General features: G+C 44.5%; 1 protein-coding gene and 1 long non-coding RNA gene across 3 annotated transcripts; one reads left to right on the top strand and one right to left on the bottom strand.

The window, feature by feature from the left end:
• Positions 1–37,366: 37,366 nt before the first annotated feature.
• On the bottom strand, positions 37,367–63,620 carry LOC148534584 (uncharacterized). Its single transcript, XR_015877652.1, has 3 exons — positions 63,423–63,620; positions 39,006–39,314; positions 37,367–37,467 (listed from the first exon to the last, which is right to left on the bottom strand). It is a non-coding gene; the product is annotated as an uncharacterized LOC148534584 (long non-coding RNA).
• Positions 63,490–121,605, top strand: LITAF (lipopolysaccharide induced TNF factor). Of its 2 annotated transcripts, XM_088466927.1 has the most exons (5): positions 63,491–63,775; positions 105,548–105,617; positions 109,741–109,930; positions 114,294–114,450; positions 118,250–121,605. In XM_088466927.1, exons 3-5 carry the CDS (start codon positions 109,747–109,749, stop codon positions 118,356–118,358), a joined length of 450 nt encoding a protein of 149 aa, XP_088323053.1. In that variant the 5' UTR covers positions 63,491–63,775; positions 105,548–105,617; positions 109,741–109,746; the 3' UTR covers positions 118,359–121,605. The 2 variants fall into 2 exon arrangements, with proteins under 2 accessions (XP_088323054.1, XP_088323053.1); XM_088466928.1 differs by lacking the exon at positions 105,548–105,617 and having other exon boundaries at positions 63,490–63,775.
• Positions 121,606–144,179: the final 22,574 nt, after the last annotated feature.

The following is a 144,179-nucleotide window of genomic DNA, read 5'->3' as shown; positions in this document are numbered from 1 at the left end:
TGTGACAATAATGTCATCATGTTTTAATTAGCTCCCCTTTTTTTTTTTACTGTGGAATTTGCATCGTTAGGTGAATTTTTAAACGTTCCTTCAAGAGGCCTTTTTTTAAAATAAATGAAATTGTTTTTTTGGTCAGTTTTTGCCTTTAGGGCCAGGATTAAATGTAACCCATTTGTACAATAATGTCACAATACAATGTCAGATTTTTATCATAAATTTATTGTTTAAACACAAACCAATTGGCATAATATTTTGTTGCCTTTTTTTCTGGCAAAGATACTTTTTCACAAAAATAAATAATCAATAACTGCTAACATAAACGTACAAAAATAAATTAAAAACATTTCACAAGAAAGGAGAGGGAAGTTTTGACCAGAAAGGAATATGAGCCAAGCACAGAAGGAGTGTGGGAAAAGTCGCCATTGCTGTCACCGTTTTTTCGCCGTTTGGATGGGGGAGGGTGGGCGCCAGACCGGGTCTGGGATGCCATCGGGCTGGCCTGTCCAGAGGCAGATGTTGTGGCCTCTGGACTAGGCACAGGGCTAGGCACATTTGGAGGATTGGCTGATGTTGTGCCAGAGGTGGAGGATCCTGATGTTCCGGCAGGAAGGGAGGTCGGCTCCACCATGTGCTGGCGAACGAGCTGCTCCAGGGCATCGGCGATGCGGATGTTGGCCCTGGTATTTTCCGCCAGGGCCTGACCAATGGTCACGTTGGCCGCAGCATTTTGCTCCAGGGCCTCAGCTACCCGTATCAGACTGGCGTCCATCCTCTGCAGAATCTCCGTATGGAAATCCGATTTTAAATTGAGTTCTGTGAGGAGGCCCACTGCCTGCGAGGGGGCACGCCCTGGACTGGCTTCTGCAGGGTCCTCAGCCGGATGTACTGGTTCCTCCCCTGCAGAGCCAGCAGAAATTCTGCGGCCAAGGCTCCCCTCTGGAGCAGACTCATCCGCCTGTGTCTCTGTTGGAAAAATGAGAAAAGAGTCACATTAGAATCTACATATTGGCACAATAGCATTTCAGAGTTGGTGACATCACAAGACTTACCTGGGCCAACATGAGGAGCCGCAAAGTCTGGCATGTCCGTATCCATGTTGGACACGCCAAACACCTCCACAGGCTGCACACACCCCTGTGCCAGCTCTTCTAAGTCTGTCAACTCCAATGACACAGGGGTGGGATCCCCACCTGTCCCCCTTGCATGCCTAGCCCTGTCGGCAAGTTTTTGCTTGAGACGATATTTGAAGTCGCCCCATCTGTGGAATGAAATTGGAACCATTATCCTTTTGTTTAAAATGGGGCTTGTTTATAGGGTGGGAAAGTGTTTACTTACCGCCTTTTTACATCCCGGGCTAGACGGACATAATCACCCACCCTATTGACAGCAACGGCGACCTCCTCCCACATTCTCCACTTCTGGCTTTGGCTCATATTCCTGTCTGCCTGGGGCAGGATGTCCACACACTTCTGGATCAAAACCTCCATCTCATTTCTTGTGAATTGTGGCTGCCTTTTTTTTTTGGCAGCTTTGGCGGGTTGACTGGGGCCAGCAGTCTCTTCCATGTCATCGTCCTCACCTATTTGGGTAAATATGCTGATTTAGCCACTTCACAACTTGCACAATATTATGTTTGAAAATAATCATTGAGACAAAATGCATGAAGGCCTTACCGCCGGAATTTTGCCCATTGTTTCCCTGGTTTGAAGCCATGTCTCTGCTTCCAGCATGAAATCATCCAGAAATTCTAAACTTTGAATTTCAGGTAGATCTGGGTCAAATTGTTCTGGCCCTGCTCCCGGAAGCCGACCAACCTCAATCTCGTCCCAGGCGTAGGCATCGTAGGCATGCAAGGCCCCAGATATTTCGAACACGTGTCACCCTTTTTGGAATGCCCGATGATGAGGTTTTAAGGCGCTACCGTCTACCTCCCAAAATCATCATAGACACTCTCTCATTAATAGAAAGTGATCTTGAGCGGCAAATTGACAGTCCAACAGCAATACCACCACTGACGCAATTTATGGCGGTGTTACATTTCTGTGCCTCAGGATCGTTTCAAACAACGGTGGGAATAGTGGCGGGCATCTCACAATCCTCCTTTTCCAGGATCCTGAGGGCAGTGATGGAGGCACTTTTCAAGCACCTCCATCATTTTATTAAAATGCCTTTGGATATGGGTGCCCTTAGTGTGGCCAAGGCCAATTTTTACCAAATAGCTGGCTTCCCACACATCATAGGGGTTGTGGATGGTACTCACATACCACTTCAGCCTCCAGCACGGCTGGAGGCAATATTTAGAAACAGGAAACACTATCACTCCCTGAATGTAATGGTGGTATGTGATGCCTCCCTCCAGATCCTGTCCCTGAATGCTAAATTACCAGGAAGTGCACATGACTCCTTCGTCATCCGGCAATCAGGGATATGGCAGAAATTAACCAACCTACAAGCTGGTGATGCGTGGCTTCTGGGTAAGTGGAGACCTTTAGTACATAACAATGTTAAGCTTGATACACAGTGTTCCTGATGTTGTCTCTTATTTTTCACAGGAGACAGTGGATACCCTTGCATGTCCTGGCTGCTCACTCCTTATTTGGCTCCCACACCAGGCCCACAAAGTGAGTATAATTCCGCACTTACAGCCACCAGGCAAGTGGTGGAGCGCTGTATCGGCCTTTTAAAAGGCCGATTCAGATGCCTCCACCGCTCTGGTGGCGAGCTCATGTATTTGCCGGATATGGTGTCGAAAATTGTGGTCCTGTGTGGGATATTTCACAACATCGCCATAAGGAGTGGTGTCCCATTGCAGCCAGAGGATGCCTTACCTGAGGATGGCCCCCCCGAGGTTGGTCGGAGGTCAGTATGTGGGGGGGCCATACGCGATGATGTGGTGGCCAGATTTTTTAGGTAAGTTTTACCAAAACTACAGTGTTTATACCTAATGTGTTTGTGTTTGTTTGCGAACATCTAATTTATTTTTATTTTTTTCACCATCTTCTGTTTGTTCACATAATCTTTGGCACTCCAACGCTCACTACTTCCTGCTACCCTTACCAAACCTGGATCTGGTGATTTTGGGCATATATTCTGGAACCCATATCGCAACGCCATGTTTGTGGAATCATGTTGGCATGGTCCTTCGTCAACCAGTTCTTGATTGTTTTTTTTATTTAAATATTTTATTTGTATGTGTTGTATTTGAGATTATCACTGTTTTTTTTTTTGTGAGTGACCACTTTGATTTCTCATTTATGTTGTGAATAAATGTTTGGAGAGTGAAATGGTCTTCCTTTTTTTGGACGTTAACAGCAAGTGTAACCAGGTTAACACACCTTACATTTGACTAAGGGGTAATCCAGTACTGACACCAGTTGATGTAAACTGAAATATGTTTTCAGGTTCCCAACCCACACCAAAAGGAAGCCTGTCCAAACCTTTGGATTTGGAAGATTGGCCTAAGCAGCTTGCACACCAACTAGGAACCTTTTAAATGTAGAAATATCTAATTGACACTACACCCAAATAGGGAAATGACATTGTTACTGTTATGTGTTTCTTGTGGCTGTTTAACATACAAATACAAAACACAATCTTACTTTTAAAAAAGGGAAATCCTTGCAGGAACAGTCTACTTATGTCAGGGAAAACTCTTTTTGTTTTGGAAAAAAAGAATGAGCCAGAACGTATATTAGAACTAAAAAATTTATTTAGAAAACGAAAATAAACAAAAAAAACTACTGGCGAAGGATGCCAGACAGCCGGTCAAGGCCCACAAGAACGCCAATGACATGTTGGCGCATCTGGGCAACACATTCGTCCACCTCTTGCCGACGCCTCTGTTCCTCTGTGGGTGCAAAAAGTGTGTGGATTAATAAAACAATAGGGAATCCACATTAAAAAAACAAAAACACAACGAAATCACTCCTAAACCTAAAAAAAAGAAACCAAAACAAAAAGGGGGTGCTGCCAAAAATACAAGGCCTATGTACAAATTCCCACAGGTGTGATATGTGTATGTTGAAATCAGCAGGAAGAGGTAAAGGAAAACTGCTAAATCATCAAAAGTAAACCAAAAAAGCACGAATAAAGGCACGACACATGATTACATACAAACAGTTTGTGCTTAAAAAAAATGAGAAAGAAAAACATACCGGGAGCCAAAACGGGAGCTCCGGAAGTCCCTCCATGTTCTTCCTCGGAGGAGCCTGCATTCCCCAAAGAACGGGGAGGGGTAATGACGGACTCCGGGGAGGGGGTAATTGGAAGAGGGGTGGGTTGAGGAGAGGGGGAAGTGGGACGGAGGGGAAGGAGGCCCGACAGTTCCGGGAGAGGGTCTTGGAAGGCTGGGGAGGAGTGGGGTATAGGGGAAATATTTGGGGTGGAGTGTTGGCTGGGGGTTGGGGATAGTGGGCGGGAACGCCGTCTGGCCGGACGGTGACGGCGTAGTCTTGGCTGTCTACCTAAAATATGTCAAACAAATTGAGGTTAGTTTCTGGCCAAATCCGGGGCCCAAAAAAAAAAACCCACCAACAAAAAACATGCAAATAGGAGTAGAATGAAAAAAACAGAAATAGAGGGAAAACATGGCCATGCAGATATGAGGACAAATAATAAATAGGACAGACAGGAAAACATGCACACGCAGATATGAGGACAAATAATAAATAGGACAGACAGGAAAACATGCACACGCAGATATGAGGACAAATAATAAATAGGACAGACAGGAAAACATGCACACGCAGATATGAGGACAAATAATAAATAGGACAGACAGGAAAACATGCACACGCAGTTTGCCCCACAAACACAAACATGAAAACCACAATACATAACACTTACTTTCCTGTATCTGCATGCGAAAGCATGCCAGCAAGCGGGGCGTTCGCCGTTGCAGGTCTGACCACCTGCGCTCCAGCTGCCCGATGTTGCGGCGTGAACCGAAGGACCGCAGGCGGGACCGTGCCTCCGCATACGCGGAGCGCTTCTGCCGGTTGGTGATGGGTGGAGGCTGGCTGGTGATACGGCGATCCATCACCTCCGTAAGCACCAGCAGCTCGCGCCTGGTGAATGCGGAGGCTCTCATGATGGCAATGGTGTTTTTCATACAAATCATTTTTGATAAAGTGTGCAAAAAATTTCTGATTGGCTAATGTATTTTGGAAATTAACAGGAGCAATTTTATTGGTTAGTGTATGAGTCATGTGTTCAACAGGGCTAGAAATCTCTGGAGAGTTATGATAGGCTTGATGCAGTGACATGCGTAAGCAAATTTAAATAAAGAAATGAACCCCGGGAAATATGCGGGGATCCACAGCAATAGAACAATTGTTTAATTGTGGTTCACATGTTTTTGGAACAATAAAAGCGAATGTTCCATCCGTACGTATTCTGCGGGTAAACACAAACACGGACAAGAGTAAAGTTTCTTGCATTGTGTTGAAAAAAAAAAACAATTAAGCTAATTGATACATTGATTGGCATGATACGATTGATGGAGGTAGGCAGAATAAAGGAGCAGGTAATCGACATCTGACAAGGCCACTTCCGGTTTATACTTGTGCGTGCGTTCCCTTCAAGCCATTTCGGGGATGTACGCTCGCTATTTCGCACGCTCGTTAGTTAGAGGAGGGGTCGTCTGAGTTTAGGGAGGAATTTTAGATGCGAACGAAAATACGAGCGAGCCATTGAATTTAAATAATTTTGTACGTACGCCTAACGTACGTGCGCCCGCTTGCGAGTGGGTCTGAATGAGGGCCTATCTACCTACCTATCTATCTATCTATCTATCTATCTATCTATCTATCTATCTATCTATCCATCAGCTGAGGCTCGACCAATGATGGAATTGCTTCCGCCAACATTTTTTTAAATTTAGGTGTTATAGTTGTATTGCTCTGCATAGGGACCCTGCAGCAGCACTTTACAGACTGGTGGCAACAGCGCTTCACCCACCACTCACACCAATGTCACTGTGTGCAATGTGCACAGACTGCTATGTAGCTTATCCTATTCATCCACCTCTCACCCCAATGTCACTGTGTGCAATGTGCACAGACTGCTATGTAGCCTATCCTATTCATCCACCACTCACACCAATGTCACTGTGTGCCCTGTGCACAAACTGCTATGTAGTCTATCTTATTCATCCACCACTCATCCCAATGTCACTGTGTGCAATGTGCACAGACTGCTATGTAGCCTATCCTATTCACCCACCACTCACACCAATGTCACTGTGTGCAATGTGCACAGACTGCTATGTAGCCTATCCTATTCACCCACCACTCACACCAATGTCATTGTGTGCCCTGTGCACAGACTGCTATGTTGCCTATCCTATTCACCCACCACTCACCCCAATGTCACTGTGTGCCCTGTGCACAGACTGCTATGTAGCCTATCCTATTCACCCACCACTCACACCAATGTCACTGTGTGCCCTGTGCACAGACTGCTATGTAGTCTAGCCTATTCACCCACCACTCACACCAATGTCACTGTGTGCTCTGTGAACAGACTGCTATGTAACCTATCCTATTCACCCACCACTAACACCAGTGTCACTGTGTTCCCTGTGCACAGACTGCTATGTAGCCTCTCCTATTCATCCACCACTCACACCAATGTCACTGTGTGCCCTGTGCACAGACTGCTATGTAGCCTATCCTATTCACCCACCACTCACACCAATGTCACTGTGTGCCCTGTGCACAGACTGCTATGTAGCCTATCCTATTCATCCACCACTCACACCAATGTCACTGTGTGCCCTGTGCACAAACTGCTATGTAGTCTATCTTATTCATCCACCACTCATCCCAATGTCACTGTGTGCAATGTGCACAGACTGCTATGTAGCCTATCCTATTCACCCACCACTCACACCAATGTCACTGTGTGCCCTGTGCACAGACTGCTATGTAGCCTATCCTATTCACCCAACACTCACACCAATGTCACTGTGTGCTCTGTGCACAGACTGCTATGTAGCCTATCCTATTCATCCACCACTCACACCAATGTCACTGTGTGCCCTGTGCACAAACTGCTATGTAGTCTATCCTATTCACCCACCACTTACACCAATGTCACTGTGTGCCCTGTGCACAGACTGCTATGTAGTCTAGCCTATTCACCCACCACTCACCCCAATGTCACTGTGTGCCCTGTGCACAGACTGCTATGTAGCCTCTCCTAATCATCCACCACTCACACCAATGTCACTATGTGCTCTGTGCACAGACTGCTATGTAGCCTATCCTATTCATCCACCACTTACACCAATGTCACTGTGTGCCCTGTGCACAGACTGCTATGTAGCCTATCCTATTCATCCACCACTCACACCAATGTCACTGTGTGCTCTGTGCACAGACTGCTATGTAGCCTATCCTATTCATCCACCACTCACACCAATGTCACTGTGTGCAATGTGCACAGACTGCTATGTAGCCTATCCTATTCACCCACCACTCACACCAATGTCACTGTGTGCAATGTGCACAGACTGCTATGTAACCTATCCTAATCACCCACCACTCACACCAATGTCACTGTGTGCCCTGTGCACAGACTGCTATGTAGCCTATCCTATTCACCCACCACTCACACCAATGTCACTGTGTGCTCTGTGCACAGACTGCTATGTAGCCTATCATATTCACCCACCACTCACACCAATGTCACTGTGTGCCCTGTGCACAGACTGCTATGTAACCTATCCTATTCATCCACCACTGACACCAATGTCACCATGAGCCCTGTGCACAGACTGCTATGTAACCTATCCTATTCACCCACCACTAACACCAGTGTCACTGTGTGCCCTGTGCACAGACTGCTATGTAGCTTATTCTATTCAAATGAATGCGGGCGCAAAGCATCACTCCCCCACCCCTTACTCCGTGCCAGTGCAAGGTCTGTCAGCACTTTAGGTAAAGCTTCAGCCTATCACCCGCACTCGCAGAGGGGTATAGAGGTGGTAACTAGTGTGTGTATATATATATATATATATATATATATTGCTCGAAGTGAGAATTTAGAGGTGGGGGTATGGAGATTTGAATCCCCCCCCCTCTTCGGCCCCTGCTCCCATATCCCACCTCTCTTACCCCCCACACTTCTCCATTACTGCTACCCTCTCTCACCCCCAGCCCTTCTCACGAGCGCTGGATGGAGGTGGAGCCGGTGGGAGCATCGGGTCCTATACCTATCTGCTGCTGCACTGCAGTTTACAGTCAGGTCCAGCCACCAGACAATCCTGGCTCGTAGACCGGCTCAGACCGCAAATCAAAATAGGGAAGGCTTTTTAAATCTTACGCCGGCCATGAGCCATTGAGAAGCTGCCATTTGGCAGCTTTTTCATTGGCTGGCGGTCAGTGCTTACTTTAAACTGCAGTGTAGCCGGGATCCGATGCTCCTTCCCGGCTATGTGGCAGCGCCGATAGAGATGTGTTCCCAGTGGGACACATCTCTACACAATCAAAATGAAATTAAGTGGTGGCAGGGTGTTGAGGTATGTCATACTGCCATATACCGGCCCCACTTCGACCACTGATCAGACCCGCAGCTGCCGCAACTGTGCACTGTAAAGAAGACATCTTTCAGTTTCCTGAATGATCCAGTGGCACCCTCTAGTGGCCGGCGCCCTTAGGCGTGATGGCACACCTATCTCTTGAATTGATGGTGTCAATAAATTTTGTTTTTGTTATTGCTCAGCTTTAACTTGACGGATCGATATTAAACAAAGTGCAGGTTATTTCTAGGAGTTTCCTCCACAAATTGATTCAGTTTTCATGAAAATTGATTCATTAGCTTTGTGCCAACATGGGACAAACAGACACAACGTTCCTATTATAATAGTATATATATATACTGTAGTGGCAAGAAAAATGGTAAGGGTGCTGTCTCCTGGGGTAAACGGTTGCACTTGTTATGCAGCAGCCATGTAGTAGTATACCAGTCTAGGATCTTGGTACAAGTAACCGCAGCTAGTTTTATTAGCAGCACAAAAAAAACCCATATAGAGTAAAGCCTGGCCTGTCTGGCGCTAACTAAACAAAATGATTCCCTCTCTCAGAGTGGAAAGCCCTAATGTCCCTCTCACATTCGTAATCACAGTGTCTTTCAACAGGCCTCTGACTTGTTCCCCAGGCAGTGAAAGATTGACTGCAAAGACTAACACACCCTTTATCAGTCTCTCATAGGTCATCTGGCAATCAAGGCTGCTAATCAGCTTCTGTCTACCAGACAGAAGCTAAATACATGGGACATATACAGTATATCTCTCCTTGACAACCTTTCAAGTGTTTTGTTACATATCTCCTCCTCCTGTTTTGACCTGAGGGGCAGAACATCTAAGCAGAAAACGCTGGGCCAAGCATCCGTGTTGGCTAGTTGGCATCCTGGCCTATGCTATACTGAAAACTTTAAAATTTTCAATGCCAAGAACTATCTAATTATTCTCTCATTGGTCTCTTTATTCTCAGCCATCTACTTCATTGGAGCATGATCAATAATCAATTTAAATTTTTGCCCATAAAGGTAGTACCTTAGTATTTCTAATGCCCACTTAGTTGCCAATGCTCCCTTTTCACTACTGGCGTAATTTTTCTCATACATATTACATTAACTACCTAAATAAATAAGAGGATGCTCTTCACCATCTTTCCTTTGAGATAACACAGCACCTATCCCATTTTTAAGGTCAGGTGTCATCAAAACTGGTTATGTGAACAATGCTAAACTTCAATATCTAAATAGCTTGAGACAGGCTGTTTTCGGAAGTGCTATGAAAGCAGAAGCTCAATTATAAATTACTGCGATACACATGAAAAGCTTCAGTAATAAACAATAAACAGCATCATAATATTGAGGCGGATTTTTGATAAATATGGTCCTTAGTACAGTACTTTAGTCATGCTGGGATGTCCCACAGGGCAAGCAAACATGAGCAAACTCAGAGTACGGGGTTAATGACTTATGCTGGGTATGCACCTGAGCCGCCCGATGGGCTAACCAATCCACCAATTTGGTAAGTTTTCTGCACAAACGATTTGTGCATATACATTTACCAATCCGCCGCCTGATATGCCTGGCCCAGGAACCGGATGCAGTGGCGGAACTCCGGAGACAATGGAGTCAGTTGCTGCTGGGCACCAGCCCTGAAGGGAACACCTCCTCCATTGTCACCCGGGTCCCGACCATTCCATCATGTCCTACCGGCTGTCCGGCTTCTAAGTAGTTCCAAAACAGTGTAGGCGCTGAGCTGAGCGCTGATCAGCATCAACAACGCTCCTCCTCAATGTCTGTACTCTGGGGTCTCACGTCATGGATGTCACGTAGAATGTGACCACCTGCAACCCAGTGCCTGCCCGCCTGATGCGCTACCGATATATTATTCATCGTTCGCACAATTTATCAACAGTTGTGTATCCAGCTAAAAACTGCTGAAATGTGCAACTCTGCACTGCTATTATAGCAATCAGTAAGCATCATTTGTATTATGCAAAGTGCTAAATGAAAAGCAGACCTGTACATTAGATCAATACTAGTAAATAAACTTCACTAGCTACAAGATAAATATACGCCTTAGTAGAAGCAAAAAAAATTCTACTTGTACTATGACGCAAGGAACAGCATTCCTATGTTCTTTTTTTTACATTACAAATAATTTGTGATCTTTATGTAATAGAAACATCTGGCACTAACTTTATGAAGGGTTATGAATACAGTATGAGTGAAGCATAGCTACTCTGTGTATGTTCCTAGTGCTGGGGCATGCAACTATAATCCTGACTGGTGACACTGCAATAATGACTACTCCCTCTGTCCTGCTACTTTACTCCCAACAGCAGGGGGTTTCCGGTTTGACAGATCTCTTTTCAATTTTACAATACCGCAGTCAGTCTGAGGGTCTCTGTCACAGGAAGGAAGAGAGGAGAGCTGCCCACACATGACAGATTTAGCTGTATTGTGTTTTTTTCCATTCAGAAACAACTTTTAACTTCATAAAACAGTGAACTGCTATAACTGTCAAGCTTTTTTTTTTTTTTTTTTAAATCATGTCAACTATACTGAAACAGAACCAGTGGTTTACTGAGTAATTTTCAGGATCTTCTGTGTCAGTCATCTGTATTTTCCTGACTATGCAAAATATTATTGTCTTTAATAACAATAATAAAAAAACTACACTGCTTCTGGCATTACATGCAGCCAGAGCACCACTAACCAACTTCAACCTTCCAACAAATCTGCTTCTAAAAATGACAGTAAATCTCACTAAAGCAGCGGCATTAGCGTCCACCCCTGAATCAGGGCCTTATTAACTTGAATAAGGGGAAGTTTGAAACAAAACAACCAATTAGCAATTAGTAACGGAGTGTCTGATTAAGCTGTGGACTCTAATGCATGAACAGCTGCAAATTTTTACGGAGTCGCAGCTGCAGTAATGCGGCGTCGCAGTGATGGTAATATGCAAATGTTAGTTTCAGCCTCACCCTTGTGTACTACTGTACGACAGACCTTGTAAACTCTGAGATGCCCGTTTTCAATGCTCATGGCCAGTGCAATTCTCGCAGCGGTTCTAAACACTCCACCATCGGTGCACCATCAACACTTACAGCAGCCTATGCCTGGCGCAGTGTCTACTGAAAATCCTCTAAACATGGCCTCTGCACCCATATTATCTAAAACGTACCTCTCCGAGGCCCCTCGTCGGGTGTCTCAGCGCTGTACAAAATGCCGGAAAATGGCAGCCGCATACTGGGCATAATGGCGCAGTAGACTCTGGGCACACTCTAGTGCCCAGAGTCTACTGATGCTACTGTGGACGGCAATCCGCGTCAGTCAGCTGCTAGCCGCCGGGGAGACTCTGGATGCCGAGACTTTGTTGTGCATTAGAACTACTGTTACTTCATCAATCACTTGCGTTCGCATTAAGGGAAATACAGGTAAGGGTTATTTGCATTGGTCCAAGATGATTTCTGCTGTGGAAGGCGGTTCCGCTCCTTTTATTTATTATTACATGGGTTTGCCACAGTCCCTTTCATGTTCCTTGCTCCAATCACGGTTGCAGGGAGAAGGGGGGGGGGGTTGCAAATAATATTTACCCTGGCCAGTTGCAGCACTGCTGAGGCCAGGGACAGACAAAGGGCCTGATTCAGAGATGGACGGAATTGAACAGCCGCACACAAGCCATCCATTTAAAATGCAAATGCAGGTGTCATACACCCCCTTGATGCATCTGCATGATCCGATGATGGGGTCACCATTGAAACAATCGCGACCATCGGACACGATTGTTGTCGATGTTCCATTGGCCAGGCTGCTGGAGCTAAAGCTTCCCACAGCCTGGCCGGGTCCTGGCAGTTTGCGAGGCCAGGAAGTCTGCATGCACCCACGCAGACCCTGGCCTCGTCCCTCCCAGAAAACACGGGCTACACGCCTCTGTTCCCTGGAACGCTGCCAGGGAACGCCCCCCCACTCCACATTCCCAAATGCTGCAGCCTGTCAATCAGGCTGTGGCTGGGACACACTGCGAGCGGGCTTACAGTCGGAGGGCTGCACATGCGCATTACACCTGCTGTGAATGTGCAGTCCTCCATACATCGGAGATGTATGCTAACCATCGGGTTAGCGTACATCTCTGAATCGGGCCCATAGGTGGCAGCTGCTGCTGAGGTGATAGGGGTGGAGCTAGGTCCTGTCTCTGAGAACCCTCATTTAAGTACATAGGGCCTGACTCAGAGATGTACACTAGTGCACTACAGCTGCGAATATTTACATAACGGCTGTTTGCAAATATACAAAATGTAGCAGCTGTCTGGATATGTATTGAAGCGCCCACCGGTGCTTTTGCAAATTACAGCGACTGGAAGACGCAGCATTGGTGGCAGATCAGTGAATAATCAGCCTTCTAAGTTAAACTATGGTCACACAGAATGGCCTGAACTGAGATGCCGGAGCCATTACCGTTGTGAGCAACATCGGTAATGAAACTTGGCGCATGTGCAGATTACCGACAACCACTCAACTGTGTAAACATCAGCATTGCATCCATCACTGAATCAGGCTCATGAGCTGCTGTTAAGCTTTTCTGATGTTTCCATGAACGTGATTCTACCGCTCTGGCGAAGCGCAGGGAAAATACAAGATGCTGTCTAGGCCTAGCATTGTTCCATGCCCATCTGTATACGCCCTAAAGAAAGCGAAACGTGTTAGTGTCTTACAGTTGGGAGACATGGAAGGCCTTTCTATATGGACCCCAACCTGGACGAGGCCTACCATGGAGTTTGTGCAGCTTCACCAGCAAGCTCTCTATTTGGTAACTGGTATCTGTGTTTGGGAATCGGTATGAAATACCGCCATCCCTCTGGCCGGCAGTTCGAATCCCGTCCGTGGCAGGCCGACAGAAGCAGAGATCCCGGCAGCGCTGGAAATCCCGATCGTACGTAGGTAAGTAAAAACTAACCTAACCCCCTAACCTCCCCCCCAAGTGCCTAAACCTAGTCCCCCCTGTAAGTGCGTAACCCTAACCCCCCCTTCCCCGCTGCCTAGACCTAAGTCCCCTGGGGGGGTGCCTAACCCTAAGTTTCCCCCGTGGGTGCCTAACCCTCCCTCCCCCTAGCCTAACCCTAACCCTCCCTGGGGGGTGCCTAACCCTAAGTCCCCACCGGGTGCCCTAAACCTAACCCTCCCCCCATACGGCTGTCTGCTCGCGGTGCCCGGCATCCCTTCGATTGGGATGCCGGGCGCCTGTCTCCCAGCTTCGGAAAAATGACAGGCGTCTAGATATAGACGCCTGTCATTTAACCGTCGCCGGGATAAAGCAGTCGGGAAGCCGGCTGTTGGGATTAAGGCAGTCGGTTTCCCGATTGCATCCCCTGTGTTTGTACAGATTGTAACTTTACTGTTGTGTCACATTTATATGACATTATTACAGCAGTTTGTGCGGTAATCTCATCTGGAGGTATGATCGGTCTATATCATACCTGCTTACTCTCCTGGAACGGCTCCTACTCCCCCCTCACCAGCGTCTGCTCCCGTTGTAAGTGGGTGGTCCAGAGAACCGATTACACGATTCGCGCTGAATCACATCATTGTGGCCCTGCCACCAGCTGCACAATGCCGGTAATCTCGGAATAAACACGATGAACACATTGTTTAGCTTAAAGGGCGTGCTAATGCCTTGCAATCGCTTCCCTTGATGAAATTTGCATACGCATCTAGCGAGCGGGTCTGAATCGAGCCCAGAATCCATTAATAAGAGTAACTAATCCCAATTACAGTCATTAGTAGGATTTGAGAGACGCATAGTAAGATGGTGTCAGTGGTGTGAGAGTATATTAGCTGGCACAGAGGTGACGTACCCACCACATCCTTACACTCAGGACACGGAACATGCTGTAAGTCATGTGTGAGTTTGAAGTGCTCCAGAGTGTTTATCATCAGTGGGCAAATAGGCTTTAGTTACAGAAGTGCCCTAGGAGTACCGGTTAAGAGAATAGCATTTGGTTTTTAAGGTGAAGCTGTACAGTGTACAAGACATAGATGTGTTGGACTGGCAGAGGAACACGGTCTATCAGCGCTACACACGGAACAGCAAACAGGTCCTTTGGTTCTGGCAGGTAAGTGACCCTACTGATAGGTCATATAATAATGATATGTTTCTGGGCATATCAAATAGCTGCATTTATTAACTCACCATGTGATATACAGTCAGGTGCATAAATATTGGGACATTGCCAGAATTTTCATATTTTGGCCTCTATTCACCACCACAATGGCTAGGAAAAAAAACAAACAAGATGTGCTTTAACTGCAGACTTTCAGATTTAATTTGAGGGTAATTACATCAAAATCAAGTGAACGGTGTAGGAATTACAACGGTTTCTATATGTGCCTCCCACTTTTTAAGGAACCAAAAGTAATGGGACAAACTAAACAATCCAAAATCAAACTTTCACTTTTTAATACTTTGTTGCAAATCCTTTGCAGGCAATTACAGCCTGAAGTCTGGAACGCATAGACATCACCAGATGCTGGGTTTCATCCCTAGTGATGCTCTGCCAGGCCTCTACTGCAAATGTCTTCAGTTCCTGCTTGTTCTTGGGGCATTTTCCCTTCAGTTTTGTCTTCATCAAGTGAAATGCATGCTCAATCGGATTCAGGTCAGGGGATTGACTTGGCCATTGCATAACATCCACTCTTTAGCCTTAAAAAACTATTTGGTTGCTTTTGCAGTATGCTTCGGTTCATTGTCCATCTGCACTGTGAAGCGCCGTCCAATGAGTTCTGAAGCATTTGACTGAATATGAGCATATAATATTGCCCGAAACACTTCAGAATTCATTCTGCTGCTTTTGTCAGCAGTCACATCATCAATAAATACAAGGGAACCAGTTCCATTGGCAGCCATACATGCCCACACCATGACACTACCACCACCATGCTTCACTGATGAGGTGGTATGTTTTGGATCATGAGCAGTTCCTTTCCTTCTCCATACTCTTCTCTTCCCATCACTCTGGTATAAGTTGATCTTTGTCTCATCTGTTGTTCCAGAACTGTAATGGCTTTTTTAGATGTTGTTTGGCAAACTCTAATCTGGTCTTCCTGTTTTTGTGGCTCACTAATGGTTTACATCTTGTGGTGAACCCTCTATATTCACTCTTGTGAAGTCTTCTCTTGATTGTTGACTTTGACACATATACACCTACCTCCTGGAGAGTGTTCTTGATTTGGCCAACTGTTGTGAAGGGGTTTTTCTTCACCAGGGAAATAATTCTTCTGTCATCCACCACAGTTGTTTTCCATGGTCTTCCAGGTCTTTTGGTGTTGCTGAGCTCTCTGGTGCGTTCTTTCTTTTTAAGAATGTTCCAAACAGTTGATTTGGCCACACCTAATGTTTTTGCTATCTCTCTGATGGGTTTGTTTTGATTTTTCAGCCTAATGATGGCTTGCTTCACTGATAGTGACAGCTCTTTGGATCTCATATTGAGAGTCAACAGCAACTGATTCCAAATGCAAATGTCACACCTAGAATCAACTCCAGACCTTTTACCTGCTTAATTGATAATGAAATAACAAGGGAATAGCCCACACCTGTCCATGAAATAGCTTTTGAGTTGATAGTCCCATTACTTTTGGCCCCTTAAAAAGTGGGAGGCACATATAGAAACCGTTGTAATTCCTACACCGTTCACCTGATTTGGATGTAATTACCCTGAAATTAAATCTGAAAGTTTGCAGTTAAAGCTCATCTTTTTTGTTTCATTTCAAAGCCATTGTGGTGGTGAATAGAGGCCAAGATATGAAAATTCTGTCAATGTCCCAATATTTATGCACCTGACTGTAAATGCCATGGCCTACAATATGTGTCTCCTTTTCCATACCCCCCTAATGCATGATCTTTAGCGCTGCAGCCCTAGAAACCGTAACCTGTGGCCTATTCCCCATCCTCTTTCTCCTTCCTTCCAGCTGTGGGTGATAAAGGCATTACATATCACACGGAGGCACCTCGCATCAGATTACAGACAATGGATCAGTCATCACTGTTTAGATTAGGTCAATTGTCCAAACCTTTTCCTTCTGTGACAGGTCTTTTGCTTATTTTCATGTAAAGATCTAGATCTGTACATCTCTGCACAAATTCATCAGATTTCCTCCTATTTGGGGTATGATGTATAACGATGACTTTCATCCTGATGTAGTTTGTCAATGAGATCGATAACCAGAAGACATATGTTTGCTGCAAATTGTGACCGGCACCAGCAGCTTACCTCTGGACGGCTTTGCAGGATTGATGGGTAAGTGTCCAATTGGCAGATTGAAACATATTCAAATTTCTTGTAGTTGGGAAAGTTAATTTACCGGCGGACAGGATACAGACGTCAGAATCCCGACCGGGACTAAAAATAGGCGTAGAAATCCTGAGGCCTATCTTTAGCCCAATGATGAAATCTCGACAGTCGGAATCCCGAACGAAGGTAAGCGGGGCCCTGTAAGCTATTAGCCGCTTTAGTTTTAGGCACTCCCAGGGGCAAGGTAAGGGTTAGGTACCCCCCCTGGGAGAGCTAGGTCTAGGGTGCAGGAAGGGGGGTTAGGCACCCCTGGGGGGTGATGTAAGAGGTAGGCACCCACCCCGGGAGGGTTAGGTTGAGGGTGCGGGAAGGGTGGGTTAGGCACCCCCGGGGGAGGTTAGGACACCACTGGGGGGAGGTTAGGGTTAGGCACCGCTAAGGGAGGGTTAGAGGTGGAGGGTTAGCATACTTACCACCCCTGTCGGCATCTTCATCCTTCAGGCTTCCAGCATCGGGATATGAACTGGCACCTATTCAGCTTCTGGGACTTCATACCTATTCCTTTGTAGTTATAGGAAACCTGATGAACAATTCTTATCATTGCAGGTAGAAATGGCCGCCAGAAATTCTGCATTGCCAAAGGCGAGAGAAAATTATTTCTGCCCGGAGTCCATACATGGTAAGTGCCCATTACCTAGTGCTTATAATATGGAATTGCTTATTGACTTACACACATAAAGCAAATAATTGCTATGGCCGATTCCAAATCATGCGCATCCCAGTCACATCTCTGCTAGCGGCTGAATGGGCATAACTGGGTGGCAATGGGATATTTGCACGTAGGCTAAACTTAGTGAGAGGGTGTAGGCGGCACTGCGGGCTATGTAGAATATGTGTACAATGAGATCCATCTGTTCTCAGACAGATCCCTTGCACCAGGTATAGGGCTAGTAAAAATGTGCACAGATAATGGTGACGGCTATTTGAACAGACATCCAGATAAGGTCACATAGATGTGTACAACACATCATATAGGCACATGCCACATATATGTATTTAGTACAATGCACATAGTTTCAGTGTAATTGTGGTCGTCTGGCGTGCAAATCTGAATAGGCCCCATTGTGTGACCAACTTTTCCTTTGTATATGAATGCTGACGATTGATGAAGGCGAAGATGCTGTTCGCATTACAGGAGACAGAAGGTTTTGGATTTGAGTGAACAGCATGGAAACACCTGGGCCCTCCTGTGACACCTGGGGCCTCCTATAACCCAAATGTTTCAAGTAAAAAACACCAATAAAGTCTTAAGGGCCTATCCATTAGCAGATCTTTCTGAAAGACAAAAGACAAAAGATTTATCTTTTGAAAATTCCTGGGGCTGCTGTGACAGATATCTGTCATGTACATGACAGATTTTTGCAAACAACGAACGATATTGCATGACATCATTCTGGGAGTGGATTTTTTTTTATGTTTCTATTCATTTTCATAAAAAAATCATTTGTCGTTCGTCGTTTACCGCGACAGATATTTCATCTGTTAGCGATAAACGATAATTGACCAACATGCTGGAGAGACAAAAGACCCAATTTGTCGGCCATGGGAGTGCACATTTTTATCGTTCAGAACCTATCCATTAGCTGATAAATTGAACGACTGAATTATAAATCGTTCATCGTTCAAATTTATCTGCTAATGGATAGGCCCATTTACTGTGACTTCTACATCTGGTCACTTCCTTTCTCTGTCTCCTTATTATTTATTAATCTCTTTGAAAATAGCAATTCATTAAACATTATATAGCTGCAATAAAATTAAACTTAATATAGATGGGCTAATAAAACAGACAATGCACATAACACAGTAATTCGGTATATTTCTAAAAGAGTATCAAATACTCCAGTTCTCCACATAAATTATCAGCAGATATTACAAGTGTGTGTACACCTGTGATGAGGACCCTCCTAGCTATATATATTACACATATTGTACATAAGCCATTGTTACACATGCACTGAGCACAGGCATCTTGCCGTCTCACACGGCCGGCGTTCCCGGAATCGGGGTGTAGGCCCCATTTTCCCGAAGTGGCAAGTCCAGGATCTGCATCAACGGACACAGTTTCCTTGCCTCGCAAGCCAGCGTAAGCTGAGGCTTACTCAGCTGGCCGGCACCGTCCACCATTGGTCGTAGTGCTGGGATCGCAAATGCAGCAGGGCGTCATACTGCTTGCATGCAGCTTTGCAATTCCATCCTCAGCTGAATCACCGCCTATGTTACAAGCAAACTCCTCCTATATTGGAAGGAAACAACGACCTCGGTTTGTGTATTTTCACGTACAAAGGGTTTTCCCCAAAGTGTTGCCACAAAGTTGGATGCCCACAATTATCAAGAATATCATTGTATATTGTAGCATTAAGATCTCCCATCATTGGAACTAAGGGGCCCAGCCCAAACCATAAAACAGAGCCCCAGACCATTGTTACTCCTCCACAGAACTGTTACAGTCGGCAGTACGCACTATAGCAGTACGCATTCTCCTGGCATGCACACAACCTACATTTGTCCATCACACGGTGAAGCGAGATATGTCACTTAGGAGAAGGCGACTCCGCTGCTTCAGAGTCGCATGGTGATGTGCTTTACGCCACTTCAGCTGATGTTGTGTGTGGCTGCTCAGCCATGGGAACCTGATCCATGTCGCGGACCACGCTTGTGCTGATGCTCCTCCCAGAGGCATTTTAGAACTTTGTAGTGAGTAGAAAAGAAGTAACAACCTGCGTGGTGTCAACTTGAAAATATAAATAAATCTAACATCCAAGTGTGTCTCATAATAATCAAAATGATTGTGCTCCTTCACTTCACAATAACAGCACTAGCAGGGCATACATTTTATAGAATGACTTGTTGGAAAGGTGACATCCTATGATATTCACTGAGCTCTTGAGTATGACACATTCTGCTTCTAATGTGTGACTATAGGGATTACATGGCTGTATGCTGGATTTTATGCACCTGTCAGCAATGAGGTTTACACACTAATTAGAATAGGTGTCCACATACTTTTGGCCATATAGTGCAGATATTCAGTAGTAGTACTAGTGGCCGGTTTGTACTGTTTTCCGACAGGACAAATATTGAAAAAAATTTTACCTTGAGGCCAATCACCTGGTGATACTGGTCCAATTGCCTGTTATCGCTATGATATCAGCGTGTGTGGCCAGTAATAAATTACCTATTTTGAATGAAAGTTAAAAGCATAAAAGGTTATGTACAGCTGAGTTATATCCCCATCTTTAGTAATCTTCCCTGCTGCCATCTAGCACATTAGTAATCCCAACGCTGTTACCCTATTGTTGCCTAAGTTTGACATCTGGTTGGAGAGAGCTGATGGACTGAGTTCATCTAGGGGTTCAGTCTACTATCACGGGAGGTGGCCTGTTTAAATGGTGTGGTCACATACCTCAGGTATTTGCGGCCACGCTCTGTTATACATATGCCTTGGTGTTCAACCAACCAAGGCGTGCCTATATCAGAGTGTGACATCACACCCGAGTGGTATATCTATCTTAAATAATGGCCACTGTTGTGACAGGTGAAACAGATACAAAATACGTAGGAGATAAAAATAATTCAGAATAGGCTGTTTAATTTGAATTATATTTAATGAATAAACATGTAACTGGATAACAGTGTAAGTGAATAAAACAGTTGGACATTCAGAATAGGCTGCTTAAACAGTTGAACATTAATGGCTACTGTCACTGTAAGAGTGGTACATTTGTGAAAGAATACGTGTTGAACAGTGAATTGTACTGGCAGGAAGTGCTTCTTCAGAGTCTGGGCTGGCATGTCTACAAACTTTTTGATGTTCTGAATTCAGTGGTGCTCAGGTGGGTCCTGTTCAAGTTCTTTGAATAGATTGCCATTGTACCAGTCATCTTTGGTGAAAATTGATGTCGGGTCCTTTGAATTATGTAGTAATTTTGACAATTCTTAACATATTTCTGTCACAAATGTGTACTTCTGTTAGTGATGTGCTGCTTTTCTGTGAGCATTGAGGTTTTGATGACAGTGGGAAGTAGATCAGGTGTGCGATTACGCACAGTTATGTGATTTAGGGCCATATTCAATTAGAGGCGAAAAGTAAGAGGTCAGCTGTTTTTCCAGAGGATAAAGTATGCCCGCTTATCCCCGTATTCAATTAGGAATTGGCGAAAACGGGACCCGGCAGAAAGGTATCAAAAAGTCCTGTCACTTTTTGTGGAAATCAGCCTGTCACCCCCCAAAAGATGGTCTGACATGGGGGATCACTATGGTTACCCCCGATTTTGGCCTGCTTAAGGTAATTGGGTGCATCAATGCGTCTTTGAAGAAGTGGTGAAGAATAGCATTTAGCGTTATTTGAAAAAAAAAAAATAACTAGTCCCATCAAATTTGGGGTACATGAAAATGGGTGCAAGCATATTTTTAAGTCCCTAAAATGATTTTTAAAAATTCTTCAAAAATCCACCTGCCGCAACCACCCACATTCTAGAAAACACCTGCTGCCATTTAGCTAGTTTTAAGGTTGGCCTTTAGAGCCATATTCAATTAGAGGAGAAAAGTACGTTATCGCCGATAACTGACTTTTCTCCTCTAATAGAATTCAATTAATGGATTTTCCTTTCTGTGACAGTCCTACAATTTACAATTCTGTGCAGATGAGCATATACCTCCACCATACGAACTAAACCTACAGTCTTACTTTACTGGATCTGCCCAATCTTGTCTGATCTTGGAAGCGATACAGCAATAGGCCTGGCCAGTACTTGGAAGGTAGACCACCTAGGAATACCAGGTGCTGTAGGTCAATTTACACTGGAGCAGAATTGGGACATCACAAGGAATGATAACTAATGGACTATATACATTTAAATACCATTACTCTATGGAATGGAGACAGTATGATACCCATACCATGTGTGTTGTGTGCAATACAGAATTGTTGTAATATTTTCACAGTTTAGCTCAGTAATATATTTAAATCCGAGTATTAACATAGTGGTATGACTACAATGTTCTAAACATGGTCAATGCTCAATTTGATTAATTATGCAATAAGGTACCTCATAATTTTATATGAATACAATAAAAGTTACATTTTAAACGTTTTTTCTATATGAAATTTTGTCCAAAGTATGCCCCAGCTAAGAGCCTTTCTTTTTTCTGTGTGTCGTTGTAATACAGATATGGTATGCCATGACACCATGTGGTTAACTGCAGATTCAGAACTCTCCCAGAGTGAGATTGCTGTCACTCACAAAATGGTGGAGCTGCTAATTCACAGAATTGTGTGCTCATTGGAATACACACAGAGTGGTGAATCTGCAGTTAACCACAGGGTGTAATGGTATACCATATCTGTATTATGCAAGGAACACGTCCATTAAGGCTAATGATCGTAATTTCATTGCTTTTTGGAGTTTGAATGGCAGAGATTCAATAGGTTTGTGAATTTTCAGATCATGTCTAAGCAGCCTTAATGGGACATGTGAAACCGTAAGGTTTTTTGTCTATGGAATTTCATTGCTTTTTTAAAATGTATCAACTATCAGGGTTTGGATGAGCAAACTGGGCCACCTGCAGGTGAGAAGGGCAACAAAATGGCACACTAACGCAGGTGGAAGAGGGGACAGCACACAGGTGGTTTGGGAGGTGCTAAGTTCAAGAAGGCTGCAGGGGCAGGCGGTAGGCGCGTGGGGTAGCGGCAGTAGTGGTGGTGCAGAGCAGTGGCAGCGGTGCAAAGCAAAGGTGGCATCAGCGGGCGACGGAGGGCTCACTGGTAGTGCGCATGCACATCAGAAAATAAAATCAATTAGTCACAGATGCACGAACGCAGCAGTGAGATCCTTCTACGCATCTGTTAAAAATTGAATGTGTAAAATAAAAAAGGGCCCCCCTCCCACAAAGCACAACCAGCACCGGGCTTTTAACAGCCAGTCCTGGTTGTGCTTAAATACAGGGGAAAAATGATGTAGGGGTCCCCTGTACTTAAGCACAACCAACACCGGGCTACTCAGAACCAGCCCTGGTTGCCAAAATACAGGGGACAAATGACGTAGGGGTATCCCGTATTTAGCGCAACCAGCACTGGGCTCTGAGCCGGCCCTGGTTCTGGAAATACAGGGGAAAAAAATGAGTAGGGTCCCCCCAATAAAGGGGTACACTTCCTCAGGGCACCCCTGGCCCAGGCTTAGCCCGGGGCTACCCCCAGCACCCCTGGGCAGTGGGTGCCGGGTTGATTGTGTAAAATGTAGTGCATATGAAAATATAAATATTGTCTATTGCAGTAGTACTACAGATCCCAGCAGGCTGCCCCACACACTGGTACTTGGAGAACCACAAGTACCAGCAGGCGGGGCTTCAAGGGCCCACTGGTTCCTATAGTACCCCTGCAAAAGAAATATTAAAATAAAACAAAGAGATCGTTTGTTTTAATATTTTATTTTTTAGCACCTTCACCTGGGGGGCGGCAGCCTTTAAGCTCTTTTTCACAGCTGCCGCCTCCACCAGGAGTTCCACAGCATCTTCACTTGGAGGGCGGCGGCCTTTAAGCTCTTTTTCCTGGCCGCCGCTCATCCAGGACTTCACGGCGTCTTCTTGCTTCAGCTGATCTTCTCTACAGCTACTCGGCCGATGAACTAAGTGGACGGCGCCACGCAATGGCTTTATATAAGTCAGCCGAGGGGACGGATCAATGACGTTGTGAGCCGTGATTGGCTCACGGTGGCCATCTTTGAATTTCAAAAATGGCGCTGAGGCGCCATTTTTGAAAAGGGCACACTTGGTTCTCACCATTGAAGTCAATGGTGAGAACAGCTCATTGGCTGAGAGGTGGAAGGCTCGCCTCTTTCAGCCAATGAGCACTATGCATGGGGATTTCTGAACTGAAATCCCGGATGGAGCTGTCATTCGGGTAGTAGTGTTCTTAGAGAACACTACTGTCTGTGGGTCCGGGTATCTCCGGGTTTTTTTTGTTGCCAAGACCCTGGATTGCCTGAAGAGGACAGATCCACGCTTAGGAGGAGGGGAGTATGGATTTTTTGTTACAGGTACTCCATAGGATAATCTACTTGGAGAAGAGGACATGTGTGTGTGCGCATGTATGTTTTAATAAAATTTTACTATTCAATGGTGTGTTCTGTGTTTTTTTAACATTGCTTCTGCTTTGGAACTACAGGTACCAGCAGGCCCGTAATGCCCCACATGCTGATACTTGTGGTTCTCCAAGTACCAGCATGTGGGGGAGGCTTGCTGGGAACTGTAGTTTCACAGCAAAAGTCAATATTTGAACCCCCGGACTATCAGCCTGGGGTGCGATGAAGAGGGATCCCTGGCCTGAGCTGACTAGAGGTCAAGGGTGAGGCTCCCTGGCTGTGGCATCACCCCCCCACTAGAAAGGGTCCGGTGCTGGTTCTGGTAAATACAGGGGGACCCGACGCATTTTTTCCCCCTGTATTTCCAGAACCAGCTCAAAGCCCAGTGCTAGTTGCGCTGAATACGGGGGACTCCTACGTCATTTGTCCCCTGTATTTAGCACAACCAGTACTGGGACTCCAAAGCCCGATGCTGGTGTTCTTCAGGGGGCGGGGCCACGCCATTTTTTTTAAACACAGAAACAAGTATCACGGTTCTTCCAGATCTGAGCCTACATCTGTGTGCTGCTACCTCCCCCGGGTCCTAATGCCTGCCCCATCGCTGCCCGCACCACTGCTAAGGCCCACTACCATCCCCGGGTTCTTGCCGCAGCTGACGCCAGCTACCCCCCTGCGCCTTTCCCCCGGGTCCAGCTGCAGCTAGCTCCAGCTTCCTTCCCCTGAGCCCACCACCGCTAAAGCGGCCATCTTTGTGCACCCAAGTGAAGCCACAGTGACTACACATGCTGGAGGCTCCTACTGCGGCACAAGTTGAAATTTCCTATCTATTCAATGGCGCATTCTTGAAGTAATAGTTTAAAAACTGTAACTTTCTAATTTACCTGAACCCCAAAAGCACATACCCTGGCACAATAGCTACCTAATAAAACAAACCCTAAGTCTAAATTCACCCCCTACCCTGAGTTATGCCTTCCCAAAAAAAACCATAGACTACAGCAGAAAAGTGGTCCTGAAGCATCAAAGCTAATTAAAGATATAACTAAGTAATTGGCTACATGTTTGCTTATAAGGGGATTACTGGATACGCTAGGCCAGCCCTCTGACGAAGTCCAAGTGACGAAACGTGTAGGGGCGTGGCCTAGCATGACATTCATATGGTATGAGAATACCGAGGACACTACCCACCTGTTCCCTGAGACTCATTTTCTGTTGAAGCTGTGTTTGCTTGCGGTGGTTTGACCGCTTGTATCGGTACGTGATTCATGACATATGCTTTCATGCACTGGATGTTTCCAAATAAATGTTTTGAGATAATGCACCATTGGGCGCTCCCTTTGTTTATTTTGTAGTTATATATATATATTACACATATATATGTAGCCTATATAAAGTAAAATGCAAGTATTTATGCACATATATATTTTTTTCTTAGATCTTTTGAGACTAGTTTTAATTAGGAAATTCTTTATTTTTAATGGTGAATTCTTCATCCAGCTGCGGGGATGTGCAATGGGGTCATGCGTGGCCCCGGCATACTCTAATGCGTTTATGTTCTCTGTTGAGAGAGATTTATTCTTCAATGTTCCTCTAATTGCATCTAAGATTTATTTTATAAATGCTACATCGACGTGTTTGTCATGTGGGATTGGACGGAGAATGAGTTTAAAGAATTGATGTTTCACATTAATCAGTCTGATAGACATAAGGGATAGTAGCGTTCATTTTCTAGATGTAGACATCTAGATGGAAAATTATCAACAATGGTGTACAATAAGCCTACCGATTGTAACACACTTCTAGCAGCAGCTAGTCATCATCCTGCAGCACTCAAACGTGGACTTCCGTTTTCACAGTTTCTAAGAGTATGTCGTATTTGTGATAATGAGGAGTATGTAAAGAAACAGATGGATATAATGTGTAATCGGTTCTTACAGAGAGTTTATTCTAACACTCTTTTATCAACTGCCAGAATGAGGGCTTTGCCGATCTCCAGGAAAACCCTATTACAAAAATCCACTGTTAAAGAGAAAAATCAATATTCAACAGCAAGTTCCAGCATAAAGAGAACAGCAAAAAATTATTGTCCTTTTAATTAAAAACTAGACAGATTTACCATTACTTAAGGATGCTACTCTCGTTCCTTGTTTTAAACGAGGTAAGAACATCAAAGACTGGGTGATGAGAATCGATATTACAAATTGGGACAAGAAGACAGAAAAACAGCATTTTCTGACTAAGAAACCAGGCAATTATCGATGCTTAGGATGTACAACTTGCATTTTTCTGGAACAGGGAGACTCTTTCCGTGGTAGCAGCTTATTTTTTTTGTGATAGATCTATGTTTCACGGCGAAAGTTGGTAATATCAAACCTGACTACCATATCCCTAATGTTTCTCCAATGTCTAAAGCACGCCATTTGCATTTTGTTCTTAAGTCCATGCAAGTCAAGATCTGTGGTGGCTATCAGCCATAGAGCTCTAATGGCCCTCTGTATAATGGGACTGCAGTCAGTGTAATTACTGGCCCAGATAATACGATCATCCCTCGTTTTTTTGTTTAGGTCTGAGCAATGTTTCCTGTGGAATTTGTAATACCTTTTCTTTTTGCCTTAGTAAAAGTTCCTCAGGATATCCCCTCAGAATAAATCTATCCACCAGATTGTTCAATTGCTTAATCAGGTTAGTTCGATAGCTGTTAATTCTTGCTATCCTGAGCATCTACAAAAACGGTAATCCGGTTTCTAGTGCCACAGGATGGAAACTGGTGTACCTTAACAGCGTGTTTCTATCAGTTTCCTTCTGGTAAACTGTTGTCTCAACATATTGTCAACACATGTGATTTTGACATCCAGATACTCAATGTATTGGTAACTACTCTTATATGAAAACCTAATAGGACCTCCATGTTTGTTAATCCCTTCAACAAATGAGATGAACTCCTCCTCTGTACCAGTCCATAAGATCAAGAGGTCATCAATATACCGTAAGTATACGAGAATATGTTGGCTTATTGTGGGGTCATCAAAAAATATTTTTTGTTCCTGGATAACCATAAAGATGTTGGCATATGTGGGTGCCACGTTCGAACCTATGGCTCATCCAGAGGTCTGTACATAGTACTCCCCATCAAATAAAAAGTCATTCCTATGCAGTACTAGTGAATTCTACTGCAGGGCCAGAGTAATGTGGGTACTCAGACACAAAAGCTCTTACTGCTTGCAGACCTTCTAAATGCGGTATCGACGTATACAAACTGTGGGCCTGATTCTTTGCACGCAGGCAACTTTGCAATTGCGATCCTTGCAGCTAGGGTATTGCAGCAGGAGCCTTCACGCCTCCTGAGCAATAGTTAACTGAGCTGTGTTACCAATGCAGGATCGGTTAATCTGCGTACTAAGGGGTCCCGCAGCCGGCCGCCGCAGTTTACAGGAAGAGGCCAGGAAATCCGTCATCCAAACAGAGATCCTGGCTTCTTCCATCCCCTGCAGCGGTGGCGACGCCTCCATTTTGGGATACGGAGGGCATCGCCACCCCCTCCCCGCCCACAAATGGCAGCAGACTGTCAGTCACTGACAGTCTGCTGCCAGTTTGCGTGCAGCCTCGCAGACCCATTCTGCACATGCGCAGAACGGGTCTGGCACCTGCGCAGATTCCCGATCATCGGGAATTTAGTGCACTACTAAATCAGGTCCAGTGTACGTCTAGCGTACACAGCAGCGAGTTATCAGGGACTTTACCTAATGCTTGTAATTGGACCAGTAGTGAGGTGGTGTCCTTCAAGTAGGGTCTTTCTGATACAGTGCATGGTTGTAAGATGGGGTCCAAATAATGAGACACCTGGTGATACATTTAACCCCTTACTGACACAATTTTGCACCATGGTGGTCTAGTGGGATCTTATGGACTTTAGGCAGTGTAAAAAGGACTGGAATTATCAGTGTATCCTGAACAAGGGCTTGACGTACTCTTTCTGTGATGATAACCTCAGTCACCGCATTGCTCAGAAAGTTGTCCAGTTCTGTTTTAAGCTTTATTGTAGGATCAGTGTGTAACTTTTTGTACACTTTGATGTCATTCAATTGCCCTTGTATTTCCAAACGATAATCAGATATATTCTGGATTACGATGGCACCACCCTTGTCAGCAGGGCAAATTACCACGTTCTCATACCCACTCAGATCTTTTAATGCCTTCTGTTCTTCTTTACTAAGATTATGTCTGATCTAATTCTTCTTCTTATATTTCATGATAGAGTCATCCAATAATCTAGTGAAACACTTTAAAGAAGCATTAGAGTTGGGGGGGGTCAAACTTGGAAGGAATTCTGGTATTGCAAAAATAATCTACTCCCGTAGAGTTATCCTTACATTGAATTGTTGATTGATTGCAAAAGTGTTCCTGTAACCTAAGCTTTCTTGCGAACCTATGTAAGTCCATACCGCAGTCAAAGTCAGAATGTTTGATAGTGGTTATGAACAATAGACCCTTATTCAGTACGCTGGTCTCATGCATTGTTAATATTCTACTTGACAAATTGAAGATCATTGACGACGTCTCAACGGGGGTCTGCCGACCCCTCTTTTTCTGACCACCTCTCCTCGGGTACCTTCTCCTGGAACCGGGTCTGGGGCTCTGGAACGTGCTCCCAAAGGAATCTGTGTGTTAGAGGTTCCTTCATCTCCATCCGATACCGCAAAATCACTGTCACTTTGGGAAGTATAATTCTCCCCACCTGCGCCTTGTCAGCGTACAGGTCTAAAAATGTTCTCCTTTCAAATCTCCTTGGACCTCCAAATGCATCACCACCTGAAATCCACCTGTATACCCTATTATCCTCATAATCCTGTATGACTTTGGATAAATTCAATTACTTAAATTTACTTAAATTTAATACTTATCGCATTGAGCCTGTAATTTAGCCATCCAGTTGACTGTCCCATCTTTATGTAATGTCTCAAGATGTATCTCTTCAAAATTCACAATTTTTTGTCTCACCAACTCCAGCTCCCTGGCCAATTCTTCAATCACCAGGAGCTTGTGGTCAAACGAGCACTTACTTAGTACCGCTATCCATCTGCAGCAAAATTCCTGGCTATGTCTACCTATAGTAGGAACATTCCGTACACGGTATTCTTTTATCGCGGAAATAGTCTGACAAGGTGATATCCTGAGGAACTTTTGCTAAGGCAAAAATATAAGGTATTGCAAATTCCACAGGAAACATTGCTCAGACCTAACAATAAAAAAACAAGGGATGACCGTATTATCTGGGCCAGTAATTACACTGACTGCAGTCCCATTATACAGAGGGCCATTAGAGCTCTATGGCCGATAGTCACCACAGATCTTGGCTTGCATGGATTTAAGAACAAAACGCCAATGGCGTGCTTTAGATGCGGGAGAAACATTAGGGACATGGTAGTCAGGTCTGATATTACCAACTTTGACCGTGTGAAACATAGATCTATCACAAAAAACCGGGCTGCTACCGCTGTGTTAATTGCACAACGTGTAGTTACTTAAACACAGGATCTTGCTTTAGGCATCCCCAGAATGGAAAGTATGTACCTATCAGACATGTAGTGATGTGCAGTAGCACGTATGTGATATACATAATAAGTTGACCATGCAGACTTTATTATGTAGGTAAAACTTTTAAACAATTTAAGTAGCGCATGACTCTCCACCTATGGACATACGTATGGCTTTATCCAAAAAAATAAAGCGATCAACCAGTAGCCAAGCATATTTTAGAGAGGGGACACAATTTGGCTAGCTTGCGCTATATGATCATCGATCATATTCTTGAGCGGCGACGAGGAGGAGATTGTAAGAAGGACTTACTCAAATTGGAAATTAAGTGGATCATACGCTTGGATACAGTGGCCCCCAGAGGCCTCAATGAAAAGATCTGCTGGAATGCATTATTATAGATTATATTGACATTTTTTCTTTTTTTGAAATCATATTTTTCATTATTTGTCCGATACATTCTCTTGTGTGTATTTCTATATATAGTGTATGCTTGTTTTACACTGTTTCATCTTTTTTCAGGTTTTCAGTTCCTTTATTTCATTTCATCTCTTTATATTTATTTCTATATTTACACTTTATTATCTAGTGAATGTTGGGCTGTTTATCGATTTATCTATTAGATGTGTTGTTCCATAGGGACCTATATAGCACGGTGCATGTTTTATTCTATTCATTTGTTTACAGTCTAGCTCCGAGGTCTGGGGTCAGGTTTCCCGGCAGTGTCCTCTGTTGCCAGGAGATGAGGTTGGTTTCAAACACTTCCTAGTAGTGGTATGCAGCACGAGTCGCCCGGGGGACGGTGTGATGTCATCAAGGTGAGCACACTAGTTGCTGTAGGTATTTATGTATATTGTTGTTATGTATACTACACAAAAACAGAGTTGCAGATGCACTATGCGATCATTACTGTTTACATTTAAATTTATTAAATAGAATTTCAGAGGTAATTTGCATATCAATAGCCAATGATACGGGCCTGCCCACCAGCGTCAAGGTCACCTCATTGAGCAGGTCCCTAACACTCTGGGGTTCACATCTGGGACGCAATGCACCCCAAAAGACAGTCCAGCCAAAGACCGTAACATTGACTTTTGGATATGACATATTTTGCTACTACAATATATTTTTTTTAATACAAGATCAGGAGTGCTGTCCTTGTGTGCAGTCTATATATATATATATATATATATATATATATATAGCAAAACAAGAGGTGCGGCACTCAGGGCTTGGTCAAACAAAAGACTCAGACACGATGCAGTAATATCTATGATATTACTGCATCGTGTCTGTGTCTTTTGTTTGACCAAGCCCTGAGTGCCGCACCTCTTGTTATGCTATTTACTTACCTTGTGGGGGCACCGGGCCAAGCTACATTTAACTACATGAGTGCTGGACCTGATTTTGGCTTTTATATATATATATATGTATATATATACACACACACACACACACACACAAGTTCAAAATAGCCGGCATTCTCCAATTGAGTATAAAATGCCAAGGTGCTCACTTCAAATAAAGATAAAATATGCTATTTCGCGGCACTCAATGGACTTTATGCAGATAGTAGAATTAGACTCTTAGTCAGCACATTCTGCAGAATATATATATATATATATATACAGTATATATATATATATTTTATATATATAGGGTTTCTATTAGAATTAGATTATAGCATTGATTAAGTGATTAAGTGTCAAGTATTTGTTTTAACATATATTTATATTATAAGCTGTGCCAAAAGGTGAAACACGCCCCATTGAAGGTGATGATTAAACACACTTTACACAACACGGGAGATGGTTCTAGAAGGGGCGCGTGGGGCAAGTAGGGAGGTAGCAGCGTGGACCTATGTGTGAGGGTATAAATATCCCTGGAGCCGCAGTGACAGTTATGCCGCATATGCAGTACACAATTTGCTCCATGAGAGATATCGTGTAGTGTGTCCCCGGCAGTGGTGTGCTCAATGTGCCAGCACCCTTCCTCATCACTGAACCTGCACAACCTGACGATATTGTCAGGTTGGACAGCAGGTTCGGGTGATGAGCGACGTAGTCAACAATCAGCAGGAGCGTGCATCGCTGGTCATTGATGGCATAGCCACTGGACGATATAATGAATGATTGAACAATAACGTTATTGTTATCATTCATTATATCGTCTACTGGATATGTGACATTAGTCTCCTGATCCCTCTCGTGAGCTAACTGACGTGGTCACTCTGCAGCTGGTTGATTAGCAGGCTGCTGAGGAGATTAGCAGCAGTGGAGTGATGGGTATAGTTATGCCAGTGTGGGCTTAGCGGAAGGCAGACTCCCCCTGGGGATCACCTGAGTAACTGTGTGAGAAGTCCCGGTGTCAGGTGATGCAAGAGACCCATAATGCCTATTGAGGGGCGGCACAGCCGTAAACCAGCCCACTGAGGGAGAGACCCAGCTGGATTGACAGGAGGCGGTTTGGATGACAGGGGCTGACTCCGTTGTATTATACTGAATCAGCTGTATCTGCGTAGTCCAGGAGTCCTGCATAAAGGAGGTGATGAGCCAAATTTAACCTGACATTTCCACACTGAGTGATAGAGTGACACTGCAGGCAGACAGGTCAGCACTCACAGGAGGGAAATGCCGTTGAGTTAGAGATAGCCGACAGAATCAGTTGCCCCATTCAAAGCACTATACACTATATAGGCTACGTTTAAATACAAATGTTATTAAGGCAGTGGAAGGACTACAAGCAAAGCGGAGCTCTCATGGGGAAGCAAATTATTTGAACTTTGGCCCTCATTCAGAGCCGCTCGTAAGCGGCTGTACGCTCGTAGTCATCCGATGTTGTAAAACCACGCATGCGTCGGTGTAACAGTGCGCATGTGCGTACGGCTGATTGCGATCATTTTTACAGTCGTTCGTCGAATAGCGAACAGGAAGTGACATGTGAAATGTGATTGACAGAACTGTCCGTTTTGGGGCGGTGACGGGGGTGGAGATGGGAAAACGCAGGCGTGTCGAGGCGTACATAAATTATCTGATGCGAACGGCCAATGTGAACGGAAAAAGTGATACGTCACTGACTGATCCCCTTTCCATTAAAACTTCTCGCTCAGCTTGTGGTCTGGTATACTCTACCGCAATTATTATTATTATCATTTATTTATATGGCGCCACAAGTGTTCCGCAGCGCCTTACAAAGTACAAAAACAAATTGTATACAAGTGGCTTACAGAACAATACAATACAGGACATGGATAATATATATTGCTACATTAGCGACCATATCACCCAGATAAGCAACAGAGCATAAGCAACCAAGTGTTAGGTGCCCTAGTGGTGAGTAAGAAGTAAATGACACTATAGTAAGGAGAAGCACAAGAGGGTAGATGGCCCTGCTCGTGAGAGCTTACATTCTAAAAATGACGATGGTCTTTTCGTCCTTCCCGAGGCACATCAATGCTCTTTCGATTTATCAATTGATGCCACAAAAACAATCAGTGTTGAATTTTAAAAATGCTTGTAAGGTGTTTAGCAAATAGCTTTTTTTTGTAGCAAAAAACCATACGCAGGTGAACTACTCAGCTGCTAATTTCTGGGTTATACAATCAATTAGCTTACAAAATTATTTAAAATTGCGTGTTTTTGCCACATTCGTTTTTTTTATTTTTTATGGCAACAATATTGTACGCATGTTTGTTCTTTTTCTTCATTTTTTAGGGGCAAAGAAAACAATCGTCCTTTTGTTTTTTGCTAAGTGTTAATTAAAACTCAAATTGTTTTTAACCCTTGGCTTTTTTTTGCCAAAATAATGTTTACATTTCCGTTGTATTGTTTGTAATTTTGTTTGCGTGATTACCTTTTAACCAGTTTTTTTTTTAAATTACCAATAGAATTGTGCAGATTTTAAACAGTATTTTTTTTTTTTGTGTGTGTTTTTTCAAAAATAAAATCTGGATAACGTAAAAACAATAAACAAAATATTTTAGAAACACAAAAATAAAAAAGTGTAATTTGAAAAACACAAACAAACAAATTTTAAAAACAATTCACAAGAAAGGAGAGGGAGGTTTTGGGCATTAAGGAATATGGGGCAAACACAGAGAAGGATTGTGGGAAAATTAGCCAGTGCTGTCATTGCCTTTTGGCCCGTTTGGCGGGGTAGGGAGGGAGCCTGAACGGGTCAGGGAGGTCCTTCGGCTGGCCTGTCCAGAGACAGATGTTGTGTCCTCTGGACTAGGTATAGGGCTAGGCACATTTGGAGGGATGGCTGTTGTTGTGCCCAATGTGGAGGGTCCTGATGTTCCGGCAGGAAGGGAGGCTGGCTCCAACATCTGCTGGCGAACGAGCTGCTCCAGGGCATTTGCTATTCGGACGTTGGCCCAGTATTTTCCGCCAGGGCCTTAGCAATGGTCACGTTGGCCGCAGCACTTTGCTCCAGGGCGTCCGCCACCCGTAGCAGACTGGCGTCCAGCCTCAGCAGAATCTCGGAGTGCTGATCCGTTTTAATATTGAGATCAGTGAGGAGGGCCACTGCCTGCGAGGGGGAATGCCCTGGACTGTCTGCCACAGGGTCCCCAGCCAGATCTACTGCTTCCTCCCCTGCAGAGCCAGCAGAAATTCTGCGGCCAAAGCTCCCCTCTGGAGCAGACTCATCCGCCTGTGTCTCTGTGAGAAAAAAGAGAAAAGAGTAACATTAGAATCTAGATATTGTCCCAAACACATTTCTGAGTTGTTAACATTACAACATTTACCTTGGCCAACATGAGGAGCCGCAAAGTCTGGCAAGTCGGTATCCATGTTCGACACGCCAAACACCTCCTCATCCTGCACACACCCCTGGGCAATCTCCTCCAAATCGGTGAGCTCTAGTGACACAGGGTTGGGACCCCCACCTGTCCCCCCTGCATGCCTAGCCCTATCAGCCAGTTTTTGCTTAAACCGATATTTGAAGTCGCTCCATCTGTGGGTTAAAAAGTTGGCATTATTCCTGCAGTATTTGGACCTGTAAACAATTTTTTATCAAATGTCGTTTTTACGTACCGGCGTTTGACCTCCTGGGTTGAACGTTCAAACTCACCCACCCTATTGACAGCACTGGCTATGTCATCCCACATTTTCCATTTCTGGCTTGCACCCATATTCCTTGGTGCCTGTGGCAGGTTATCATTGCACATTTGCACCAAAACCTCCATCTCCTTTCTTGTGAATTGTGGCTGCCTTTTTTTTTTGTTTAGTTGGCCTACTAGGCCCAGCAGCCTCTTCCATGGCATCCTCCACTCCTTTTTTTAAAAAGATTGTAAAAATTATAATGTAAAACATTACCAAAATTATTGTTAAACATAATCCTTTAGTCCAAAAAAAGACAAATACTTACCTGGCGCCTCTTGGCCAGTGCTTTGCTGCTCTGTAGCCATTTTTGACTTTCAGGTCTCACTACAGCAGACCGATTGGGGTTTTCAGTGACGTTTTTATACATGCGTCAGCATCATTCGTCCGCATCATTGATTGTGCGCTCCTATTGTCCGTCCTTAATTTGAGCGGGAAAATAAAGACTATTTATGGCTTGGTGTGACTCGAGTCGAGGTGGCGTGTTATGAATGTTGGAGGTTTTGCGTAGGAGTTGATTGTTGGTGGATTTTGGAGTTTAAGGAGGATTTTTGACTTGTGATCTTTTTGTTTGTTTTCTTACTTATTTAATTTCCGTTTGCTTTTTTCTTATTGTTTAGCTTTTTTTGAGGATTTTTGGAGTAAGTCTTTTTAAAAACCACCGTAAAAAATAATAGTAAATAGTTTACAAATGTTTGTACTAATTTTTTTTTTTTACAGTTATTTTGGCATTGCCCCATTGAAGTTTTTGTACTTTGGGATATTTGTCTGTTTTTGGTAAGTGTTTTTAGTTTCATGAAGTTACAATTTCGATGTGTTGGTCTTCGCATGTTTCGCGAAGTAATCTTGTTATTTTTCTTGGACCAATCATGTCTTACCACTAAATATAGCGTACTCTTTTGCGAAATAATGTTTGAGATGTTTTTAATTTAAAATGAACGTACTATTTAGCGCACTAATGTCTCCTTATTTAACTGTAGAAGTTGCGTACTATTTAGCGCACTAATGTCTCCTTATTTAACTGTAAAAGTTGCGTACTATTTAGCGCACTGTCTCCTTATTTAACTGTAAAAGTTGCGTACTATTTAGCGCACTAATGTCTCCTTATTTAACTGTAAAAGTTGCGTATTATTTAGCGCACTAATGTCTCCTTATTTAACTGTAAAAGTTGCGTACTATTTAGCGCACTAATGTGTTTTGAATTTCATTGTAAAATCATGTTTTCCCACTTAATGTAGCGTGCGATTTTCCCAACTAATGTGTGCACCCTTTTCTATTTTTTACCCCCCAAAAATGTGTTTACAATCCAAATTTTCAAAAAAAAAGAGAAAAATATTTTCTACTTTTGAAATGTAGGTTGTTCTACTCATGACAAGTCCCCGGCCTGTAAGCATCTTTGGATTTCTTAGAAAAGATAAGTATATTTTTCTTTACACATTTGTCTAAAACAATAACTACCTGGCTTACCATTTCAGGTTGATGTTGGTCGTATTATATTGGCCATGGTTCCAGAACCCGACCAACCTCAACTTCGTCCCAGGCGTAGGCCTCGTAGGCATGCAAGGCCCCAGATATATAGAACACGTGTCATCCTTTTTGGAATGCCAGATGATGAGGTATTAAAACGATACCGTCTTCCTCCACAAATCATCATAGACACTCTCTCATTAATAGAGAGTGATCTTGAACGGCAAATTGACAGTCCTACAGCAATACCACCACTTACGCAATTAATGTCGGTGTTATATTTTTGTGCCTCAGGATCCTTTCAAACCACTGTGGGAATAGTTGCCGGAATCTCCCAATCCTCCTTTTCAAGGATCCTGAGGGCAGTGATGGAGGCCATTTTTAAACACCTCCATCATTTTATTAAAATGCCATTGGATATGGGTTCCCTTAGTGTGGCGAAGGCTAATTTTTACCAAACAGCTGGCTTCCCACACATCATAGGGGTTGTGGATGGCACTCACATACCACTTCAGCCTCCAGCAAGGCTGGAGGCTATATTTAGGAACCGAAAGCACTTTCATTCGATTAATGTAATGGTGGTATGTGATGCCTCCCTCCAGATCCTGTCCCTGAATGCCAAATTCCCCGGAAGTGCACATGATTCCTTCGTCATTCGGCAATCAGGGATTTGGCACAAATTAAACAACCTCCAAGCTGGTGATGCGTGGCTTCTGGGTAAGTTTAAACCTTCTGTTGAAACCAATGCAAATCTTGTTACACAAGGTTTGATGTTTTTTTATATATATTTCACAGGAGACAGTGGTTACCCTTGCACGCCCTGGCTGCTCACTCCTTATTTGGTTCCCACACCAGGGCCACAAAGTGAGTATAATTCCGCACTTACAGCCACCAGGCAGGTGGTGGAGCGCTGTATCGGCCTTTTAAAAGGCCGATTCAGATGCCTCCATCGTTCTGGTGGCGACCTCATGTATTTGCCGGCTATGGTTTCCAAAATTGTGGTCCTGTGTGGGATATTTCACAACATCGCCATAAGGAGTGGTGTCCCAATGCAGCCAGAGGATGCCTTGCCTGAGGATGGCCCCCCCGAGGTTGGTCGGTCAGTATGTGGGGGGTGTTTAATGTGCCAGCTTACATACTTACTTGAGCTTTCTACAATCTAATTTAGATTACATAAAAAATCATGCTACAATAGTCGACTTATGTAAGGTTCAACAATCTAATATTTACAGACAAGGAATGAGACTTTAATAAATCAAAATATTATTTATTTTATGGAACATTTATAATGTGAAAAAAAAAAAAATTAGTGCCGCTGGAGCGCCAACAAATGATCCAGGACCACGAGCATGCCTACTACATGGCCCCTCAAGCTCTGCAATCCTGCAAACAGGTCTTGGTTCCGCCTCTGGTCCTCTGTGGGTTATAAAAATGTGTGGATTACTAAAATGACACCTTAATTTATATGTTACCAACCAACTTAAAAATCAGACTATACTTAAAAAAAAAAGAGAAAAAAAAAAACAACAACAAAGTAATGCCAAACGCAAAGATTGACTAAAAAAATGTAAAAAAAAAACAAAAAAAAAATCCACCAAAAATAGGGAGAACTACCGTATATACTCGAGTATAAGTCGACCCGAATATAAGCCGAGGTACCTAATTTTACCACGAAAAACTGGGAAAACTTATTGACTCGAGTATAAGCCTAGGGTGTGAAATGCAGCAGCTACTGGTAGTAATCCCCCCCCTGGTACTGTCCCCAGTAGTAATCCCCCCTGGTAGTGCCCCCAGTAGTAATATCCCCCCCTGGTAGTGCCCCCAGTAGTAATACCCCCCCTGGTAGTGCCCCAGTAGCAATATCCCCCCCTGGTAGTGCCCCCTGTATTAATCCCCCCCTGGTAGTGCCCCCAGTAGCAATATCCCCCCCTGGTAGTGCGCCCAGTATTAACCCCCCTGGTAGTGCCCCCAGTAGCAACATCCCCCCCTGGTAGTGCTCCCAGTATTAATCCCCCCCCCTGGTAGTGCCCCCAGTAGCAATATCCCCCCCTGGTAGTGCCCCCAGTATTAACCCCCCCTGGTAGTGCCCCCAGTAGCAACATCCCCCCTGGTAGTGCCCCCAGTATTCCCCCCCTCCCTGGTAGTGCCCCCAGTAGCAACATCCCCCCCTGGTAGTTCCCCCATTATTAATCCCCCCCCTCTGCTAGTGCCCCCAGTAGCGATATACCCCCCCTGGTAGTACCCCCCGGTAGTAGCCCCCCCAGTAGAAAGAAACGTAAAAAAAAAAAAAAAACACTTACCTGTAACCCCGCTCCTGGGCTCCTCCGCTACAGGCTCCTCCGCCGCTTTGCATAATGGGAGAGACGTCGTCATGACGACGTCTCTCCCATTACCCACTGCGGGAGCAGGAAGATGGCTCCCGCAGTGGGAGCAGCAGTAGCCGCTGAGAGTCTGACAGACTCTCAGCGGTTGCTGATTATACCAAACACATAGCTGCCGGCTCCGGCGGCTGTGTGTTTGGCAGTATGTAGTGCTGACCGAACTCCGTCCGGTCAGCGCTACACACGCGGTGCAGGCTGTGTCACAGTGACACAGTCTGCACCGCGGCCCGCATGGTACGCTACTCAGCAGCGTACCATGCGGGCATGACTCGAGTATAAGCCGAGGGGGTGCTTTTTCAGCACAAAAAATGTGCTGAAAAACTCGGCTTATACTCGAGTATATACGGTACACAAAAATACTACATTTGTTGGTACCGTAAACAAGAAAGACACAAGTATGAGTGTTTGGACATGTGTCATATGTGTAAGGGGAAAACATCCTAGACATTGTTTCACAAAGATATATATCCAAAACATTAGAAATACTTAACAAATTTGAAATGCACAGGCAAAAGGACATCAACCAAAAACAAAATTATGCAAAAGAAACCATAGTTTAAAAGGGAAACATACCGGTCATAATGATGACTAGGCCTGGAGCCCCGACATCGTCCTCCTCAGAGGTGGGCCAGTGGTGGTCGAATGGAGGAGGGGTTATTTGGCTCGAAGTTGTGGGTGAGGAAAAGAGAGGAGGGTGATGAAAAGAGAGGGGAGGTGGAGGGGAGGGTGAATTTTGAGGGATGGGAATGTGATGAGAGGGAGGGGCATCATGGTCTGCCAGGTCTGGGGTGGAGGGGGAATTTGGGGAAGGTTGGGGAGAGGAGGTTTGGGTGGGAGTGGGGGATAGGGGACGAGCCCGACGTCGTAGACTGCGCTCAGCCCCTAAATGATGGATAAAAATTAATATTATTAAATATTTTATTTTGGAATTTAAAAATCTACACACCCAAAAAAAAAAAAAAGCTATACGGAAAACATGCACACGCAGGTATGTCCTAAATAAAGAAACAGGGCTATACGGAAAACATGCACACGCAGGTATGTCCTAAATAAAGAAACAGGGCTATACGGAAAACATGCACACGCAGGTATGCTTACATTTAAAATGTTAAAAAAAAACCCCACTTACTTTCAACAATTTGCTGACGCAAATTGGCCAAAAGGCGTGGGGATCTGCGGCGTAGATCAGACCATCGCCTTTCGAGCTGGCCGATATTGTGGCGGTAGCCCAATGTACGCAGCCGGCGCCGCACCTCCGCATAGGCTTTCCGCTTGCGGAGGTTAGTGATGGGGGCCGGATGTTCGGTTATTCTCCGGTCCATCACATCTGTGAGGACCAGGAGTTCGCGGCGACAAAATGCTGCAGCTCTCATGATGGCAATGATTTTTTCCACACAAAACAGTTTTAATAAAGGTCCCAGAAAAAATTTGATTGGCTAATGTACTTTGAAAATTAACAGAAAGCATTCTATTGGTTATTGTATGAGTCATGTGACCTACACCCTCACAAATATGTGAGTTATGATAGGCTTGATGCAGTGACATGCGTAAGCTAATTAAAATATTATTAATAAAGCTGAAAAATCTGCATATAAACAAACGCAAAACAATAGTAGCATTCAAACAAACTGGAACATTTGAAAAACCATCCCCTTGGTACAAACGTACGTATTCTGCGGAAGGAATGACACACACGAACAAAAATAAAGTTTATTGACATTGTAAAAAAAAACAGAATGCAAAGATGTGAATACCAATTAAGCTAATTATTATACTGATTGCTATTAATCGATTCAAGTATGTTTGCAGAATGAAATAGCAGGCAAACGATAAATGACAGGCCCACTTCCGGATTTGACTTGTGCGAGCGTTCCCTGCATCCAAAGAGGAGACGGACAGTCGCTATTCTGAACGTTCGCTAGCTAGAGGAGGGGTTTTGAGACTATTGGTCCGGAAGATTAGCTGCGAGCGAACATACGAGCGAGCGCTTGATTTTAAATTTTTTCACTCGTACGCTGAACGAACGAACGGCCACTTGCGTCCGGGTCTGAATCAGGCCCTTTATTCGCAATTAGTATATCGTTCTACCAATTGTGTTACATCAAAAGTACTTGTGGGAAGAGAGGTTAGGGAAGGAATGAGATTTGACTAAAGCTGAATAGGATTCAATGTGAGGATCAGATTGATCCTAGGTCAAGTTTCGCACTTATTATACCTACCAAGCCTTAGGGTCATAATTCACCTTCAAGGGAAAATATGTAAATAAGTTGCTAACAGTATAGTGGAAAGGGACTTGCACTAATTAACAGCTCCACTAGTAATTATTAATCTCATGGAGACAAAAATAACAGTTTAGTCAGGATCAGGATCCTTTACATCTACTAGAACATCTGTCGGACTTAACTTTAAAAAAGAGCTACAGTAACTAAGGGACATTATCCAATGGACTATGAACTGCAGTTATTTGGGATTAATAGCAAAGAGTCTTGTATGTAATTTCAACTATAATCTTTTATGCAGAATATGACTATAAATTAGAATATACATCCAGTTGTGGTTTGGCAATCAGATAGTCATTAATCATTAATCTAAAGTGTTGTAACCAATTTATTACAACTGTAACTTTGTGTGCATTTCTAAGTATTGATGTATGTAAATATAAATATTGAATCTGGAGTAGAGCGCCTAACATGCTTATATACCCTTATATTTGTGTATTTCCAATCATGACTTCAAAATACCAAGTGCTAAGTGTATACATAAAATTCGTAATTACTAAATACCTCCAAATCACTTAATATTCGTAATAATATTAGAAAATTAATAAAAAATGTATAAAATTATAAAAGTGCAATTCACAGTGTGTATAAAAGATCTCATATATATTTATAATTCATACATACACTAGTATGTGTTTCACCAAAAATTAATAAGTATGTGCAAGAAAGGTAATAAATTGTATAGAAAAATATTACAAAAATGTATTCAGAACAACAGAACTATCCCCATATATATGGGATAGTATGCATAAAATCCACAAAGAAATACGCATGTATAAGTTCAAAAACTTTTTTGGGACAGTACATAAAAACACCAAATAAAATAAGGTAAAAATGGCTTATCTAATCATAACAAATGGTAAGTTCATGAAAGGTGAAGAATAGGAGCCAATGCGTTTCTTCAAGAAGTCCAAGGAACGGATGAAACGCATTGAAGGCTCCTATTCTTCACCTTTCATGAACTTACCATTTGTTATGATCAGATAAGCCATTTTTTACCCTTATTTTATTTGATGTTTTAATGTACTTTCCAAAAAAGTGGCCCTGGAAAAAACGTAGAAAATGGCCCTATGTGCTCGCGCCAAAGATAGGCGGTCGTAAAAGTGGGTGTGATCTTGTGGGAAGGTGTGGCCTAATATGAAATGCCATGCCCGAAAGCCACTCCTCCCATTTTCATCATGCTGATGGGCATGGCCACAGTCCCTCTCTCCAGTGAATAAGTACAGCAAGCATGTGAATGAGTATTTTATTACCTATATGATTTATCTGCAACGGGGAACCTCTGAAGAAATTGCAGTATCTTGAGTCGGTACTCGCTATTAATGCCGGAGATTACATGGTCTGGAAGCCGCCTGCTTGCGTAGCAATAAAACCAATGTCATCATCATGCAACAAATGTTCAACCAGATAATACATAGTAACAAGTTTTGGGGCAGGACAAAATGTGAGGTTTATATTAATAAAATATATTTGCTCATTTGGTACCATATGCATCAATAATATGGTTGCATTATAATTGTTGTCTTCTTGAAGATTACTGTCTTTTTTTCTACTAGTACCAGTGGTCCTATCGCCCTATTTGTGCGTCTCCAGGACTGTCGCCTTGGTGTGTCTCCAGTTCATCCCCCCCTGCGCCTCTCCAGCGCCATCCTTCCATGCCTCTCCAGTGCCATCCTCCTGTGTCTCCCCAATGACATCATCATGCGTCTCCCCCACAGACAGATCATCTCCCCATAGCACAGATTAGCCCCCTCCACCACAGGCGGATTTCCTGCTTGGCAATAAAGGCACCCGCCTTGGGCCCGGCGGGTCCTAGGGGGCCCGTGGCCAGGGCTTTATGCAGGTCTTTTCGGGCGGATCATGAACTCCGCTGTAAATGACAACGTGCGTGCCTCGCTGGCTGGCTTAATACTCCGGCAGCTGCGCTGACAGCCTGTCGAGTTGCCTCCAGGGGAGCATGCTAATCTCTGTACTGTGTTGTACCTGTGACGTCATGACGCAAGAGCGTATGACATCACATGCACGGAGAGAGGAACCGGGACCAGCCGCGAAGGATGAGCAACAAGGTGAGACGCGGAAGGCTGCTGTTACATAATGTATAGGAGATGGGGGCTGGTACTATATGTGGGAAGGGGGAGGGGAGGCTGGGTGGTGCTGGTCAACCTAGCTGTTATTAAATACTATATAGAAGACAAGCAAATTATATATATGATATATGGGGGCCTGCTCCTATATGTCGGGGGGGGGGGTAAGCGTGGCACCCATCCCTTTGTACTTATTGTTACACCCAGGGGCCAAGGCCATTAGTGACCGTTGCCTGCTACAATCAGTGAGGGACACACACACACTGATATATAAGGTGATCACTAATGGCCCTGGGTGTAACAACAAGTATTTAGGGATGGGTGCCACTGTATGCTACAAACAGCACGGCCAGCTCGAGGGCAGTTCTTGTGGAGCGGCCGAACACAGATGCAGTGCGGCTGCCGGGACATATCTGGCAGCCCGTTGCTACGCCAAGGCCTCCATGTCCTCCAGAATCCGCGACCACATTGCAGGTATCATGGCTGAGCCTGCCATTATACAAATTCCTGTCCTGGGCAACCTTAGACTCTTCTGTCATAGGTCACACTGCCCCACGCTATCCTGCCTGCGCACACAGTGAAGATACAGCCAGTGACTTATTACTGAAGCTGCTGCTGCATGCCGGTGCCACGGTGGGCTGAAGGCAAGTGAGGGCTTCACTCGCCACAGGATTATATTCCCCCTCTATGTCCACGCAGATGGCAGGGAATGACGTTGGACAGTAACTGATGATGTCAGGGTACATCTACGGAAGGGGTTCTATCCACAACCGGCAAGTGAGGGACAGGATGGCTAGTCACTGATCATATGGGTCACTATGGACCTCCTCCTGCAACATTCCCTTTCTGGGAGGGGTGGGGGGCAAAGAATTAATATATGTTTTTTTTTCCTGTGGAGGCAATAAATTAATGTATGTTTAATATTCCCGTGTGTGCAATGAATTAATGTATGTTTTATATTTTTTCCTGTGAGGCAGTGAATTTATGTATGTTTTATTTTGTTCTGTGGGGGCAGTGAATTAATGTAAGTTTTATTTTTTTTTCCTGTGGGGACGATTAATTTTTCCTTTGGCGGGCAAGGTATGTTTGTTTTGTTTCTCTTTGCGGACAGTGTGTGCTTGTTTTTCAACCTTTGGTGGACAATGTGTGTATTTTTTTCCTGTGGCAGACAGTGTGTGTGTTTTTTTTCCCTGTGGTGGACAATGTGTGTGTGTTTTTATCCCTTTGGCGGACAATGTGTGTGTTTTTATCCCTTTGGCGGACAATGTGTGTTTTTTTTTTTCCTATGCCGGACAGTGTGTGCTTGTTTTTTTTCCTTTTGGTGGACAATGTGTGTGATTTTTTCCTGTGGCAGACAATGTGTATGTTTTTTTTTCCTGTGGTAGACAATGTGTGTGTTTTTTTTCCTGTTGCGGACAATGTATGTGTTTTTTTTTTTTCCTATGCCGGACAATGTGTTTTTTTTTTCCTATGCCGGACAATGTGTGCTTTTTTTTTCCTGTGGCAGACAATGTGTGTGTATTTTTTTCCTGTGGTGGACAATGTGTGTGTGTTTTTTCCTGTGGCGGACAATGTGTGTTTTTTTTTCCTGTGGCAGACAATGTGTGTGTTTTTTTCCTGTGGCAAACAATGTATGTGTTTTTTTCCTGTGGCGGATAATGCGTGTTTTTTATTCCTGTGTCGGAAAATATATGTGTTTTTTTCCTGTGGCAGACAATGTATGTTTTTTTTTTTCTATGCAGGACAGTGTGTGCTTGTGTTTTTTTCTGTGGCAGACAATGTGTGTTTTTTTTTCCTGTGGCAGACAATGGACCTCATTCAGAGTCGGTCGTAAGCAGCCGCTCGGTCGTACGCCTAACGACCGAGAAACTGAAAAAGGAAGCAATCGCACGGCCGGTCGGTCGCAACCAAAGTGACGCCCATACGTGAACAATGCACCTCCTCTAGCTAGCGAGTGATAGCAGCTAGCGATCGAGTCAATCGTTGTCAGTCGCTGTATGTTAATTTTCTTCTGATGTTTGCGGCCGCTTGTGTTGTACTGTTCAAATGTCATTTAGTTCATGCTGATGTTTTACCGGGTTTAAAAAAGATTTTAAACCCGGATTTTGGAATAATAATGTTGTGTTGTTGTGAAATGCATGTTAAAATTAATGAAAAACCGCATAGAATAAGCCATCCCCATGAAATATATTTATTCTTATTATTTGCAACAGCAGTGTTATTAGCAACAACAAACGATTATTAGCTGCTTGCATTGTGTGGCTCAAAATAGAAACATCAATCCTAACATCAATAACATTCGATAGCATCGATTGTACTCTGGGGCTTGCTCAAGCTGTACGATCAGCCAGGCCTCTAACCTGCTTGCAGAGTGATGTTTTATTACTTCCGTCCTTCTATGTCGGTCGTAGCAGGTAAATTATGTACGCCCCTAAAACTCCCTCAAAATGCTGAGGAACGCCTACGTTTTCAGACCACCACCCCCATCAACACCCACAAATGGCCTTTCATGTCAATCAACTCTTGGAAGCCACTTCCTGCTCGTAAGCCGTACGATCTACAGCATTTTGGACCGCAAAGCCTCGTACGCACATGCGCACAACTTATCGTGCGCATGCGTGGTTTGGAAACATCGGATGCGTACGACCGAGTGGCCGCTTACGACCGACTCTGAATGAGGTCCAATGTGTGTATTTATTTCCTGTGGCAGACAATGTGTGTATTTTTTTCCTGCGGCAGACAATGTGTGTGGTTTCTTTTCTGAGACAGACAATGGGGTATATTTACTAAGGTGCAGTTTTAGAAGTGGTTTTGTTGCCCATAGCAACCAATCAGATTCTAGCTATTACCTTCTAGAAGGTGCTAGATAATTGTTAAGTAGAAACTGATTGGTTGCTATGGGCAACAAAACCACTTCTAAAAACCCGCACCTTAGTAAATATACCCCAATGTGTTTTTTTTTCTGAGGCAGACAATGTGTTTTTTTTTCTGAGGCAGACAATGGACTGCCCTGACAATCATTGAGGGGGGGGCACTGATATATAGAGCGGTCACTAATGGCCCTGGGTGTAACAATAAGTATTAAGGGATGGGTGTCACTGCCTGCTACAATCTGCCTGCTACAATCAGTGAGGAGGACTCACTGATCTAAAATGTGGTAACTGAGTGGTATAATAATGGAAATTAGATGGATATGGTGCAATCAGTGTAGGTGGGACAGTAATATATTAGTCAGTGAGTGGGGGGTAGAGTATAATAGTAATTAGGGGGGATGGGGGCCTGGTACAATCAATGAAGGTACAGTAATATAATACAGTCATAGAGTGAGGGTGTAATAATGGGAATTAGAGGGTAGGGACATGGTGCAATCTGTGAAGGGAGAAAATATATGGACTTCGTAGAAATAGAGATAACAATGGTAAGTTCTTACCATATCTCATATTTTCTACATCAGGGTCCATAGGGTATCCACAGGATACCTTGGGGATGTCCCAAAGCAGTATCCTTTAATGGTGGGGACGCTCCTGTGCTGAAAGGAGAATCCGCCGCCCGAAGGAAGCATCCTGAGAGGCAAAGGTGTCAAATGCATAATACCTCACAAAAGTATGGACAGAAGACCACGTGGCTGCCTTGCAAAGCTGAACCGCTGAGGCACCACACCGAGCTGCCCACGAAGGACCCACAGACTTAGTGGAGTGAGCCCTAACAGAGGATGTAGGAACATTAAGGCCTTCATGAATATAAGCTTCAGAAATTGCCATGCGAATCCATCCTGACAAAGTTTGCTTAGTGGCAGGCCAACCCTTCTTTCGGAAGCCATAGAGGACAAACAAGGAGTCTGACTTCCTAAAAGAATTGATGCGATCAACATAAATCCTTAGAGCCCGCACCACTTCCAAGGTGGCCTCACCAACCGTATGGTCTGGTGAATTAAAGGCCGGCAAAATGATTTCCTCGTTGATGTGGAAACTAGATACCACCTTCGGAAGGAAACTAGGGTGAGTGCGAAGCACCGCCCTGTTCCTATGAAAGATGAGAAAGGGAGGCCGACATGAGAGAGCCCCCAATTCTGAGACCCTTCTGGCCGAAGCAATGACCAGAAGTAATACAGTCTTAGCTTTAAGCCATTCCAAATCCACTGAGCCCAGAGGTTCAAATGGGGGTCCTCGGAGAGCCCTCAGGACCACAGCCACATCCCAAGAAGCCACTGGTGGAACAAAGGGAGGCTGAATACGAAGTACACCTTGCATAAAGGTGTGGACATCAGGAAGAGTAGCAATCGTACGCTGAAACCACACTGACAGGGCAGAAACCTGCACCTTCAGAGAAGCAAGGCGAAGACCGTGATCGAAGCCCGCCTGTAGGAAAGCCAACACCCTGGATATCCTGAACACCTGAGGATCATAGCCTCTAGGGCGACACCACTCAAAGAAAGTATGCCATATTTGATGGTAAATTCTTGCAGACGTAGGCTTCCGAGCTCTTAGCATGGTGTTAACTACAGAGCTGGAAAAACCCCTGGATCTTAAGAGGGCTGTCTCAACAGCCATGCCGTAAAAGACAGATGACTCAGGTCCGGGTAATGACAAGGACCCTGTGACAACAGGTACGGACATAGAGGCAACAGCATCGGAGTGTCTACGGAGAGACTCTGAAGATCTGAGTACCAGTGACGTCTGGGCCACGCTGGAGCTACCAACAGGAGCGTGCCGCCTTCTTGCTTGAATTTGTGGATCACTCGAGGAAGAAGGGAGAACGGAGGGAAGAGGTACACAAACTGGAAGGTCCACTGGACCGACAGAGCATCTACCAGAGGAGCCTCTGCATCTCTTGTTCTTGACCCATACACAGGCAGTTTGTTGTTGTGTCGGGAGGACATGAGGTCTATCTCTGGAAGGCCCCACTTGTCCACCAGGAGTTGAAACACCTCCTGTTGAAGAGACCATTCTCCTGGATGCACATCCTGTTGGCTGAGAAAGTCCGCTTCTCAGTGGAGGACTCCTGGGATGAACACCGCCGAGATTGCAGGGAGATTGCGCTCCGCCCAAGTCAGGATGCGGGACACCTCTGCCAGCGCTGCCCGACTTCGGGTTCCTCCTTGGCGGTTTATGTAGGCCACCGTGGTGGCGTTGTCCAATTGTACCTGCACGGGTTTTCCGTGGAGAACATGTTTTGCTTGCTGGAGAGCATTGAATACCGTGCAAAGTTCCAAGAGGTTTATTGGAAGCACAGCTTCTGCCGGGGTCCACCTGCCCTGGAACAACTGTGGATCCGTGACTGCTCCCCAGCCTCGGAGACTGGCGTCCGTCGTCAAAAGGACCCAGGTTGCCACCTAAAAGGAACAGAAGAGTCCCTTGTTCAGGTGAGTCGTTTGCAACCACCAGGCCAGAGACAGATGAACCTCCGGAGAAAGTACCATGGTTTGCGTCTTTAGCCGATGAGGCAACCCATTCCATCTGGTGACGATCAACTGCTGCAGAGGTCTGGAGTGAAACTGGGCATATTCCACCATGTCGAAGAGCGACACCATGGAGCCCAGTAACCTCATCTTGTCCTCTGTCACAAAGATCCTCTGTTGTTGAGAGTCCAACAAGGCCCCGAGATGGAGCATTCTCTGCGAAGGAACCAGGGTGGATTTCTTCCAGTTTATTAACCAGCCGTGATTCTCCAATATTGAGATTGTCAGTTGCAGATGAAGCTGGAGGACCATTGGAGACCCCTCTAACAACAGAAGGTCATCCAGATAAGGCAACCAGCGGGCCCCCTGCATCTGCAGGTGGGCTGCCATGACTTTGGTAAAGACACGAGGTGCTGTTGCCAGACCGAAGGGCAGTGCCTGGAACTGAAAATGTTTGTCGAGCACTGCAAACTTCAGGAATTGCTGATGCGTTAAGACAACGGGGACATGCAGGTAAGCGTCCTGAATGTCCAACGACACCATGAAATCCCCAGGCTCCATCACCAGTATAATGGAACGCAGGGTCTCCATCCTGAACCGAGGCACCCTCAAGGACTTGTTGAGGGATTTGAAGTTGAGGATGGGTCGGTAAGACCCACTGAGTTTCTGCACCAGAAAAAGATTGGGATAGAAACCCATGCCCCTCTGGGAGAACGGAACAGGCACTATAACTCCAGCCTGGAGCATAGAGTGCAACACTTTCTGTAGTTCCAGGGCTTTGTTCTGATCCGACAGAAGGCCTGTGGTGAAAAACCTGCTGGGGGGGCCTGCGCCGGAAGGAGAGGGCATACCCCCGAGAGACCACCTCGTGTACCCAAGTGTCCTTGGTAGTCAGACACCAACACTGGGCGAACCGAAGACGGCCTCCCACCCTGGGATCCCCCAAAGGGAGGCCCGGTCTGTCAGGCCGAAGGCTTATTGTCCGACTTGGGGGTGGGGCGTCTGTACACCAAGCCCGTTTCTTGGGCTTGGTAGACTTTTTGGGCCCGGCCTGTTTAGGAAAAGACTATACTTTGGACCTACCATGGGCCCTGTAGGGCCGAAAGGACGAAGTACAGACCCTGACGGGACTGTAGCCGATGGCAGACATGCAGACTTAGCTGCTGCCAGAGTGGCCACTATCTTGTCCACATCAGGGCCAAACAGGACCTGTCCATTAAAAGGCAAGCATGCCAAGCCCTTCTTGGAATCTGCGTCTGCTTTCCAAGAGCGCAACAATAGGGTGCGACGAGCGGCCACAGCTGCCTAGGAGATTTTAGAGGTGAGGAGACCGATATCTAAGGCTGCCTCATTAATATAAGTGGCTGAGTCTCTGAGATTGCCCACTAACTCCGCCTGCTCCGCAGAAGAGTCAGAATCCAGAGACGCCTCCAAACTATCGGCCCAGTGCTCCATGGCTGTGGGCACCAAGCCCACGGCCATAGCCAGTCTGGACGCCCCTCCAGCAAGGGAATAAATGGACTTAAGGCATATTTCAACCTTGCGATCCGTAGCATCCTTTGAGGAGGACATGGAGGGCATGGGCAATGTAGCACACCTCACTATGCGTGTTTCATGAGAATCCACTTGTGGAGGAGATTCCCATTTAGAGAATTGCCCGCAAAGGGGTATGCAAAAGCCAAACGTTTTTGAGGCTGGTACCATTTACACAGATTTTTCCACGCCTCCTCTAAATGATCCACTAGCTGACCAGGTAGAGGAAATACAGTGGCATCACCCTTAATATCCTTAAAGAAAGCGTATTTGGCTTTGGCCACGGGGGGATTGTCATCCTCAATAACGAAGGCCGCACGGACTGCATGTATAAGGTCAGGTATATAGACCTTAGACTCTGTCTCTTTAGTACGGAAGGGCTCCTGATCAGAAAGGTCAAAAATCTCACCGTCATCAGATGACACATCATCTTCATCATACTGAGCAGTCTGAGACGCTAAAGGCCACTTATGCGGCTAGCTGGCCCACAAGGGTTGTAAATACCTTAGCAAGACAAGCCCAGGGTGGCTCCTGCACAGGCGCAGTAACAGAAATTGGGCGTGATATACGATAACTCACCCTACATAACCCCTCAGCGTTACCATCACCTTCCGCTAATGGTACATTACATGTGGTACACTTTAGCTGAAGAAGAGGAAAATCACGTTCACTCTCAGACATGATGAGTGTAACGGAATGTATGTGACACACCTCACAGACATATACTTGTATAGTGAGGCAAGAAACACCCTGCAACACCGCACCGCAAGGGCTTTAGCAGAGGAAGAATAGGGATAGTAAAATGGCTGACAGTCAGAAGTGAAAGTACAGGCAGCAACGCTAGCAGTAAGTCACATACAATACAGAAATAAATCCCTGCACTATCAGCGCTGAGATCAACTACACAGACCAGAGCCTGGTAGGAAACAGCGCTGCATACACTGACCTTAATCGAAGGAGAGGTATGCGGGGGGACCCGGACCACGATGTCACAGTCTTCAGCGTCCAGCAGCGTTTGCCAAGTCTCATGAAGATGGCCGTCGAGGAGCATAGAGGAGGTGGGTCCGGGGGAGGAGCGCTCACACACGCAGCCAGACCGCAATCAAGAGGCAGTGTGCAGCGAGGGAGGCGCCGGCTGTATACAGGGAAGACGCGCCCCCCTGGCATGCAATTAACCCCCAGGATGCCGGACTTTGCCGTGGCCCACTGTCCCCGGGGTATAGTGAAAGCGCAGGTTAATACCTGGCTCCACGCTGCAGCCAGTCCCCAGGGAGCCCCCTGCCTGGGGACTTAGGACTGTGTTGCTCGGCAGGTAAGCTCCGCGGGACCCCGCCGCTTACCTGTCCCCTTGGATCCGGCCACAGTCCAGGCATCCGGGGTCACCTCTAGCTGTGACCCCGGAAACCCACCAGCATCCCCAGATCGTTACCGGCGTTCTGGTCCGGCGGGGTGGAGGAGCGACAGCATAGACGTCAGTACTGACTGTCTATGCTGTGCAGCTCATTTTGTGCAGCCACAGCTGCCTTGAAGAACTTCAGGGGCCATAACAGCCCCCCTCTGTTACAAGTGCTCCGACTCCGAGCCGGGCACCTACGAAACTGATTTGCCTTGGCTCGGGGGCGGGGTATAGGAGGGGGACCCCAGTGCATCCTGGGAGGCTGAAAACTTAACTTAACTTAACCCGATGTCTGATGTCATCGCCTACACCCCAAGGTATCCTGTGGAACCTTATGGACCCTGATGTAGAAAGTAATATAATAGAGTCTGTGAGTGAGGGGTTTAATAATGAGAAGGCATGCAGTCAAGCGCGGAACGATAACCTAATGTAGGCGGGCTGCAAACCCTAGCTAAGTACAGTAAATAATCAATTTGCATGAAGCCTGGCTCTGATGAGCTGTGAATCTTATAGTGTAGCCTGGTCTATATTTATGAGAAATACAAATGTGACTCATTGGTGTTTTATCATTACTATTTTGGAAAGAGCAAACTCAATAGGATAGCTATGGACCAGGGCTCTTTAAAGGTGGCTCTTTTTACATACATTGATTGTACTTTCTATTATATCAGGCGTTAAAAGTTTAAATAAATTATTTTGTTTTATATTTGCATTGTGTTTTTATGTGGCTTTTTAATGTTTGCAATATTTATAATCTTTAAAGCTTTAAAAAGTTGTATATATGGAGGATACACAACAAATAATGTAAGGGGTATTAATCAGGAATGAAAATATAGTGCTATGGATTTTTTGAGAAAGGGGGGCCCCAAACTGGTATATTGCCTGGGACCCCAAGAGGTCTAAACCCAGCTCTGCCCTCCACCACAGATCATGGCACAGAATAGCCCCCTCCCCACACACAGATCATCTTCCCTTAGAATAGAATAGCCCCCTCTCCCACACACAGATCATCTTCCTTTAGCACAGAATAGCCCCCCTCCCCACAGGCAGATCATCATCTCCCCCTAGTACAGAAGATCCCCCTCCTCCTCGAACAGATTATCATCTCCCATTAGCACAAAATAGCCCCCTCCCCATAGACTGATCACCTCCTCTTAGTACAGAATAACCCCCCTCCCTCTCAGACTGACAGATCACACAGGTCTGCGATGAAAAAGCTTTTTTACCAAGTTTATGTGATATTTATAGATTTTTGGCTTCTGAACACGAAAATTACTTTCTATTTTGCATATCACATCACGTTTTTCTGCAAAACGTGTATTTATGAATGTCATTTTTTGATATTTTTGAAAGTAATTAATGTATTCTGCCTACATTTATTATAAAACATGGTCTTAAATGAATTCAGAAGGTAGTATAGAACGTAGCAATTCAGTTCTCGTCATAAAACTCCCTCCCGCCCAGTGCCAGATTAAGGTCCACATGATCCTGGAGCTGAAATTTACAAAGGGCCCATACTGTCTAAAGGAACATTGCACACACACAACAACTATAACTACAAGGTGAGCTGGCGAAGGTGGAACCAAATACAACAGATGCAACACAGTTTTGCCCTGTGCCGGCTAATTTTAACCCCTGCCTACCACCACATACACACACACAGTACATATATAGTACACACCACTCATACAGTACACGTGATTTCAAAATTTTTAGTCAAGGATCCAAACTAAAGGTACATTTTTGAATTCCCATATTGAGCATTTCCCGAATAATCTGGGAGACTACAGTGAAGAACAGGGTGAGCGGTTCCACTAAGACGTTAAAGATGTAGAAAGATACCAGGGTCGTTGGGACGTCAGCATGATGGCTGACTACTGCTGGATTATACACAGAGACTACACAGAAAAAGCTTATAAGCGAAAGCGACAAAATGAAGTTTGAAGACAAAAAAACAAGATATTAATGATTTTTTCATTAATTATGGTTTTGTTTCTATTATTGTTTGATTTTATTGTTGTTTTATTATGTAATTAAGACAAAAACACAGTGATATCATCTACACCTCTTCGTATTTCACAATATGTCAAAAACAATTAAACTTCTTGTTCTTTCTTAAAAATGTATGTAACCCCCTTATAGGTAAATGTGATGTGGTAATTTTTTTAAATGTACTATTTCTTGATGTACAGTACACAGGAGTATAATTAAGAATATAAAAGTATTATTAAAAAAGATTTCAATACCTTACATTTTGCAGACCTGTGTCATCATTCCCATCCCCGAGACAGATCTCCATCTCCCGACCCTAGCTATCAGCCAGTCTTTAAAAAAAAAAGAATAGGCTCTGCAAGCACCATGTCTCCACTCCTTCCTCTATAGTTGAACTATAACCCTTCCTGATTTTCCCAGGCAGCCAGCCCTGATTGTCTCTTCTCCACTCTGGGCCTGATTCAGAGCTGGACGCTCTGACAGAGCGCTCGCTCTGAATCAGGGCCGGCCTTCTGTTTTTTTAGAGTGGCCTCCTGGCCGCTCGCATAGCTGTGGATGACTACCCACAGCTATAGCGAGCGGCCAGGAAGATGGTCGCGATGGTCAAGACCATCGTGACCATGGGCTTGCGACGAGACTCTTGTGTTAGGGTCTCGTTGCCGCAAGCCCCAGAGAGCTTTCGGCTCTAACAGAGCCGAAAGCTCTCCCACTGACATCACTTGTAACAGAATCCAGGCCATACAGAACATGACACTGCCGCAGAACCAGCAGCAAATTCATACCTTCTTGGGAATGTGTGGATACTGTAGAATGTGGATCCCAGGTTTTTCTATTTTGGCCTTGCCTTGACAGGACTTAGGCCCTGATTCAGAGCCGGACGCTCTGACAGAGCGCTCGCTCTGAATCAGGGCCGGCCCTCTTACTATTTGGAGCGGCCTCCTGGCCGCTGGCATAGCTGTGGGTGACCACCCACAGCTATAGCGAGCGGCCAAAATGATGGTCGCGATGGTCAAGACCATCGCGACCATCAGGCTTGCGACGAGACCCTGCGGTAGGGTCTCGCTGCCGCAAGCCCTGGAGTGCTTTTGGCTCTATCAGAGCCAAAAGCACTCCCACTGACATCACTAGTGATGTCAGTGGGGCCGGCCCCAGACGGTAGGCGTTCCATGGGAACGCCTCCGTCTGGGCAGCCACACTCCTGGCCCGCCCACCAAAGGGGGCATGCTGTCACTCAACATCGACAGCACGCCCCCTTTGGTACGAGACCCGGAGCGACGGTTTGCCCGTCGCTATTCGGGTCTTGCGCATGACGGAGCCGGCTCCGTTGTGCGCATGCGCACTGGGCCACCATCGACCCGATTGCGAGCACATAGCGCTCGCGAGCGGGTCTGAATCAGGCCCTCTGTCCCCTCCCCAGGCTGTGAAGTTAAGGTTTATCTTCACAGCCTGGGGAGGGGGACAGAGTGGAGAGGAGACAATCGGGGCTGGATGCCTGGGTTGGCAGGCAGCAGCTCATGGCAGCCCCCCTGTGACTTACCTGCCGCCGACCCGCTCTTCCTCCGAGGTGCTGGCATGTGACGCCGCACCCTTCCTGCTGGGTGGGGACTTAAAAGCGATAGAGGCGGGCTGCAGGCAGCTTTACTAGTTGTGACAGGCAGCCAGTGGGCTGCCTGTAATGCAAAATACACAGGGACAGCCAGGTGATGCAACTCGGGGGTCTGGGGCACAGATTACAAGCTGCCCCACAGACCAATTGGCCCACCAGGATTCTTCCCGCTTAAGATAACGGCCAATCCACACCTGCTTACACAGATGTTTGTACTATTTTTAAAATACCTAAAATTACCCTATTAGTATGTGCGCATGTACTGTGTGTGAAAACTCTTAATTGGACTTCCAACCAGGTGCTGTAATGGAGGTGTATTAAATAAAGACGGTGTGATTTATACTCACTGAGGAGCTCTATGATCAAATAAAACCTTTATGCAGGTATCTGAACAGTACTGTACATGATACAGCAACCATTTTAAATTAATTAAAATTATTTCTAAAATGCATTATATACGTACAGAAAATGTTTTGCATAGTATAACCATTCGTTTGGTGCTTACTGATGCTCTCACCTACAGTAAATGTTATATTTTAGTCACATGACAAAGTGTAGCACATAGTATGGAACTGGGGACACTATAGTGTGGAACTGTGGACACTACGATATGGCACTGTGGACACTACAGTCTGGCATAAGTATGAAACTGGAGGCACTACAGTGTGGCACTGGGGAGCACTACAGTGTGGCACATAGTGTGAAACTAGGAGCACTATGGTATGGCACGTACACCACTCAATACACCCCTCCCCCATATTTGTGTGTCTTCTCAGTATCCTTTGCCCACTTTCATTTATTTTTTCTAGTGTTCTCTCTATCCTCCCTCTCTCTATGGTGTGACTGTTGCCGCAGCTTTTATTTGTGCTTTACTTTTTTCCAGACTCTCTCTCTCCCCCCTGTATAGTGCATCAGTGTCTGTAGCCCACTTTCCCCTTTGTCATATATTTTCCAGTGTTTCTCTCTCTCTCTGATGTAGTGCGAAGAGGTAGTATAGTGATTTTTTACAATGTAGTGTAGCTTATAGGGGACCAGTAATTTAGTGTAGTGTATAAAGGGGTCAGTAATGTAGTGTAGCATATAGAGGGGTCGGTAATGTAGAGGGGTCAGTGATGTAGTGTAGGGTATAGAAGGATCAGTAATATAGTGAAGTGTAACGATTGGTCAGTGTAGTGTAGAGTATACAGGGGTCAGTAATGTAGTGGCGAGTATAGAGGAGTCAGTAATGTAGTGGCGGGTATGGAGGGATCAGTGATGTAGTGGCGGTTATAGAAGGGTCACTGATGCAGTGTAGGGTATAGAAAAGTCAGTAATGTAGTGGCGGGTATAGAAGGGAAAGTAATGTAGTGGCGGGTATAGAAGGGACAGTAATGTAGTGGCAGGTATAGAAGGGACAGTAATGTAGTGGCAGGTATAGAAGGGACAGTAATGTAGTGGCAGGTATAGAAGGGACAGTAATGTAGTGGCAGGTATAGAAGGGACAGTAATGTAGTGGCAGGTATAGAAGAGACAGTAATGTAATGTAGGGTACAGAGGGGTCAGTAAAAATGCTGATCCCAAGTACTTAGTATACTATCATTAAGATGCAACATGCAGGAAAAAATATGCAATATGGGTAAATATAGGCAAAAGTCAGAGGTCTGTTAATTTGTGTCACGCACACCATGCCTTGCACATGTATCATTAAGCTTAAACAAATGATGGGTACACACTAAGCGATGTGTACCTAGAACGTCATCGTCAACGACAAGTACATGCACACTTGCCGATGCTGGGTCCGACAGGGGGAGGGGGGGGGAGGTACGTGTCATGGCATTGTTAGCAACATACTCGTCAGCCCTGTAGTAGGGCCGACGGGGGATGTCACTAGCGACCCGCGGGAGATCATATATCGTGGGTGCACACTAGACGATGTACCCGATATGTCGCTCCGATTAGCGGGATTGGGCAACATATCATCTAGTGTGTACCCAGCTTAAGATATGTTTATTTTATTGTATGGGGGGAAGAGGGGAAAATACAATTTTCACCCTTGGCTCTGCTTGGTGTAGGACCGGCCATGTTTGGGAGCTGTGGACCCAGGAGACCCTGCAGCGGTAGAAAGGATACTGCAACATGTGATCTTGGGGCCTGTTGATTAGAGCCACAACAGACTTAGGCCCTCATTCAGAGCCGCTCGTAAGCGGTCGCTCGCTCGTTCTGACCGATGTTCGCACATCTGCGCATGCGTACGGATTTTAATACGCATGCGCGAACCAGTCAGTGCGGCCGAAAATCGTTTTTTCGCTATATAGCGAATGCCTGCTATTTTGAGTGACAGAGGGAGGCGTATGTGGGTGGTAACAGGGGAAGGTGCTTGAAAACGGGGGTGTGGAATTAGATCGCAGGCGTTCTTAAAGGTCAAAACGGGCGTTTTAAGGGAGTGCATAATTAATACAGCAGCGTCATTGACCACGTCACTTGGTTTTTTTTTACTCCGAACTGCTCGCAAAATGGCGGTTGAAAAAACCAGCCACAAGAATAGCGAGCAGTTCACACGCTGTTCGATGTACTCGATTAATCTAATAAATAGCGGACATGACGTAGGATGCGAGCGGCCAGGGGGCGTATTTTTCAAAATTACAACCGCAAGCTTTGCTCGCTCGTTCAGACTTAGAGGCGTGAACAGACCGCAATTAGCGAACGGTTCATTTGAATAGCCACCCCTTGTTTTAGAACGAACGACCGCAAATAGCGAGCGGCTCTGAATCAGGCCCTTATTTTGGGAGATTTTAACACCACCTACAGAGCAAATAGACAATCAAAATCAATGTATTATAATCCACAGGTCTCCTTATTTGGTTCCATGATGACAATAATTGATGGAAACTCATATGCAAGGAGGCAGCGATGTCAGCAGCTACTATCGGCTGTGCTCCTAGCTGCATTACAGCTGTCAGGATGTGCTATAAGCAGTTTCACTGCAGACATGCTGTGCCATTAGCAATATTACTGCACATGACAAATGCCTGCTCCTCATTGGCCACTAATTCTATACCTTGCCAGGGGTAGGGTACGATTAGTTGACAGTTATCATGTCGACATTCATCATGTCTACATGGATGATATGTCAACATGATGAACAGTCGACAAATAGTCCAGAGTGGTCTAGCTGTCCTTACCTTGCCCTGGTGGCTGCAGCGGCTCCAGCGTCTTCTTTCAGGTCCCGGTGATCAAGTGAGGATCAGTTCCGGCAGCGATGTCTCTGTAGCGGTATCACGTTGAGTATATTCCTCACTATCCCTTAAACGTCCCACTAATCCTCTCTAGTGCCTAACCCCCCTCCCCACAGTCTATCCCTAAGCTCCCCCTGCAGTTGAACCCTATTACTCTTGCCAGAGCCTAACTCAGGTGTTGACATTTGCACCATGTCGATATTCAAATTCTTCTGACCGTATACCCTTGCCTGCTCTCACAGGTATCCATGCTGGTGATAGTTCCTGGATCCTGTGACTCAAGTTCTGATCTTGTGTGGGTTTTTTTTGGATTCTCTGTTGTGACCTTCTGCCTGCCTGACCTGTCTATTCACCTCAGCTGGTTTATGGACCTTCCTTATCTAAAGCCTGCCCCAAACTCAGCCTGAAACTGCTCCCTTATTACATGTGTAATTTGGTACGATACTTCCTAGCTATTCCTGACCTCAGCTGTGCTACTACCTTGCTGCGACAAGCCTACACTGCCTGAGCTTAAATCCTGGCGGAATCAGAGGTCCTGTGAACAGGATTCCCTCTATGGGAAAGTGCTCTTGAACACACAGGGCCGTATTAAGAGAGGAGGGGGCCGTGTGCAGTCTCTTTTCAGGCTGCCTCCTCTCTAGCCGGCAGCGCAAGGGAGAAAATGCTGGTGCTGTGCCAGAGTCTACTGCACATGCGCAGGTCACCAAGATGCGACAATGCTGCATTTATACTCACAGCATCTCTAGAAGGGATGTAGTTATGAGACCAGTGGACACGATGCCGCCGGTCTAAATCCCGATGGGGGGAAGCCCGACAAGGGACTTAAGAAATACCAACGTCCATCTTAATCCCAACGACGAAATACAGAAGGACGCCAGCCCGAACGAGGCAAGTCCCGGGCTCTTTAGCATTCTAACTCTCCCCTCTCCCCCCCCTAACCCTTCCTTGGTGGTATCTAACCCTAAAACTCCCGGGGTGGTGCCTAACCATAAGTCCCCCCCGGGGGTGCCTAAACTTAACCCCCTCTACCCACACCCTAAAACTAGCCCTCCCGGGGGGCTGCCTATACCTAACCCCCCCCGTTCTACAATATGTGCTGCTGGTGGACACCTTGAAAGAACAATTTCAGCTCCCTCAATACAAACATTTGAGTTGTAGGATTTCTCCAGCAGCCTCTGTCCGGCTCTGCAAACTGATATTGTGGGGAATATTCAATTAGCCACAGGATAAATGACCTGCGCTGCTCGGGGAAACCCCATGCGGTAAACCAGGGGTTAACATGCAGAATCAATGGGTTTTCCCAGTGCATTAACAAACCTCCCAAATGTCCCGCTCAGGGACTGTCCCGACGTCCTAGCTGCGGGCTGCAGTGTCCTGCTAGGGGAGGAGTTGGTGGAAATCACTTCATCTCTTCATTGTGTAGGGAGAGCCTGAGGGCAGCTCAGCATCTCTAACAGTGTAATGCTCGCCACCAGAGTGATGAAAACAGGGGCGTGCTGCAAGGCCACACCCCTTTACAGAATGAAACCCGCCACCCTTTAATGCGGAGATCCGAATTATGAAATTAAGAATGTTGGAAGGTATGTGTTAGCCCCCCACGGGTGCCTTTTCGGAACACGGGCAGTAAACCCTGCTGATTGAATCTCCTAGCGCTGGTAATTAGCCACAGGGTTTATAATTTAATTCCTCGCTATGCTCATATCTAGTGTCAGAAAGCTCAGATGTGGCGGGGATGTCCTTCTCAGAGACAGCTGTTATTGCTATTGCTAGTACATACAAGGGAAATTTTTGTTAAAAATTAAGTCAGTCGCCGCGACTATTAATAAATAGGCCCCCCATGTCCGCACAGGATACAACAAAACCTAAATTTACTCAAGAAGTTTATCATTATGATTTGTGTAATGCATTATTGCTATTAGGCATGCATAAATTATTCTTATCTTTGTACTATTTTGTGTTTTGTCTTTGCCAGTATGAGGGGTGTACTGTATGAGGCTTATAGTTATAAGCAGAGATGAGCGGGCCCGGTTCTCAGAGAACCGAGTCCACCTGAACTTCGGGGATCCAAGACACAGCTCAGATCTCCCAGCCCACCCCGGATCCCTATTCAAGGCAAAACCTTGAGATCCCGCTGTCGGATCTCCAGGTTTAGCCTCTAGCGGCCATTTTCAGAGTCCCATTGAATTCAATGGGCTTACTGGTGATTGGCTGAGAGAACTGTCTGTAAGTCTACGGGCAAGCCAATAAGCGCTTGCCCGTAGACTTCAATGGGAACATGAAAAGGAAGGAAGATACCGCCCATCCCCCGGTACTGACAATGCTGCCAGCACCCCCACACTGCCTACACCACCAGCACTTCCACACTGCTGACACCGCCAGCAACCCGCACTGAGGACACCCTGCACAGAGGACACTGCCAGTACGGGGTGTACTGAGGACACCATCAGCACCTCCAAACTGCCGGCACGCACACAATGAGGACACAACCGACACCGCCAGCACCTCCGCACTGCTGACACCACCAGCAACCCCGCACGGAGGACACCGCCGGCAGCCTGCACTGGAGAGCACTGCCAGCACCCCGCTCTGCCAACACAGCCAGTACTCTGCACTAAGGGCACTGCCAGCATCCCCACACTGCCGCCCCCCGTACTGAGGACACAGTCAGCACCCCGACACTCCCACATTAAGGAAATCGCCGACACCCCTGTAATGCTGACACCACCAGCCAGCACCCCCATTCTGCCGACACCCCCGCACTTAGGACACTGTCTACACTGCCAACACCACTGTCACAGTAAGTACACTATTGGTGCATCCAACCCACACTGTATCCGACCTGCACTGTATCCAACTCACACTGTATATTGCACTGTATCCAATCCACACTGTATCCCGCACTGTATCCAACCCGCAATCTATCTGACCCACAATGTATCCGACCCACATTGTAACCGACTCATACTGTACCAAACCCGCACTGTATCCAACCCACACTGTATACCGCACTTTATCCGGCCTGCTCTGTATCCAACCAACACTGTATCTGACCTTCACTGTAAACTGCACTGTATTCGACCCATACTGTAACCGACTCACTGTATCCAACCTACACTATATCCCATACTATATCCGGCCTGCACTGTTTCTGACCCGTAGGTACGGAACTGCTCAACAAAAGACTGTTTGATCGTGGCTTTACATGGGCACAAAGTGCCAGTCATCAGTGGCCCAGCACCCCCAGAAGAGAAATACAGATTGGACACTGAAAAATAGGCATATGCTGGGGGCATGTGCACTTGTGTAGGGGGCATTCATGTCTGCTGTTGCTATTTACAGATGGTTTAGGGATTTTATTGTTCGCTGCTTGTTAACTACGACTACTTGTTTTAAGCAAGGATATTCCTGCCACGATTTTTTGTAAATTTCTGTGTTGTAGTTTTCTATTGAGCGTACTTCTGAGTTAAGGTGCGTATCCACTAAAAGACATAGAAACGACAGCAGGATTACGACATTATAATCGTGCTGTCGTTTCTATGTCTGTGATGTGCCTACACTGAACGTTCTCTCGTTCAGTAAAACGCACATCAATCATCCCCGAACATGGGCAACCTGACGACCGTCGTCAGGTTGACCGCCATGTTCGGGCGATGATAGATGTTAAAAACGACCAGCGGGCGCGCTCCTCGCTGGTAGTTTTTAACATTTAACTGCCCGATTTGCAGGCGGTTACTGAACGATTGCACGATTACGATGTCGTAATCGTGCTATCGCTCAGTTTAATTGCCTAGTGGATACGCAGCATTAGTTTGATTGGTTATTGCTATTCCATTACCAGGGGTGTATCTAGTGATCCGAGCGCCCCTGGCAAACTAATGGACTGGCGTCCCCCTCCCCCCATAATTTCTGAATTACACTATACATTAAATAAGTACTTAAAATGATTCCCCTGCTACCCCCCTATGCAGTTCCCCCAGTAGTAGTACCCCCTATGCAGAGCCCCCAGTAATGGCCACCCCCCATACAGTGCTCCAAGTAGTAGTCCCCCCTTTGCAGTGCCCCCAGTAGTAGTGCCCCTATACAGTGCCCCCAGTAGCGGCCACCCCCCAATACGGTGCCCCCAGTAGTAATCCCCCCTATGCTGCATTGCCCCCAGTAGTAGTCCCTCCTAGACAGTGCCCCCAGTAGTAATCCCCCTATGCTGCATTGCCACCAGTAGTAGTCCCTCCTAGACAGTGCCCCCAGTAGTAATCCTCCTGTGCTGCATTGCCCCCAGTAATAGTCCCCCCTATACAGTACCCCCAGTAGTAGTCCCCCTATACAGTGCCCCCAGTAGTAATCCCCCCTATGCTGCATTGCCCCCAGTAGTAGTCCCCCCTATACAGTGCCCCAGTAGTAGTCCCCCTATGCTGCATTGCCCCTAGTAGTTCCCCCTATACAGTGCCCTTAGTAGTCGTCCTCCTATACAGTGCCCCCCCATAAAGTGCCCCCAGTAGCGGCCACCACCCCCCATAAAGTGCCCCCAGTAGCAGCCACCAGCTATACAGTGCCCCCTAGTAGCCCCCTCCGTGCCAGGCTTACACACACAGATGATAAAGAACAAAAAACAACTTACCTGAATCCCCACTCCTGACGTGACCGCCGCTGTCTGCTTCTCCCGGCCCGCTCTGCAGTGCACTATGGGAGAGACATCATTACATCTCTCCCATCACCCGCTGCGGGGGGGAGCCGGAAGGCAAAGATCATAAGTGAGCTCCAGCCGGCTCCCTCCGTGGACGCAGCAGCCAATGAGAGTCTGCCTGACTCTCATTGGATGGCTGCTATAACAAACACACTGTGTAGGGCAGATCACTCTCACTGCGGTCTGCTCTATACTTGTGGGGCTCGGGGGACTAGCGGTGGGTGCAGCGGCGGCTATGGGCCCCTACACCACCACTAGTTCCGCCCCTAGGGTAGTCCACCCCTTGGCTGCTGGTGGCACTGCCAGATGGCGTCCCCCTTTGGCTGGCACCCCTGGTGAGTGCCATCCTGGCCAATGGGTAGATACGTCCCTGTGCTTTAATAATTTGCAAACCATTTGTAAACAGAAATAACTGCCCTGTGTTTGTGTCACTGCGCAGTTGGTTACTTAGTTTAGCCAGCCAGCCTTTGGCCTATGTTGGTGAACAATATTGTGAGATGGTCAAAATTGACTGGAAATTAATGTTATTGAGGACTAATAATACTGTAGGAACAAAAAAAGGCCACAACTATGTGATTTTAGCTGTTTTTATGATTTGTAAGAAAAATACTGAGCCAAAACCAAAACACACAAGGGTAGTTTTGGCAAAACCAAATCCAGATCCAAAACACAGATACCGATCCAAAACCAAAGCACGGATGTAATCGCATATCTGTTATAAGCTTTTATGCAGTAAGAGGTGATGTAGAGGCCAGTCTAGGTACTGTTTAATTTTAACCAAACATCGCGTTACCTAATGCTTTTACCTCTCCCCTCTCCTGTTACTGACCGCTGTAACGTGGGTCGCCTCATGGTTCCGGCTGACTACCCACTCCCGCCCTGCCCCCACTGGCATTGCTGTGGTAGATGCAGAGTGCAGACTCCTTTCCTTGGAGCGCTGTACGGAGAGGGTCGGTGGCGCCTACAGGGGTGGATGATGATGATGCTGTCAGTCCGGTGCGCGCTGCTCGCTCCCGCGGTCAGAGAGCCTGAGGACTCGGAGTATTACTAGTTGAGTGTGAAGCTTCCGCTGTGTGAGCCCCTTCTGCGAACTTATATGCCCTCCTGACTAGGGCAACAGCCCGAAGGACGTTGTTATAACCTGTGTGCAGCACTTGTAGTAAGTTTTTAACTTGTTTTTCTCTGGTTTACTTTATAGATCCATATGTAAATCCTGTGTAGTTGGGCAGGGGCATAGGAGTTGCTCTCTACCTCTGCTGCTGGGCGTAGCAAAGTGATAAGATAGCAAGTCCAACTCTTGAGTACTTTCGGTGTAGATGTATATAGAATAGTTGTATGTGTGCATGGATCTGATCATACAAGTAGCATGCAGAAATCTGGAATTTAATTTGCTGCACAACTGCTTCCCAACTTCCTATATTAAGTTCCTTTGTTATCTTATATTTATTGTTTTCCCACTCGTCAGCTGATCTTACATCTAACTGTGACAGTGGCCTGGGGAGCTGTGTGACAGTGGCCTGGGGAGCTGTGTGACAGTGGCCAGGGGAGCTGTGTGACAGTGGCCAGGGGAGCTGTGTGACAGTGGCCAGGGGAGCTGTGTGACAGTGGCCAGGGGAGCTGTGTGACAGTGGCCAGGGGAGCTGTGTGACAGTGGCCAGGGGAGCTGTGTGACAGTGGCCTGGGGAGCTGTGTGACAGTGGCCTGGGGAGCTGTGTGACAGTGGCCTGGGGAGCTGTGTGACAGTGGCCTGGGGAGCTGTGTGACAGTGGCCTGGGAAGCTGTGTGACAGTGACCTGGAAGCTGTGTGACTGTGGCCAGGGGAGCTGTGTGACTGTGGCCAGGGGAGCTGTGTGACTGTGGCCAGGGGAGCTGTGTGACTGTGGCCAGGGGAGCTGTGTGACTGTGGCCAGGGGAGCTGTGTGACTGTGGCCAGGGGAGCTGTGTGACTGTGGCCAGGGGAGCTGTGTGACTGTGGCCAGGGGAGCTGTGTGACTGTGGCCAGGGGAGCTGTGTGACAGTGGCCAGGGGAGCTGTGTGACAGTGGCCAGGGGAGCTGTGTGACAGTGGCCAGGGGAGCTGTGTGACAGTGGCCAGGGGAGCTGTGTGACAGTGGCCAGGGGAGCTGTGTGACAGTGGCCTGGGAAGCTGTGTGACAGTGACCTGGAAGCTGTGTGACTGTGACCTGGAAGCTGTGTGACTGTGGCCTGGGAAGCTGTGTGACTGTGGCCTGGGAAGCTGTGTGACTGTGGCCTGGGAAGCTGTGTGACAGTGGCCTGGGAAGCTGTGTGACAGTGGCCTGGGAAGCTGTGTGACAGTGGCCTGGAGATGACTTTTCAACAGCATTATGTAATCATTTATTAAGAGCTATTTGTGTTTACTGTTGGAAATTCCCTGGCTGCCTCTACAATGAGCAAATTTACTGACTGGCATGAAACAAGTAATTAGTAAAATGGCAGCTTCCGCTACTGTGGTTTTAAAATAAATTGACTGTCAAGTCCAATACAGTGCAATAGTACAGTAATCAGTAAGAACGGGATAAGTTTAATATCCCCACAGCGGGGATTCCGATGGTCACAATGCTGGCGCTGGCACCCTGACCGCCGCAATCCCGAAGATAAGTAGCGGGGTTGTGGGGGAGGGTTATGATTAGGGGTTAAGGTTAGACACTAAGGGGGGAGGGTTAGGTTTGTGCACGAGGGGTGGAGGTTAGGTTTAGGCACTGGGGAGGCTTAGGTATACTTATCTTCAGCCGTCGGGATGCTAACCTAGTCAGGATGCCGGCATTGGGATTCTGACTGCCGGCCTCCCGTTCCCAACCCGTAAGAACACGTGATGTAATGATTCCCCTTTATGTGCTGAAGAGGACGATTAGGTTTGTCAAATTTATTTTCTAAAGCTTTTATTGGTGGACTAAACACAAATTCCTCCATGTCGAGCTTTCCGAACAAATATTCTAGTCACAAATTAGCCTATAGGGACCCAGTTCTACTGGGTAAGTACTAAGTAGGGTGGAAAGTACTTCCGGATGAGGTGTCCAAAACTTTACCCCACTGATCTTTTGGTTCCCTGGATCCACATAGACCTATGATAACCATTCGTTGGTCATCACAGATTTACGTTTATCTGAGCATTCATTTGTGGCCCCCAGCTCCTTCCTGCTTTGTTGTCATAATTGTCTGGTATAGCTTTTAGTACTTAAGATACCTGCTGATATATGTTATTACTGACGGGGGTCTCTTTCCTGGATTAAATGTTTTGATAGGACATATTGTTACTATTTTGGGTAATGTGCAGCCATTATTAGAGGTTACAGGATGCCCAATGCAGCCCCTGAGCTGTATCTGTTTGCCATTCACTGATGAAAATGCTCTTGGCAGCTAAGGACATGTTATGATTTTGGCATAGGGACATTTATACTGGATCTAAAATAATTTCTTTAGCAAAATGCTGCTTCCTATTAAGTAGTTAATGTGGCAAATTAATTAGCTTAGAAACAGTGACCTCATACAGGGGGAGATGTATGAACGGATGACTGATGATTATTAAATGTCTGAACCTGCTTCCTCCATTGATGAAGCAGGTCACCAATAACCAGATTTTTTAAAAAGCCTACTAGCTAGAAAAATGATCTGCATGATGAGAATCCTATATATGTTTTATAATGCTACCGACTGTAGAAACTGGCAGCAAAAGACCGCTTACTGAACACGCATGTGGTCATCAGCAGACGGCATGATTTGCGCACTATATGACACCGCAGTTTGGAATTATTGACAGAAGGCCAGATCAATTTGAATGAGACTGCATATATATGTCCAAACTTGAGGTACTCAATCTAAGCTACCATATCCACTCTTGTAAGGGCACCTCTAATCACTGCTGACATGTGAGTCCTTCTGGGTCTCTTAAAAATAGAAATTCCTGTATGTAAGATCAAATGAATGTATGTATTGGACTGGCTAAAGTATCTGGATCTGTGATGCTGGTGATGTCTATTGATCAACAACTTTAATTCACCGCTCTAGTGTGAACATGGCACATAATAAAGCCATATTACTCATTAGATGCATTAGATCACAAAATGAAATACCTCTTTGAATTTGGCAAATATGGCCATGTTTTCAGTATTGATTTCATTTCTATAGATTTTGCATTAGACATACCTTAAAGTAGTAGAAAACTTTTATGTGGTAAAAACCGCAGAGGCCAAATGTAGTAGGGTGAGAGTTTAACAGTAAACTCTCATATTGGTTGAGTTATATCTTCAAAATGGGAAAACATCTGAATGAGAGTTTAAATCAGGAGAGTTTTTTTGAGTCTGTCAGCTTGCATGTTCTCGGACTCTATTACATTGGCCATGTTTAAAAAGTGTGAGAGTTTACTGCTAAACTGTCACATTTTCTATACTCTCACCCCATTACATTTGGTCCCAATTGTCATAAAAACTGACACATTTTAATAGCCTTCAAAAATAAGAACATATGAGATTAGAAGTTTCCCAGATTCCAAAACCCTACTTATAGCAAAGTTTAAAACTTTTAAAAAGTTTTTAAATACTTATTTTGTAAAACTCTTTATTGCTAATTAAACCAAATTATTATTAAAGGTAATGAGTGCCTTGTTCGCGGGAGCTTACCATCGCTATAGAGAGACCGATATAAGAATCAGGAAGCATAGCTGTTTAGGAGCAGTCAGGCTAAATATATTGGCTGGAAAAAGTACATTGTAAACAGCAAGAAGCTAAAGCTGGGTACACATTAAGCGATGTTTACCCAGCTGATATGTCGGGCCGACATATCGGATCCTCGGTAAACATCAGAACAAGGTAATGAACGACGGAATGATACCTCGTTCTGTCCTTCATTCACCGGGAGTTGAATAGCGCCGAGAGGGAGCTCCTGGAGCTACTCAATTCACAGCGATGCATACTCTGACTGGTACTAGTTAAGTTGGAGAATGTCGGTTCTTTCGACTTAACCCGGGTGTTTAGTCGCAAGAACCGGCATTCTCCATTAGCGCCGCACTAGGCCGGAAATCAGCCTCACGGCCGGCACTTTAGTCAGATTTCTTTTTGCACCCTTAAGAGGGTGCAAGAAAAAATCATTAGGCGGACTAAACAGCGTGCTGAATTGAATAGCTCCTGGAGCTCCCTTCTGGCGCTATTCAATTCCCGCTGAATTGAATCGCCCCCATAGAGTACGCAGCCAATATGTTGTTCCGATTCAGCAGGAAACGACATATCGTGCCAACATCGTCTCAGTGTGTGCCCAGCTTTAGAGACATCTAGGTAAGCTAACCTGAAAAGGTCAGATTAAATATTACTTAATGTGGGGCTTTACAGTAGTATATTAACTGTTTGACTGCCATTGTTGTAACTTTTATGGCAATGATTGTTCCTCACTAATACGACCATGCCTATAAAAACCCATGGCGGTGGGCAACTTGTAGGAATGTAACTTGCAATCGCTGGAGCTGACCACACACTAAGGACACATGACTTATTCAAAGTGGTTTGATGTTCATTTAGATAAAAGATCTTAACAGATCACTTCCACTTTTTTATCAACATGTAATCGTTAAAAGTTTCTACTCTGCTACAGGAAATAAAAAAATTGCAGAAACCTTTAATTGTGAACTATATTAAGGTCCATATAGGGAGACTATGGCCTTCATTCAGAGGCGGCCGTACGGTCTACGACCGCACGGCCGCCTCGATGTTTGTCAAGTGCGCATGCGCACGAGGGAGCCGGCTCCTTCGTGCGCATGCATGAGACCCGTTACGACCGACAGCGCCGGTCGTAGCGGGTCTCTTTCCAAAGGGGGCGAGCTGTCGATGTTGATTGACAGCTCGCCCCGTTTGGAAGGCGGGCCAGGGGGGTGGCAGCCCAAACGGAGGCGTTCCCATGGGAAACACCCGGGGTGTCTGTTTTTACATCTTTGTTCTCCCTCTTGTCAAAAGCTGGCTACGCCATTGGCATACCCGTAAGTACGTCTTTCTAGAAATTCCTGTGCACCTTGTATAGGGCTGGTGGAAGTTGGCACTGATGATGAAAATCAGTTGGAAGCCAAGCGTCCTGTTAGGGGGCAGAGAAATGCCTCGTCCTGGCAAAATGTTCTGAAGTTTAACAGTTAAAGGAAATGTACTATTTTATTGCAACATCCCTGAACAGTTGACGTGTGACTGACATGTAATAGTAAGAATCTGCCTCACAGATGTTGCTACATATATATATATATATATATATAAGTCAGAAATCCACTGCACTCGCCACTTCTAGATCTGGGGTGCAGACCTGCACTCGCCATTCCCAGGACTGGGGTGCAAGTGGCCTGTGACCACATTGCTTAAATAATTAAAAACAGAAAACCCAGCACTCACCATGTTTAAACACTCACAATGATGTATAAATAAGTAAATAAATAATGGGGATTTAGTTCATGGATTGATCAATGCATTTAAGCCCGCAGCCCACATCACGGGACCCCACTTTCTGCAGGTCCTACACTATCCGTCACACTGATGGAAACCTGTTAGCTGCTATCACATAGTTTAGACTGAAAAAATGTTACCTGGTTTAAAGCTCACCTGCCAGCTAATGGCTTTTAAAGGTAAGGCAGTCACCTGACATAGCTTCTATCACACTACCAAAAAGACAGCTGACACAGGTTAATATAAATGAGTGTGCACATGGGGTGCATGAGAAAGCTATGATCACAAAAGGTTTTCTGTTTTTAATTATATATAGATATATATATATATATATATATATATATATATATATATATATATATATATATATAGTGACACAGTCAGGTTAGGGGGTCCCTCTCCTGGGTAGAAGGACTCCTTGCTTACACACACCCACAGCAGCAGGGAAGCAGCACACCAGTCTAAATGCAAGTACAAGCTGGTCGGCGCCAGTCTTTATTGTACAATGTCAGAAATAACATAAAGAAAACATAAACATAAATCCTAGCCCTGTCGGGGCACTAACTTCACAGGTAGTTCCCTCACTACCAGAACCTGGCAGGGCCTAATGCCCTCACCAGCAACCAAGGCACAGCACAACACTCACAGTTAGGTTTTCAAGTGTCTCTGAGCAAACTCCCTGTCTGCTCTCCCAGGTGAGACAATCAGCCCTCAACACACTAGGCTTATATTGGCCACTCTCAGGTGGAAACCCTAATAAGCCTGTTACCAGGCTGCGAGAACCAAAACCTGGAGTGGCCGTGGGTGGATCCCTCCCTCTCCTCTCACCAACAACCCCCAGGTCCCAAACCGGCTTTTCAAAAAGCCGAGACTCAAGCCTGCTACACTTCAGACTTTCTCCTGGAGGTTTAAAACACATAAGACAGGAATCTGGGACAAATGTACCTGCCACAGACCACTTTACCAATGATCCTATCACATATCCCCCCCCTTTGTTTCGACCTATGGGGCGGAACAACTGAAGCCCCCAAACAATGAACGCGTGACAACGCGTCTGCTTTAAACAACAGGCCCCCTGGCCTGTGTTCCACCGAAAATGTAAAAGTTTGTAACGCCAAGAACCATCTCGTAATTCTCGCATTACTGTCTTTATTTTCGGACATCCACTTCAAAGGGGCATGGTCAGTGATCAATTTGACCTTTCTTCCAAGTAGTACCTGAGAGCCTCTAACGCCCACTTTATGGCCAACGCCTCCTTCTCCACTGTGGCATAGTTTCTCTCATGTACATTCAACTTTCTGCTTAGATAGAAAATAGGGTGTTCCTCACCCTCCTTGTTCTGGGACAGGACCGCTCCTATACCTACTTCTGATGCATCGGTTTGTACTATGAATTCCCTGTCAAAATTAGGAGTCATCAGGACTGGTTGGGAACACAACGCTATTTTCAACTCCTGAAAAGCTTTCTCCGCCTCAGGACTCCATTCTACCATGACTTTTTGTTTGCCTTTGGTCAGGTCAGTCAGTGGGACTGCCATGGTGGCAAAGTTGGGTATAAACCTCCTATAGTACCCCGTAATTCCCAAGAAGGCTCTCACCTGCTTCTTATTCAGAGGCCGTGGCCAGTTTTGTATGGCATCAACTTTATTGAGCTGAGGCTATATCAGGCCTCTGCCAATGGTGTATCCCAGATATTTTACTTCCTCCATGCCTAGACAACACTTTTTTGGGTTGGCTGTCAAACCTGCCTTATAGATGGAGTCCAAAACTGCTTGTACCCTGGGTAAGTGAGACTGCCATTCAGGACTATGAATGACCACGTCATCCAGATAAGCAGCCGCATACCGTCTATGGGGCCTTAGAATCCTGTCCATCATTCTTTGGAAGGTAGCAGGTGCCCCATGTAGCCTGAAGGGCAACATCTTGTACTGAAACAAGCCCTCTGGTGCTGAAAAAGCTGTCTTTTGTTTGGCGCTCTCGGTTAAAGGTACTTGCCAATACCCTTTGGTTAGGTCAAGAGTGGTTAAATACCTTGCCGTCCCTAGTCTCTCAATCAATTCATCCACTCTTGGCATCGGGTAGGCATCGAATTTTGAAACACTGTTCAACTTTCGGAAGTTATTGCAGAAACGCACACTCCCGTCGGGCTTTGGAATCAACACAATGGGACTTGACCATTCACTATGTGATTCTTCAATAACCCCTAACTCTAGCATATTTTTAATTTCTTTCGACACCGATTCTCTTTGTGCTTCTGGTAACCTATAGGGCTTTAGATTAACTTTAACCCCTGGGTCAGTGATGATGTCATGTTTAATGACCGAGGTTTTCCCAGGTACGTCAGAGAACAGCACCCTATTTCTGATCAGAAACTCCTTGACCTCTTGTTGTTGAATTGCCGACAGGGTTTTTGCCACTGTCACTTCGGGAACTAAGGGCCCTGGATTTACTGGAGGGGCTCGGATGGCCGACAGTGCCGTTCTATCTTTCCAGGGCTTTAACAGATTTATATGGTATATCTGTTCCGGCTTTCTTTTCCCCGGCTGGTAAACTTTGTAATTGACCTGCCCTACTCTTTCTAAGATTTCAAAGGGCCCTTGCCATTTAGCCAAAAGTTTATTTTCCACAGTGGGAACCAATACTAACACTTTGTCCCCAGGAGCAAAGCTGCGTAACCGAGCATTGCGGTTGTATACCCTCTGCTGTGCCTGTTGAGCCTGTTCCAGGTGCTCTCTCACTATCGGCACTACCGCAGCAATTCTCTCCTGCATTTGAGAAACATACTCAGTCACGGTTTTGTAAGGACTAGACTGCCCCTCCCATGTCTCTTTGGCAATGTCTAGTAACCCCCTTGGGTGTCTCCCATACAACAAGTCGAAGGGTGAAAACCCGGTGGAGGACTGGGGAACTTCTCTTATGGCCAACAATAAATACGGCAATAAGTAATCCCAATCCCTACCATCCTTGTCGACCACTTTCCTAAGCATGTGTTTTAACGTCTTGTTAAACCTCTCAACCAGCCCATCGGTTTGGGGGTGATAAACCGAAGTTCTTAACTGTTCACTTTTGAACAGGCGACATAACTCTTTCATGACTTTTGACATAAACCGTGTACCCTGGTCAGTTAGTATCTCCTTGGGTATACCCAGCCTGTTAAAGACATGAACTAGCTCTCTGGCAATGGTCTTGGTTGACGTATTGCGCAACGGGATCGCTTCCGGGTACCTGGTAGCGTAATCCATTATGACCAGAATATACTGGTGTCCCCTGGCAGACTTCATTAAGGGTCCAACCAAATCCATCGCTATTCTTTCAAATGGCACCTCTATAATAGGCAATGGAACTAGTGGACCCTTAAAATGTGGCCTGGGAGCATGATACTGACACTCAGGGCAGGATGCGCAAAAGTCAGACACCTCTTTATGAAGCCCGGGCCAGAAAAACCTCTGCATTATTCGCTCAGTGGTTTTCTCTACCCCTAGATGGCCTGCCGTTATATGACCATGGGCCAGATCCAACACTGTTCTTCTGTAGGCTTTGGGAACTATTAGTTGTTCCACAACATCTTCCCCCTTCTTAGTCACCTGATATAACAAATCCTGACACATTGCCATGTGGGGATAGGACAAAGGACTATCAGGGTCTACGGGTTTACCATCAACTACTTTTACATTCTCCCTGGCTTTACCAAAGTAGGGTCATTCAACTGCTCCACGGCAAAGACCTCTCTTCTGACCTCTAAATCAGGCAGACGATCACCTGGCCCAACAACACTTCCCACCTCAATGGGAGGCACATCAGTTGGCGGGCCACCGTCACGTTCCGCATTCTCTAGTTTGCCTACCATAGTAGAAAAAGGGAATAACTCTGACTCAGAAGAAACTCCCTCCTCCACTACATCGACTACCTTCTCAAATGGATTGGGGTTGTTCACCTCTGGAACAAAACGGCTTTCCCACAACTTCCAGAAGTGAGCAAAGTCTCTCCCCAATATTGCATCGTACACCAGACCATGCACCAAACCCACAGAAACTATAGCAGAGCCACATGGTGTCTCGATGTTCACCTCGGCCGTAACATAATATCGAGTATCCCCATGTATGCAGGTCACACCAACAGTTTTCCCTGTATGCCTCAAGGGGTTCACCAGCTCAGCTTTTATAAGTGTCACCAAGCTACCAGAGTCTAACAGTGCCTCTACTCGGTTGCCATCTACAGTGAGTACATACATGTGCTTATCAGTCTCAGCCTGCCGGTCAGCCGTACAGGCTGTCTGTGCAAAGAAAGACCCCCTGCGGTAGACATGAGCAGTATCACATTGCATAGGTTCAGTTGTGAGTGAACAATTAGCGGCAATATGGCCGAAGCAAGAACCTTCCTGGCCTGGCAGGCCTGTCTCCAGGTTCTACACCCTCAGTCTTAGGAGAAGGGTGCTGGGCGGTGGAGCCCAGCACCCTTCTCCCCTGGAACAGTCTTACCAGTGTCTGTGGGAGTTCGCCGGTGCGCCATCGGGGCTCGGTGGGGCATACTCATCAGCTCCTCAGCCGCCACGTACCTCTCCACCAGCTCGACCAACTGGTCTGCGGACTTAGGGTCTGCATGGCTCACCCACTTGCGCAGAGTCACAGGTAATGATCGCAGGTACCGGTCCATCACGACCCTTTCCACGATCTGTGGTCCCGTCAGCGTCTCGGGCTGTAGCCATTTTGAGGACAGATGGACGAGGTCATGCATCTGTGAACGTGGAGGCTTGTCCCTATGGAACTCCCAGCGGTGGTCCCTTTGGGCACGAACAAAGGTGGTGAGTCCCAAGCGAGTTAGGATCTCCTGTTTTAGTTTTTTAAAGTCCTTGGCATCAGCCAGGCATAAGTCGAAATATGCTTTTTGTGGCTCCCCAAACAAAAAAGGTGCCACCAGACTTGCCCACTGCTCCTGGGGCCAACTCTCCCTTTTGGCCGTTCTTTCAAATGCGGCGAGATAGGCCTCCACATCATCGCCCGAAGTTTTCTTTTGGAGGAAGTGACTGGCTCGTACGGAGTGAGTGGTGGTGGGAGGACCAGTATTAACATCTCTGGGCCGGGCGACCAAGTGCTGTACCACCTCTCTTATGGCCTGGCTGTTTTCCGCTAAGGCCTGGCGGGTTTCCTCAATGGCAACCTGTTGTTGCCTGGCGGATTCCTGCTGAAGTTTGTTAGTCTCCTGCTGAGCTGCTGTAGCTTGGAGCAAGGCCTTAATAATTTCCTCCATTTTGTCCTGGGGTGTAGATTGGAAGCTGAACCTTGCCTCTCTGAGCATTGGCTGATGCCTCCTCTATGGGACTCCAAGGACACAGTGTTATTTCCACACTCACAAATTGGGTGTCTGTCCCTTTTATTTTTTAAATGGAAAGTTTTCCTCTTGCTGCAAGTTCAGTGTGTGTGGGTGCCCGCATTCTCCACCATATTGTGACACAGTCAGGTTAGGGGGTCCCTCTCCTGGGTAGAAGGACTCCTTTCTTACACACCCACAGCAGCAGGGAAGCAGCACACCAGTCTGGATGCAAGTACAAGCTGGTCGGCGCCAGTCTTTATTGTACAATGTCAGAAATAACATAAAGAAAACATAAACATAAATCCTAGCCCTGTCGGGGCACTAACTTCACAGGTAGTTCCCTCACTACCAGAACCTGGCAGGGCCTAATGCCCTCACCAGCAACCAAGGCACAACACAACACTCACAGTTAGGTTTTCAAGTGTCTCTGAGCAAACTCCCTGTCTGCCCTCCCAGGTGAGACAATCAGCCCTCAACACACTAGGCTTATATTGGCCACTCTCAGGTGGAAACCCTAACAAGCCTGTTACCAGGCTGCGAGAACCAAAACCTGGAGTGGCCGTGGGTGGAGCCCTCCCTCTCCTCTCACCCACAACCCCCAGGTCCCAAACCGGCTTTTCAAAAAGCCGAGACTCAAGCCTGCTACACTGCAGACTTTCTCCTGGAGGTTTAAAACACATAAGACAGGAATCTGGGACAAATGTACCTGCCACAGACCACTTTACCAATGATCCTATCACAATATATATATATGTAACATTTTTTAATATATATATATATATATATATATATATATATATACAGTCAGGTCCATAAATATTGGGACAGTGACAGAATTTTCAGATTTTGGCCTCTATTCACCACCACAATGGTTTTTAAATGAAACAAACAAGATGTGCTTTAACTGCAGACTTTCAGATTTAATTTGAGGGTAATTACATCCAAATCGGGTGAACGGTGTAGGAATTACAACGGTTTCAATATGTGCCTCCCACTTTTTAAGGGGCCAAAAGTAATGGGACTATCAACTCAAAAGCTATTTCATGGACAGGTGTGGGCTATTCCCTCATTATTTCATTATCAATTAAGCAGGTAAAAGGTCTGGAGTTGATTCTAGGTGTGACATTTGCATTTGGAATCAGTTGCTGTCAACTCTCAATATGAGATCCAAAGAGCTGTCACTATCAGTGAAGCAAGCCATCATTAGGCTGAAAAATGAAAACAAACCCATCAGAGAGATTGCAAAAACATTAGGTGTGGCCAATTCAACTCTTTGGAACATTCTTAAAAAGAAAGAACGCACTGGAGAGCTCAACAACACCAAAAGACCCGGAAGACCACGGAAAACAACTGTGGTGGATGACAAAATAATTATTTCCCTGGTGAAGAAAAACCCCTTCACAACAGTTGGCCAAATCAAGAACACTCTCCAGGAGGTAGATGTATATGTGTCAAAGTCAACAATCAAGAGAAGACTTCACAAGAGTGAATATAGAGGGTTCACCACAAGATGCAAACCATTGGTGAGCCACAAAAACAGGAAGACCAGATTAGAGTTTGCCAAACAACATCTAAAAAAGCCATTACAGTTCTGGAACAGCATCCTATTGACAGATGAGACAAAGATCAACTTGTACCAGAGTGATGGGAAGAGAAGAGAAGGAAAGGAACTGCTCATGATCCAAAACATACCATCTCATAAGTGAAGCATGGTGGTGGTAGTGTCATGGCGTGGGCATGTATGGCTGCCAATGGAACTGGTTCCCTTGTACTTATTGATGATGTGACTGCTGACAAAAGCAGCAGAATGAATTCTGAAGTGTTTCGGGCAATATTATATGCTCATATTCAGTCAAATGCTTCAGAACTCATTGGACAGCGCTTCACAGTGCAGATGGACAATGACCTGAAGCGTACTGCAAAAGCAACCAAAGAGTTTTTTAAGGCTAAAAAGTGGAATGTTATGCAATGGCCAAGTCAATCCCCTGACCTGAATCCGATTGAGCATGCATTTCACTTGATGAAGACAAAACTGAAGGGAAAATGCCCCAAGAACAAGCAGGAACTGAAGACATTTGCAGTAGAGGCCTGGCAGAGCATCACCAGGGATGAAACCCAGCGTCTGGTGATGTCTATGCGTTCCAGACTTCAGGCTGTAATTGCCTGCAAAGGATTTGCAACAAAGTATTAAAAAGTGAAAGTTAGATTTAGGATTGTTTAGTTTGTCCCATTACTTTTGGCCCCTTAAAAAGTGGGAGGCACATATAGAAACCGTTGTAATTCCTACACCGTTCACCTGATTTGGATGTAATTACCCTCAAATTAAATCTGAAAGTCTGCAGTTAAATCACATCTTGTTTGTTTCATTTCAAAGCCATTGTGGTGGTGAATAGAGGCCAAAATATGAAAATTCTGTCAATGTCCCAATATTTATGGACCTGACTGTATATAGGTTATATAAAAATCTGGCATAGTTGGTCATTTTAACACATACTGAAATATGTGGAACTAACGTTCCATGTTGCACATTGAAAATAGCACAGGAGTGCTCATAGTGTGTGTGTTCAGTCGGTGTCTGATTTTTTTTATTTATTTAAACAATGTGACACACCTTAGTCCCCAGGGAGTAGGTACCTAAATATAAACCATATTACTGTTCTATTTCATGAGTTCTTGTAATTGATTATCAAATGTTGGCAGTTTCCTGTTTTACCTGCGGCTTTGCATATCCAAGCATCAGTGTAAAACGTTGCAGCATCTGCGTAAAATGTTGCAATATTGGTCGCTGATCAGTAGATCATAGGCCTTCTGAGTAACACTATGGCTACTCAAAATGAATGACTGAACTAAGACTCCGGCACCAGTGAAATTGCGTACAAGAACGTAGTCTCTGGATCCGATACTCCTATAAAAAGTTTGCGACATGCCTGTGTTTCTCTAACCTCCCCTCCATTACCACCCAAAAACAGTCCATAACGGTCACTGACACTGCGTCTAAATCCTCTCAGCGGATCGCATGCACCGTGCGACTTAGATGCATGCACTGTATTAAAAACATTGTCCAACTGCATAAATATTGGCATAGTGTACAGCACTGAATCAGGCCCTGAGTACACAACCATGATTCTCGGCTGCTTGTCAGCGATCCAACTGACATGTCACCCTACTCTCGGAGAGGGAACACTGTCTCAGTTTCCACAGAGTTGTGATAACAAATGGAAGGTGAGGGCTGCCCTTTAAGGCATGTATTTGCAACCTCTGATCGCACAGCTTTCCTTTTCTATTTCTGCTGGGGTGAGTCATTTAAAGCACTAAAGCTGGGTATACACTTAAGCTGGGTACACACTATACAATATATTGGTCAATCTTGCAATATATGCGATGGATCACAACGACCATCGTGCGTGTGTACCCCCAAATCCAACCAATTCTAGTGTTAATTCTAGGTCCATCGCTGGGCAGGGCGCTGGACCGTAAATAGGGCACTGCTGCGTGCGCCGCCCCAAAAATGGGGCATGTCCACGAGAAAAAGGGGGTGTGTTCTTAAGACGTGCCTTTTCATCACTCCTGGGGCCGTGCCCAGCACTTGCGTACATACTGGGCTGCCCCCAAGCTCTCCCCTCACCGTGAATAGATGTCGTGCGCATGCTGCGGTGAGAGGTGAGAGCTGCACCGCTATTTTTCACAGCAGGAGGGACACTGCGGCTGGCGGGTGGGGATGGCACCTGGTCCACCCGGCAGGCTGTTTCAGCAAACCACAGGCAGGCATGGCAGGGCACCTTTTGGCATTTTAAATTCGGGCAGGGCAAGGCGTCCTGCTAAAACAGCCTTGCGAGAAGACTAAAATTAATTGTTTAATTGAGTGGTCTCTTCTTCCCACCTGATGTGCTGCATATCAGTTGGGATGATGCCACGGATGATGTAGTGTTGGTACATTTAGCATGTAACGGTATATCGTATGGCAGATTGTGCAGTGTGTTCGGCGATATGCTATATAGTTACATCACATTGTCGTGTCACTGGATTGCCACATTGCTAAGTTGTGTACCCAGCTTTATTTTAGATAAAAAGTAAATTCAACTTAAAATAAACTTAATTTATAATGGAATAAAGGAAAGTTCTATTACCATCCTGATCTACTTTGTTTCATTTTAGCTATACAGAGAAGATTTTAAACCTACATATTAACAGGTAGCAAGTATGGATACTCGTGAATATATGTATATCATTTAATATACACAATATTAATGTTCATGAACTTCCTCATACGGCAAGTCAATAATTATCTCAAACCTAGGAGACTAATTAACTGCCCTATCTCAAGGGACTACTTACTTCTGCCCCATAAATATATCCCCATAGGTATTATAAAATATTCTTCTTACTCGACCCAGTTGCACTCCCCAGTAGCTAAAGGTCCCTACTGCGGCAGAGGCAATAACATATGTTATGACTCTAACATACTGATACCAGCATTCTTTATAACACATAGAGGTGATTCAACTTTTTTAGCAGTGCGATAATTAATGGGCACTTGTTGGAGCAATTCAATTGTTTTTGGGTGCCCATAAATTATCGTGCTTGTCGCGCTTAATTATATCAAGTTTATCCCATCTAATGTACTGTTTAAGCTGCCCGAGCAGAAATGTATGCAGCCACGGCATTCGTGCCCAAATGGAGCAACTATTGAATTGCTCTTTCGGGCGCCACTAATTAGCACGCTGCATAAAACAATTGAATTCCCCCACATATCGGCTATAATCACATCAGCCAGTCTATACAGCAATATTGTACAACCTGGTGCACATTAATTAGTCCTGTAATTTGGAGCAGGTTCTATGAAAAGATGTATCTGTACTCATTACTGCTGTATGCAGGGTTTATTTCAACTTAGTATTGTCTCAGATGGTAACCCTTAGTGGGCTAAGTGGGGGGGGGGGTTATAAGTGTGTGTGTATATAGATATATATATATATATCTTTTTTATTTTTGTTTTAATTTATCCCACATATTGATTGTAAGTCACTGTCTTTCTTCCAAGGCCAAGTGTGTTCTCCAATTATAGCTAATATAATTATTTATAACTCTGTATACAGGCAATTTGCTGTTGTGTAGTACGTAGGTTATGAACTTGATAGAGGCTCACATACGTAATAATATAGTTCTGAGTAGGCAGAGTTCCATTTGTAATTTAGAGTGTGGGAGCGTCTTTTCAGGAATAGCACAGAATGAATTACCCTCTCCTGATGTGAGTACTGTGAGGAGTATTGCCTGACTCCTGTCTGTAAATGAAAGGAGTCTCCTGGACATACTATTACTCTATACTCCTAGCTAAATCATCTGCTTTGCGTATCTATGTAAATTCCTTGGTGAATGATGAGTTACAGACCTCTCCCATCGTCTTAACACCGGGTCTCTCTCTGCTCAGGTAAATGTGGACTCTCGTTCCTCACTCACCTCAGGTTAGGGACAGAGCAGTGCCTCAGAGGTCTCCTCATTCAGCGCTGGCTCTCACACTCAGGGCCAGATTCATTAAGAATTGCATTTGCAGCAGCGCTAGCAGTTGGCCGATTGTTTCGTACTGCGTATGCATCGCAGTGCGCAAAGACACCACTGCGATCAAGCAGACTACGCAGATCCATCGCAGAGTGATTGACAGGCAGTAAGGGTTGGGGATGGTGACAGGGAGGGGTTGTTTGGAGAAATGCAGGCATGTCTGTCCTATGAACGGCGTTGCGTGGGGGTGCATAAATTAGCCATTGCGATTGCATACACAGCTTGCGTACTCACTGCGTGCAATGAGGTTAGCAATTTCTAAGTAAGGTCAGGGCTGCTGTAATTCTGTGTGAGGGGCTGATGGTACTCCATGTTACCGATGTTTATCGAGGTTTGCAAGGGATTATTGATGTGAGATAGCCGTAGTGGGAGGCAGTGGGCATCTCTATGCTGGCAGTGCAACTGCATTGCGATAGCAGTCATTAGCATATTTTCGCAGCAGACCTGCGTGCGATTACGGAGCTGCGATCACAGTAGCGATTCTTAATGAATCAGACTCTCAGACTGCTACGTTGCTTCAATGATTCGATCACCACAGCTCTTCCTGTTTATCACTCCACCCCTCTTTCTCTGAAAGGGCAAATCACACACAGCTGTATCACTCCACACCTCTTTCTCTGGCAAGGCAAATCACAGGAGTCATCCAATATAGTTTCTCAATATATTTCCCATAGCTGTTACACAGAGACATATATGCACCTTCTGAGCCCCAGCTCTCTCCTTGTGCCAGCTCTGTTTAGTAATGCCTCGATTTGGGGGTATCACACATACATAATATATTATTGTGTGATTGCAAAAAAACATCAGGTCGGATACCACAAAAGTGAGTTAGTCTAGGGCAGGATAATAAAATCCTTTCTGCACCCAAACAATTGGGCATGCTTCTGTGTGCTAAACCCTGTCTACAAGGTTACATGTATTATGGGCCTGATTCAGACCCGGTCGCAAGCGCTGAGCACTCGCAACCGGGTCGATGGTGGCCCACAGCGCATGTGCACGACGGAGCCGGCTCCGTCGTGCGTTTGCGCGAGACCCGGATAGCGACGGGCACTCCGTCGCTCCGGGTCTCGCAACAAAGGGGGCGAGCTGTCGAAGTTGAGTGACAGCTCGCCCCCTTTGGTGGGCGGGACGGGGGTGGCTGCCCAAACGGAGGCGTTCCCATGAGAATGTCTGTCGTTTGGGGGCGGCCCCACTGAGATCACTTCAGTGGAGAGATCCCGGCTCTGTTAGAGCCGAAATCTCTCTGGGGCTTGCGGCCACGAGACCCTACCACAAGGGTCTCGTCGCAAGCCCGATGGTCGCGATGGTCTTGACCATCGCGACCATCAACATGGCTGCTCGCTGTCACAGCTATGCGAGCGGCCAGGAGGCCGTTCTAAAAAAAAAAAAAACGGCCCTGATTCAGAGCGAGCGCTCTGTCAGTGCGTCCGGGTCTGAATCAGGCCCTAAGTTCCTAATTCATGTTTGTACGTAATTGCCGATGGCAGGATCAACAAAGAAGCTCTCGGGTCCAAGCGACAGACTGTGCATGCGTTCTTGGGGTGTGTATCTGTTGTCAGCTGTACATAGTGAAACATGGCGCCTGCATCGCTACTGCCATGGTCAGTCTACGTAGCAATAGGGCTGCCCTAGCAGTCGATGTTCCTCATAGTTGTATATAATATGCGTACGCAGTTGCGAATGAGTTTGCGATGGCTCCAGTGGGTGTCTATCTTCTGTTCTGGGCGGCAGCTTCACCTGCTAAACTTTGCAGTACCGAAGCCTAGAAAATTGCGAATGCAATTGCATACAAACATGCAAGTTATTTTTATCTCAGTTGTAAAGGATTTTCGCTTTACCTCACACGTAGGGGCGATTCAGTTATGTGCGGAAGCCACTGGGAGATGGCGGTGGTGCGAGCAGAATCGGCCTACTGTAACTGCCGGAAAATGCAGATCACAGCTCCCATTCAATTGAATATGCCCTGTAAAGTTGGCAATGGCTCAGAAATTACATTTTTATTTAATGAAGTGACAAATCAGGGGAGTTATGATTACAAACTATAGAGAAACTAAACATAACTAGTGTTAATGGAGGATGAAACAATCTATATAGATATGAGACAGAGCAGCTGCTATCTTTTCTGCTACATTTACCTTTGTACTTTATAGCACTTTGTTCTTCCTGCCATATCTGTCCTATGTAAGCAGGCACAGTGTGCTGGCCAGTATTTTGTTGTGCTGTTATCTAATAGCAATTTATCAATATTAGTAAATGTTTTGCAATTCTGATTCTACATACAGAAACAGCTGTGCATTATTGTGGATTTATAGAACTTGGATGGGAAATATATATAATATATACACAGTACTGTGCAAACATTTTAGGCAGGTCTGGAAAAATGCTGCAAAGTAAGAGTGCTTTCAAAACTAGAAGTGTTAATAGTTTACTTTTATTACTTAACAAAATGCAACGCGAATGAACAGAAGAGAAATCTAAATCACCCTTTGCCTTCACAACAGCATCAATTCTTCTAGGTACACTTGCACACCGTTTTTGAAGGAATTCAACAGGGAGGTTGTGCCAAACATCTTGGAAAACTAACCACATATCTTCTGTGGATGTAGGCTTGCTCAAATCCTTCTGTCTCTTCATGTAATTCCTTACGGACTCGATGATGTTGCGTGATGGATAAATGCCTGCCTATATTTCACATCATTGAGGACATCATTAAACCTGACCAAATCCCCAATTCCATTTTCTGAAATGCAGCCTCAAACTTGCAAGGAACATCCACCATGCTTCACTGTTACCTGCAGACACTCATTTTGTACTGCTCTCCAGCCTTTCTGCTCAGAAATGGCAGAAACCAGTGGGACCCAGGTACACCCATCTACTGTTTGGAGAAGTCTGGCCAGAAGTGGTCTTCATGGAAGAATTGTGGCTAAAAGCCATACCTTCAACGTGGAAACAAGGCTAAGCGACTCAACTATGCATGAAAACATAGGTACTGGGATGCAGAAAAATGGCAGCAGGCACTCTGGACTGATGAGTCAAAATTTGAAATATTTGGCTGTAACAGAAGGCAGTTTGTTCACCGCAGTACCATCAGGAAGGCGTCTGATTAGCTCCAAATTTATTCTGCAGCAGGACAACGACCTTAAACATACAGCCAATGTCATTAAGAACTATCTTCAGCGTAAAGAAGAATAAGGAGTCCTGGAAGTGATGTGGCCGCCACAGAGCCCTGATCTCAACATCATCGAGCCTGTCTGGGATTACATGAAGACAGAAAGATTTGGTCAAGCCTACATCCACAGATGATCTGTGGTTAGTTCTCCCAAGATGTTTGGAACAGGATGGGTATTATATCTGCCGGTTAGAATCCGGAAGCCCGGTGGTTACAATCCCGACTATGGCTGGTAAGTACCCTAACCATTCCCCTCCAACCCTAACCCTCCCTTGGGGTTCCTAACCCTAACCCCCCCTTCCCGCACCCTAAACCTAACCCTCCTCAGGGGGGTGCCTAACCCTAACCTCCGCCCGATGGTCCCTAACCTCCCATGTCTGTAGCCTAACCCATGTCTGTAGCCTAACCCTAACCTCAACCCCCCTCGGGTGCCTAAACCTAACCCCCGCGGCTAACAGCTACCCGACCCCGCTGTACTTACTTTCGGGATGCCGGTTGTCTGTTTTCCAGCGTCTGCATTTCCAGCTGATCGGGATTCTGGGCATTGGCATCTCCAGCTGATCAGGATTCCGGCGCCGGGATCCCAGCAGTCGGCACACCGGCTGTCGGTGAAATGACTGCATCCCGTTTGGAACAACCTCCCTGCCAAGTTCCTCTAAAAACTCTGTGCAAGTGTACCTAGAAGAATTAATGCTATTTTGAGGGCAAAGGGTGGTCACACCAAATATTGTTCATTCACTTTGCATTTTGTTAATTTATAAAAATAAGCTATTAACACATATATTTTTGAAAGCATTCTTACGTTGCAGCATTTTTTCCACACCTGCCTAAAACTTTTGCTTGGGCAGCACAGATGGTGTAATGGTTAGAATTACTGCCTCACAGCACTGAGGCCGTGTGTTCAATTCCCACCACGGCCCTAACTGTGTGGAGTTTGTATTTTCTCCCTGTGCTTGCGTGGCTTTCCTCCCACACTATATATCTCACACAAATATACCCGTAGGTTAATTGTCTCCCAACAAAATTAGCCCTAGTGCGTGTGCATGTGATAGAAAATATAGATTGTAAGCTCTACTGGGGCAGGGACTGATGTGAATGGCCAAAATATTCTCTGTAAAGCACTGCGGCATATGTGTGCGCTATATAAATAACTGGTAATAAATAAATAATATATAATATACCTTATACTAGCTGGGATACCCGGCGATGCCCGGGTTGAAGACTGGACCCTGAAGTACACATGCAGCCTTTATTTGTTTACATGGTCCTCGCCTATAACCCCTTTCTATTGATCCTGAAAAGGACCCCACTGTTTGCTAACATGCATACAAACAGTGACGTAACTACCGAGGTTTCAAGGGGTGCGGCTGCTATGGTGCTTGAACTGCTTCTCTGGCCCGCAGCTCCCCCTGCACCCAGTGACGCACACAAGGTGGGATGGTCCAGTCAGGGCTACCGAGGATGTTGATTTGGTGCTGACCCACAGGTAGTCATTGAGAGCCAGTGCCGCCGGTCCAGAGCTAGTGGACCGGCAGCCAATCAGCAGTGGCGGCTCCTGATTCAAATTGCGCCAGCGCTGCCTGCTGGTGTGCTAGCTGTAATTAGCTGGCTGCCCGGCACCAAATCCACACCTGCTGGCTGCTGATGGCACATAGGTGGAGGCGAGAGGGACATGGCAAGGTGACTTTCTGGGGGGGCATAATGTTATAAAGGGCATTACTGTGTGGCATAATGTGTAATGGCACTACTATTGTGTGGAATAATGTGTTATATGGGGCACTACTACTATGTGGCATAATCTGTAAAGGGCATTACTGTGGTATAATGTGTAAGGGGCATTACTATGTAGTGTAAGGGGCGCTACTACTGCGTGGCATAATGTGTATAAGGAGTACTACTGTGTGGCATAACATGATTGGGCTCTGTGTGGGGGAAAATGTACAGTATGTATTTTTTTTACCTCTTCAGAGACTTTTAAGATCTTGCTATGTGGCCCACAAAGTTCTAGTTACACCCTTGCATGCAAACATAGCGTTCCCGCTAGGCTGTTTTAGAGGGTAATCACGCCCTGCCCGATTTCAAAAGGGCAGAATGCACCCTGCCCTTATGGCAGCGCCCTATCGGCACCACGCTAAAACAACCTGCCGGATACCTTCCCCCACATGCGGGCCTCAGTGTCCTGCGGGAAGGGGAATGGTGGTGCAGCACTCCCCACCGGTCAATAGATGCTGTCCGCAAGTGCTGGGCACGCCCCCAAGAGTGATGAAAAGGGGGCGCGCGCATGAGAGTACCCTTTCTACGGTCCGGTGCCCTGCCCTGCACATGACCTAGAATGAACACTATAATATAAATGGTCACTTTAAAAAGGACTAATGGCCCCAATACACAGGGCGATTTTTCACACTGTTTTCGACTGATCATAGCGACCAATCGTGTGAAAATTAGTGTTTTCATACACTATTACGATGCGATGCGTGTCCCCAGCGTCGTGTATCGGCATCATAGATCAGATGGTTTTGCAGAAGGATTTCGACTGAACAGTACGATGTGACACATCTTAATACATCGGATCATATGGTCGTTTGTAGAATCACACCATTTCTAAATTCAAATCATACAGAATGTCATGGGAAGAAATTTCAAGGGAATCGTATGCAAGATCGGATACAAATCTCTGGATTTAATATAAACTTGCATGAGTCATAAAGACTGAGAGGTTGAAAGGATACTTTTGTAGCTTTCACCCAGATTTTTTGCAGACTGCCAGTTTCCATTTGAGCCAGCCTCGGAACCTGTGTAATTTAAGAGTGTTTTAATTTTTAGGGATTGTGTGACAGTGTTTGGCCCTGACGAAGTTCAAACCTAGACAAAAACCTAATCCTGTTTAAACTACACCACATGCCAAATTTGGTGGAGCTAGGTCCCAAACTCGTGCATAAAGGACAAAGAGACAGACACGTTTTCTCGCTTATTATATAGATAACATCAGGTGTCAGATCCCCCGTTTAAAGTGACGGGAGATCGCGGGGGCTATTCAATTGTTGCGGTTTTTCGCACTGATAGCACCCAAAGTGGTCAGGTTTAGCCGCGTAAAACAGCTACCCCCGACCAAAGTGCTGGGCGCCCAAACATGTCACTTTTTACACATTTCATCTCGCACCTCCCTGAGGCTGCGAGCTGAAATGGTGCGCCGACAGGAGAAACAATTGAATAGCTCCTGTCGGGCGTGTACAGGAGCGCAACAATTGAATACCGCCCTTAGTGTACTTTTTTTGGTGACATCTCCTGGATTACTTCCAACCAATCTGAGACTGCCTGTGATGTCACTGCGTCCAACGACCTCCAGACCACTCTCAACGCGTCTTGTCACTTCGTCACTATGGTGGACTTCATCGGGATATATATATATATATATAAATATAATATTATATAAACCACAAAGGAAAAGAGGCTTAGCTTCTGTTCTTCATTTACTTTTTAAATCCAATATGTAAAGACTATTCAGTTTTTTCCTCAAGAAATCACTGTGATGGCAGAAATCCAAAATCTTTTTGTTACTCAGGCCTGACCTTTTTATTTTTCCATGACTTCTCTAACTAGTTTATAATAGATACATGACGATACATGGTTTCAGATTTACGTCAGCTTTTGTCCCTCAAGAGATGTATCACCATTTCCTGTCTTAGTTTGATATAACTTGATTGTTTCTTTATTAAAGTTGAATTATTATTCTAATTACCAGATAGTAATATAGCACCAACATCTTACGCAGTACTGCATTTTATTTAAAATCTAGAGAAGAAGGAAATGTGACACACTCACAATATTGTATCATGAGTAGAAAGAGCCTAGTGGTTAACAGTGCTGCCATTCAGGACTTGGATCCTAGGGCCTGATTCAGACCCGCTCGCGAGCGCTATGCGCTCGCAAGCGGGTCGATGGTTGGGCAGTGCACACTGCGCGAGCCCCAGAGCGAGTGAGAACGTCACTCGCTTGGGGCTCGCAGCAAAACAGGGTGGCTGTCGATGGTGATCGACACCTCGCACCGTTTTGTAGGCGGTTTGGGGGGTGGTGGCTGCACAAACGGAGGTATTCCCTTAGGAACGCCTGCCGTTTGTCGGCGTCCCTACTGACATCACACGTGATGTCAGTAGTGAACTTCCTGCTCTATTAGAGCAGGAAGTTCACTGGGGCTTGCGGAGGACGAAACCCTACCACAAGGGTCACCCACAGCTTAGCGAGCGGCCTGGAGGCCGGGGTAAAAAAAAAAACGTCCCGCCCTGATTCAGAGGATTCTGAATCAGGGCCCTAGTTTGAATCCCACCAGGTTGAGGTATGTGTGTAGTTTGTTTGTTCTCCCCATGTTCACATATATTTGTTCCTTATTCGTCGCTTTTCTTCCAAGATCCGTTGGTCAAAGGTAGCATGCTTGATTAATTAACTTAAACTAAATTGATCCTGATGTATTTGTGTGTTTACAGAAGGGGATTTTTTTGTAAGCTCCACTGTGACATGGATTTATATTGATAAGTGAATAAATACATTCCCTGTTTAGTGTTTCATAATATGTTGGTGCTATAAAAGCTAAACAATTATCTTATGTATAAATTGGAAACGTGCGAGCAGGGTCCTCTTGGGTCTTATATTGCCCATTCCTGTTTTATTACTGTTCCCAATTGTAAAGCTCAATGGAATATGCTGGCACTATATAACAATATAATTATGTGCACAGACTTACTTTGCCAAGCCAAACGGCTTGTGTCTACATGGTCATATATAAACTTGGGTGCAGAATGCTCATCCTCTGTAATCTTTTCTGCTGTGGACATTCCTTAGCTACATTTTGTTAACACCTAGACCACTGGAGTCACATGGATGTGCACTAAATGATGATGAGAATGCTCCTGACCAAAATCACTTTGCAGTGCTGCGCCTATCACTTTTGAACCACTGATATTAATTAGCTGCAATTACTCTCCTATAATACTGCTCTTTGTAGTCACATTCATGTCTTCATAAGCACAGGGACACAGTGGTTATTGTTTCACTTCATGGAACTAGTAGATTTAGCTGTGATTTTTAAACTCAAATGCCAATTATATTAAAGACAAACCCCGGCATGATGTTGTCAGGTTCTGCAAGTACAGGGATGAGGAAGGGTGAAGTCACTGAACGATATATCATTCATTGTGGGTGCTCAACGTTTTTAAGGACTTTGAGCACACCACCGACGGGGACACACTACACGATATTGCTGATGGAGCGAATCGTATAGTGGATATGCGCCTTAACACCTGCACTGTCCTGTGCAAATGGACAAAACTGGACATTGCAAAACTGCACTTTCACTGCTTGATAAATAACCTTTAATGCCTTCTAGATATCTTGGATTGAGCATTGTCTCACTGTATTACTGTAATTCAGATATGTCTTGGCAGTCATACATACTTACCAGTAGAATACAGAATTCATGCTGCTTCAAGTTGTCCAAGTCCTGCCACGGGATATAGCTGAATAAGTTCTGGGTTAGACGTCTTTATTCATAGAGGATTCACCCAGAAAAAGACATCCATGTATTTTTTTGGCAAATGTGATTTGAGCATCATATATATTTGTAGGGAGAATTTGCTTGTCCTGGGCTGTCACTTTCTGTACATTCTTTATGGTAAGGAATGTTTGGCAAAGCACCAATCCCTAAACAAAGTTAGATGTGGCCATGAATTTGTCTGTCACAGTGTATCCCAGATATGTAAAAACTGTTTTGTTATCAGTATTATTTTATAATCAGATTTTGCATTTTATCTATTTTTGATTACACTTTTAATTATAGCTTGTACCTCTCTCACAGCTATACCCAGGTTGACCCTTTCACACAGAACAAATACCCAGGTTGATCCGTTAATCACCAGGTCCAAATGCTTGACCTGGGAATTTGCTTTTCTGTGTGAAAGGGGGTACAGAGTGGGACCAGCAAAAAAAACCCTGCTTCAAATGGCGGCTAATTGTTGGATTTTTGGCTGTTTTCTGTGTAAAAGTGGTACTGGTGACCACCTGACTTCTTACACTTCACAGGACCAAACCACGGCTACCTGATTCATTAGAGATTGAGCGTGGAATTACATCTGTGGTAGCAAAAGAGATTTTATCCTGTATTTATTTATATGGAAGAAAAGTAACATAAAAGCAGCCTTTCAGTATACAGCTGATTCTAAATCTGTCCATCCACTATACAGTTATCTGTCAGATATCTGATCCATCTGGCTGGTTGGAATGAAAACCTGGTAATATATGGGAGCAAATGACAGTCGATCATATGGTTTTAAACACTGAAAAAAGGACAAAAAAAATTGTTCAAATTGGTTACATTTGTGTGTTTTAACCAATTTTGTCTTCGCAACCATTTTTGGCTATTTTCCAGTGTTTGTGAGCAAATTGACGATTGTCATTTACTCCTACACTGTACCAGGTTTTCATTCCAACCAGCCATGGACAGATGTCTGACCGAAAATTGTATAGTGGATGCCCAGCTTAACAGGCAAATATATACAAGTGCCCAAACCTTGCAGGGGCCCAAGATATCTGAAATGGTATCTGCCCTATGAGGAACACGACAGTCCACTGTAGCCTCATTGTTCTGTTTTATATTAAAGCACATAGGACTCATTTTTTATCAGACTACACACCATACATACTTCAGTGATGGACAACTGGCAGCCATTAATTCCTTCCTGCTTTATTGTCAGATTTGTGGGATGTAGTTTATATCCCAGCTGTCGGGATGCAGACGCTCAGATTGCGGGCGCCGAAAATTCTACACCAGTCAGAATCCTGACTGCCGGCATCTGGCACAGTAAGTATTGGGGTTAGGGCTTAGGGTTAGGCACTAGGGGAAGGGTTAGGGTTAGGCTGCGGTGGTGAGGGTTAGGTTTCGTTTAGGGTGGGGGGGGGAGGCTGCGAGGAGGGGGCAGTTAGGGTTAGGCTTCTGGGAGGGAGGGTTAGGGGTAGTTAGGGGTAGACATGAGCCTGTATGCTAACCCTGTTGGGATGCAGGCATCTGGATGCTAACTGCCGGGATCGAGAGCGCCGGAATTCCGTACCCAACTCAATTCGTTTTATAGCTTGTAACTGGTTTAAAATACCTGCTGATCTATTATTACAGATAGGTGTTTCTTACTTTGATTAAATATATAGATATTACTGAGACTATAGCTGGGTACACACTGTCAGACACATTGGCCGATCAATTGATCGGCCAATATATCTGCTGCCCGTCAGCCAGTGTGTACCCGCGATATGTTGGTGAACGTCGGCGTTCACCGACATATCGCATTGGCTGTGCTGCACAGACAATGGACAGATATGTCTGCTGCTTTCTTCTTCATATCAGATGTCTGCAGTATATAGATTTGAGGAGAGGGGATCCCCTAATAAAAGATTAAAGGAGAGCTGAACTTTGGCTTACCTAGGGCGCCGTGCTTACGAGAGCCTGATATGCTGGCTCTAAGCAGCTCCTCTCCGTTCCAATTCAGCAAATGTTTTAACCTTTAGTGCCAATATAAACATCTGCTGTGTAGGCAAAGCAACCCATGTTTGTTGTCAGAAATGTTTCTTCGCGACGACAAATGGAAAACAAGTATGTCTGTGTCTTGTCAACTGGAGGTTTGTATATGTGTACAAGTTCCGAGATTCTGGAATGTTTTAATGAATTACACGTTTTTATTTCAGGATTACATAGAGTAGTTGTAGCAGAGTTGTAGTATTGCATGTCAGATGTATGCCACTTTCACTTCAGAAAATCTTCCTGTACATCTTCTGAAAGCCACCTGCACTGTACTGTCAGGACTATCTTTGCAAAAGATGTATTTGAAAGAAATGTAATCTTATGTTACTTTTGTTGTTCAACAGACCTGAGAATATGTAAACTTCCCATTTCTCCCTCCAACTGTTTACTCCTTCCCCTTAATATCTAAGCTCATACAGACAGGGACCGCCTACCTTTTGGTCTTCCTTGGCACAATGACTCTGCTTGCCCACGTGTTGGGTACAGGATCGCTGAGTACTGAATTGATTCTTACCCATGACTTGCCACAGTATGGGGGAGATGTAATAAGCTCAGAAAAGTAATAAACTGGAGAGTGATAACGACCAGCCAATCAGCTCCAAACTGTTATGTCACAGGCTGCAGGGGCGTAGGGAGGGCGGTTTCGATGGAGCGCGAGCTCCAGGTGCCGATGGTGTCTAGAGGCGCCGCACGCTGTGCCTGTGGCTGGCTGAAGTCTCTAAGCAGCTGACATCATCGCGCTGGTGCTGCGCCGCGGCCGCATGCACTTGAAAGATTAGGGAGGGGCACATGGGGCGAGTACCCCCAGGGCCTACTCTCACTGGAGCTGCAGTGCGGGAATATTTTTGTTCATCTCCAGGCTCCGCCGCCCTGCGCTGCTGCCGGCGGTCGAGGCTGGAGAGTGACTGGCAGAATTGGTCCCCTCCCCGTCCCCGGCCAGTGCAGTGGCTGACACCTGACCTTACTTTGCTCCTTGCTTCTTCCTTCGGCGGTCGGGTGAGGTGACGAACTGCGTCTGCACTACAGAAACTTAGGGGCGGGACATCATGACGTCACATGCCCGAGACAACAAGGAGCGAGACTCTCATTTTGGCAGACAGCTACAGTAGGAGGATAGAACTGAGCTGAAGGCGGCCCACCCCAGGCAGCAAAGGTAATTGAGAAAAGGGGGCATAATTAAATATATTTTATAATGGCTGGGGGTGAGGGGGGATTATTAATTATATAATGGCTGGAGGGTGAGGGGGGATTATTAATTATATAATGGCTGGGGGTGAGGGGATCATTAATTATATAATGACTGGGGGGTGAGGGGCTCATTAATTATATACTGGCTGGGGGGTGAGGGGGGATCATTAATTATATAATGGCTGGAGGGTGAGGGGGGATCATTAATGATATAATGGCTGGGGGTTGAGGGGTATCATTAATTATTTAATGGTTGGAGATGTGTGGTATCATTAATTATACAATGGTTGTGGGTGAGGGGGGACCATTAATTCTATAATGGCTGGGGGTGAGGGCAGATCACTACTTATATAATGGCTGGGAGTGAGAGGTATCATTAATTATATAATGGCTGGGGGGTGAGGGGGGATCATTAATTATATAAAGGCTGGAGGGTGAGGGGGGGTCATTAATTATATAATGGCTGGGGGTGAGGGGGATCATTAATTATATAATGGCTGGGGGTTGAGGGGTATCATTCATTATTTAATGGTTGGGGGTGAGGGGTATCATTAATTATATAATGGTTGGGGGTGAGGGGGGAAAATTAAATATATATAGGCTAGAGGTGAGGGGTTCATTAATTCTATAATGGTTGTGGGTGAAAGGGGATCATTAATTCTATAATGGCTGGGGAGTGAGGGGGGATCACTAATTATATAATGGCTGGGGGTGAGGGGGGATCATTAATTATATAATGGCTGGGGGTGAGGGGGGATTATTAATTATATAATGGCTGGAGGGTGAGGGGATCATTATATATAATAGCTGGGGGTGAGGGGGGATCATTAAATATGTAAGGGCTGGGGGTTAGGGGATGGATCATTAATTATATCAAGGCTGGGGGTGAGTGGGGAACATAAAATTTATAATATCTGGTGGGTGAGGGGGATCATTAATTCTATAATGGCTGGGGGTATATGTAAGGGCTGGAGGTGAGGGGGATCATTAAATAGGTAAGGGCTGGGGGTGAGGGGATGGATATGGATAATTTCATGTAAGACATTGGAGTGAGAAGACCATTAAATATATAAGAGGTGAGGAGGATCCATAAATATATTTTATAGGAGTGGAAGTGATGAGTTGTTGGGTGGGAAGTGGACAGAGACCAAATCATACTATATATATATATATCTATATATATATATATATATATATATCCAACGAGGCGGCACTCTATGAAGAAGTTCACTGAACACAGGGATGAAAAAATCCAACGTTTCGGAGCTATTTTAATACTCCGTCCTCAAGGTACAAACCACAAATACAAATGAGACACATTAAATACACTCACGTGTCCTCCATGCAGCTTGCCGTCCGGGACCAGGGCGCACTCCGATGACGTCAGAACACCCAGCTCCCGCGCCGGCACATCACAGTGACAGCGTCAGGATAGGGGAAGACCCCAACAGACCGCTTCCCGGTCACCTGGGCAACGCAGGACTGCACATCAAAGGCACAACATGTTAGATACTGTGGATATCAAAAGACAATACATAACACATCTTAAACAATACTTGACACATCTTAGACAATACAGAATAAACCAACATAGAAACCAGTCAAATGACACAAATATATATCTGACACCATGGCAAATCGAAAAGCTCTTTCTCATGTCACATATTTCAGAAAGCACATCACAAATTATATCCTGAAAGAACCTGGAATGCAGATATGAATCATGGGTTTATACCAGGTCATTAAAGATGACCACAATATATCTAAGAGAGAGTACGTATAAAACCCATACAACTGTAGTGTATCATATGCTAAATTCACAAATATTTTCCACTTATTTAGAAGGAATTATATACCAAAGATTCTAAAATAATCATAATATGCTTTGCTACAGACGTATTTAAGTTGGATTCACAAAAAACAGTGCAAACCCAAATTTTCATTCAGTCCCCTGGGAGCTAATGCTTCAAGTATAAAAATCCATCTGGATTTGCATTGTAGCAATAATTTTGATCTGTCACCACCCCTGGAGGGGGGTGGAACATGATCAATAATCATGTAGCGTAGCGTAGCTAAACTATGACCCTTGGTGCAAAAATGCCTGGCAACCGGCTGTTCACTGTTGCCTGAATTAATAGCGGCACTAATGGCCGAACGGTGTAATGCCATGCGTTCTTTTAAGGTTCTATCGGTCTTTCCCACGTATATGAGGCCACAAGGGCACACAATCATGTATACTATAAACTTAGTGGTACATGTAACCTGATAGCGTATTTTAAATTTCTTGCCACTATACGGATGGCAAAAATGACTGCCCGTCATCAGTGATCGACATGTTAAACAGTTTAGACATTTAAAACATCCAACTTTGGGACTTAAAAAACCTTCCAGTTTTTCTGCTCCAAAGGTGCTGATATCAGTCTTAACAATCCAATTGCGTAAGTTACGCCCCTTAGTGTAGCAGGGCATAACACGCGACTTCTGAAGTCTTAAATCAGGATCAGTGCCCACAATGGGCCAAAATTTCTTGACAGAACTATTGATCTTATGGCTACAAGGATGATAATGATTCACCCAAGGGATCTTGTGTTCATAATCAATGTTGTGTTCCCTAGTCCTAAGCAACTCCTCCTGGGGTACAGAAAGTGCCCTAATCTTCGCCTGTAATAATAGATCATATGGATAACCGCGTTGGCGGAATTTATTAAAAATTGATTCCATATGTTTCAAAGCTGTGGTCTCTTCACTACATATCCTGCGGGCCCGCAGGAATTGTGAATAGGGCAGACCATATTTTAATGGTCTTGGATGACAACTGCCGTAATGTAGAATAGTGTTTCTATCTGTACTCTTACAGTAAAGCTGCGTAATTAGTTTGCCCGTCTTGAGTTCCAAGTTAACATCCAGGTAATTCACACTGGATGAATCAATACTGTATGTGAATTTAATGGGACTACTAGACTGGTTGTGTTGCTCTATGAAGCCCACAAACTCAGATTCAGACCCCGTCCACACCAAAAAGATGTCGTCTATGTATCTGGCATAAAAAAAGATTCTGCCAGACACATAGACGTCCTGAAAAAAAATGTCATGCTCTGCAAAGAACATATATGCATTGGCGTAGGATGGGGCCACATTCGACCCCATCGCTACGCCAATGAGCTGCAAAAACAATTTATTATTATGTAAAAAGAAATTCTTAGTCAGGATCATCTCAAGGAGATCGAGTATCAAATTTATATCAGGACCAACAAAATGGGGACTGTCCATCAACAATTTTTTCACCGCCAACATATAAAGAAGTGCCGTAACAGGAAATTTCGGGACGAGTACATCCCTTAATTGACTTGATATCTGTCCCTCAATTACTGCTTGATTCAATCTCTCAAATAGTTGTCTAGAGAAAACAGCAGTAGGATCACTAGTTAAGGGTCTATACACCAACACATCAGACAGTTGCCAATCAATTTCGCCCATATATTGATCAATATCCTGAACAACAATAGCCCCGCCTTTGTCAGCGGGGCGAAAGATTACATCTCTAATTCTATATACTCGTCCCGAAATTTCCTGTTACGGCACTTCTTTATATGTTGCCTAAGATACACAAACGCCTGGACAATCCCCCTGGTCGACCGATTATATCGGCCAGGGGATCATTGTTCCAGGCAGTATCGGTGTATCTGGATAATATTCTACAGCCGTGTAAAGAGCATCCCCGTTATCTATTAGACACTACGTCTTTTTTGAGGAAAATACACAGCTTGACTCCTATTCCAGAGGGTAGCTACCTGTGTAGCATTGACATCAGTAGCTTATACACGGTAATACCTAACAAAGAAGGGCTGCTGGCGGTGAAAAAATTGTTGATGGACAGTCCCCATTTTGTTGGTCCTGATATAAATTTGATACTCGATCTCCTTGAGATGATCCGGACTAAGAATTTCTTTTTACATAATAATAAATTGTTTTTGCCGCTCATTGGCGTAGCGATGGGGTCGAATGTGGCCCCATCCTACGCCAATGCATATATGTTCTTTGCAGAGCATGACATTTTTTTTCAGGACGTCTATGTGTCTGGCAGAATCTTTTTTTATGCCAGATACATAGACGACATCTTTTTGGTGTGGACGGGGTCTGAATCTGAGTTTGTGGGCTTCATTGAGCAACACAACCAGTCTAGTAGTCCCATTAAATTCACATACAGTATTGATTTATCCAGTGTGAATTACCTGGATGTTAACTTGGAACTCAAGGCGGGCAAACTAATTACACAGCTTTACTGTAAGAGTACAGATAGAAACACTATTCTACATTACGGCAGTTGTCATCCAAGACCATTAAAATATGGTCTGCCCTATTCACAATTCCTGCGGGCCCGCAGGATATGTAGTGAAGAGACCACAGCTTTGAAACATCTGGAATCAATGTTTAATAAATTCCGCCAACGCGGTTATCCATATGATCTATTATTACAGGCGTAGATTAGGGCACTTTCTGTACCCCAGGAGGAGTTGCTTAGGACTAGGGAACACAACATTGATTATGAACACAAGATCCCTTGGGTGAATCATTATCATCCTTGTAGCCATAAGATCAATAGTTCTGTCAAGAAATTTTGGCCCATTGTGGGCACTGATCCTGATTTAAGACTTCAGAAGTCGTGTGTTATGCCCTGCTACACTAGGGGGCGTAACTTACTGAATTGGATTGTTAAGACTGATATCAGCACCTTTGGAGCAGAAAAACTGGAAGGTTTTTTAAGTCCCAAAGTTGGATGTTTTAAATGTCTAAACTGTTTAACATGTCGATCACTGATGACGGGCAGTCATTTTTGCCATCCGTATAGTGGCAAGAAATTTAAAATACGCTATCGGGTTACATGTACCACTAAGTTTATAGTATACATGATTGTGTGCCCTTGTGGCCTCATATACGTGGGAAAGACCGATAGAACCTTAAGAGAACGCATGGCATTACACCGTTCGGCCATTCGTGCCGCTATTAATTCAGGCAACAGTGAACAGCCGGTTGCCAGGCATTTTTGCACCAAGGGTCATAGTTTAGCTACGCTACGCTACATGATTATTGATCATGTTCCACCCCCCTCCAGGGGTGGTGGCAGATTAAAGTTATTGCTACAATGCGAATCCAGATGGATTTTTAGACTTGAAGCATTAGCTCCCAGGGGCTGAATGAAAATTTGGGTTTGCACTGTTTTTTGTGAATGCAACTTAAATACGTCTGTAGCGAAGCATATTATGATTATTTTAGAATCTTTGGTATATAATTCCTTCTAAATAAGTGGAAAATATTTGTGAATTTAGCATATGATACACTACAGTTGTATGGGTTTTATACGTACTCTCTCTTAGATATATTGTGGTAATCTTTAATGACCCGGTAAAAACCAATGATTCATATTTGCATTCCAGGTTGTTTCAGGATATAATTTGTGATGTGCTTTCTGAAATATGTGACATGAGAAAGAGCTTTTCGATTTGCCATGGTGTCAGATATATATTTGTGTCATTTGATTGGTTTCTATGTTGGTTTATTCTGTATTGTCTAAGATGTGTCAAGTATTGTTTAAGATGTGTTATGTATTGTCTTTTGATATCCACAGTATCTAACATGTTGTGCCTTTGATGTGCAGTCCTGCGTTGCCCGGGTGACCGGGACGCGGTCTGTTGGGGTCCTCCCCTATCCTGACGCTGACGCGTCATTGTGATGTGCCTGGCGCGGGAGCTGGGTGTTCTGACGTCATCGTAGTGCGCCCCGGTCCCGGACGGCAAGCTGCATGGAGGACATGTGAGGATGGGTGAGTGTATTTAATGTGTCTCATTTGTATTTGTGGTTTGTACCTTGAGGACGGAGTATTAAAATAGCTCCGAAACGTCTGATTTTTTCATCCCTGTGTTCAGTGAACTTCTTCATAGAGTGCCACCTCGTTGGATTTATGGTTTGGGCTGACATTTGCCGGCACCATTGTAGAGGGCACCTACATATTGACACTATTATTGGGAATGCCATCATGAGCCGTGTTATATAATATGGATGGATGAAGTCAGACGGGGACATTTACTACACATTAGAATGGTTTATGTGTGGTTGTATATATATATATATTATATAATTAGTTAAGAGCCTCAGAGTTGTGGGGGAGGAGGTGTACACACAGTGGGCACAGACAGGTAGAGGTGGTGCTGACAAGAGGGAGATGACCCCCTGTCTTAAGTGCCCTGGGTCCCCGAAGGCTTAATCCGGCCCTGTTAGGTGGGCAGGGTTTTTAGGAATTTATACTTTGTATATGGGAGCCAGCTTCAAGGGCGCTTCCGTCAGAGGAGCTGGAATGTGCCCCCCCCAAAAAATTAAAAGAGCAAGGTGCATTCTGGCAGCATGGCGCCTGTCTGTTGCACAGTGTTGCCCTTTATATTTACAAATATAATTTTTAGGGCCCTGCGTGAGGGGGAATCGGTATGAAATACCGGGTGCCGCATGGCAGAGCCCGGCAGCGGAAGACCGACAGCGCTGGAAATCCCGATCGTCCTATAGGTATGTTCTATACTAAACTAACCCCCTAACCCTAACCTCCCCTCCCGAGTGCCTAAACCTAATCCCCCCTCTAAGTGCCTAACCCTAACCCCCCCCTTCCCCGCTCCCTAAACCTAAGTCCCAGGGGGGGTGCCTAACCGTAAGTCCCCCCCGGGGGTGCCTAACCCTATCCCTCTCTCCCCCTAGCCTAACTCTAACCCTCCCGGGGGGGTGCCTAAACCTAACCCTCCCCCCCGCGGCTTTCCGTTCGCGGCGCCCGTCATCCACTCGATCGGGATGCCGGGTGCCGGTCTCCCGGCGTCAGGAAAATGACCGGTGTCTAAAATTAGATGCCGATCATTTATCCCACGCCGGGATAAAGTAGTCGGGAAGCCGGCAGCCGGCTTCCCGACTGCATACCGCGTGAGGGAGGTGAGGTGAGGGTGAGGGAGGGGAAGTCAGTGGCTGAGGAGTTTTATAGTGCATGGTGCTGGCCTGCTGCAATCAGAAGGCTGTAGGGGACACGGGACATGAATCAAGGGTTTGGTTGAACCTTTGTTGTATGATTAGGACATTATTATATTCCTACACAAACAGGCATCTTCCGGACCGTGTGATCTCCTACATGAATAGTGGATACAGACTGAAGATTGTCTGCCCAAGGAGAATCAATTTCTTTAGAGGTTTCCATTTGCAGAGACACTGCCATATACTGTAAGGTAAGGTGTATTTTTATTGAGTACACACAAAACTGGATTTTATTAGTGAAATTATTTTAGTGGGTATTTGAGCCCTCCATGCCCCAGTTTGATACTGCCCCTAATGCTTACTTTTACTTCCCTTTACTTTAACCCCATTTGGACCCGCCTCCTTCCTGGAACACTTTTGGGGGCGCCATTGCACGCACGTGCACCGGGCGCTCTGGCTACACGCTACACCTCTGACAGGCTGTATTTGAAAAATGACAGTTGGGAGCTGATTGGCTGGTGGTTTATCACTCTCCAGTTTATCACTTTTCAGAGCTTAGTACATCTGGCCCTATTTATGTGTCTTGTAGCTTCAACAAGTTGCTATACCCTTGCCCCTGTTATTTATACTTCCCAGTCTGTGTTGTTATATTAATTGGGGTGATTCTATTTAGCAGGAGTTGAATAGCGCCAGGAGGGAGCTCCAGGAGCTATTCAATTGACTGCGCTGAGTGTGTGAGGAGAAATTTGAATAAAGTGGTGGCCGTGAAGCTGTTTTCCGGCTTAGCGCGGCGCTAACAGCCTCGCGGCCGGTACTTTAGTCAGAGAATGCCGGTTCTTGCGACTAAAAATCCAGGTTAAGTTGCGAGAACTAGCATTCTCCAACTTAACTTGTAAGTGTCGCACTAAACAGCGCGCTGAAAATGAATAGCTTCGGTACCAACTTCCCAGCGCTATTATTATTTATTATTTATTTATTACCAGTTATTTATATAGCGCACACATATTCCGCAGCGCTTTGCAGAGAATAGCTTACCATTCACATCAGTCCCTGCCCCAGTGGAGCTTACAATCTATATTCCCTACCACATGCACATACACACTATGGTCAATTTTGTGGGCAGCCAACCTACCAGTATATTTTTGGAGTGTGGGAGTAAACCGGAGTATCCGGAGGAAACCCACGCAAACACAGGGAGAATATACAAACTCCGCACAGTTAGGGCCGTAGTGGGAATTGAACCCATGACCTCAGTGCTGTGAGGCTGTAATGCTAACCATTACACCGTCTGTGCTGCCCAATTCAACTCATGCTGAATTGAATCAGCCCCAAAGTTTGGTACTTACGCTATGGCATGCTGTTGTGTATTGCACTTCTGTTCTGATACTTTGTTACTGTGAGATGTTCAGATTCCCGATGACTGCAGGTAAGTACCCTAACCCCTAATCTTAACCCTAACCCACCTTTCCTGCAGCCTAAGCCCTCCCCTCCCCTCCCGAAGCCTAACCCTCTCGCAGCCTAACCCCGTCTATACTGTTGTCGGGATTCCAATGCCGGGATTGCCGCCGGGATGCCAACTACATCCCAGTACAATATTTGAAGTGGACGGGCTGCAGAGGCAGACGACCACCCAGATTCCACTCCTTTCAGCTAAAAACAGGAAGCTAAGGCTACAGTAGGCACAGACTCGCCATAACTGGAAAGTTGAAGATGGGAAAACCGTACCTGGTCTGAGGAATCTTTATTACAGCTGCGGCATGCAGATGGTAGGGTTTGGCATAAACAACATGGATCATCCTACCTTGTGTCCATAGCTCAGGCTGGTGATGTAATGGCGTGGGGAATGTTTTCTTAGCACCCATTATGGGCCCGATTCAGAGGTAGAGATGGACACTAACGCTATCCACCGATTTGCATATTAAAAAGCACCATCACATGTACATCAGTCGCACCATCGAACATTGTGCACGCCTGGATAATCACTCGCTGTTACCAGTAAAGAATGCCCATTGAAATTGCCTCTCTCTGCGCCGAAATTTGTTCTGCGTCCCTCCGGCGGTAACTATTGGGACACATGTGCAGTGCAACTGGGGGATGGAATTTATCTGTATCCAAGACAACACTTCAGAAAAGTGGGAGCTTAGGGAACTTAGATTGCCGATGGTCTCGCAAAACATCCAATGCTACATCTTAGGACGCAGCTCTTGGATCTGCAATGCAGTCAGGAGGCGTCTTTTCTCCCCAGATGACTCCTGCTACATTACTCTATCAGTTGTACGGTATTGCACAGCTGCTTCTCCTTGGCTGTGTAATACTGTACAGCTCTGAATCCGGCCTTATGAACGCCCTCCTGTTTTGTTGTATAGCTAATAAATATATGCATCATACTTCTTTACTTAGAGAGCACTTTTGTAGCCAACTTGTATAATAGTTTAAACTGGCCCTTGACTGATTTCTTACATTTCTTTTTTCAAACTTTAAGGCTTTTCCAACACCATTTGTGTGCTGCTGGCTGGCTGCTTAATGCGATGCTATCTAGGGCGGGCTGAGTCACGTCCCTCCTCCTTGCAGCTTGTTTCTTTGTGTGTGGTTAGTCACATTGCACAGTGGCTCCTCCCCTGTTGACGCAAATGCTGCATCATCGAATGCGTTACTCAGGCCAGTCACCAGGTCACTCGAGGTCAGGCATCATCACGCAGAGTTCACTGACTGGCAGCTGCCCATTGTCAGTGTATAAAGTTAGCGTATCCCAACTGGGTTGTGGCTGGAGGGCTTGGTCCCGCCCGTCCATGGTGAAGGGGGAGTTACAAGTCGGGGGGGCCTACCGAGGAACTCTCCAGGGGCCCGCCTCGCCAGTCCGATAGCTTACATAGATTCTCGCCTTAGCAATATACAGATGTGTCCGCATACACCTTTGCTGCAGTCATGCCAAACAGGTCCCGCGCAACTCGACTTGCACCGAGCATCGTTTTCGAGCGAATGTGCCTCTTAGTCACACAAATTATTGGATGCAACAAAACCGCATAGCTAGGCTGAACTTAGTATTTTGATTTGCGACACCTGTACATCTGTGTGCGAATGAGTCTGAATCTGTGTACAATGGCAGCAGCTTTTTCTCATGCCAGGTTCCGTTGTGCTTCAGCTGCAACTTTGTACAGTGCATCCGGAAAGTATTCATAGCGCTTCACTTTTTCCCCATTTTGTTACGTTACAGCCTTATTCCAAAATGTAATAAATACATTTTTGTCCTCAAAATTCTACACACAATACCCCATAATGACAACGTGTAAAAAGTTTTTTGGAAATTTTTTTCAAATTTAATAAAAAAAAAACCCTAAGAAATCCCATGTACATAAGTATTCACAGCCTTTGCCATGAAGCTCAACATTGAGCTCAGGTGCATCCTGTTTCCACTGATCATCCTTGAGATGTTCCTACAGCTTAATTGGAGTCTACTTGTGGTACATTCAGTTGTTTGGAGGTCCCACACTTGACAGTGCATGTCAGAACACAAAACAAGCATGAAGTCCAAGGAATTGTCTGTAGACCTCCGAGACAGGATTGTCTGGAGGCACAAATCTGGGGAAGGGTACAGAAAAATATCTGCTGCTTTGAAGGTCCCAATGAGCACAGTGGCCTTCATCATCTGTAAATGGAAGAAGTTCGGAACCACTAGGACTCTTCCTAGAGTTGGCCAGCCGTCTAAACTGAGCGATCGTGGGAGAAGGGCCATAGTCACGGAGGTGACCAAGAACCCGATGGTCACTCTGTCAGAGCTACAACATTCCTCTGTGGAGAGAGGAGAATCTTCCAGAAGGACAACCATCTCTGCAGCAATCCACCAATCAGGCCTGTATGGTAGAGTGGCCAGACAGAAGCCACTCCTTAGTAAAAAGCACATGGCAGCCCGTCTGGAGTTTGCCAAAATGTACCTGAAGGACTCTCAGACCATGAGAAACAAAATTCTCTGGTCTGATGAGACAAAGATTGAACTATTTGGCGTGAATGCCAGGCATTATGTTTGGAGGAAACTAGGCACCACTCATCACCAGGCCAATACCATCCCTACAATGAAGCATTGTGGTGGAAGCATCATGCTGTGGGGATGTTTTTCAGTGGCAGGAACTGGGAGACTAGTCGGGATAGAGGGAAAGATGAATGCATCAATGTACAGAGATATCCTAGATGAAAACCTGCTCCAGAGCGCTCTTGACCTCAGACTGGGTCGACAGTTCATCTTTCAGCAGGACAACGACCCTAAGCACATAGCCAAGTTATCAAAAGAGTGGCTTCGGGACAACTCTGTGAATGTCCTTGAGTGGCCCAGCCAGACCCCAGACTTGAATCCGATTGAACATCACTGGAGACATCTGAAAATGGCTGTGCACCAACGCTTCCCATCCAACCTGATGGAGCTTGAGAGGTGCTGCAAAGAGGAATGGGTGAAACTGCCCAAAGATAGATGTGCAAGCTTGTGGCATCATATTCAAAAAGATGTGAGGCTGTAATTGCTGCCAAAGGTGCATCAAAGTATTGAGCAAAGGTTGTGAATACTTATGTACATGTAATTTCTAAAGCTGGCCACGATAAGCCGATGTGTATGATTTCCATTGAAACTCTCCCCGGCAGCTCTGCACACGATCTGCTCACAATTTGGTGTCCAATGTTCATACGATCTCTCCTGCATCCAGACTTTCACAGTGCATCGCCTCCTAGATTGTCAGATCTGCCCTACTGCACGGCAGATCTGACGATGCAATGTGCAACCAGCGGGGATGCACATCGCATCGTGATCGTGAGTGGGGTACTCACGATTTACTCAGGATTTGGCCATATTTTACACGATCTGTCTGTCGTTCCAATGTGTCGGAATCGGCCAGATTGGGTAAAATATAGCTATGTGTGTGGCCAGCATTAGTTAGTTTTTTTTTTTTTTATTACATTTGCAAAAATCTCAAAAAAAACTTTTTACACGTTGTCATTATGGGGTATTGAGGACAAAAATTAATTTATTCCATTTTGGAATAAGGCTGTAACATAACACAATGAGGAAAAAGTGAAGCGCTGTGAATACTTTCCGGATGCACTGTATGTGTTTTTAAACTGAAAGCTGAAAGTCACAGCCCAGCGTCTCTAGTACACTTTGGTTTTTCGCTGCATCTGCGATTCCGACTAAAGCACAATTTAAAAATAAAGTTGCTGTACTATGGAGTATTGGGTCTTGTTGTATGAGGGCACATCTGTATAACTACTATAATCTTAAAATGTACAATAGCCAGTCTGACCACTGGGCAACTGTATGGTAGAGCTGATAAGGCAACATATATACATGTTTGTGCAGGTCTTTATCATGCTTGATATAATCAGTATGCCGTTAGCTCATTTCAGTGTAACATTAACTGAACTCCATTAACTGAACTCGCGGCCCCCAAATGTAATCTCTAGTGATTTTACTTGTAAAATTGTGCCCAACAGAATGGAGCTACATGAACCTGCCAAAGACACAGAGGTCCCCATTAATTAATGATCGTATTTGCAATGCGATCAGGGCATGTCGGTACCGCCCATGATCGAATTGCTTAACATGCAGGGACACGGGCTCCAAAAGGCGCCTGGCTCAGCAATGTCTCTGGAGAGCTGCCGACCAGTGTCGGGGGTGCTGCATATGCGCAGTCCCGGTGACTGGCGGCCATTGCCGGGGGAGGGTTCCAGAGGAACTCTCTGCTGGCTAATTATGCGGTGGTAGCCAATAGGCTACAGTGGCTAATGCCATCTTCAGATGGCATTGGCTGATGGGGCCAGTATCGGGAATGCATCGCATTCCAGATATTGGTAAATCTGGTAGCATCGCATCCCCTATAGAAATCTATGGGGGAGGCGGTTGCCTGCGGGAATGGAGGGATCACAGCAGGTATTAGAGATAGCTTGATACATCCGGGGGAAACTTAATATTTGAGGTAAACCCTCAAACGGGTGCTTTTCCAGGGATTTTACCTCAAATATTCAATGATAAATGGGTCTCAAAGTCTCTTTACACTTATTGCTAAGTGTTTAATGGGTGTTTTTCCAACATGTTTCGGTGATTGATGCATACAATAAGAATATTTAAATAAGGGTGCTGATTAGTAATTGATTATTGGAATGCTTTTTTATATTGTTTTGTGTATCTTTTCTTAAAGGTGTGTTTTTATCTATTGCCCTTTGTATACTTATGTAGAAGAAACCTTTGTTGAGTGTATATAAATTTTTGTTATGTATAAGATAGCTTGTTACTTGCTTGTTTTTTATGTTGACGGTTGTGATGATAGTGGTTGATTTATACTGTATAACCAACAATTATAGTATGCAACACTTTACATTATTATAATCTGTCCCAGTTGAGTTTACAGTATAAATTATCACTGTGAAGCAGCAGTAATAACCATGCCAACATGAAGACCTTAATGGAATGTTATGCTGACCGTTTTGGTGGTAGTTTTTTGTTATGGATGGTGTTTTTTGTTTAATTTCAAGATCAAGGAATATTGTTTTTTATTTTCTTATGTTGGCAGTAACATTATTCAACATTAAATTGCATTCCTAGAGAATAACACATGCCATGCGGGTTGTTTATAGCAGATTGTGTCATCTTTTACTTTGGACAGATATATGTTTGCATAACAACTTGGGGTGAGCTTAGTACCCATAGCTGTCTTTTTCTTTTTCTTTTTTTGTAGGTAATCACTGGTACTGACTATCGGCACCTTTTTTTTCTGGAAATAGGAGGCTCTGCTACCCAAATTGCAGGTATGTTTTAACACTACCAGACTAGTTTATTACATCTATTTTATAGCCCAGGGAGACCATTACCTAGCCACAGGAATTCAGCATTTAGGTATCAGTACCTTTTGTTATTCATAGTACTACCGGTACCCTTTTTAGTAAATAAAATAAGCACTGATAGTTCGTGATTCTGTGCCTGAATTGTGTGTCAGAAAAGAAAGGACTTTTGCGCACGCTGATAGGTGTCGGTCAGTGCATATATACAGATGTGTCCTCATACACCTATCTCATTTGCACCATATGGCTCAAAATGCCTGGTGCAATTCCCATGCTGTATAGTCTTTCCTCAATTATGCAACATTTTTCTCAACTGTGCTACTTTTTCCCTCTTCTTTTACCTCAATCTTGCGGCTTACGGCCTGATTCACAGTGGTTTGCGTACAGCTCCGATGTTTGAAGATGTTTGAAGATCTGCGCATGTGTAGATCTCCTTCTGTGCGCAGTGGCTGGACGCTGCACCTTGATTGGCAGGCTGCGGCTGTTTGAGGGCCAAGCAACGGCAGCATCCCAGAAAACGGACATGTTGGCCCCTTTTTCCTGGCGTGCTAAAGCCCGTGGCTGCAGCCTTCACTGACTTCAGTTGCCTGAAAACATTGGCCATAATGAGTAACCTGAGATCACAGAAGCTGGCTGGAGGTGTTTATATACACAAGACCCCTCCTGCGGTGTTAGCATATTATTTAACAGCCGCTGTGTACAAAGTCGCATCGGCTGCGCAATTACGTGCAACTCTGAATCAGGCCCTTAGTCTGCAAATAGAAGAGTTGGTTTGATGTTCATTTATACTTGTCAGATGGACTGAGCCTTACCTCTCAGCTGCTATAGCGTACTTAGCAGTTATTTTGTCATTTGTCTAGTACCTTTTGTACAGCTGTACATTGAAAGGCTGGTTACTGTGGATTTTAGGCACTGTAGTCTAGTTCATTGTGCATGTTTTTTTTTTTTTCTAATCCTATTTAATTTCATTCCATTTTTATTTTAATTTGTGCTATATAGAATCTTTTTGTACTCCTTTCTTATTATATGATTCACACTGATTATCTGAGCAGGGTTTTCCGTGCCAATTGAAGGCTCTAAAGCTGGGTACACACTAAACAATGTGTGTACCCAGCGATGTCGCCGACGATCCCTGCGCCAACAGGGGCTGTCCGTACACAATTGCCGAACCGGTGCCCAACCGCCCGATATGCCCTCCCCTCCCTTCCCCCGCATAGTGCTGCATGGGATCGTCAACCGCTTTCGCTTTACCTGATCTTACATGCTGCACATAAGATCAGATGATGTGGATGACGACCCCACAGGAGCGCGTACTACACGATGTAGTGCATACACACTACACATTTTTACCGATTTATCATTTTGATGTATCGTTAAAGATATTGTGTAGTACAGAGGTGGCCAACCAGTCAGGGGCCAAGAGCCCAAGTATATCTGTAGGTATGTCAAAAAGCCGAGATCGTGTGCACACTGAAGTGCATGTGCAAAAAGGGGTGTGGTCAGCATGTAAAAGCGCATGCACACAATCACCATAGCGGTAACTATTAAAGGGAAAGAAAAAGCCAGAACAATATAAAAAAACATTGAAAAAAAACAGATCCACATAAAATACACTGAAACAAGTCACATACACAAATAATACACTGAAAAAGCCACATCCACAAATACACTGAAAAAGCCACATACACATAAAATACACTGAAAAAGTTACATACAGAAAAATTAATTGAAAAAAAAACAAAAAACAGATTCACATAATACAATTCAACCCCCACTCCAGCCCCTCCATGTGTCACTCCAGCCCTCCATGTAAAACTTCAGTCCCCCTCATGTGTCTCTTCAGCCTTGATTTGTCACTCCAGCAGCCCCTCCATGTGTCACTCCAGCAACCCCCCATTTGTCACTTTAGCAGTCCCTTATGTGTCACTCCAGCCCCCACATGTCACTCCAGCAGACACTCATGTGCCACTCCAACCCTCTACCCCTGGGCCACTCCAGTCCAACCACCTTCCCCCACACTTCTTCACTCCATGGGACACTCCAACCCCCCCACATGTCACAAATAAAATGGACAGAAAAAAACACAGCTCTTACCCTGTTGCAATTGTCTGTGTCACTTAGGTAGGCTCCAACGTCTGCGACCGCATCCTCCTTATGGCTGCAGGTTTAGTCACAAGTTGAGCTCCACCTCCTGTTTGCAGCGTGACATCACCACATCACCCATACATGCCTCTGGAGTGGAGCAGACTGCTGCCTCAAAGGACGAGCCTCCTCTGAACAGCTACCCACCTATCAGAGGAGGCAGTCAGTGTCAGTGTCAGTCAGGGGAGACGCATCAGAACAACGGAAGAGCCGCATGTGTCTCAAGAGCCACAGGTTGGCCACCGCTGGTGTAGTGTGTAGGAGCCATAGGATTCGGCTAATGACAATATTGGTGGTTCATTAATCACTACCGCTCCAAAAATGGATATATTGTTTCTATTAAAAAGCAACAGTGACTTCAATAACAACATTTAAGGGGAAAAAAATGTAATACTTTATTTTGTTTTCTGTTGGTGGGGCCATAACTCCACCACTATTGAGTAATAGTATCAGAAAGTACATACTACCTGCATGATCAAAATAATAAGTAATTATATATAAAGACATACATAGATCCCCCAATGTTAGTACACAGCATAATGAATATCCTGTAACAATCCAAGTTACTTAAACACATCTCAAACATGGTACTAACATTTAGTTCACCTATTTGTGCTTTACATGGCCCCCCCCTCACTTGACTTCATAGTCTGCTGTGCAGAGTGCACACTGTAGTATGCTAGTAGACTAGTCACATAGCATGGTGACAAGTTGAAAGCCAGGGAGGACAGCGATGTGGTAGAACACCATTCCTGTGTGGGATATGTGAAAGGTGTCCTGCATGGGTCCCAGTTCACTGTAGCCGTGGGTCACTGAATACCCCCACCACAAATTCTTCTTTGCGTAGAGAATGAAGATGCCTGCATGTGGATATAATAGAAGGCAGGAGACTGTGAGCTCTGCAGACAGACACTAGCGCTATCTTAGAACCTTTGCAAAATCCTATAAGAATATTTTCATGCTGTCAGTCCCTGACTTTTACATTATTCCTATAAAAAGGGCTATACAATATGTTGTGTTCTACAGTCCCTTTAAGGATCCTAGTGTGAATAATGTACATTCAGCTCTTAAATGCAGTCATGTCAGTGTGATGACTGAGTGGCTTCTCTGTTGTTACCACTGCTGGACTTTCAGGCTCTGGGGTCAGGTGTGTTTTGCTAGATCAACACATCATGTCGACATGCATCAGGTCAACATAAGAATGTCGGCATGCTTAGCATATTTGAGCTTAAGCTGTAATAGTGGGAAATATTTATTTCTTACGCGTGCCAGTCTTTTCTGCAATGAACTGGCTAATAAGACTTCTTTCAGAAGCAGGTACATTTGCACCTTACCAAGGTTTTGAATTGAAAATTGTTGATCTAAATTTAAGTTTAGGTAACACAGTTTCCCAGGCCCTCTCACACACCCCTCACCTGTCTGTAGACAGCCTCTTTTATGTCTCACTTGTGAAGATTGTGTACAATACAGCTCTACTGTTTAATGAAAACATTTCCTCCTCTGCTACAACAATAACATGCTGTCTGGAAGTTATTACTTTCGTTTGAATAGCAAGATCGGAAAACTTTATACAGATCACTTTCCAAAGTCTGATATTGTGACTAAACTTTCAAGGATTTGAAACCTTTATTTCATCAGTCGCTCAAACACAAGAAATTCAGATTCAATAAGAAACTGGCTCAGCTGGAATAACTATGGAAATCTTCTGAGGCTGCAGAACTCACCGAAATGGGTAGTGGGGCAACATGTGTTTTGTTTTTCTGTTGGGCTGGACGTAAAAAATGGACCTCAATAGAAGGCTGACCATTTGGACCATACAATTTTTGTGTCTGGAGACTGACCATTCGGGTTGTCCTCAATAACAAACTGTTATTAATGTTGTGTTAATATTATTAATGCTGTGTTTCGACTGTAGAATAAACATGATGATCTATTCTCTTTGTTCCAGGCCACAATGCAAACAATAAAAGATTACCAAGATATCCCAGGAGAATATGTGGTCCCATCTGCACCCCCTTCATATGAAGAGGCCACACACTGCCAGCCTCCATACCCCCCTCCTCAGCCCGGGATGGAAGCAAAGCATATGAACACTCCTGCTCCTTATATGATCCAGCCAATGCCTGTACATCCTCCAGGTATGTGGCAAAATATGTAAAGATGCATGTATCAATGCAGGTATATTTTCTTTTTGTGAGATTGGTTCTTACCCAATAGCCCTGCACATCTCTCTGTCTCATTGTCGGCACTGTTTGATAATCAGGCTGGGAAAATTACTCTTTCACTAATTGGCAACTTTCTACCGTATTATACATGAGTGAGCATTACCTAGTTACTCTCCTGATTATAACAATATATTTTTAACATTAGGTGCCACGGATATTGCAGTATTCTTGTTGTGCTAATCATGAAGAGCTCAATAAAAATCATACAGATACCATGTTTCCCCGATAATAAGACACTGTCTTATTTTTTTTTTTTTGTCCAAAAAACTCCATAGGGCTTATTTTAATTTACATTGACAGCAATTTCAATAATTCAATACAATTCTTTACTTTTATTTTTTTTCCTCTTTTTCTCTCCTCTCCTCTGCGGCGCTGCTGTTAATGACGCTGCCACGCACGCCAGCTGCCGCGCGCTCACTGTGAGAGTGAGACGCTGCAGCTGTGATTGGATGCCACTGTTAAATCTTTAACAGCGGCATCCATTTCATGTGGGGGGTTGGAGCTGGGGGCATTTTAGTGTAGCGCAGGCATGGACCTGACAAAATGGGGATTTTGTTAAGTCTTATTTTCGGGGTAGAGCTTATTTTGGACTGTTTTCCAAAATTAAGGGTAGGGTTTATTTTCTGGGTAGGTCTTATTATCGGGGAAACACAGTAGAGGATAGAATTTTTTAAGCAGCTACAGATATTCATGCGTATTAATAGGAGTGACCACCCCATGTTCTGGCAGTGGTATGCTCAGTGAGCACCGCAAATAAATCCTGTCTGCTATCACTACATTGGCTCTATTCCTCACATCATCTGAATGAACAACTGGCCACACCAACAGATAATTTATATAATGTGTAAGGCATTTATGTTAGACAGGGAGGGCATAGTTTTATAGCTGATTTTGTATTTATAATTTCCCTTCTTAATAATCAGTGTACAATTAAGTCCTATTTCCTTAAGCCTGCCTTTCATCCTATGTCACTGGACAAAGGGTGTTTTATTTTTTTAAAGCCTCCTTTTATTTTTTTTCAAGACTATTTTGTGATTTTTGTCACATTTTCTGTTCTTCTTTTATATAGTATTTGCACTGTATACAATAATCACTATGGCTGAAACTGGAACTGACGTATCTGTAATTTCTTTCTTGCGTATAGATTGCACATGTGTATATATAGGTGCCTTCTATGTGGAGCTTTAAAAGGCTTTTCCTTACAAGGTTTAGTTCCACTCTTCTTTACTTTCCCTCTCCCTTTCTCTGCAGTTTTAAAGAGTTTACCATCATAAGGCTTGGGCTGGAACAGTGAAATCCCTTTTTTAGGCCCACAATATCTGCAGAGGAGAGCCAAATATTCTCTCTGAGGGGCAGTAACATTTCATGTTTAGCTGACATACTCTTTTTATGGAAAGTATGGCTTATGTCTTGTACACTAGTACTTGATTTACTGAGTACAACATCACTGTCTTGGGCAGCTTTATCCCACATTTACCTAAAAGTTTGTAACGCAGGTGTGAAGTGTAAGAAGAAAATATGTATTTTTTTCCTTAATCACTGAAGCAGCGGTCAGAAGGAGCCACATGTATAAAATAATTTTTATGGACAGTCAGTTTAATACAAATTCAATAAAGACTTGTACAGCAGTGTTCTCTCCAGAAATTTTTTCCAGCCGTATGGCATCAAGAAGTAGCTGGGTGGGGGCCATCGCAATTATGCACGCGCCGAGAAAAGGGGTATCTCCCTTACCAATCCATCCCGACAGGTCTCAGGATGCTCCCCCACTGGTGCTCAGTCAATAGGGCCCATTATGCAGTGCCCCCTGTAGTTATCCCCATATGCAGTGCCCCCTGTAGTTATCCCCATATGCAGTGCCCCCTGTACTTTTGCCCTTTATACAGTGTCCCCTGTAGTTTTCCCCTTTATACATTGCCCCCTGTAGTTTTCCCCTTTATGCATTGCCCCCTGTAATTTTGCTTTGCCCTTATGCAGTGCCCCCAGGCTGAAGTAGTGCCCCTATGTAGTGCCCCCAGACTGGTCCCTTATGTAGCGCCCCCAGGCTTAAATATTGCCCCCAGACTGGCCCCTTATGGAGTAAATAGTGCCCCCAGACTGGCCCCTCAGGCTTAAATAGTGCCCCCAGGCTCACCCCTTATGCAGTGCCCCCAGGCTTAAATAGTGTCCCTTATGCAGTGCTCCCAGGCTGGCCCCTAATGCAGTGCCCCCTGACTTAAATAGTGTCCCTTATGCAGTGCCCCCAGGCTGGTCCCTTATACAGTGCCCCCAGGCTTAAATAGAGTCCCTTATTCAGTACCCCAGGCTTAAATAGTGTCCCTTATGCAGTGCCTCCAGGCTGGTCCCTTATGCAGTGCCCCCAGGCTTAAATAGTGCCCCTTAGGCAGCGCCCCCAGACTGGCCCTGGTCCCAGCCCAAAACTTACCTTAACTTGCTCGCCACTCGCGCTCCCACTCCCGTTGCCTCGCTCCGACTGGATCTCACTAGATCCAGCAGACGCGCGGGGCAGGCTCCTCACGTCGCGGGTGACATCATTTCGGCACCCGCGCACTGCATCACTGGGAACGCTTGCCTCTGAAGAGATCGGAGGCTTCTTTAGCCTCCGGTCACTTCAGAGGCCAGCTTTCCACAGCAGGGGCGGCGGGGGAATGTGCCAGGCGGTAGGCTGTTTGCTGGGCGATGCACCTGCAGAAAACAGCCTGGGGAGAACACTGTACAGGAATATAAAATTCAGCATGCTTATCGGAGTAAAACACTCCTGGGTAGGGAGGCCAGTCCCTCCCCATTTTTCGATCCCGGGAGTCGGGATTGAAGAAATTTCAATCCTGGGATACCCAGAATTGAGTTGATCAATGCCAACTGCCCTCAGCACACAGATATTAAGCTAATTGAAACGACTATTAAGATCCTGCAGATATTTGCTGCCCTTTGATCCGCTCTTCAGCTCATCTCCCATGGCCACCTGTATCTCCTGGAGTTGTGTATTATGACTTTGGACTTCTGCTATTGACTGCCGCAGTATGGACAACTGTAAAGGGATGGGACACTGCAGCTGAGTAGCCGTCACCTCTTCCACAGAGCCTTCTAGTCCAGGTTCCCAAGGAGGTGGGCTGGCATGCGGGTGCGCAGCGTGACCTCTATGATGTTGCATACAGCTGTAGGAGGCCTGGGAACAGCGTCTGAGCTGACAAAACTAGTCTTCAGCCCGGGCTCAGCGCTGAGAACAAGCCGCACATCTTAATCCTGAAAATACCAATTGGAGGCACCGATCCCGGGATTGAAATGCTGTTTTTTGCCCTAAATCCCGGTATTCTGGCCAATCCCTGGGATTATCGTGGCGTCTCATATCAGGACCTGTGTTGATGTTGATGGAAGTGTACGGTCAGAAACTCTGCTCTTCTGGAACCAATGAAATCCTAAACACAGTCAGGGAGGATTTAATTGGTTCCAGAAGATTAGAGATCAGTAAATTAATAATTTCCTTTTTATAACCATAATACCATTTGTACGTATAATATATATTTTTACACCTTTCACTGGACAGTGGATGCCCAAGTCAGGACTTACAGTTCTGTTGTACATGTGTATCGAGTATAACTCTGCTGCATCAGCGGGGATGTAATGGTAAATGGTGGAGATACCATAAGCTGTCCTATCATTTACTTACTAGTGAATAAACAAAACAAAAAAAGTATATCTACAGATTTGCCTAAAGTAGAGCCCACCCCTGCCATGTCTGACCCTTCTCTCAGCGTTCTGCTTCATAGAGTGTTTCCTGTGACATGCAGGAAATACAGACCTTTCTCTGACATTGTTGTCACATATAAATAGTGTCTAAAATGTACAGATACTCTTTGAAGTCAGTTTTATGAGCTAAGAATTACATTATGAATTTAATTTCCTGGAGTATGTTTAGGAATGGTCCTACCTCACCCTAAAAGTTAATACTACTGTACGTTAGAAGTTTTGAAACATATAGGTTAGAGTGAGCTCATAAGAATTCATCAGTCCTATTTTAAAAGGATGAAAATCACAATAGAAAACTATAGGTGTGAGTGAGCCCAAATGGAGGTGTAAGTATACAATGTGTAAATTGGAGCACACCCGCACTACCTCCTGTCCTTGTTGCCATATATTTTAGTTGCCTTTGGCAAAATTGCTGCTGTGTTTTGCAAAGTTAATACCATACTAAATCATGTGATAGAAATGATTATGGTGTGTGTCTAAATTATATATCCAAATCCTATGTTCTGTCTAGTAATTTTACAATCCATTTCAGTCGCAGTCCAGACAGTGTACGTTCAGCAGCCGGTTGCATTTCTCGATCGTCCCATTCAGATGTGTTGCCCGTTTTGTAACAGACTGACAACTACCCGTCTTGATTATACTTCTGGAGCTTTGGCCTGGTTATCTTGTGGTGGATTGTGCCTATTGGGGTGAGTTTACGATTTGTTATGAAGTAATATATTCTGTATTTAGCTCATAATAAACTTAAGGCAATATTTTACAAGCTGCATCAGTGATCGCAATGAGCGAAAAAATGTGTGGGTCCCAGGGACCCCTCTCTTTATAAAATTGGGGGTCCTTCTCTACTGTTTCTGGGTCCCATCACATATTATGGGGAGGTGAAAGCAGGCAGCAGCTGGGACAGTGCTTGGGGCAGGTAGCAGTTGGGGTAGAGCTGGGGGGAGAAGTTGGGGTAGAGGGGAGTAAGGTCAGGCAGTGCTGGGGGTAGGGAGGGGGTAAGTGCAGACAGTAGTTGCGACAGTGCTGGGGGGCAAGGATAGATAACAGCTGACAGTACTGGGGTGCAAGAAGGGGGCTAGGGGCAGGTAGTACTGGGGTAGAGAGGGGGCAAGGAGAGGATTGGGGCAGGCAGTATTGGGGATAGGGAGGGGACAAGTGTAGATAGCAGCTGGGGCTGTACTGTGGGGCAAGGAGGAAGTTAGGGGCAGGCAGTGCTGGGGGTAGGGAGGGGACAAAGATAGATAGCAACTGGGGCAATACTGGAGAGAAGGAGGAGATTAGTGGCATGCAGTGGGAAGGGGTAAGGGTAGATAGCAGCTGGGGCAATACTGGGGGCAAGGAGATTATTAGTGGCAGGCAGTGGGAAGGGGTAAGGGTACAATGCAGCTGAAAGTTTTAGTAGCAGCTAGCCCATCCCCCATGGGAAAAAAAAAATCTGCACAGCTCTTAAATGTTATTCCGGTTTAGACTGACCTTGGCTGCTGGCACAGATCTCTGCAGTAGGCACTAAAGTAGGGAATGCTGTTAAGTCCCGGACAGGCCCTCCTCCGAGCTTCTTGGCTCTCTGTGATGTCTCAGTGTTGCTCGACCGTAGAACTTGCACGGAGCTGGGTGCGTGATCTTGTTGCAGTTCAACCTGACCTCCTGTGTATGGGAGGCAGTCAGCCAGGTTCCCCCTGACATCCTCTATGGGCGCCCCAAGTGAAACTCCATGGTCACGTCCAGCAGCAGGCCCCCTGAGCACCTGGGACCGGGCACATGTGCAGAATAAAGTCAATGAGTGCACCGTCAAGCAGGGGGATCGCTCCCCCAGCACTCGTCCCTCCGCCACTATTGAGTTATTGGAGGGAGGGCATCTGTCACTGCCCTAATCCCTCTCCTGTGCTTCTGGCTGCAGCAGTCAGTAAGTCCTAGCTTGCAGGACTTCAACGAAGGCCGGGGTCATCAGCTGCGACATGCCCCCTGCAGATCCCACGCGGTCACTCGCCGCCACTGCCCTTGGCAGCGCGGTCACCCTCTTCCGCGCAGCTCCCTGGTGGTTACTACTCCCTCGCGCCAGGGGTAATGTAGCCCCTCTTGGCACGGTCACTCTTCTGCTCCCCGCTGCCGGCTGTGCTGCAGCTCCCCGCGGCGCAGCTATTCTCTTGTCCACTCTTACTGTGTAATGTCCATGAGGCACTGATTCCTGGGAACCCCTGAAGATGGCGTGAAAAATTTGGAAAGAGAAGTGCTATTATATACACTCTGCTATACAGATGTGTCCTCATACACTATAATCAGGTCCTCGTGTGAGTCTGCCAGGGCCGATCATCTTTTTGGCCCGAAAATGTGTCTTATTCACAATGCGACTAGGATGCACCAGGAGACTGCACTGATTAATTTGATAAGTGACACTTGTATATCTGAATTTGTGCATGAAGTTCTACGATGAAGCGACCGCAACTTTTTTCCCACGCCAAGTTCCGTTGTGCTTCCTGTACAGACTCAGCCACACTCATTGCGACTAAAAGGCATTATCAGACAAAGATGCTCGGCGCATGTTGAGTCGCTCTGGACCTGGCGGCTCACTCGCACCAGGCATCTTGCGTTGCATGGTGTATTGAGCCCAGATGTATGAGGATACATCTGTAGTTTTTATTTAGAAATGTTTAAAGCTAGTATATGGATATAGGGCCTGATTCAGCACGGATCGCAATTGCAACCGCGTATTCAGATTGGCCGATTGTTTCGGACTGTGCATGCACCATACTGCACGTGTGCGGCGATTACACTGCGATTACGCACGCAGACAGAAATCCATTGCAGAGTGAGTGACAGGCCGTGAGCGTTTGGGGGTGGTGAGGAGGGAGTGGTTGCAGGAATGAAGGCGTGCCTGTCCGTTCGTTGCATGGGCATGAATAAATTAGCCACTGCAATTGCCTACGCAGCTTGAGTACTCACTGTGTGCGACGAGGCTAGCAATTTCTGAGACAGGTCAGACCTGCTGTAATTGTGCGTGACGAGCTGATGTTTTCCGATGGTACCGATGTATACGCAGGACTGTGAAGTATTATGGATGTGTGAAGGCAGTAGTAGGCGTCTCTATGCTGGCTGAGCGATGGCAGACATTAGCATGTTTTCGCAGCTGCATTGCGTGTGATTAGACAGCTGTGATCGCAATTGTGATCCATGCTGACTCAGGCCCATAGTTCCATAGGCCTTCACCCATTTGCATTTAATGTCATGCTTTCCCCAGTGCTGACAGCTTGTAAACTGTTAGAATCAGGTAAATGGATAATGAGAAGGGACCTATTTATTCTAGTGACCACGTAACCTCTTGTGACAGCGGTCGGGAGTGGCTGTGTGTTCTTATGCCGACTGATCTATTTACTTGTGCTATTCAATTCAACACCCAGCATCGTTGCAAGTGCTAGGTCTTACTTTAAGAAAATAAATAAAGCTCCATTAAAGTTCTATTTTGTGGCATTTGTAATGTATTGACCTATTTTTATTTTGTTAAGATTTAAAATAATGTTTTGTTGAAGTTAAATAGAGTAATACAGAATTCCAGGAGAGACGGAAATGATCAATTCAGTCATCTATAATGGAAAGAGATAAGGTCACATAGATTATGTGCTACCAATATGGCCACTTTATTGGGCACACCTGCTTCTTAATGCAAATATCTAATCAGCCAATCATATGGCAGCAAGTCAATGCATGAAAGTATGCAGACATGGTCAAGATGTTCAGAATGGGGAAGAAATGTGATATAATACCCCTTTTAACTGACTTGAAAATTCCAGGTTATTGCATATGAACGCGCAACAACCCGAGATTTTTGTCAGTGGAAACGGCTCCACCCAGGTCCTATCACCCAGGAATCCTTCCCGGGTACCTAGCAGGGTTTTACACTCTAATGACCCGGATGAGCTGCAGTGGAAGCGCGTAACCCGGGTCGGACGACCCGAGTCACATTTACAGCACGTGGAGAGCCGCGTTCCGGCACGGGGAGATGATGTCATCTGCAAGCGCAGGAATCGCACCCGTGTGCAGTGTCAACAGCTCCAATGTGGGAATAACTTGGATCGACTCAGTGGTTGAAAAGGGGCATGTGCCGGTTCTCGTTTGGAACCGTGTTCCAAATCCTGGGTCAGACCCGGGACTTTGGTAGAAAAGCGGCATAGATTATGTTGATCTCAGTGTGGCATCACATGTTCGGCGGGTATGGCCGGAAGAGGCTGAAAAATCACCTTGTTATGGCGCTGATAGTGAAACAGGAGGCACATCACATGAATCTACAGCTGCCAAATCCCTAATGAATGTTTCTAGAAGCTGTTGAATCCTTGCAGTTATTTTTACCTATATTTAATTTGACTTTCGAGCTGCAAAATTAAATTGTAGTTGATCTGTAGATTTAGTCTTTTTCTTTGAATAATAAGTAAATATGTGTTTGAAATGTGAGCCGATTTACCATTGATATTTCTCTTCTGTCACTATTCTTCTCAGGTGCGGGTTTGGTTGCTGTCTCATTCCCTTCTGTATCGATTCTTTAAGAGATGTGGATCATTATTGCTCAAACTGCAACAAGCATGTCGGCTCATACAAACGGATTTAAACAAGACTACTCCAGCAATTGTTCCAAACTATGCAACATTTTGTTGTGTGTACATTAGATCACACTTTGACATGATGCACATTTTTGTGATGTTGAATTGTATGCAGTGTGTGGAGTCCTCTGTACTGATGTCTATGGCCAACAAACATCTATAGCTCAAACTTAACCCTAAGCAGTTTGTATTTTGCCCTAAAGGAAGAGTGTAATAAAATGTTTAGCTGTGCATATGGTGGCTGGAAATGAGAGTGACACTTCACCTAGTGTTAGTTTATGACAGTTATACCATATACACTTTATATCAGTAATCCTTCCAAAATATAGAGGGCAGTGAACCTTATAATGACTGTTTTTTTGATTACTGCATTGATTACATGTCAGAGCAACATCTGTATGGACATATAGTTAATATATTCAAACCATCAATTCACTAGGAACAAATGGCACCACTAAGGACTATGTACTAATAATCGCGGATCACCCGCAATTATTGTCTATCCATATCGCTGGGGATATTTTCATGCTGGGGAAGCTGTTACTGCTCAGGCGCACAGTGTCTGCTTCTGCTGCCGGCTAGGGCTGCTGGGGAGAGATCGAAAGATGTCTCCTGCACCTGGAACTTCCAGAGGCTTACAGTAGTTTACCCCATCTCAAGATGATAACTACCGGGGCTAAACTCTGAAAAGCTTCGCTTTTTGGAGTTTAGCACATAAGGGTCAAATCGTAGTCCCCATTGACAATAATTTGGACTGCGATTTGCAGCGCTAATTAGCACTTTACCGGAGATTTATGTGAAATCTCCTGCATTGTGCTTTTACTGTACTACATAGCTACAATACATAACATTATGCAGAAACTGCAGTTTCTGCATAATGTTATGTAAAAAACGGCTTGATACATAGGCCCCTAAGTCACAACACATTTATTAGTGAATTAAATGGCCATATTCCCATGCATATTGTTTGAGGCCACAAAAGGTCTGCCACCATGGTCATTAAGCAAAGTCTACAATGTGTTAATCAGTGTAGCCCACAGCTGTAGCAGCGTCAACAGGAATATGTAATTGCACTAGCATTATTTAATAGGTTTCCTCTTCTGGTGACTTTCATTAAAGTGTCACTTATAGGAGATATACAGTGGTTTCCAGGATTAGAGTTGATTAAATAGTCAGCTGGAAGTTTACACAGAGATTGTACTGTTCTTACATTTAAAGGGGCACTATCACCAATTCCATTATAGCTGTGTTTTTGTTTTTTATTATTGAAAATTCTATTTACAGCATGATGTTGTGTACTTCTCTATACAAGGAAAATAGGAGCGCAGTCTGATAATTAGATACAACATAGAGAGAGCAAAATTCACAGGTCAATGAATATGCATGCAGATACATGGGAAATAGTTTATTTTAAAGCATTCCCACTGTTTATGATTATCATTATTTAGTACTAGCTTGCTCTATTGCTTATGTGGCTTTTTGCTACTTTTTTTTTTTTTAAATCCCAGACCAAGCCAGATCTCTTAATGTTTTTGGGGAGTGTGCTTTTTGTTAAATCATAATGTATTTGTAGAACTGCTGTGGATGTGTCCATTGTAACATTAAGATGTAACGTATCACTGATACAGACCACACGGGTGATAAAGTTGAAAGAGCCCAGCTTAATACCAGCAGTGGCCAGAGTCTGTGGGAAAGTGGGGCATGCTGCCAGTCTATATTACATGCTCCTACTAGTGCTCCTAATGAGCAATGTATGAATGAATACCCAATATGCACTGCTCACACCTTAGCTGCTGCATTATTGTGAGAGCTCTTATACCTATTTTGGTGGGACTGTCCCTGGTTTTTATACCCAGAAAAAAGGTGTGGATCCATGTGTGGGCAACGCTGGACATCTCTAGGTGTGATTTGGCTTCATCAGGTGAATGGCCTCTCATGGATTTTAATATTGATAATCTACCTATAAGTGAGATACTAAATAAATATTAGACTGAACTGTGTTATGCCCTCAGCAGTTGCTGAAATGTTCTCAGATAGAAATCTATAAGGAGGAGCTGTTCTTCCGCAGTTGGTCTGACAGGTTACATTGGTGACGGTCTTTACATTCTTCTTTTCCCATGTACTATAGGTCTTTAGGTGAAATACACACGACAATGCCATTTTCCTACAGTTCTAAATTGAATGTGGACAATGTGAGAACCACCAAGTCATCATTGTTCCTCCTTAATAAAAGGATACACATCTCTGTAAATACCCCAATATAGAAATCCTGCTTATGAACTCTGTCATATGCATTTATTTCTTACTGACTTTTTACAAAAACTCCCCACACACCGTCAAGTACTCCTAAACGTTTCTAATTGGTAATGAGCAGATAAGTGCCTTTTTTATGGTTTTGTTTCAATTGAAATGTTATATAATTGTTGCTCACACCATAGTATAGATTAATATATGCATAGGAATCAGGTTACATATATATGTTTTGCTATTCATCACACAAAAAGCTGTTTTCTGTGTCACACTGGTTCAGATTTCTCCATTTGAAATGTCCACTGACCAACAGTCTCCATCCACTTCATTAGGGCTTTGCAAACAAGTGTCCCATCTGTAAATAGAAAGTCACCTAGTGATGATGGCTGCTGTGCCTTTCAGACCGTTGCAGAAACTTAGGTCTCACTAAAATCCATGACCTTGGGAATCTCTAGTAGAATAGATAGTCCTTATATATTATCTACATATACCAGTGTATAATGATACTTTAAGACCACTTGTATGATTATAAAGTAGTGTATACTTTGTGTATTTACTCTGTATGTGTAAAGAGTAGAAGCTGTCACTCACTTTCAGCTGGCTGGTGATGCATTTCATTTACACCAATTCATATCTCTTTACACTGGAAATCATTTGAACAGATTGGTTTTCAATTCATTTTTTAATGTCTCATTTTAGTTGGACCTTGTCTGTCTGTCATTAATTTGACTGTTTAGTTGTTTTTACTTTGCTAGATTTGACACTTGATATTCATTATAATTAAGTACTTCTATGGAAACTCGCCTGTATGTTTCTCATGTTTGAGTGATTATGTAAGTTTGAAAGTGAATTTTGTTATGCAAGAAAATCTGGACCAAAAGATGTTTTATGGAAAATATATTAGAAAATGTTTACAGAGATTTTTCTAAAATAGTTCACAAAATGTTATACTAGTAAATATATTTGTATTACCTGCCAATAAATGCAATACGTTTTATATGTGCATATATTGCTGAAGTCTGGTGTTCCTTGTCAGATACAAATCAACTTATGTATCACTTTGCACATTTTGAAGTGTACCACACCTTATTCTCCGTCCATAAAGTATTTATTAAGAACCTGCTGCTTGTTTTCCCACCAAGAACCAGCTGATGTGACCGTAGGCACAACGTGTGACACTGGGGATGTAGTTATAATACCTACGGCCGGGGTGCTGTCTGTTTAAATCAATCTGTTTAAATCCTGGTGTCAGAATCCCGACCCGGGACTAAACCTAGGCGGCTAAATCCTGACGCCAGCCTACATGCTGATGCCGGAATTCCGACAGACGTCATCCCAATCGAAGGGATGTGTCTTAGCTGTTAGGAGGTTACAGTTACAGAACATGGAACCGACAAGTGTTCCAGCCAACTGAGTTTCGGTGCCTTCATTGTCCGATGATGACAGACAATTTGTTTTGGTCTGTTGCTTTTTGATGTTTGTATGAAGCACAGTTCACAGGGGCACACTCAACTTTGGTGGTACAGCCACCATTCTTACATAAAATGTAACTATTAAAGGCACACATCTTTATCTTTTTGTTTAAAGCTTTCTCATATGCTATGTGAAAGTGATCTAAAGAAATGTATGTGAAAAATATACATCTACTGTTAAAACTGCAGTCAGTCAGCTTCTTTGAAGCACCACCATTGTTTATATCTTTCCACATTAGTAACCTAAGGGGTATATTTACTAAAGTGCTGGTTTTTAGAGGTGGAGATGTTGCCCATAGCAACAAATCAGATTTTACTTATCATTTAACTATCACAAACATCTCCACTTCTAAAAAAGTAAATATACCCCTAATTCTGAATGGGACACAGCCGTGTTCATGTTTCCGTCTTTTGCTGTAGTCGCATCTACGTCTTTATGCTTATAGTAGTATAAGTTCTTTCCTGCTGTACATTCCTGTATCTGATTGTGTAGGGACTGGGATGTTAACTGTTGTGCGTCTTCAGTCGCTGTATTGGGACATGCACCAGGCCCATGCTAGGTGCAGAATCTGTCAGTATGGCCTCCAATGTACGCGATTAAGAGTCCGAGTGTGCAACCACTAATAATGCCCATACAGCTGGGTACACATTAGACAACGTGTACCCAGCATGACCCAGGTCTGGGACCCGGCATGCTGCAAGTGCATACACACTTGCCGAAGCCGGGTCCGATGGACGTGTCATGCTGCATTCTGCAGCATGGCATCCTTAGCGGCATGCCCTGTTGACCCTGCAGCAGGGCCGACAGGGGATGTCACTAGCGACCTGCGGGAGAGCGCATATCATGGGTACACACTAGACCACAGGTTCTCAAACTCTGTCCTAAGGACCTCAAACAGTACATGTTTTCCAGGTATCCTCATAGAAATAATTAGCTCCAACTGTGGATTTTTTAAAATGTATCAGTGAGTAATGAGAACACCTGTGCACCTGGCAGCAGACCTGGAAAACGTGACCTGTGTGGGGTCCCAAAGACTGAGTTTGAGAACCACTGCACTAGACGATGTACTCGATATGTCGATCCAATCCGCGGGATCGGATGACATTTCTTCTAGTGTGTTCCCAATATAAGACAAGACCTCTCTGTGCGTCTCAGATGGCCACCTCCCAGTCACCACCCAGGAACGCCAGGCTCATTTCAGAGTCTGTGTGGCTCAATCAGTCTATACGCCATACGACTTGGAAAAACATTGACCATTTGCGTGAACATCAGCATTGCGTCCAACTCAGAATCAGGCCCTAGTTCTTCATATGTTAGTTTGTGCTAAAGCTTCTGACACCCCACCTCCATCCACTCGCTAAAGGTAATTTAGGAACTGCAAAGTGCAAAACCACAGGGCAAATGCTCTTTGTTGATGTCATGCGTCTAATTTTAAAAAGAAGCGTATGGGTGCACGAGCTAAAATGACAATGTTCTCAGGGGAGTAAGAAGTTTGCACTGGCTGATTGCTGATGTCATTCTTTGCCAAATGTTGATGCACCTACTTTTACACCAAAGTGGCAAAATTATTTGTCATCTTACGGGATTTGGAAGTCGTGTGCCTTGCTCCGTGAGAGGGTGCTCAGACTATTCTTTAGGGGCCTTCAGTTCTCCTCCACCCACGAGGTCTCAGAAATCGGATCTCATCTTTATACCTTTAATGAGATGCACTTTGCCCATTCGATTTACACTTCTACAGAACATTGCATTTTTAGGCAATCATGCAGTCATACATATATTTTCATTTAATAGAGCAAATTCGGATGTCATGTCACTCTCGAGATTAATGTAAGGCATAACTGAGGCTGGATCAAACAGTGTTTCAGGAGAAAAGCTTGAAAGGGCTTCCTGTAATGGAGGTACAGTAGATTGCAGTTCAAAGTGATGGTATTTATTGTGTTTATCCCAAGGGGAAGCGTGCTTTCCCAAATGCCACCATCTTGCTCCCCAAACAATGTTTTGACAGGAATATAGCTGCAAAGCTCAAATACAGGCACATTTCTAGGGTAAATGTTACCTTTATTATATATATCTCATGATTGGATTACCTATTTAACCAAAGGCCAGCAACCTTGTGTTTTGATATCTGTGTGTCGGCTAAAATCTAGAAAAGCTCAGTGTATCAGATAATTATAAAACATTTCTTAATGTGGTACCTATAAACGGTGTATTCAATATTTGAACATGCAGTCCTCCAAATTAGAAGAGTGGAAGCTGCAACAAGGTCTATCATCAACAAGGCACCATGGAATATAATGAGCCCAAAAAGTCTGTTTATTTTTTCAGTCAGAATTTTATAATTGGAGTGGATGGGCTGCACATCCTACTCTTAAACATAATAATAGTTGCTACCATGCTGAGACCTGTAGTTCTACAGCAGAAAAGAAGTGGGAAGATGCGGGTGAATGTTACACAGTATGGATATATGTAGTGAGCAAACTACAATACCCGGTGCTCAAAAATAAATACCAAAAATAGACCACCTGCTAGCTAGTAGCAATCTTTGATCTAGCTAAGACCAAATAGTAAAGAAATCAACCTGAGAGCAACAACCTGTGTAGCTACTGCGCAAGGTGGATGGTAATAATTGTCAATACAGATAGTAAATTGTATATGTGCTCTCTGTTCAAATGAATGGAAGACTGGATCAATAAAATATTCTATTTAATAATAGCACATAAATATCACAATACAATCGCTAGTATCCAGATAATAATTAATCTATTAAAGGCAATAACAACTGAATAAAAAAGTGCTGGCGTCCCAGCTACTGATATAAAATGCAAGAATTACTTGATCTCGGTAACCAATATAGAGTGCTCTGAACGTGGCCACGCTAATATACATACGGTCCCATGGAGATGTTCACAATCATATCAACAAATTCAAATGGATATAGATCTCATGGGATGCAGTGGTATCAGTATGATGTACACATCGAAGGCACTGTATGAAATGCTCTTCTAATCTTCTGGTGATGGCTGCAAAATACAATCAGCATATGCCGCTGTGGAAAAGCATGCAGGGCTTGCTGGGCGTTAAGTCCTCCAGTGACTCCTGCCCCAGACGCGTGCAGCAGCGTAGCGGCTCCAGCCGCTGGATGATTCCAAACAAGGTGTGTGCTGAAGGTCAGCTGATCGGCACTTCCCGCTGTGCATATGGCGGGTAGGGCTTGCTGGGCAATTTGTCCTCCAGCAGCTCCTGACCCAAGCACGCCTGTGTTAGGGCAAAGTCAATTGCTGGCTGTATAGTCAACAAGTCCTGCTGGGCAAATGCTAACTTGAGCGGCTGTAGTAGTAAAGTAGTGTGTCAATCCTCCTGGTAAGCACTTGGTGGCTCTGATCAACGCGTTTCGTCCTATATCAAATTAGGACTTTTTCAAGACTGAAGACATGCCTCCGTGTGGTCTCCTTTTAAGCTTCCAGGATTAGCTTAATTGATTATTTAACTCCATACATATGTGTTAGCTCAATTAGAACATCAAATGATTAAACAGAAGGAGAGAGATCAAGTAAAAAACCTGTAAATAAATGTAAATATAGACTATATACATGAACATTCCTCTATAGTTGTACATGTTAAGAATATATATATATATATATATATACTCCAATCTCTATTGGTAATTATTGCAATCTACGTATATATTAGTTAGATTAAAAATATCTCCATAGTATTCATACTTATTACTGTTACAAGTCTCCCATACAAGGCTAAATATCTCCATTAAAGGAGCATATATTAACATGTAGCAGATAATTCATGAAACCATATTATATATATACACATGAACATTTAATTTCATTAAATTTAATTAGAGAGTACCACATATCTCTATACTTGATAGATATTCTCTCTAAGGTACATTGAAGTATATAGAAGATAGTAAGGAGAAAGATCAAAAATACAGGATGATAAAAATACAGAATGATAAAAAAGAGACTCAACTTCAAGCGCAACTACCTATTGAATAAATGATATCTTACAAATTATTCAACTGAGAGAGATACAAGAGGGAGGAAAGAAGAAGGATTCTAACATGTTCTTATGTTAAGGGTATCTAGAAGTGTAACACCTAATCTGACTGGCAATGTATATAACATGCTCTGGTTGACCCGAAAGATTGTAAGTTGGTCAACAATTCAATAATCTATATCGGATAAACACACCTTAGCGTAGTGATTGATGTATGGTCTCCTATGTAAGGTTCATTAGAAGGCTGGACTAGCCTTGGCTGGGTGCCCTATCTTTAGAAGTGTCCTATTTTAAAAGTGTCAACTTCTTTTTAAATCGATTAATTGGCGTTATATCAGCGTTATGAATAATATCTTCAGCTGCAATTGCTTGTGAATTGACGCATCCTTCTGTCTCCTCTAACCTGCAGGTAAAGGACTACTGCTCCCAGCATATTCTTGCTGCATGATACTTGTAAAGGACTACTGCTTTGAACAATTAACTTAGATGTAATGTTAAATTAAGTAGTATATCACTGCATAGTATCTGTAGTTGATGGTTTAGAATATAGTTTTATGTTTGTGTTTTCTTAGTTCGATTCTAGGTATATAGACCCAGATGCTAGCTTAATGTTATGTGCTGTTTGTTTGTTTAAGGTAATTTATTGCTTGCAAAAATAGTGGGAGTGTTTTGGGGGTAGTTAGAAATTAGTGGTTTCACATGCTAGGTCTCCTATGTAAGGTTCATTAGAAGGCTGGACTAGCCTTGGCTGGGTGCCCTATCTTTAGAAGTGTCCTATTTTAAAAGTGTCAACTTCTTTTTAAATCGATTAATTGGCGTTATATCAGCGTTATGAATAATATCTTCAGCTGCAATTGCTTGTGAATTGACGCATCCTTCTGTCTCCTCTAACCTGCAGGTAAAGGACTACTGCTCCCAGCATATTCTTGCTGCATGATACTTGTAAAGGACTACTGCTTTGAACAATTAACTTAGATGTAATGTTAAATTAAGTAGTATATCACTGCATAGTATCTGTAGTTGATGGTTTAGAATATAGTTTTATGTTTGTGTTTTCTTAGTTCGATTCTAGGTATATAGACCCAGATGCTAGCTTAATGTTATGTGCTGTTTGTTTGTTTAAGGTAATTTATTGCTTGCAAAAATAGTGGGAGTGTTTTGGGGGTAGTTAGAAATTAGTGGTTTCACATGCTAGGTCTCCTATGTAAGGTTCATTAGAAGGCTGGACTAGCCTTGGCTGGGTGCCCTATCTTTAGAAGTGTCCTATTTTAAAAGTGTCAACTTCTTTTTAAATCGATTAATTGGCGTTATATCAGCGTTAAACAGCAGTGAAACAGAAGGAAACCCACCAAACTACACACAAACAACAACCTCACATTAATTGGACAAAGTGGAATGAACAATTGTGAGTTCACAGTCTCCATACTACTAGCTCCTGTGGATACATAACCAGGACTTTCATTATTAAACTCCCTGCTGGTGGCTGCATAAACCTGGTGCTTCCCTTCCTACTATTGCTGCTGGCTCTGTGCTTTACATATAATCCTAATGCATACTTATCTGTGTTATGTCAGTTTACCTCTATAATAATGTGCTTTTACCTTAGCTCTTTTTCTAAGTCTTATATCATCTAGCTCCTACCACTGTATATTTTACTATTTAATTTCTGCTCCTACCAAATCTCCACTTTTATTATACTCAATAATAAACTTCTGCAGTACATACTCTTTTCCCACACTGTACTATTACTTGCGTTTCTGGAAATCTGCTCTCTCCTACATTCTGTCTTCATTCCTACTTTTACTACTTCCCCTATTTACGTCATCCTTACTATTACCATGTTTTCTTCAAATCCCACCTTCACTCAGTGTCTACCTAATCTATTGTTCTGCCCCTTGCTTCCACCTTTATCCTTTCCCCCTTGTCTCTTCCATTTCCTCTTCCCCTTATCTCCTCTCCTCTGTTTACCTTCCTCCCCATCTTCTCCCATTACTCCACTTTCATTCTCTTATACTCCACAGGGGTCTTACAACCTCACTGCTAATCCCTCCTCCCACTCCCCTCTCCAGGTCACTTTACCCCACATCCATCCACACATCATTAATTTCCCTTCCTGCCCACCTTCTACTGGCTCCCCTTCTAGCACTGGAGTCCGCACCATTGCTACACTCTATTCAGCTCGGTCCCCCAAATTAATCTCGCCCCCACGCTACAGCAACCCTGATAATCTCATTCAAATCTCTCCAACAAACTTTGTCCCTCTATCCTGTGCCCTCTGGAATGCCAGGTCAGTCTGTAATAAACTGGTTCCGACCCATGACCTTTTCATCTCCAACTCCCTGAATCTCCTAGCTATTACTGAAACCTGGATTTCACCCTCTGACACCGCTTCTCCTGCAGCTCTCTCCTCTGGGGGCCTCACCTTTTCCCACACCCCACGACCTGGGGGTCTCCATGGTGGTGGTGTTGGGGTCCTTCTATCCCCTGGTTACTCATACCAACCCATTCCCTCTGAACCATCCCTCACATTCTCTTCATTTGAAGTCCATGCTATACGCCTCTTCCACCCAGTACACCTCCAAGTAGCTATCATTTACCGTCCCCCTGGCCCTCCCTCCAAGTTCCTTGACAACTTTGCTTCCTGGCTCCCTCACTTTCTCTCCTCAGACCTTCCCTCCATTATCCTAGGTGACTTCAATATTCCAATTGATATCCCCACAGAATCCTCTGCCTCCAAACTCCTCTCCCTCACATCGTCACTTGGTCTCTCCCAATGGACCTCCTCACCCTCCCATGTGAGTGGCCATGTGCTTGATCTGGTCTTCACACACCGTTGTGATATTTCTGACCACCTCAATTCCCCATTCCCTCTTTCTGACCATCACCTCTCTTTTAACCTGTCCCTCTCTCCTTCCCCTCCTCTACCTCCAAAAGCCTCCATTACTAAGCGTAACATTGATGCTATCGACACAGGTTCCTTTTCTTCCCTGCTTGACTCACTTCTCTCCCCTATCCTCTCTCTCTCCTGCCCTGAACAAGCCACTTCCCTATACAATGCCTCCCTTACTTCTGCTCTGGACTCTGTTGCCCCAGCGATCACTATTCACACTCGCAGATCTACTCCTCAACCCTGGCATTCCAAATGCACCAGATACCTGCAAAAGTGTTCTCGAACTGCCGAGCGACAGTGGAGAAGATCACGCTCTAAGGCAGATTTTCTCCATTTCAAATTTATGCTCTCATCCTATAGTGTTGCACTCTCCCTCTCTAAACAGTCATACTTTAAGAACCTCATCTCCTCTCAGTCCTCTAATCCCCAGCGTCTCTTCACTACTTTCAACTCCCTCCTTCGCCCACCCCCTCCTCGTCTCCCCTCCTTGCTCACTGCCCTTGACTTTGCTACCTACTTTATATCTAAAATTGATTCCATATGTCAGGACATCATATCCAACCAGTCCCTCAGCTCTCCACCTCCTCCTTTCCCAAATCACCCCTCCCCATCAACTTCACCAACTCTAACATCCTTCTCCCCTGTATCTGGAGAGGAAGTCATGGCCCTCATCCGGTCCTCCCCCCCTTCCACCTCCCCCCTTGATCCTATCCCCTCCCGCCTCCTCCGCTTCCTCTCTCTCTCTGCCTGCCCCCATCTTGCCCACCTCATTAACCTCTCCCTCTCATCAGGCACTGTTCCTTCTGCATTCAAACATGCCCTTGTCTCCCCCATTCTTAAAAAACCTACCCTTGATCCTAACCTTCTTTCTAACTACCGACCCATCTCTCTCCTCCCTTTTGCCTCCAAACTCCTTGAGCGGATTGTCTACAACCGCCTTACCACTTTTCTTTCCTCCCACTCCCTCCTTGACCCTTTTCAGTCTGGCTTCCGTTCTCTCCACTCCACTGAAACTGCCCTCACAAAAGTCAGCAATAACCTCCTTGCTGCCAAATCCCAAGGCCACTACTCTCTTCTCATTCTCCTTGATCTCTCTGCTGCTTTTGACACTGTGGATCACCCTCTCCTGCTGAATATCCTTCACTCCCTTGGTCTACGTGAAACTGCCCTCTCCTGGCTGTCATCCTACCTCTCTGACCGATCTTTCTCAGTTTCCTCTCACGACTCCTCTTCCCCCCCCACAGCCTCTTACAGTAGGTGTTCCCCAAGGTTCTGTTCTTGGTCCTCTCCTATTCTCCCTCTATACTTCCTCTCTAGGTGAACTCATCAGCTCTTTTGACCTCCATTATCATCTCTATGCTGATGATACTCAAATCTACCTTTCCTCCCCTGATCTCTCCCCCTCTCTTCTGACTCGTATCTCCAACTGTCTCTCTGCTGTCTCTTCCTGGATGTCCCAGCGGTTTCTTAAACTTAATATGTCTAAGACAGAGCTGATCATCTTCCCACCCTCCCACATCACCTCACTTCCCACTATTTCTTTATCAATTGATGGAATAACTATCTCATCTAGTCCCAAGGTGCGCTGTCTTGGAGTTATCCTGGACTCCTCCCTCTCCTTCAAACCACATATCCAGAACCTTTCACAGTCCTGTCGTTCCCATCTCAAAAATATTTCTAAGATCAGACCCTATCTCACCCAGAATGCTACTAAAACCCTCATACACTCACTGGTCATCTCCAGATTGGACTATTGTAACCTCCTCCTATCTGGCCTCCCCAAATCCCATCTCTCTCCTCTCCAGTCTATCCTTAATGCTGCTGCATGGCTTATCTTCCTCTCCAAGTGCTCTACATCTGCCTCCCCTCTCCTACAAGCTCTCCACTGGCTCCCCTTCCCTTTTAGAACCCAATTTAAGGTTCTCACGCTCACTCACAAAGCCCTCACCCAATCTTCTCCCATATACATCTCTGATCTCATCTCCCTTCACGCTCCTCTCCGCCCTCTTCGCTCAACTAATGCACGCTGCCTTTCATGCCAGCTGATTACTACCTCCCACTCCCGCCTCCAAGATTTTGCACGCACTGCTCCCCACCTCTGGAACTCTCTCCCACTCCCCATCAGACTCTCCACCTGTTTGCAATCCTTCAAACGGGCTCTCAAGACCCACTACTTTATCAAAGCCTTCCAGCTATCATTCTAACTCCTTGCTACATGCTCCTTCGTCCCCATCTGTGTCAACCCAGTTTGTCTTCCCCCACCTTTTTAGAATGTAAGCTCTCACGAGCAGGGCCATCTACCCTCTTGTGCTTCTCCTTACTATAGTGTCATTTACTTCTTACTCACCACTAGGGCACCTAACACTTGGTTGCTTATGCTCTGTTGCTTATCTGGGTGATATGGTCGCTAATGTAGCAATATATATTATCCATGTCCTGTATTGTATTGTTCTGTAAGTCACTTGTATACAATTTGTTTTTGTACTTTGTAAGGCGCTGCGGAACACTTGTGGCGCCATATAAATAAATGATAATAATAATAATAATATACTTGAGGGAATAATGATAGAAGTGCGGCGACCGACGTCCCTCACACTGCACTGAATTCCCCTTGCTCAAATCTAAAGGTATGTTGATAGATGTGCATCAGAGCTAAATACAAAAAACACTAAACATCCTAGCATAAGTGGCCTGTATAAATGAACAGGTTTTTCATGTGAACTACCTATAGATGAAAATGGCTATTTGGGAAGATTAATCTAGCGACATGTAATCTAATGCCTCATTGAGCCCTTTGGGGCTCAGTGTGTCTAGTTTGAAAATCCAGGCTGCTTCTCCTAAACAAAGTTTTCGGAAACGATTGCCACCTCTTTTAGTTGATCCAAAGTGTTCTACTGCTACCACTGTCAAGCCTTGTGGATTACCATCATGACATTGAGAAAAATGTCGTGCTACACTATGTGTATGTACTCTATTCATAATGTTCCGTCTGTGCTCCCTAAACCTGGTTTTGATTGACCTTGTCGTACAGCCTACATACTGAAGAGAGCACGGACATTGGAGCACATACACGCATTGAGTCGATTTCACAATTCATGAATTGTTTAATTGGAAATACTGTTCCATTTACAGTAGAAACGATGTTTTTGGCTTTATTTAACATATGTTTACATGTCAAACAAATAGATCTATTACACTTATAATTCCCCAATGGTTTAGATGGTAGCCATATGGTATCATTATCACACTTCTTTGAAGCAAGTTCACTAGGTGCTAGTAAATTTTTGAGATTCATATTTTTTCTGAACGTAATTCTAGGTTTGTCTTTAATACAATTTTTTAATATAGGATCCTGTAATAAAATTGGAAAATTATTATAAATAATTTTCTTGATATTATTTGATTTAACATTATATCGAGAAATAAATGTAACCCCATTATTTGTAAATTTTTCTTTATGATCGGATTTCAAGTCAAATTCTCTATCCTCTCGATTCATAAGAAGTTCCCCTCTATTGATTGATTTACCATATTCTATCGCACTCTCCAGTAGATATTCAGGATAACCCCTTCTAAAATGTGTCATCATCTCCTCAATTTGCATATAGAAATCGTCATTATTGGCACAGTTAACACCTGATTTTTTGGGATATTTTCTTTCCAGGGTTTATAGTGTCCAGGTTTAACATAATTGGAAGGAACCATAGCGCCATCTCGTATTGAGAGCGCGATATCCAAGTAATTAATACAGTCAAAACTAAAATTATGAGTGAAAGTGAGATTATAATTGTTGTTGTTCAAATAATTAACAAAATCTAGTGCACATGATTGACCCCCTTTCCAAAAAATAAATAAATCATCAATAAAACGGCCATAGAGGACCAGGTCATCTCCATATGGGCCGCTCCAGATGAACTCAGCTTCGAAGCAGCCCATATAGAGATTCGCAAAGCTTGGCGCAAAACTGGTCCCCATGGCCGTCCCGAGTGACTGTAAATAATAAGTGTTATCAAATAAAAAGTAATTATGAGTGAATATAAATAATATAGAATTTAATAATAAAGTCACGTTGTTTTACTGATAAGCTTTCATCAGTTTCTAGATAGTATTTAACAATATCCAATCCATTTTGATGAGGGATGTTGGTATACAGTGCTTGGACATCTAGGGTGAGCAAGCCCCACCCCTATGTCCAACCTACTTCTGAGATCTTTTGTAAAAATTGTTTTGTATCCTTCAAATGTGATTTTAAATTGACAACGTGACTCTGTAAGTGAACATCAACAAAATGTGACAAATTAGAAGTGATTGGACCAATACCGGAAATAATAGGACACCTTGGAGGTGAAATAAGTGATTTGTGAATTTTTGGCAAAGGATAAAAAATTGGAGTGATAGGGTGTGCGCAGTGTAAAAATTTATACTCTTCCTCAGATATCGCGCTCTCATTCTTGGCGTCAACCAACATATTTTCAAATTCTCGACAATAATTTATAGTGGGATCTTTAGGTAAAATAATATAATATTTATTATCACATAACTGTCTTTTAGCTTCACAGATATAGTCAATTTTATCTTGAATAATAATTCCTCCTCCTTTTGTCTGCTGATCTTAATATAAGTGAACTATTGTCTTTTAGTTGTTTTAAAGCTAATCTTTCTTCTTTAGACAAATTCTGTTTAAATGACAGAGGACTATATTTATTTTTCTCTTTTTTCTCTACTTTCGAGCAAAGAGTTTTAAATTCATTCAGGGTTTTATTGTAAAAAAAGTTAATAGCAGGGCTTTTATGTTCAAGAGGAAAGAATTGTGATTTTTTCTTTCATTTAGTGAATTTTGCAACTCTGGCATTTTCTTTTTGTACTTTGGTGTCAAATATTAATACTTCCGTGTTATTCTCCTTCCATAGTTCTTCTAAACAAGATAGGACTTCTTCATCTGATTCATTCAGTATGATAGGCATTTCTACAGTTGTATTATTAATATTTAAGGCTTTGTGAGCAAAGTACCATTTTCTACATAACTCCCTAATAAATTTATTTAGATCCAGAAATAATTCAAAAATATTTGGTTCTTTTGTAGGTGCAAAACTGAAGCCCTTTTTTAACAATTTAATTTGATTCTCAGTGAGTTCTTGTGAAGAAAGATTGTATATCCCTGTAGTATCTATCTGTATCTTACTTTCCTTGTTCCCTTTTCCTCTACCTCTTCTTCCTCTCTTTCTCTGCGTTTTCCTCTTGGGGTTAAACTGGTGTGAATATCGTTTAACTTCAAATGACGATGCTTGTTGAGCTGAAAAAAATCCTCAGTGGAGGTTTGCCTTTCCCTAGTTTTGATGGGTGCTACAATGAGGGGTTTATATGTTCTCTCTTGAGGAATGTCTCTATTTTGTGGCAAATAATCCATATGTCTCTGATCTCTAAGTTCTATAGGGGAATATGATCATTGATATATATGTTTTTTATAGGTTAATCCTTTATCTATATCTTTCCTAGATGTCAGATATCTATCAGAAAGAGGTTGTTCCCTCATATATACATCTCTCTTTTTCTTATTATAAGATCTGATTCTATCATTCCTGTAGTCTTCTTGGTCTCTTATTAATTTACGTTTTTTAGTTAATATTATTTTTCTTTCAAATCTCTCCACTCTGCTATTAATTTGTTCATCCTTTTCTTTAAATGAAATGTGTTCCTTGTGTTTAAGTAAATCATCCTTAATAACCTCTATTTCATAAAATATTTTTGTAACTCTTTCATTCCTATATTTAATTAGGAGTCTTATAAGGGAAAATGAGCAATTGTCCAGTACTTCATCCCATTCTTTCTGTAAATCTGGGTTATCATTGATTGATAAATGCTTAAATATCCTTAAACCTCTAGGTACAATTTTTTCATCCAAATATTTTTGCAAAGAAATACTGTCCCACCAATTCCTCATTTCCTCTTTAAGTAAATCCTCCAGCTGATAGAATAATTTATTCATATCAGGATTCCTTTTTGGCTCTGGTTCACTGGTTATTTCTACATTCATGGAAGATAAATACATGTCACGTCTAGTTTTTCTTTCATAATAACTTCTAAAATCTGCCATTTGAACAGAGAGTACAAACTCAGTGGTGAGTAATAATTGAATAGATTGTAATGAGCTGCCAAGGGTATCACTAAAATTGGAAACAACGATATGGATATATGTAGTGAGCAAACTACAATACCCGGCACTCAAAAATAAATACCAAAAATAGACCACCTGCTAGCTAGTAGCAATCTTTGATCTAGCTAAGGCCAAATAGTAAAGAAATCAACCTGAGAGAAACAACCTGTGTAGCTACTGCGCAAGGTGGATGGTAATAATTGTCAATACAGATAGTAAATTGTATATGTGCTCTCTGTTCAAATGAATGGAAGACTGGATCAATAAAATATTCTATTTAATAATAGCACATAAATATCACAATACAATCGCTAGTATCCGGATAATAATTAATCTATTAAAGGCAATAACAACTGAATAAAAAAGTGCTGGCGTCCCAGCTACTGATATAAAATGCAAGAATTACTTGATCTCTTGGTAACCAATATAGAGTGCTCTGAGTGTGGCCACGCTAATATACATACGGTCCCATGGAGATGTTCACAATCATATCAACAAATTCAAATGGATATAGATCTCACGGGATGCAGTGGTATCAGTATGATCTACACATCGAAGGCACTGTTGTTATTGCCTTTAATAGATTAATTATTATCTGGATACTAGAGATTGTATTGTGATATTTATGTGCTATTATTAAATAGAATATTTTATTGATCCAGTCTTCCATTCATTTGAACAGAGAGCACATATACAATTTACTATCTGTATTGACAATTATTACCATCCACCTTGTGCAGTAGCTACACAGGTTGTTGCTCTCAGAATGTTACACAGTGCTGTCTAAAGCTGGGTACCCACTATGTGATATATTTTACAATATATTGTTCCGATGCGGATCGGAAAAATATATCGTAGACAGTGTATACAGGTAGTGTGTTAGTCCGATGTGTTGTCCCATCTGCTTTGCTGCACAACATATAGGACTGGACACCGGATTGTGCATTGTGTACGGTGTACGCAATGTATCTTTACATTGGTCACTGCAATGCTGGGTTGCACCGTCGTATGGTGTATACCTAGCTTAAAGCTGGGTACGCACCTATTCAAGTGTCGGCCCTGTCACATGATATCGGATGATCGGCCCTACGATTGTATAGGTGTGTTAACAGGAGTGTTAGCCGATAAATGGCTTAAAAGGCTTCTGCAACTGTCAGATCGGGATGTTGCATCTTACGTGCTGTTTAATATTTTAGAAGCCAACCTCCCGATCTCATAGAGGAATGTACACACGGAGTTATTTCTAGAGGTAAGTCTTAATTAAAAGGTGAGTTTTGAGGGAATGTTTGAAGTTGTCTGACTTGGCAAGCGAGTGAGTTCCACAAGTCTGGGATAGAATGTGAGAAATCTTGAAGGTGAGCATGAGAAGGGATAACCAGAGTGGATGGTTTGGGAGGCCGTCTACACAGAAATAAGGTTGGAGATGTACAAGATAGATTGAAGTAGGGAAAAGTGAGCAAGGGGGAGACCAAAGAGGATTACAGTAGTCTGGGAATGAGAGATGATGTGTGGATAAGAGTGTTAGCATCAGAAAGCAAAAGGGCCTAATCTTAGAAATGTTTTGGATGCAAATAGCAAGATTTAACAAATTGAATGTGCAGCGTAAGGATAGGAAAAAGTCCAGGATGACACCCAGTCAATGGACTTGGTGAACGGCCAGGAGGAAGATGTTGCATGAAAGAGAAAGGGGAGAGAATGAGTCCCTGGAATGGGGGAAGATTAGTTCTGCTTTGGATATGTTTAATTTGAGGAAATGCTGGAACATCCAGGATGTGATGGCAGAGAGGCAGGAAATGACGTGAGGACAGAGGTCGGGGGAGGATAGGTAAATTTGAATATCATCAGCAGGTGGTATTGGAGATCAAAGGAGCTGATGAGTTTTCTAAGGGAGAAGCTGTAGAGGGAGAAAAGGGGCCCCAGGTTCCTTATGAGAAAGCCGACAGGTATTGGAAGGATGGGGAAAGTTTAGTTAGAGGTAGAGACAGAAGAGGAACAGTTAATGAGGTGAACCAAGAGAGGATTAATTCATAGAGACCTATGGAATATAGAGTTTGAAAGAAGCGATTGATCAACAGTGTCAAAGGCAGCAGAAAGACTGAGAAGGATGAGAATAGAAAATTACACTTTGGCTTTGGTAGTGAAAAGTTAATTGGTGACTTTAGTATAAGTGGTTTCTGGACAGTGAAGGAGATGGAAATGGAATTGAAGAGGATCAAGAAGTGAGGGAAGACAGAAATGAGGTGACTAGGATATAGACTACTCAAGGAACTTGGAGGATTGGTAGTTCTAGAGAGAATAAGGGATAAGTGAGGGTAATATAGTTTTCAACTCCAGTCTTCAAGTACCACCAACAAGACATGTTTATTTGGATTTCTTTAAGCATGCACAGCTGAGCTAATCTTTTTTACCTGGGTCAGTAATTATCCCACAGACAGAAATGCTCAAAGCATGACCTGTTGGGAAAACCTGAGGGTTGAGGTTGAGAACCACTGCTATAGAGAATTGTGCGGCCTGCATACAGGCTTTTGACATAACATATGAGGGAGCATGTATAGGGTTAAAGTACAGTACATAAGTTACGGACAGGTGTTAGAGATTGGAGTATCTTGGAACTGGGTCTGTGTCATTCCCACTAATAATTACTGTTTTACATAAAGTTATTAACTCTACCCCAATAATCCTCTGCTCCCAACCACACAAGCAGTTATATATTCATAGATATTTCTCCACCATCCCTAGTTTTCTACCAATCTGTTATGTAGAACTTAAGATGGGTACACACATAAAGATTTTCTGTTCAACCATCCAACTAGTTGATTGGTTGGAATGAAAATCTGGTAACGTATGGGAGTAAATGATGATCAGCAATTTGCTCCTAAATGTCAGAAAACAGATGAAAATGGTCGTTCAGACGAGTTTGTTAAATGTTTGATCTAAACAATTTGTTCAAACAACAGTTTTTGTCCATTTTCCGGCATTTGGGAGCAAATTGCTGATTGTCATTTGCTTTCACACCTTACCAGATTTTCATTCCAACCAATCAACTAGTTGGATGGTTGGACAGAAAATCTTTGTGTGTACCCAGCTTTAGTAAAATGCTTCTATAAAAACTATACATATGCCGTGAACTGTATTGACAGACTCCAGCTGACAATTTACCACCTATTAAAATCAATGATCAGATTTGTGTGAGTGTATTGATCCTTCATAAAACCATTCTGACCCTCTTCAAATATGTAACTTGCTACAGATGAGAGAGTCATTGGTCTGTAATGTCCTGGCTGCATTTGTATGACCTTTGTTGGTAACACGAGTGCTTCTTTACTTCTCTCTTACTGCACATATGGGTGGATGCCATATTAACTATTTCAGTACCATTACAAAACATCTACAGTGATGACTGTTGCAGTAATGCCATGTTTTCCACATATAGGGCCCTACTTATCACTATCTGCATTTTTAATGCAGATGTGATTAATTATTTTTTGCCTAGATTTGCAATGAGAAAATGGCGCATGCATTAGTGGGGGCTGATGGAGAAGGGATCCTAAGGATTTTACATGTATTCTCTTTTGTATGTGGAATAACCAGTTCTATGTCTGGTTAGGGCCCTATTCCCAGCACAGGTATCAAAGGTAGGTAAAGCATACTTGCCAACTCTCCCTCATTGTCAGGGAGACTCCCTGAAATAGTAGCAATCTCCCTGTCTCCCTGAAGCGTCTAGCAATCTCCCTCATTTCATTTTACCCCCATTATGAAGCTGTTATATTAAATAACAGAGATATATACATTCAAATGGGATCATTAGTGTCATTTCCTTGCATTGGTTATTATAAGGCACAATGATCCCTATGAATTTCTGCAAAGTATTAGTGTGTTTTCATCAACAAACAGATCTTACAAACTGCTTTTGGGCTGGTTTACATTTGGATGCAAGTCAGGTTTAGGACACACCCCTCAGATTTATCAGTACACGCCCACTGTAACACGCGCTCATAGGTGCTGCTTTCACAATCTCCCTGAAATGCTTTTTTAAAAGTAGGCAAATATGAGGTAAAGATTACTCTAGTCAACAACAATTTTATCCCAAGGGTTTGATGGGTATACTTTTTATGCTAAATCCAAATAATCAAATACATTTTTCCTATGAGACTATAGTTTTCTTGTGGCACCATGTTTATTTCCTCTATTTGAATCATCACAGGATTAAAACATTACAGTAATATGTTATTATTTTTTTTAATAATAAGGATAATTAGCAGAATTGATGATGCTGCTGGCAGGATAAGTCATGGAGGCTCTGCTCTGTGTCATTAAAACAACGTGGATGAGAGTCACTCCTGAAAAGTCTGCTTAAAAGCTGTCCTTTTGCATAATGCAAATAAAATTTCCCTCTGTATCTATTGCACATGCTGCAAACATGGTTCAGTACCAGAAATATAAGTGGGATATCTGTGCAGATCTAAAGGCCTTTGCATGTTTGCTAGGGTTGCAGCTGGGTCTCACCAAGCACTGTTATTTTTTTATGTGAGTGGGACAGTGGGCACAAAGAAAACCTCTACTTTCGAAAGGATTGCCCACTTGTTCCAGGCAAGAAAAATGTTGTGAACAGTTCACTTGTTGATCCTGATAAAGTGTACCTCCTTCCTCTGCACATCAAGGGCCTAATTCAGCGATTTACATTAACTCGATATTGACTTAAATTTTCGATTTTTGCAGATCTTCGAATGTGCAGGAGCCACACTGTGTACAGTATGTGCAGATCTGTTTCTGCAACAACGGTCGGAGTGCCCGAAAGCCGCAGCATGATTGACATGCTGCTGGCATTTGGGGACGGCAACAGGGAGCATTCCAGAAAATTGGGTGGCTGACGGCAGTGGCGTCACAAGGGGGGTGCAGGTCACACCCGGGTGTTACCTGCCGAGGGGTGACACCATGGTGCGGACTCCCTTTGAGTTACAGGAGCCGGGTGCTACACTGTAGTATCAAGTGCAGCACTCTGTTCCTGACATAGTGAGGGAGCTGGCACTGCACACGGTGCAGGCCGCACCCCCCACCACCACCACCCCCAAAGTGATAAGAACGGGGGTTTGGCAGCAAGGCCCCTGCTGACAAGACCACACCCCCTGCTGGCAAGACCACGCCCCTTTGTGTCGGTGCATGCACCGGTGCGGGGAGGGACGCCACTGGGTGACGGCCAAATCGCTTCACTGGCCCCGGCAGTGTAAATCTGCTGGACATCCTGATTAACCTGGGTATTACACAGATGTCCGATGGTCACGCAGTTGATCTGAAGCTGCGTCCTTGGGAAGCAGCAGTGGACCAGAGAAGCCAGCAGTAAGCATCTTTTTTGTAGATGAACAAGATGGATGTGCTGTAGCGTCCATCTCTGAATCAGGCCCCAAGCTTAGACTAATGAAAAACCTTTGTTAAAGCGATGGTTAAAACACAAACTGGATTCACATACTTGAGAAATAAGTTTCCATCAGTGATGCCAAGATTACAGAAGGAAATTTTGTAGGTCCTCAGATCAGAGAATTGTTAGATGGGAGATTTTAAGGAAAGAAGGATGAAGTTGAGAAAGCTGCCTGACAGAGTTTCAAAAGTGTCTGCACAAACTTTTTGGGGAATCATAGGGCCGAAAACTATTCTGAAATAGTGGGTGACCTTCTTACATCTTACCTAGCAATGGGGAGGGCAATATGTCATTTAAAGGTTCTTTTCTTGGACTCTTGACTTTCTTCTGGAAAACACGGGTGAGCGAGAAACACAGTTTTCATCAGGTCAATTCTGACATGGAAGACAGTTACCAGGGAAAGTGGACCCCCAATTTGCTGGCTGACTCCTGGTGTACTCTAAAGAGAGCGACATTCCTGAGGCAAAGTACAGCAGAAAGTCTAACAAAATGACTATTTAAACTAAAAATGTGTCTTTTTGATCAGATTTTAATAAGTATCTTAAAAGTTCTCTTTCATATATTTATGAACTAATGACTCTGCTGAGAATGCCAAAGAGCGCCCAACAATCCACACCAGGCAATAAACGAGGTCTGAAATATACAGAAAAGGGCACAAAAGATCCTATTTCAAATAGAGCATATAGGAGAAGAGTTATCAAGTGGAGAAGTTGCTCATAGCAACCATTCAGCTTCTGTCATTTTTGCAGCACAGCCTGTAACATGACATAAGCTGATTGGTTGCTATGGGCAACTTCGCCACTTTATCTGTCTTGACAAATCTCCCCCATAGTCACCATGGGTCTGATTCTGAGTTGCACGCTGCACACAATGCCAATGTTCATGTAGTTGAGTGATTTTTTTGCAACTGTGCATGTGCGAAAATGTCTAAAGACTCCTACGACGCATGTGTCACACAGAGTGTATGCACACAGGCAGGGCTGCCATCAGGGGGGAACTGCCGGGACTGGAGTCCCGGGCCCGGACACTCAGGGGGCCCACCCACACCTACCAACCTGACACCACACTCAGGGCCACCATCAGGGGGGGAACTGCCGGGACTTCCAGCAGGGTTGACTGCTTGCCACCTGCTTGCCTGCTACCCGCTGCTGCCACTGCCCACTTTGTTTCCTAGCCTGCAAAAGTGGGACGATGACCCGGCGGCCGGCGCGCATGACGTCATGACGTCAAGCTGTGCTGCACCGCTGATAGAGTGAAGTGGAGAGAGGAACTGCGGCTTGTCTGTAGAAGGTAGGTGTGGGGCTGGGACTGACTGGGGCTGGGACTGACACTGGCTTCCTGAGGCAGACACTTGCTGTGGGACTGACTGCTTGGGGCTAACACTTGCTGTGGGACTGACTGCCTGAGGTTGGAGCTCACTGACTGGGGCTGAAACTGACTGCCTGGGGTTGGGGCTCACTGTCTTGGGCTGGGACTTGCTGTGGGGCTGGACTGGAGAGACTGAAGGGGGCCAGATGTGTAAAAATGTATAAGTAAGCCAATTATTGACAATTATCAAGGACATATACAGTATAATTATTAATACCCTATTTAAAATACTAATACCACATATAATTGCGGCTTTTTTTTAAAGGGGGAGACGGGGGCCCTGCCTATTTTGTCAGTCTCTGGACCCGCCATTTCTGATGGCAGCCCTGCACACAGGTGCTGTTGTGATCGAGACAGTATCAGAAATGTTGTGGAAAAGTGAGGGACGGTGACTGGGAGGTGACTACAAATGCACACAAAATGGTCTGTTCAGTAGAAGTGTTATGGGAGAGTCGTGTTTGGTGTGCAAGAAGCACAGACGTAGGCATTGGAGGCCATAGTCATCAGGGTTTTACCTCTGCGCATCCATCCCGAGGCTTACCACCCGGAAAGGCAGATGGAAATGAGGGTAGGTTTTTCTTTTATTTAAAAGACGTGTTCGTGTCACAGGAATGTCTGTGTCAGTGACTGCATCTAAAGACGCAGTTATACTGAAACTAGCAGCTTAGTGACTCGGACATTCTGCGCCATAGACAGGTGCAATCCCTGATGGTGCGACTTATGGTGCACAGATAATACGTCTTTTTTTATATGCACATCAGCAGATTTGTGCTGCAGCCGGTGGGTGTCTCAATAGGATGCCCATTGGCCCTGGCATTAGCATAAAGATACATCACAGCCACAACTGCAACTGCGCTCTACCTCTGAATCACCCCCTATCTGTTTTGACCACTTAATTTTCCCTTTTTTTAACCCTACTCAAAGTCAGACCATTTGTACTCCACCATATATTGTACAGTACACCCACCATATACTGTCTTATACAGTACACCCACCATTTATGTACATCCACCATATATTGTACAGCACACCCACCATATATTGTACAGCATACATTGTACACCCACCATACCATATATTGTACCCACCATATATTGTACACCCACCATATATTGTACAGCATACATTATACACCCACAATACCATATATTGTACCCACCATATATTGTACAGCACGCCCCCCATATATTGTACAGTACACCCACCGGGATGTAGTCGGCTTCCCGGCGTGTGGGATGCCGACGGTCTTAATACCGGCACCGAAATCCCAACAGGTTGGGGTCCTGGCACCAGTATCTCGACCATCGGCATTCTGAAGGTAAGTATTGGGGTGCAGAGGGAGGGTAGCGTTAGCTAGCGGGGTTAGGATTAGGCACTAGAGGGAGGGGGAGGTTAGGTTTAGGCACTGGAGGGGAAGTTAGGTTTAGGTAACGGGGAGGGGGGTGTTAGGATTAGGGTGCGGGGAGAGGGAGGTTAGGTTTAGGCACTGGGGGAAGTTAGGTTTAGGTACCGGGGAGGGAGAGGTTAGGTTTAGGCACTAGGGAGGGAGGGTTAGAGTTAGGCACCGGGAAGGGTGGGTTAGGGTAGGGCTTAGAAAACTACTCACCATTGAGTCCTATGGGTGTCGGGATTCTGGCTGTTGGGATGTCGCTGTCGGTATTCTGACTAGCGGCATCCAGACAGTTGGGATATCATACCTAACCCCACCCACCATATATTGTACACCCACCATATTACTATGCTTTCTGCCTGTCTCCTCTTCACCTCAGTCATAACTTCTTTTTTTTAATTTGCAGTAACTATTGGGACCTCACATATAATCTAAAGCGACTTGCTTCCCATCTCTCAATAGGCATCATCAATCATCAATTAAACCCCGCCTAGTTTACGTTTGTGACCCATACTCCACCCCTGGCATACCCAGTTTAGCCGTACAATGTCACAAAGTAGATATACTGTAAGCTGAAAACAAAACAGAAAACTGTTAAAGCACTGGGCCCTATCTCACATGACATTCATATTTTATCCAGCATGTTAAGGGACACATCTGACAATCTTGCAATGCAGCAAGGTACATCCGCAACCTTTCAGCAAGTGATCACACTAGATTGCAGCATTTCTCCTCATTGCAACCAGGGCTGCCATCAGAAATGGTGGGGCACGGGACTGACAAAATAGGCAGGCCCCCCCGCCGTCACCCCTTCTTTTAAAACAGCAGCAATTATATGTGGTATTAGTATTTTAAATGGGGTATTATTAATTAT

Source organism: Taudactylus pleione, unplaced genomic scaffold (genome assembly GCF_031769625.1).
Source record: "Taudactylus pleione unplaced genomic scaffold, aTauple2 ptg000066l, whole genome shotgun sequence".
Taxonomy (NCBI): Eukaryota; Metazoa; Chordata; class Amphibia; order Anura; family Myobatrachidae; genus Taudactylus; species Taudactylus pleione.
This window is presented reverse-complemented; position numbering and strand designations above follow the sequence as displayed.

Excerpts from the sequence above, each read along its gene's own strand:
- LITAF (XM_088466928.1), top strand. The coding sequence starts at position 109,747 with ATGCAAACAATAAAAGATTACCAAGATATCCCAGGAGAATATGTGGTC. Across the intron at positions 109,931-114,293 it reads AATGCCTGTACATCCTCCAG|TCGCAGTCCAGACAGTGTAC; the intron begins GTATGTGGCAAA and ends AATCCATTTCAG. Across the intron at positions 114,451-118,249 it reads GGTGGATTGTGCCTATTGGG|GTGCGGGTTTGGTTGCTGTC; the intron begins GTGAGTTTACGA and ends TATTCTTCTCAG.